The sequence below is a fragment of the Schistocerca serialis genome, chromosome 1, assembly GCF_023864345.2.
Source record: "Schistocerca serialis cubense isolate TAMUIC-IGC-003099 chromosome 1, iqSchSeri2.2, whole genome shotgun sequence".
Lineage (NCBI taxonomy): Eukaryota > Metazoa > Arthropoda > Insecta > Orthoptera > Acrididae > Schistocerca > Schistocerca serialis.
Window position 1 is genome coordinate 314362209 of NC_064638.1, and position 144179 is coordinate 314506387.

The 144179-nt window shown below is 40.7% G+C and overlaps 2 protein-coding genes across 3 annotated transcripts in view; both read right to left on the reverse strand.

Annotated features, from left to right (window-relative positions):
- Positions 1 to 52448: 52448 nt before the first annotated feature.
- On the reverse strand, positions 52449 to 85841 carry LOC126469671 (transmembrane protein 127-like). The gene is made up of 5 exons (XM_050096823.1): positions 85656 to 85841; positions 81454 to 81745; positions 81203 to 81370; positions 60536 to 60670; positions 52449 to 56287 (listed from the first exon to the last, which is right to left on the reverse strand). The coding sequence occupies exons 2-5, from the start codon at positions 81728 to 81730 to the stop codon at positions 56109 to 56111; spliced, it is 759 nt and encodes a 252-aa protein (XP_049952780.1). The 5' UTR covers positions 81731 to 81745; positions 85656 to 85841; the 3' UTR covers positions 52449 to 56108.
- Positions 85842 to 135273: 49432 nt separating this feature from the next.
- Positions 135274 to 144179, reverse strand: part of LOC126469679 (pseudouridylate synthase 1 homolog) — a 120516-nt gene continuing 111610 nt past the window's right edge. For both annotated transcript variants that reach the window (XM_050096834.1, XM_050096842.1), the window contains exon 7: positions 135274 to 135577. In XM_050096834.1, the coding sequence (XP_049952791.1) occupies positions 135337 to 135577 (241 nt within the window). In that variant the 3' untranslated portion in view covers positions 135274 to 135336. The remainder of the gene's footprint in view (positions 135578 to 144179) is intronic.

Here is a 144179-nt window from a genome sequence, read left to right on the forward strand (position 1 = left end):
GGGATGTAGCCTTTGCCAAGCGCCTCACGTTGGTTTGCAGAGTGTAGATGTAGACGTAGATGTAGGAAAGGATTTTCGCCTCTGTACTTACTAGGGTCTCACCAGAATTCAGAAGTGGATGTTTGATTTATAATTTTATGTAGCTAATATTTCGCCACTGTTTTTCAATTTTATCGACATTTTCTGAAAATCTGTAGCTTACACCAAACCAGTAATAGGTTGTTTCATCGTATTCAATGTTTGTTTGATACTTAGTAACGATATCTGGTGGAGTACTTCAAAACCATCAAGCAGCCTATTTTGAATCTAGTGAATGAGCCTTTTTGTGAAATTCGCACATCTGCCCTGTAAAGTCTTCTTTGTCATCGGACGGATAGGAGAGTTTTAGTTCATCTTCGACTGCATAACCGAGATATGGGGATGCATCAATATAATTATTAATGCTGCTCTGGAGGGGATTAGTTTTAGCATTGGGATTTATTATTCTGCTGCTTGTGTACCGAACCAAATTGGTCAAACTGTCTTAACAACTTAGTGGGTTCCGCAGCCGCGGATTCCAAAAGTTTATTTGTTTTCTGTAGTTCAGTCGGAATATTCTGAGTGTAGTATAGGGACATCTTACTGGCTGGATCCTTGTATATGTTGTATAAAAGATCTGCGGTAAAGCAGTGTGCCTTGTGTTTGGCTCATTCAAATTGAAACGTTAGTTCTGTACACTGTTCTAAAATTCCACTAACAGTAGGTTCAGTGGAAAGCCAGCGAGTACTGCAAATTTCTGGAATGTTTCGTGAATCACGGTTATCTTCTCTACAATCAACTGTGTTGTTCATGTGCCTATATTCTAAGCGGCGCTGAGAAGAACACAAAAGCCATTTATGCGTTTCACAAATAAGAAATTCTATGTTTCTGGGCAGAATTTCCTCTGTAGCATCAGAAAGAGAAAGTTGTAATGAATGACAGAGACAACCCATGAGAACAACAGAACTGTTTTCAGATTGCTTTTTATCTAACACATACCCCACTGTTAACACCACACATCACGCTGGCATTGTCTCTTCCGAGTCCCTGCTCTCTTTCAGGATCAAGTTTCAATTTCGGCAAAAGCTGTCTTATTGCAAAAGGTATAGATGCAGCAACATATTTTCCTTGCTCAACAATACCCAAAAATGTGTACACCATTTTGTACATTTTTGTTCTGTAATATCACATCGCAACTACTAATAAGGCTGAAATTCTAATCGTCCATATCTCTCACTAATACATCAGTAAAGTCTGGGGTGAATATATTCACAATTATTCCCTTACATTTTGTCCTATGCAGACGAAAATCGACTGTTTTGCTGTCACTCAAAGAAAACATATTACTACATAATTATGACAGGTGATTAATGCTCATCAATGAGGAATGTGTTGTAATGTTGTAACGTAGCTACAACAAATATTGCCTATGTTCGTCTGCGAAATTGGACTCGATAAGCAACATGAGCTATTAGTAAATGGAATCTAACCTGAATTACACTGAGTGCGTGTTGTATGAGTGTTAGTTTCACTATCATTTAAACCCTCAACAGATCGTTACATAAAAAACTTAAAACTAACATTTGGATAAGCTATCTGACTGTATTTCAATATGAAAAACTGCAGGAACAAATGAACTTGTAACAATGAATATCTAAGGTATCTGACTGCGTTTTTGAAGGATTTTCAAGTGATACAGAATCTAGCTTGTGCATCGGACTTTACTGGATTAGATGTTTGACATGGTGTCGTGTGTCAGTGTCTTTGTTCTGGCCCTAAGTTTTGCACTTACATCTTTAGATGACTGCCTTTTTCCATGAGGTTTACAGTAATTCGCAGCAGCAGCGGCTAAAGCTTATTGTTACTAAGAATGAATTTAATAAAAAGGAGTTTTCTTGGGTCCTGTTAATTACTAAATAACTCGTGAGAAGTGATTTCACAAATTAAGTCTATTTAAAACTTCAGAATCATCATGACCAATAATAGACAATGACAGTGACATAGCCGGCCGCGGTGGTCTCGCGGTTCTAGGCGCGCAGTCCGGAACCGTGCGACTGCTACGGTCGCAGGTTCGAATCCTGCCTCGGGCATGGATGTGTGTGATGTCCTTAGGTTAGTTAGGTTTAAGTAGTTCTAAGTTCTAGAGGACTGATGACCACAGCAGTTGAGTCCCGTAGTGCTCAGAGCCATTTGAACCATTTTTGACAGTGACATAGATCAATAATGATTGAGTGTCAGATTAACAAATTATTTCAATTTCAAAGTAACATTAACATTTAATAACCACATCATTTATTTATTAATTAGATGTGGAGAGTAATTATTATTTGGATGATAAGGAGGCTTCCTAACTGACAAGCAAAACATGGGGTTATTGCAAACTCTGACTAAGAATCACGGGCCTAACCCTGCAATTGCTTTTGCGCTATGCTTGCGAATTTTACCTTGAATTCCATCTTCAAGCGTAGTTAAACCATCTAAATCTCTCCTGGCTATATGAATGAAATCAGGCCTTGAGTACGGTAAGACTGCCATCACCGACGTGAGGGCAGCGTGACACACCCGTCTCCGAGCTCTCTTTCACCCTCGCAGACAGACCCCGTCTCACAACAATGCTTAGAATCGCGCTCCTATGTTTCGCCCGCAGATTGTTTTCTATCGATATCTGAGTGCTTACTTATTTACAATTTTACACAATGCAAGGAGTAGCGTTTTCAGTGTAATTGAGAGTTCTGACACATTCCTTGCAATGTATAATTCTAATCTAGCTGAAGCCTTTTTGCTACCTGCGATTTCATCAACTCTGTTGCTACTAAATGGAAGAGACACTGAAATGTGTTTTTTGAGCATAAATGATGTTTTAAAACATATAATTTTTATAGTTATTTCAGCTTTGCAAAAACTACAAAATGCTTTAGTTGTGTTCGTCACAACTGACTGTATCCACTCTTTGAAGCCCAACATATACTCCAACTTCCTTCTGAACGTTTGTGTATATTGTAATTAAGGCATGATGTGATAATTAACTATCGCAATTAGAAAGTACACAGTATTCTTTATACACTCACTGCTAGCACAGGTTATCAACGAGCAACTTCATACAACACTATTTTAACTCGTACTGCGTTTCGAGGCTAGTACAAATGTATCACTGGAAGCTGTTAGCTCTTTAGCTGCGTACTCTGGCTTCCGACTTTCAACAATCACGCGGTAGTACGAGTGATTTGTAAGCAATCTCTCTTGTAGACTGATTGCATTTCCCCAGTATTCTACCTATAAACCGAAGTCTGCTACCTGCTTTACCCGCGACTGAACCTATGTGATCGTTCGTATTCCATATCCCTACAGAATATTACATCCAGATATTTGTATAAATTGGCCACTTACAACAGCGTCTTATTGGTATTATAGTCACAGGGTACTATGTTTTTTCGTATTACGAAGTGCAAAATTTTACATTTTTGAACAGTTACGGCAAGTTTCCAATCTCTGCACAACGTTAAATTTTATCAAGATCTGACTGAATATTTGTGCAGATTCTCTCAGATAGTACTTTATTACAGGTAACTCCGTCACCTGTAAAAACTCTCACTTTACTATTAATATCGTCTGCAAGGTTACTAATATACAACATGAACAGCAACGGTACCAACACACTTCCCTGGGGTACACCAGAAGTTACTTCTACATCTGACAATGACTTTCCACCCAAGATAACATGCTGTGTACTCCCTACCAAAATGTCCTGAATCCAGTCACCAATTTCACTTGATACCACATATGATCGTATTTTTGATAATAAGCGTAGGTGCGATACTGAATCAAATACTTTTCGGAAATCAAGAAATACAGCATCTGCCTGATTGCTTTGATCCAAAGCTTTCAGTATGTCATGTGAGAAAAGTGAGAGCGCGGTCTCGTATCATCAACGTTTTCGAAATCCATGCTAGTTGGCACTGAGGAGGACATTCAGTTCAAGATACCTCATTATGTTTGAGCTCAGAATATGTTAGGAGATTCTACAAGAAATCGATGTTAAGCATATTGGACGGTAGTTTTGTGGATACCATCTACTACCCTTCTTGTAGATGGGTGTGACCTGTACTTTCTCCAAGAACTGGGCACTGTTGTTTGTTCGAGCTATCTTCGACAGATTATAGTGAGAAGAGGAGCTAACTCAGCCGCAAATTCAGAATAGAATCTAATAGGCATTCCAACAATTTTAACGATATCAGCTGTTTCTCAACACCACTGACTGTAATACTTATTTCATTCATCATTTCAGTGGTACGAGGATTCAATTGGGGTGATTCTCCTGGGTTTTCCTTTCTAAAGGAACATTTGGAAACGGAATTAAGCATTTCAGCTTTTGCTTTGCTACCCTCAATTTCAGTTCCTGTCTCATCCGCTAGGGGCTGGATAACTTTGGTGTCACTAACAGCCTTTACATACGACCAGAATTTCTTTGGATTTTGTGAACTGTCCTTAGACAATATTCTGCCACTAAAGTTATTTTTTCACGCATTGGTCTCTTCACAGCCAAACGCGTTTCTTTCTGTACATTCCTATATATAGTGCTAAGCCTTGTTTTACACCTATTATGCAGTAATCTCTGTTTCTGTAGAAGTTTCTTTACAGTGACTGTATACCACGAAGATTTCCTCCCATTATGAACTGAACAGTTCTATGGTTACATTGTATTGTTGTTGCATTAATTTATTATGAAAGCGGTGCTGATAGACAATAAAAGCGGGTTAAAAGCTGTGAGCTGTCTGGGGAAGTTAACCTTGCATTACTGAGCAACTGTTTCACCAGGTATCCAGTCTAGCTTACCAAATTCCCAACCAGACTAACATTAATTATAATCTTTTAATCGTCATACGACAACCGGTGATATATATATATATATATATATATATATATATATATATATATATATATAAGAGAATTTAAATAAAATGAAATAAATCAGTTTATATTTGGAAATTTATTTTAACATTGATCATTGAAATTTCAGCATATTAAACTTGATTCATAACTAAACTGGTGCCTTATTCAGGATTGTGAAAATGTGAGTTTGTAATCTTACGGAACACATCAAATATGTAGGCAAGATTGGGAGACTGCATACAACACTGCATTCATAAAATAACACACGAAGAACGTTGAAATATATGCAAGAGGAAATTAACCACAACCAACCGATTCAATTTTCACCCAAAGAAGTTACGTTCGTAGCGCAGTCCTGTCCGCCATGTAATTACCACACACTGGTATACTAAATTCATACTAACTCTCTGTGAAATCTTCCCGAAAAGAATAGCTGAGGGCTACTTTGATGATTACACCACATGCTTCACGTAGTCAACTTGGTTTACACAAAGAGTGTAACTCCACAATAATTTTGATAATTAAAATAAATTAGATCGAAAAGCAACTTACAAAAGAAAAACCTCAAACTGGTTACTATCGTCTTACTATTAACCTGATGGGTCAAACAATTGTATAAGCACGTGGTACTGGTCTCACAAAGTACACCCCATGTGGGTTGAACATAAAGAAAAGTTGCTATTGAAAGGTCTCTGTTGGATTCCTTTCATGTTTGATTTCTTAAATCTGTTGTCATTTATGGAATAAATTCCTCTTCTAAATTTACTGTGGCGTTTCTGACTATCTGGGAGGAGACTGAGTAGTGGAACGTGTTACCTTTACACGTAGACAAGAACGATCTGTCACACTACTACACTTTAAAGCACAGTTTATATGTAATTCTTATATGTAATTCATGTCACACAGTCTCATACGGAACCTACATCCGCTTTCTTTTATATACTGTATATGATAAGATACTGTCATCCCCCTTCCCTTTTGTGTGAGAGGATGAATGAGCATATGTATTTCTAGTTGCATGCTTGAGGGTAGCAGACAAGGCTGTCTGCTAGAGAACAGTAGGACCAACGTCGGAACAGGCAGCTACGCTTCCTAAAAGCAAAGAGGTTTCTATCCTTAGTATGGTCCTGTCCGTCCGTTGTCATGTTGGTATAGGAAGCTGCCCCTCTGGCCACTTCCGTTGGTCTTTGTGAGCCACCCTCAGGAAGCACGCTGGGCGGTAGGCAGTTGCAGTCTGGCGGTGGCGAGCGTCTGAAGTGGTAAGATCTCCGGCTAAGCGCGTGTCTGCTAAGTCCATAGGACAATGGATTTGTTAAGTTCAGCGTAACTGAAAATTTAATCATCTTTATTTCGGGTTTAGCTCTAAAAAATCTAAGGTTATCTTAAATTGCAGCGTAGTGTAATTCTCGTGTGAAGTTCATATTATTTTCCGGTTGTTGCTTTGTTACTACTTTGTGAGTAAAGTGGAACTACGTGTTGATCAGTAACTCTAACTAAGATCAATCTTAAATGCGAATGCTTGTGTGATTATAACGTCTCGTCTTGACTATATTTTCAATATAGCAACTTTTCTTTATGTTCAGCCCACGTGGGGTGTACTTTGCGAGACCACTACCACGTGCTTATATACCTGTTTGACCCATCAGGTTAATAGTAAGACGTTAGTAACCAGTTCAAGGTTTTGCTTTTGTCAATTGCTTTTCGATCTAATGTATTTTAATTATCAAAATTATTGTGGAGTTGTACGCTTCGTGTAAACCAAGTTGACCACGTGGAGCATGTGGTGTAATCATCAAAGTAGCCCTCAGCTATTCTTTTTGCGAAGACTTCACAAAGAGTTAATATGAATTTAGTATACCAGTGTGTGGTAATTACATGACGGACAGGATTGTGGTATGAACGTAATTTCTTTGGGTAAAAAAACTGAATCTGTTGGTTGTGGTTAATTTCTTCTTGCTTATGTTTCAATGTTCTTCGTGAGTTATTTTATGAATGCAGTGTCGTATGCAGTCTCCCAATCTTGGCTCCATATTTTATGTGTTCCGTAAGATTACAATCTCACATTTTTCAATCGTAAATAAGGCACCAGCTCAGTTATAACTCACGTATAATATGCTGAAATTTCAATGAACAATCTTAAAATAAATTTCCAAATATAAACTGATTTCTTTCTTTTTATTTAAATTCTCTTTTATATATATATATATATATATATATATATATATATATATATATATATTACCGGCGTTGTATGACTGTAAAAGATTATAATCAATGTTAGTCTGATTGGTAATGTGGTAAACCTAGACTAGTTACCTGGTGAAACAGTTCCGCAGTAATGCACGGTTAACTTCTCCCCAGACAGCTCACAGCATTTAACCCGCTTTTATTCTACTATTAGCACCAGATGACAGCATAGCAAATTCATGTAGCAATATTACACTATATTGAAAAATATTGTCAAGACGAGACGTTATAATCCCACACACATTCGCATTTAAGGTTGATGATCTTAGTTAGAGTTATTGATCAACACGTGGTTCCACTTTACTCACAAAGTAGTGACAAAGCAACTACTGGAAGATATTCTGAACTTCACACTCGAAATACACTGCATTGCAACTTAAGATAACATTAGATATTTTAGATCTAAACCTGAAATAAAGGTGATTAAATTTTGAGTTAGGCTGAACTTAAGAAATCCATTGTCCTACGGACTTAGCAGACACGCACTTAGCCAGAGATCTTACCACTTCAGACGCTCGCCGCGGACAGACTGACCTGGGATCCTACCGAGCATGCTTAACAGATACAAACGGAAGTGACCAGAGAGGCAGCTTCCTATACCAACATGACAAGGGACAGACAGGACCATACTAAGAATAGAAACCTCTCTGCTTTTAGAAAGCGTAGCTACCTGTTCCGACGTTGGTCCTACTGTTCTCTAGCAGACAGGCTTGTCTGCTACCATCCAGCATGCAACAAGAAATACATTTCCTCATTCATCCTCTCACACAGAAGGGAAGGGGGATGGCAGTATCTTATCATATACAGTATATAAAAGAAAGCGGATGTAGGTTCCGTATGAGACTGTGTGACATGAATTACATATAAACTGTGTTTTAAAGTGTAGTAGTGTGACAGATCATTCTTGTTTATGTGTAAAAGTAACACGTCCCACTGCTCAGTCTCCTCCCAGATAGTCAGAAACACTACAGTAAATTTAGAAGAGGAATTTATGCCGTAAATGACAACACATTTAAGAAATTAACATGAAAGGAATCCAACAGAGACCTTTCATAACCCCAACACTCCGGGAAAAGACTGTGCAGGGAATTTTCTGGCCATGCTAGGACATTCCCAAGCAGGCTTCTCACACCCAACTTAAACCAAAAATGTAAAGAAAACGTAAAAGGTCACCAGCTACTTGCTAAAACACAATAATTTCAACACATCTTTAGAAACTACCAATTTCAAAGATAAAAAACAATCTGTGACACCTATTTAAAAGATAGTGTAGACCTAATTCTGTCACCAAGTAAAAACAATGGTCCCTGTGTCATTAATATGAAAACAATTTCTGGTAGTTACCCTTATGGAGTTCACCAGTACTTGCTCATTGCAAGAGCCAACTGATCACAGGAAAATTTATGACTGTTTATTAACAAGTAAAATTTATGAAAATAGTAAAGGTGCCATAGCAATTAAATAAATAACATCAGTATTATAAAGCACAACATTACAATGCACAATCTGCAAAGGCAAAAAAATGATAAGAGAAAAAAAACATGTTTTACAAAGTGGTTATCGCAAAAAAATTCTATATCTTATATCACTAATAATTTGTAGAATTAAAATAACTTTGTGGCACTAATTTAATCACTCTACTATATTTCAGTTAGTTAGCAAACAATGATCACTGTGTCATTATACTGAAACTACAATTAATTATGTGATTGTTACCCTTATGGGGTTCCTCACTATAAATATGCCCCATGCAAAGGCTAATCGATCACAGTCCAATGAGAATGAATAGCTATCTGACTGATAAACGAAGCAATGCCACAGGAATGAATTTACGAAACAAAATATCACAAATCTAATACAACACACACAAACAAACATTGAGAAATAAAACAGCTCTGAAAGTACAGTAGTCAACGTCTAAAAAAGAAACACCAATAAATAAAACACCTGCAAAATACAAGAGTCAAATAAAAAAAACACCAATAAATCGAACCCCTGCAAAATACACGATCAAAGTTTATCTGAAAGAACACACGTATATGCATTGGACTAAGAACCGTATAATCACTGTTCACTGGCACACTCAGTAGTTCCACTGTTCCGAGGCACACTATACGAGGGGGGGGGGGGGGGGGGGGGTTGTCGCCACAGCTGTCAGTAGGGATTTTTGTCCATCTGTTGCGTGTAATCCCGCCGTCTCTGCCCTCTCATGAAGTTCTCTTGGTGGCCCGTGTCACGTACATCTCGATTTGGTTCCATGTTTGTGTTGTCAAATTCGTGCGGTATCCTCGTTTGACACACCAGGTTGATATTCCTGGGCAAGGATGACACTTAATGGCTTTTCTTTGTGCCATCCTTAGCTACCAGAACATCGAACTATGATTTACTGTCGCTTGACAGTGGGCATATGCCAGGAAATGTTGATAGGCGTCGTTGAAGTCTGCCAGTTTCTCTGGACAGTATGTGTCAAAAGGCTCCACGCCCCTTATGTTGTTACATTCTTGAGTTATCCTCAATTGGCTCGCCGGTTTGATATTCCTGGGAAAGGATGACACTTAGTGGCTCTTCTTTGTGCCACCCTTAGCAACCAGATAACACCGAACCATGAAACCATGATTTAATGTCGCTTGACAATGGGCTTCCGCCAAGAAATGTTGATAGTCGTCGTTGACGCCTGCAAGTTTCTCTGGACAGTACCTGTCAAAAGGCTCCACGCCCCTTTATGCCCTGTCTTCTGTCGTTTCACCGCGGCCATCTTGTCATGGTCGCGTGCATGTGGTGCGTTGCCAGCAGATGGATTTCCGCGCGGTGGACCGCTCGGCCATCTCAGGTCATCGCCTCCACGAAGGGTCGCACTGGTGCGGCCGGCCATTAGCTCCGGGTGCAAGGGAAAGTGTTTGCTGCGTATCCTTCTTTTGTTGTTGACCGCGCTCCCGAAGTGGCCCGGTTGACAGTGTGTCCTTCTGGGAAACCCGCCAGTTTACAACTAGTCCTCCTCCTCGCTGCTCTCGCTGTCTCGTAAGAGTTTAGCCGGTTCGCTTTCACGTTCTCAACTGCAATCACAGAAATTGTTCATCATAGTTATGTGATTACAAAAAGACACACATAATACCACTTAGTATTGTATTTCACAATTTTTAAGAACAAAAGTGAGACTTAATTTTTTTTAAATAAAAAAGTAAGATGAATCGACAATATAAAAATAAAAGTTAAATGACTTGACAATATAAAAAATTAAAGTGAAATGATTTGACAGTATAAAATTAAAAATTAAATGAACTGACAATATAATATCTAAATCCACATCACTAATGTGGTTCACTTGCATTTCAAGAAATCAAATGCTACTTATTAATTCACTAAAATGAATAGGATTATTCCTTGTGGAAATATAGGTCAGGACAGCATAGGGTTCACATGTTATTTACACACACACACACACATGCACACCTGTTGTCTATACTACAAACTAACTACCCATAAACATGTATTACTCAAAATTCTACTTCAATCCACTACTAGTTAATCCAACAAGCTACTTCAATGCTACGTCAACACAGCGTTTATACCACTACAACATTGTTCTAATTCGTCCTCTTCTTGACGCTTGCGGCATATGTCTTGTCACATGATAAATATGGAGAAACTTTCCTTAAACATACATAGTAAAAAGAACAATGGTTATTTGCACGCCAAAACATTTATACCAATTGACACACCTGATAAGAGACTCGCAATTATACATTTATCATACTCATATGTTTGTACATAAAACAGTAAGACAATTTCATCTAAAATTACGTTATCACAATAATTAATAACATAGATGACTCTGAGAAGGGTAAAAATATTTTCATCATACAGGTTATACTACATTTTCTTACCCATTTTGCTGCAATTTCGTTCCTTCTTTAAGTTACCTTTCGCTTCCAAATCAGTTATTTCGCCTGTGGTGGTTATTCTGGTTCATTTCTCATGAATGGCAAAATTGTGGTCTCCTCTATTCTGTAACACAGTTTCATCTTAACATCTTGAACTTACAACAGACACAAAAGATCCGAACCCTCCTGTAGTTTAAATGACAAATGTTTTGCTTCATCCTTATTACATTAAACCAAGCTTTCCTTCCGTCCCATAATCAAAATTATTTAATCTCCCTCTACCTTCAAGAGGAACATTTCTTCAGTTCAACTCATATAAGCTGCAGTGCATCCCGCACCAGCGAAAACAGTAAGCTGTAATGCTCACAGCATCAGCAAAACACATAAACGTCACTTTTCGAGGACACTATCAAAGCAGAATAATTTTTTCGTCTCTGGCTCAACATCAGTCAAGACTACAAAAAGGATCCATACTTCCGTTCCATTCTCCATTTGCTGGAAAACTGCTCGTCATTTGACTGCCATAATACTATTTCAGGGCCACGTAAATTACACAAACAACAACTCTTCTTTCACCTTGAAGGGAATCAATCTATTTACGAAATCCACAGACAGCACTTTACGTACTCAGCTATAAAGAACAAAAAAGACATATATCATCAATATTAACGTATTAGCGTATATTGGGAAGCCATTGGCTAAACAATCGTATTATCGCATCCTGTTTTCAAGATTCCAAACTTACTCATTCCTTTCTCAGAGTTCTCCTATCTTAAAATATTCATACAGCACGCATACTATAGTAAGAGATCCTCATTTATACTGACAGATATAGAATAGTAATAGACAGATAGTAGCACTGAAAGCAGAAAATCGGAAACAAGGCTACTAACAGCTGGGGACCTGGGTTTGCCAGACCCATAATACCCACAGATCGGATATTCCCCTGAGTTTTGCATTAATTCAACACAGATCTTGCTTCTCTCAGGAGCGACTCTTCAATTTACACCGAAAAACCATAAACAGCATTTCACTCGTTCACAAAGAAACCTTTTATCTTCACATTTGAACCAACCTAAATCCTAATTGCACAAGGAAAGAAAAAAAACTAAAAACATCACTTCAATCAATCACATAGAAACATCTTTATCATTATTTTTACCAACATATTATTCAAAATGCATTTATCACAAATGTAAACTAATTAATTGTTTCTCTTCACCGTCCTCTCTACTCCTCACTGTCCTTTCTACTCAATGTATGGTTTTACGTTTGACACATGGTGTAGCCCTTTTGATTTCTTCGATCGAAGAGTTTCAACTTCTGTGGCGCTTTCATAGGGAATCTTCCTTATCCGGTATGGGCCGTTAAAGAGATTAAAAAATTTCTTGCAGACACCTGACCGTTTGTTAGACAGCTTGTGTGATCTGATAAGAACTTTTTGTCTTACATGAAACACTGTTTTTCTCACGTTTTTCTTATACGCCTTGACTCTGGCTTCTGCTGCACGCTTGATGTTGCGTAAAGCTAAGTCAACAATTGCGTTCCGGCGCAGTCTCGGATCTAGTGGCCAAGGCACCACCTCGGGGGCTCCTTGTTTTTTAGCACAGTGATTGGCGGAAACTTTGTTGACGTATTAGGCAACTCATTAATTATGTTCTGAAATCCTTTTAGGTGTATGTCCCACGATCGGTGATCACGACTGCAGTATAACCTACATAACTTTCCTAATTCACGCATAATATGGTCACTGGGGTTCGAGCTGGGGTGAAATAGAGATATATATATAGGTTTAATTCTTCTCCTTCGAAGCATCCGCTGCCAGTATTGCGATCTAAATTGTGGTCCATTATCAGAGATAACCATTTTCACACGCCCAACTTCATGCAGAAACTGCTTTGCAAATGCAGTTGCCACTGCCCTTCCTGTGGCTCGCCTCAACGGAGTCAGACACACAAACTTGGAGGTTAGCTCCGCAACGAAAACATGTGCAAAACCTGCTTTAGATCGTATTAGTGGCCCAAATAGATCCACGGCCGCCGCGAGGTCACAAAGTTTGCTTGGTATTATCAGGTGCAATGATGCAGCATACGTCACTGTGGCCGCCCATGCTGGCTGACAAGGTTCGCACACTCTAAGTACACAACGAATACGCCCTAGCATGTTATTAAAATAGCATGTCTCCTTCAGTTTTTCACAATATTTCTGTGCTCCGAAGTGACCATAACTCAAATGTATGTACCATATAATTTTGTTTAGGAGTTCCTCCGGAATCACCAACACCCATCTGGAGTCGTCCGGGGCTCGTTTCTTGAATAGTATTCTATTGCGCACAAAGTAGTACTGGCGTATTCCTACATTCTCCTTGTCCTCCCACTTCTTTATATCTTTCAATACTGCGTCCTTATCCTGTTCGTGCGCTATACTCCCTAAAGAGGTGGAAACAAAGTTCTCGAACGCTACATTCTGTAAGTATAGGATGCTAAAATTATTTTCACCGAATTCCCCTTCTTCTGTGTGAACCAAACCTATAGGAATGCGCGATAAATCGTCAGCAATTACATTTTTCTGCCCGGGATGTATTCTACAGTGAAATTATATTCCTGTAGGTATAGTGCCCAGCGTCCTAGTCTCCCATGCGTGATTTTTGTGCTCATAAGAAATTGGAGTGCACGATGGTCAGTGTACACCCTGGTGGTCCTCCCAAATAAGAAATACCTAAATTTTGAGAATGCCCAAATATCGCGAGTGCTTCGAGTTCTGTCACGGAATAATTTTTTCACATCGAGAGAGCACCCTGCTCCCAAACGAGATTGTTTTCCAAGTTGTAATATCATCATTTCCTTCCGTTTGAAACAGTACCGCACCTAATCCTGACAAGGAACTGTCCGTCATTAAACAGAATTCTTGTGTCAGGTCGGGATGCGCGAGGATGGGAGCCTCTACCAATGCCTTTTTCAATTTATAAAATTGATCCTGTGCCTCTTGATCCCAGACCCACAAAGCATTCTTCCCTGTTAGTCCACATAGACGGGGTGTACCAAGTACACTAAAATTTCGCTTATAAAAAGTACAGAGGCCTAAGAATGCTCGCAACTGTTTTTTATTTGTCGGCATTGCACACTCCGCTATCGCCGCAATTTTCTCCGGGTCAGGTTGTATTCCATTTGCTGAGACAATATGGCCTAAGAATTTTATGTTAGCCCGCATCTCGTGGTCGTGCGGTAGCGTTCTCGCTTCCCACGCCCGGGTTCCCGGGTTCGATTCCCGGCGGGGTCAGGGATTTTCTCTGCCTCGTGATGGCTGGGTGTTGTGTGATGTCCTTAGGTTAGTTAGGTTTAAGTAGTTCTAAGTTCTAGGGGACTTATGACCACAGCAGTTGAGTCCCATAGTGCTCAGAGCCATTTTTGAATTTTATGTTCTCTCGTCCGAACTGTGACTTATCTAAGTTGACTGTTACACCTGCCTTCTCAAAAACATCCAGTAGTCTGTTCAGAACGTCATTATGATCCTCCCACGACTTTTCCGCAATTAATACGTCATCCACGTAAATTGTCACTCGCTGTTTCAAATCATCAGGCAAAATGCTATTTAATCCCCTTATAAAAGCAGCTGATGAGACGTTTAGTCCGAACGGGAGACGCCGGAATTGGAAACAATTTCCATAACACAGGAACGCTGTATATAATCTGCAAGATGGGTGTAGCACGATTTGCGAAAAACTCGAACGGAGGTCGACAGATGATATTACCTTTACCCCGTGGAAACGTTGTAAGAGGTCCTCAAGGCTCTCAGGCCTGTCTGTTTCCGACGTAATAATTGTGTTTATCTGTCTCGAGTCTAGTACCAAACGAACCGAGTTGTCGCGTTTTGGTACGACAAGCAAGGGTGAGCTGTACGAGTTTACTGCCCGCTCAATTATTCCTTGTTCTAACACCTAGTTTATTTCCTTCTCCACCTGGGCTTTATACGCCACGGGAATAGGGTATGGTCTAACAGAAAACTTCTGATGGTCACATACTCTGAATTGGTAAGTAAAACCCTTAATCGACCCCGGAGTCACAGAAAATACCCGTTCATGATTCCTAAGTAGGCAATACAATTTCTCCTTTTCCCTGTCCGTGGTTCTGACACCCCCGATGCTCTTTCTCAGAGCATCAGCAAAAACAACATCTTTCCCCTGCTCACCAGACGTAGAGCACGACTCACTTACATAGTTCACGAGTAGTTCCAGTCTGGGTTGCGACTCGGTTTGAGCTTGAAATTTTAGGCAACTAATTTCTGACTCGGCACGTAATATGCATTCATCAAATACTAAATTAATTGGCTGATCCCCAACTTCAACTGTCATTACTCCTCCACCCATGTCAATTACTGCATGGTGGGCATTCATGAAGTCATTTCCCAAAATCATTGCCACATTCAGCATTGGGAGCACAAAGAAGTTGTACTCAAACTCTCTTCCGTGGCAGGTAAAATTAAGCCGAGTCTGCCTTCGGATTTCTACGCTCTTACTGTAGATTGCGCCCTTCACCTTTATTCCTCGCACTTGAAAAACGGGCCAAGTCCCAGTCCCTTCGCATTTTTGAAATGCTGCCTCGCTCACTATGGAGAAAGGGCTTCCAGTGTCAATGACACACTTAAAACATATTTCGTTTACTGCAACTGTCACGACTGGATTTATTTCCGAAATTTTAGCACTCGTAGTTTCTTGCAACAAATCCTCTCTAATATCTTCCCTCTCCATATACCGTATGCACTCATTTGCCATGTCGCTCATTTGTTCCGATTGGGCGCCTTCTGCGCTGATCGTTTGTCATTGCCGGTTTTGTTCATTTCCATTTGCTGGATTATGTCTAGGGTTAGCCGGCCGAATTTCAACATTATGAGGTGCTCCGCCTACAGTCCTATTCCCACCGTGTTCACCGTAGTATCGATTCTGGTTGCCGTAACTGTTGCGTTCACGATACTGTCCACGTCCTCGATCATTTCCGTTGTTCCACCTGTGTTCCTGACTGTTACCCCAGTTTCTATACGGCCGGTCCCGATTATTGTTCCGTTCGCGTCGCGACGACCACTCACGCCGTTGATTAGTACCACGGCCACGATTGCGATCGCGCTGCTGTGCCCCGTAATAACTTTGTGCCTGATTAGGCGGGTATTCTCCTGTATTGTATTCCAACTCTTGGAGAAGTGTCTTAAACGTTTCCACGTCCTCTTTGCATCGTCCCGCAAGAATGACGTGGCGCAAGTCCATCGGCAATTTGGTGATGCATATTGTTGTGTCTAGACAAGACAGCCTAGACACAATGAGAGGAAGCCGAAAGGCACGCGCTAAGCTAAAGCAGGATGGCGTGAGGTCTGAAACAGGATACGTAATGAATGCTATAAAGAAAAGTACGTAGCTTCTGGAATACTTAACTTTAATCCATCCTTTTGGTACATCTGGAGATTGTGGCGATACAAGTGAGACTCCATAGATACATGCAATGTTACTAATGGCGCCTTGCTAGGTCATAGCCATTGACTTAGCTGAAGGCTATTCTAACTATTGGCTCGGCTAATGAGCAATGCTTCGTCCATGTAGTCGCTAGCAAAGTCGTCCGTACAACTGGGGCGAGTGCTAGTCCGTATCTCGAGACCTGCCTTGTGGTGGCGCTCGGTCTGCGATCACACAGTGGCGACACGCGGGTCCGACATGTACTAATGGACCGCGGCCGATTTAAAACTACCACCTAGCAAGTGTGGTGTCTGGCGGTGCCATGCTTGACCCTATCTTGTGCCGCTTCCGATCAATAGGCGGACAGAAAGGCTTGTCGAAACTCCCAAGTGGAGTTGCAGTAATGGGCTGCCGACCCCATGCGAATCGCCGGTTCGCCTTCCAAATATCCACACATATATTCTATCTTATGTGAATCTGCCCAGTCGGGGGGAAAGACAGAATTCAAATTGCTCGAGCCGTGCTCGTGGATGTATTCCTTTTTGCGAATTTCGAAATATCTCAAACTTTCTCACCGTAAGGAAATGTTTGAAATCAAATCCCCGCATTTCCTCCCAGCGAGGCCCTTGAATGTTTCTATTTTTCTCATGTCTGCCTCTCAAAATACATTCTTCCCTGTCGTCAAAATCTCCCTCGTGGCCGGAGTCCCTCTCTGCACTGTGCGTACGGCTATTTTTAGTGCTATTGGCGAGTTCGGAATCACACCCAATGCGGCTTTCCAGATGCGCCACGCGTTCTTGTAATTTGCCTGTTACAGCTTTGTGCCGCCTGTTCACTTCGAACTGTCCCTTCTGAAATCTAAGAAGCTAACGCATTTCTTCCGTCTCTACGACCGCTACCGGTGTAGTATTGTTATCGCTCTCCGTCACCTTCATCGTGCCTACGATGTCCGCTAATGCCGCAATCTTATCATGTATTTGTCTGTTGTTCTCCACCCCAGTCTGCTTCAATTGTTCTACTTGCTGTTCGAGTGGGTGAATCGCTTGACTGTTGTCCGCTACTGTGTTGCTAACGGACGCGGGACAATGCGTATCCGCCTCCTGGACCCTCGAGAGTACCTGCTGGTGTTCCCTTTGGCATTCTTCTCTCAGCGCTTGGAAATTCCTAAGCAGCTGTTCTTCGCTCTCTTTCGATTCCGGATCGCGACTCCGCTTGCCCTGTTCTAAGGCTTGCAGACGGTCATCGATTTGTTCAAATGTACGGCCTAATTCTTACATAATATCACTTTTTATTTCACTTGCCAGATTGTTTATTCTTTGTGAGATATCATCGGACACTCTCTGCATCGACTTGTCGACTTTATTTGTCTGCTGGATTAGTTTTTCGTCTATTTGTTCGCCTAGCTCGCGGATCGATTTTTCAGATGATTCTTTTTGTTCTCGGAACGATTTTTCTGATTTCTCTGCGTTTTCTTTATTTTGTTGCAATAAGGCTTTCATGAGTTCTGCCAAATCAATTTGGTTAGTAGGAGGCAAATTAATTTCTGGCTCTGCTGTGAGCCCGTTCGTCCTGTTTTGCATTTCGTCTGAAGTATTCCCCATTGCATTTTCGGAACCGTCCGACGCGTTAATATTCGAAATCAAGTTATCCCCTTGGTCCATGTTGCTTAAGTTGTTGGACCGCCTACTTTTAGCTTGGTTACGTGTCTGCATTAGTTCAATTTATACCCGGTACGCAACACACTAATCACAATACATGTATCCCCCAAAAATTACGACAGTTACACGAAAGGTACCCAACCTAGTACGCACTTTTTCACACGCAAAACAAATTTTTATCTTTGATCGAAGCAGTGCAATTTACAAGCGAGAAAAGAAAACACACACACATATAAAACACACAAATATAGAAAACAAAAGAACAAGACAAACAACACATCGCCGCTCAACAATGCCGTGAATTATTTGAAAGTCTGCTCAGAAACAACGCAGAAGTTGTTTGAACGCTGCAGGGAAAAAAAATTAAGATTATAGAACGCTCGCAATCTAACGTTTCAGAGATTCCAGAGTCTAGCGGAATCACAGAACAGGATCGCCATGTGTATTGTTGTTGCATTAATTTATTATGAAAGCGGTGCTGATAGACAATATAGATAATAAAAGCGGGTTAAAAGCTGTGAGCTGTCTGGGGAAGTTAACCTTGCATTACTGAGCAACTGTTTCACCAGGTATCCAGTCTAGCTTACCAAATTCCCAACCAGACTAACATTAATCTTTTAATCGTCATACGACAACCGGTGATATATATATATCTTCTTGTTTATGTGTAAAAGTAACACGTTCCACTGCTCAGTCTCCTCCCAGATAGTCAGAAACACTACAGTAAATTTAGAAGAGGAATTTATGCCGTAAATGACAACGCATTTAAGAAATTAACATGAAAGGAATCCAACAGAGAGAATCCAACAGAGACCTTTCAACATATCTACCCAGTGCTTGGCCAACTATTCTTTTAACTTGAGCCAGACAACCGGTGATGTATATATCTTCTTGTTTATGTGTAAAAGTAACACGTTCCACTGCTCAGTCTCCTCCCAGATAGAAACACTACAGTAAATTTAGAAGAAGAATTTATGCCGTAAATGACAACACATTTAAGAAATTAACATGAAAGGAATCCAACAGAGACCTTTCAACATATCTACCCAGTGCTTGACCAATTATTCTTTTAACTTGAGCCAGAGTTCCTCTGGATTCTCCTGACCTGTGCCGAAAGTTTGAAGTTCCTCATTGAGAAATGAAACAACTGATTTTTCATCTAGTTTGCTGAACAGGTATACAAAGCGCGTTCAAAAAGTTTTTCACAGTTTTTTTTATTTTTTGCAGGAGGAGAATGAATTTTTTTGTAAACTTACTTGGAACATTCAGCTATAAGTTGGTGTATAAAAGTATTTTCTTTTATTTACAGGTACGCCATAATGGACCGTGAAGTAGATCTCAGGTTGCGACAACGGTCGGTGATGGAGTTCCTCTTAAAGACTGGCGATGACTCTGCCACATCGATTCACAGGAAGTTGCTCCCTGTTTTTGGGGAGGACACAGTGGATCACTGCGGTATCCAGCAGTGGTTGCAGAGGTTTAAAGAAGGTGATTTCTCTCGACTGGACAATCCACAATGCGGTAGACCATCGACGGCAGTGAGTGATGTGAAGGAGACCATCTATCAAATCATCCAAAATGACAAATATGTGACGACACTTCATCAAGACCACGTGCCACCAAGACCCACAGACCACAGCTTCATGGTCAGCTCATCAGACTACACAATGACTATGCCAAACCCCATACAGCCCTTATGACTCAGGAAAACGTCAGGAAAATGTGTTGGAAAATTGTTCATCGTCCTCCCTACAGTCCGGACTTGGCTCTGTCTGATTTTTACCTCTTTGGTCGCCTGAAGGCCCACCTGCGCGGTAAATCATTTGATAGTGAGAAAGGCCTTATTTCCTGTGTCAAGCGATGGTATAAAAGTCAATCCCCAGAATTTTACCAAAGTGCATTTACATCATGGAAAGACCGTTGGTCCAGATGCGTCATAGCTGATAGAGGCTATACTGAGTAGGCTCAATGTATAGCTAAATGTTCCAAGTATGTTCACAAAAAAATTTATTCTCCTCCTGCAAAAAATAAAGAAATTAGAGAAACTGTGCAAAACTTTTTGAACGCCCTTTGTGTCTTTCTGCTTGTTTTAGTTGTCCTTCGTACTTTGGTAATCATTGTTGCCATAATAGTGTCATGGTCACTGGTGCCAGTTTCGATGTGGACGTACACAAAGAGGTCAGGGCTATTTGTTGCCATTAGATCCAATATATTTCCATCATGACCTGTTCTAGGTAATTTTCTGAGAAGGTATTTAGTAAAGTTTCATAGGATGTGTTATCACGCCCACTACTAACAAAACAAATCTGTAATTTTTCCAATTGATTGTTGGATGATTAATGTCTCCGCACAATGATTACAATATGATTGGGGAACTTGCGTACAAGTGAACTGAGGTTTTCTTTCAAGTTTTCGGTTACATCCGGAAATGAGTCTGGTGGACGACAGAAGGACAAAATTATTATTTTATGCCCACCTCTGAATCTGAGTCTTGTTCAAACATTCTCACATACGGCTTCAATTACTATCTCGGTGAATTTGAGTTTCTTGTCTACTGCAACAAATACACTACCTCTGATTTTCCATTTGCCTATCCTTTCGATATACCCTTAAATTTTCCCCAAACGTCTCATTACTGTCAATATCAGTTTTCAACCAGCTTTCTGTACCTAATATTATGTGAACTTCACTGCTTTTCATGAGCTCTTCAAACTCTGGCACTTTGTTGTCAATGCTTCGGCAGTTTACAATTATGATTTTAATACCCTCACCTGTGGGAGGCATTTCTTTCGACCTTACATAGATACTTCTGGGTTTCCTTCAGCTATTGGTAACTAGATAGGACTGAGAATCACCAAATCTAAAAAAAAAACCTTGTGTGCACCCCATACACAGTCACCTACCTGAGTAGCAGCGTCTGATGTGTAGGGCACTTCTGTCGTATCTACGGGGACTCTTCTCCTTGCTGCCCGTCCATCCTGTACGGGACGCCTAGGTCTACTACTGAGACAGCCACTCGCAGTCAAGGACCTACAGAGGACCTCTGGTGCAGTTATCAGAGGTACACGAATCTCAGGAGCTCTTGCACCACACTAATTCGCAGCAGCTGCCAATCATTTAACAGTAGTCAAGGGTGATTTCCAGCTCATCCCATGTTTGAGAACAGCATTCACAGTGGGGCTGCATTTTGGCTGGTGCTATGTATTACAAGGCAGTAAACAAATGGCTTTAAATTAAACCTGCTGATTATCATTTGATCTGTTGAGCTAAAAAGTTACTAATTCCATACAAGAATTGAAGCAGATATACAAAATGAGATTCCTGTTAGGGCCGCACAAAAACATATGGTAAAAATTACTAGTTTCCTAAAATGTTTTAATATCATAGTTGTTAGCAAACTCGAAAACACAGTTAATTTACGATAAGGGCAGATAATATATAGGGCTACTCCTCTTTAAGGGAAAACTGAGTGTAACACAATATGCTAGTTAGAAAATCTGCAAAAGTAACTATATCATAAACCCCAATTTGTTACAAACTGCTCGTAGATAGTGCAAAGGAAAATGGTAGCTTCCGAAAACTCTCAAAAACGCACGTTTATTTGCTCTGATATGCAATGAAATTCAGGGGTGATGTATACTTTGGCTGAACTGTGAACCACAAACGCTGATTTGCTACGAAATAAATTACACATCCAAAACACTAACTTACGAAAATATAATTTTGTAAGCATCTGAAAACTCTGAAACTACAGGGCTATTACAAATGATTGAAGCGATTTCATAAATTCACTGTAGCTCCATTCATTGACATATGGTCACGACACACTACAGATACGTAGAAAAACTCATAAAGTTTTGTTCGGCTGAAGCCGCACTTCAGGTTTCTGCCGCCAGAGCGCTCGAGAGCGCAGTGAGACAAAATGGCGACAGGAGCCGAGAAAGCGTATGTCGTGCTTGAAATGCACTCACATCAGTCAGTCATAACAGTGCAACGACACTTCAGGACGAAGTTCAACGAAGAACCACCAACTGCTAACTCCATTTGGCGATGGTATGTGCAGTTTAAAGCTTCTGGATGCCTCTGTAAGGGGAAATCAACGGGTCGGCCTACAGTGAGCGAAGAAACGGTTGAACGCGCGCGGGCAAGTTTCACGCGTAGCCCGCGGAAGTCGACGAATAAAGCAAGCAGGGAGTTAAACGTACCACAGCCGACGGTTTGGAAAATATTACGGAAAAGGCTAAAGCAGAAGCCTTACCGTTTACAATTGCTACAAGCCCTGACCCCCGATGACAAAGTCAAACGCTTTGAATTTTCGGCGCGGTTGCAACAGCTCGTGGAAGAGGATGCGTTCAGTGCGAAACTTGTTTTCAGTGATGAAGCAACACTTTTTCTTAATGGTGAAGTGAACAGCGAATCTAGGCGGTAGAGAATCCTCACGCATTCATGCAGCAAATTCGCAGTTCACCAAAAGTTAACGTGTTTTGTGCAGTCTCACGGTTTAATGTTTACGGCCCCTTTTTCTTCTGCAAAAAAAATGTTACAGGACACGTGTATCTGGACATGCTGGAAAATTGGCTCACGCCACAACTGGAGACCGACAGCACCGACTTCATCTTTCAACAGGATGGTGCTCCACCGCACTTCCATCATGATGTTCGGCATTTCTTAAACAGGAGATTGGAAAACCGATGGATCGGTCGTGGTGGAGATCGGGATCAGCAATTCATGTCATGGCCTCCACGCTCTCCCGACTTAACCCCATGCGATTTCTTTCTGTGGGGTTATGTGAAAGATTCAGTGTATAAACCTCCTCTACCAAGAAACGTGCCAGAACTGCGAGCTCGCATCAACGATGCTTTCAAACTCATTGATGGGGACATGCTGCACCGAGTGTGGGAGGAACTTGATTATCGGCTTGATGTCTGCCAAATCACTAAAGGGACACATATCGAACATTTGTGAATGCCTAAAAAAACTTTTTGAGTTTTTGTATGTGTGTGCAAAGCATTGTGAAAATATCTCAAATAATAAAGTTATTGTAGAGCTGTGAAATCACTTCAATCGTTTGTAATAACCCTGTAACCTATTTATCAGGTAATTCTTCAGTGAAATTAGGAAAAGATTGTTTTGAATGAGAAATCAACTTGTCCTTAAAAATTCCAAAAGAACACAATTTAGTTTAAGTTTATCGTGGCTCTGCCGAATGTTCGAAATTTCACAAAACAAACTGGTACTGATACACTCAGTGAAACATTACGCGGAAGAGGCGATGCGAACAGTAAATATGTGCATATAGTACTTTAAATCGACACACGATCTTGTACAAGAGATCTCATACAAGGGAAAATTCCTAAGTCGGCTTTTATATGCAAATAAACTTGCATATTGCACGGATGTTTCACTTATGTGCTGGCTAATTCTGTGCATATGATACAGGAGATGTATACTGTGTATATTCTGATGTCATTGCATGGGTATGCGCACGCAGGGATGTCCACTGTATATCGCATTGTGAAGGAAAGCTTAAAATTACAAATACATTCATAATAAAATGTAAAGTTGTGCTATTTTTACGTTTTTATTGAGAAAGTTATACAATAACGGAAATAGCTAGAAATGACTAGACCATATCATAAAAGTGACTAGGAAGGCCAGCAGTAGCTGTTTTCAAAAACAGTGGCTATTTGCCACTTCAGAAGGGCTTCGATCTAGCATAAAATGACCAAGTGTAGACATTGTGTAAACGTTCTTAATTTGTCCACAACAGTGCACGTGAAACCAAAATCTAAGTAGCTATCGTCGTATTTCATATATTCGCGTTTCCTATCTGCATTACGTTTTCCTTGTTGTCGTCAGCAAGTTCTCGCTTTTTACTTTCACTTGACGAATTAAAAAACTCTTCCGTAGTTTATCTCCTTCATCAACTTAATAAGAAATTCACAATATAATAAAAATTGGTTGAAAATACAAGTCACTGCCGGTGCTAAGTGCCATACGCTGTAAATCAGCTTCAGGGTTATGACTGCTTTCGCAGGCTAGCCAAAAGCAAAAGCAGAACTGGTTACACCAGAAAGGGAATTTCTTACAACTGTCGTCTTTACTACTAACTACTACAAATCCGCGGGGCCCCACGCGATCAGTCACGACGCACCAGGGCACCAAGGTGGACATGTTGAATACATCTGGTTATGAAACACCATCGAAAACTAAACCACGATAACTGGATTACGTAATAAAGCTTGTACCCTCATTAAATAAACACTCATCGTAATTTTCACTGCGTTTTAGTGATTTACAATTATAATAACATTATCCAGCACAGAAAAGTAATAACTGCTATCCATATTCCACTCATTTCAGTGAACTATGCTGCCATAACACAAGTCATGGGGTTTAACAAGACATGAAGTCGCAGAAGTACTTTACCAGGAGAGAAGCCTTCATCTTGAGTCTGAAAAACTACAACTCGTTAAAACGTATCTTTCAACTCTTGTGCAAGGCTACTTAAAGTATATGTTAGGGAATTATGCAGACTTTTCTTATCAGTAACTAATAATGTTTTCGCAACACATATTACCCATCTTCCTCGTGTATGTCGAATGGTTGCTGCTATTTCTTTTCAACAAATCCTTGCTGCTGATCACCATCCTCAAATGCGAGCAGGTATTTTGTCAGTGTAAGAAGCACAGACCTTCGTTAATTAATACCAACTGTAACAGCCCTGTTAAAATTGTTAGAAGCTTAGTCAGCAGGTGACTTAATTTTGAAATGAGAGTTATTATGACTGTCACATATTTCGCGTGAAGCACCGATGCGACACAAGCAAAGGTCAATTGTGGAAACTAAGCCACTGAATATCAAAAGTAACGTTACTAAAGAATACACCCGACTGACTACGCAAAGTAAGAGGGCACGTACAATCGCGAGTGAGTGGTTCGAAATTAGAATTCACCCTCCGTTGCTCGCGCGGATGACACTCGTCATCCACATGACTTTCCCGCTCAATTATGTCTGACAGGGCTGGACTGAGTTCGCGCCACTTTCAGCACCTTTCTGTTAACTCTCCGGCTGTTAGCTCCAATCATTGTTGGCTTTCAGTTACGAAATATACATTGCTTATGAAACATTATTACAGTCTGGAGGACACTTGTCATCCGTGCGAGCTCTGCTGCCACAATCTGAAACAAAGTCTGTATTACTTTATTGCTTTCCGATTCAGTTGATCTTTTATGCGCGTAAATTTAGACGTATTGAAATTGAGTGCAGTTACTTTCCGTGTTACCTAATATTCTCTTTATTTTTAGATTGTGGAAGAGATGTCAAAGGCAAAATAGCCTCGGACAGAGTTTAGTAGAGATCCTAATGTATGGTTGGAATGGTTCAATGAGCCGAGTGATGAAGATGCTCAAAGTGACAGGGCTGACTCAGACTGAGGATTGTGTTCATGAAAGTGGTCATGATTCAGGAACAGAACAAGAAGCGTCAGAAAGTGATTAATATGAATCACTGGAAGAAGTAACTCAAGAGGATGCATTTTTTTTAGGGAAAGATGGAACAACTAAACGGAGGAAAAATAAATATCCTACGAATATTAGAAGCAGATCTTCTAATATTATTACGCATTTGCCTGTACCAAAAAATTAAGCTCGTATAATAAAGAGAAATAGAAATTCTGAATTGATCTTGGATGAAAACATAATAAGGATTATCGCAACATGCACTAATACATACATCAATTAAGTTCATGGTAACTTCTCTAGAGAAAGGGACGCTAAAGAAACAGATGCGATAGAGATCAGATCTTTCATTGGTTTGTTATATCGGTGTGAATCTTTGAGATTTTCTAGGAAGAGTATATCGAAATTGTGGGAAAACTCAAAGGGAAACGGTCTTGAATCATGTTATTTATGCATAAGTGAAAACCGATTCAGGTTTTCGTTGAAATGTTTGAGGATTGATAATATCCGTGATGGAGGTGATCACAGAGAGATTGGCACGTTGGCTACTATCAGAGAGGTACTTTAACTATTCACGAACAATTGCCAAAAATATTTTTCACCTAGTGAATATCTTACTGTTGACAAACAGCTTTTGGCATTTAGAGAAACGGCCCATTCAGGCAATATATTCCTAGCAAACCCGCAAAGTATGGGTTAAAAGTGTTTGCTTTTTGTTGATGTAACACCAGCGTACACTTTGAATTTCGATGGTTCAAATGGCTCTAAGCACTATGGGACTTAACAGCTGAGGTCATCAGTCCCCTAGACTTAGAACTACTTAAACCTAACTAACCTAAGGACATTACATCATTGCCCGAGGCTGGGTTCGAACTTGCGACCGTAGCAGCCGCGCGCGGTTCCGGACTGAAGCGCCTAGAACCGCTCGGCCACAGTGGCCGCCTTGAAATTATAACCGTATGTCGGTAAGCAACCAGAGGGACCATGCAATGCCAGTAGCTCAGCTGCAGATATTGTTCTTCGACTGGTCGAACTGTTTCAGACGTTAGAATATATTGTCCTGTGTACAAATAATAAATGTATTATATTTAGATTTAATAAAAAAATCACGAAACCAGTTACAAAGACCGTTCAAAGTATATAAATAGACCGCTTGCTTTGTGGTATTACGGCCTCTGGAAAACAGCAGTTCCAGTTTCCGACTTTGACATGTACGGGTCTGGGTAGACGTATTAGGTTTAGGTGCTCCGAGGTGGACAGAGGAACTGTGACAATGCAAACAAACTAGTGAAACACACTTGTAAATTTTACTGCGTTACGTGTTACGGCGTAACGATAAGCGACGGCACGAAGATGAAGAACGCAAGAGCAAAGGAGACGGTGAGGCGACGTCAGCCAATAGCCCGCTGACAAGGACCGCGCCACGACCGAAGAGAATATAAGCACCGCTCTTGCCAGCCTCGGCTGGACAGTATTCGCTCAGTATTGGGAGAACACTACGATAACAGTGGCGTGTGATCCATACCAATTGCTTACAAGGTCCTTGTACACAGCAAAGAACTCTGATTCTTTGCATGACGCCCATCGCTTGCGACGCCATTGTAAATTCAAGGTATTGTCAATCTGCTTTATTGAAATAAAACTACTAATTTGCTTTAATTGTTGTACAGCAGTCCGAGAACGCAACATCCTTCAGGCACCCTACACGAAACGAGTGGGCAGGACCCCACACTGCTATACTTAACTAAAGTTGTACAGCAACTCGTTGGGTGTGTTTGCACATAGATACAACTAACCAGTAGCCTATCAAGGCGTGCGTTGCTGAATACAGTGTCAACAAGACTATGTCGTACTGAGCACCACACTGTCAGTCACTTGTCCCTATGCAAAGGCTATAGGCGACTCCACTTGCAGACTAAGTCTCGCAGGCTGATCTCCACTAAGAACTGTAGCTACATACTGCAACCCTGGAACTTCGCACTAGAACGGTCGTACGCCAATACTGAACATGAACCCCTTTGCTGTCTGTGGCCGCCTCTTATCAGAACGCAGAAGTCCATTTCATTGGCGGTGGTGCGGAGATCACTGATTGGGCCGCGCTTGTGGTTGGCCACGAACTTCAAAGCGCCTCTCTGGCGCCAGTCGTAAACTGTCTAGTACCGCAGGAGCTGTTGCGTCCTTTGGCGAGGACACAACAGGTTTAGTCGACACAGTCGCCTCTTCACTTAAATATTGGAGCCAGATAGCTCATGCTGACTAATATTTCTGCTCCTCCTTCCAAGCACAATAAGTCACTCCGCAGCTCGTGGTCTTGCGGTAGCGTCCTCGCTTCTTACAAACGGGGTCCCGAGTTCGATTCCCGGCGGGTTCAGGGATCTTCGCTGCCTCAAGATGGCTGGGTGTTTTGTGTCGTCTTCATCATCGTCATTCATCACCATTAAAGTCGGAAGAAGGCAATGGCAAACCACCTCCGCTAGGACCTTGCCTTGTACAGCGGTGCGGGTCTCCCGCATCGTCACCTGCGCTCCTCGGAGTATGGGACATCATCATCATCTACAATAGTCGAGTATTTTGAAAACAAGACGTAACCTGACAACCCAAGCAAGTTTCAAAAACAGTTGTGCATTTACATGGGAGCGACAATTGATCGAGGAGGTGAAAAACCGGCAGCTATAAAAGAATTTCCTGAGACGGTTTTGAAGTGTTTACATGACCAGGCAGAAACAGTATTGTGAAATATCTTTACGAAATATGTTTTTGGGAACCTCAAGTAAACATAACAATTGCTACGTATCGGACCCAAAACCGCTGCCAGGCTCAGGAAGTTTACATTCCTACAGCAACTACGTTATGGGTAGAGCAGCCCATTACACATCGAGCAAGCATGCTTCGAGGCCTGTCGATAGCACCAGGTATCATGTTCGCGAGTGACGTCACAGAGTGTTACAGTCCCCGTGCAAACTGTCTTCCTAGAAGCAGTTCCAAATGTCCCTTTAGGCAGCACAGCTCTACGGAGAAAACTTCTTCCAGCTTCCTCTCCTCCCGCAACGTTAATCATGCCACTGGGTACGCCATTCCGACCCCCAAAATATGACCGATGTTGACATTTCAATGGTCATCACAACAATTTTGTTTCACTCACGGAACTGTTTCTAGAGGAGCAATTCGGAGGATATGTTTTCTCAACAGCAAAACCGCATTTTATGTTTCCATGAATCGTAAAATAGAGCTTAGTGAAACGCCTGGTTAAATCTGCAAGACAGTACAGGTAGTTGGAATTATGGAAAGGGGCCAAAAATGAGCGGATGTCAGTTACACTCGAACACATACTAGTTGCCCAAACATTACAGCGCACATTTCTGAGCTTAACTATCGACTGGATATGTCACACAATCTTAAGGCTTAAGGACACAACCTTCTTAATTTTTAAAACGGCTTAAGGCCCATGATTTAAAACACAACTACGATAAATTTTAAAAAGGCAGAAAGTTCAAGGTTTTATCCTTAAATAATATTTCAAATGAGGCTGAAGGCCCAAACAATCTAAGACTCAGCAAGTAAGGAATTTTAATTTTAAGACAGCTGAAGGCCCATGATTGAAAAACACAACTACAATAAATTTTCAAAAGGCAGAAGGTCCAAAGCTTTATCCAAAAAATATTTTAAATGAGGCTGAAGGCCCAAACAATGCAAGACTTGACAAGTAAGGAACCTTCATTTTTAAAACGGCTGAAGGCCCATTGTTTAACCCAACTAAAAGCATACAAATTCAAACCAACGGCTATGAGCCATTAAAATACGCAATCAAACACCAATAAGAAAAGGCAGTACAGCCAGCGGCGCTTAGACGTTTCCGGGAGTCAGTCTGCACTTGAAATATTAATGTTCGATTAGGGGAGACACGTAGTCGGCCCAACTATATCCGATCCGCCGGTAACCCAACCAAGAGACAGTCAACGGACCCACCGACAAGGCGACTTGCCTTCCACCCGACCAGTACACAAGGAACTCCAAAGCCAAAATGTAAGAGGCATAGCCACCCACAAACAAGTATGCATAAGCTGTTAAAACTACACACACGTGTTGGACAGTGACAACACGGTGAGGAAAGGACACTGCCTGAATTTTACGTCAGCGGCCAGGGCAGGTAGCCGGAACGCTAACGGCCACAAGGCAGAAAATTCCGCTGCTACACTTGGACTTCAAATGACCAAAATACAGTTGAACTCCACCGGATGGTGGCCAAACTTTCGCCAACTCGAACACTCGCTGTTGCTCACCGGAGTACCCCCAACAGCCAACCATGAAACCCAACGGCACAATGTGAACAGACTGGCTTCGGTAATTAAATCACTACTCAACTTTGATCTCCTGGGTCGGTGAGCCACGAACCTCGTAACAATCAGAACAGCTCCCACACACTCCGACACTGCGTAGAGACCACCAGCAGGTCTGGCCCACTGCGCCGCGCGGCGATTTCCTGGCTGATCCAAATAACCGACCGACTGCAGCACACCAGCTAGCCGGAAACTATAAGCATCACACCAAAGATAGTACAAGGAGCGAATATCGATACACACCGCTGCTGCCACACATAGAAAGAGGAAGAACCACAGCATAATCGTAATGACCATGGGAAACCAAACACAGAGTAACAGTCAAGGTTTAAAGCAACGCATAAGCCGGGGCCAGCACGGCTCAACCACCCCCCTCCCCCCTCAAACTTCACCCAGAGATGGGGTAATCCAAACCCTGAGCTACTTGAACTTAACTTGACTAAGGTGAACCCAATATTGCTTACCTGAGCTGTTCTCCTTGACCAACAGATTTACTGGACCCAATATAAGCATGATAGTGCAAGGCCCCAAAAAACGAGAGGTAAATTTATTAAGATTGTCACCGCGCACCTGCCTCCCCTGGAAATTGCGGACATAAACTTGGTCCCCCGGCCTGCCCTTCAAAGTTTCCAGATTACGACTGTAACGCTTCGCTTGTTTATTATGAGCTCTGATTATATTACGACTGGCCCGGTTCCAGTTTTCCTTGATAACACGCGGATTAATATCGGCTGGAATGAGATCTTGAATTCCCCACAAGTTCGAAAGAGGGGAATTAACAGGATAGGGTTCAAAAAATGTGTGTGAAATCTTATGGGACTTAACTGCTAAGGTCATCAGTCACTAAGCTTACACACTACTTAACCTAAATGATCCTAAGGACAAACACACACAACCATGCCCGAGGGAGGACCCGAACCTCCGCCGGGACCAGCCACACGTCTATGACTGCAGCCCCTCAGACCGCTCGGCTAATCCCGCGCAGTATTAAAGGCAAAACTAAGCCAGGGAAGACTGGAAGCCCATTTACTGAGGGTTTTCTGATGATAAATAATCAAAGCGGACTTAAGATTCCGATTAACTCTCTGGGGATAATACTGGGTGGTGGTGACATGCTTGACACCGTTCTGAAAACAGAAGGCCTTGAAAGGGGCCGAAAGAAAGGCAGGAGAGTTATCGCTAACTAGCTGCTTGGGTGGTCGAAAATCACAGAAGACACCAGTTAAATGATTAATATTGGTGGCAGCGGTAACGTTACGGCTGGGAAGGAGCCCGGTAAATTTGGAGAATGCATCAATCACAACTAATACATATCGATGACGCCACCTAGTACGAGGTAAAGGCCCCAAATAATGAATAAAGAGCTTGTTCATAGGACAGAACTCTCGTTCAGAACTCAACCAACCTTGTTGAAGAGCATTCCTAGGTTTGGCTGCATTACACAAGCGGCATTGGGATATCATTTATCTCACATACCGGTCCATAGAGGGTCAAGTTAAATGCTCCTTGATTTTTTGGAGAGTCTTGTAAGTCCCTAAACGGCCACCCACCAACGAATCATGAAAATAACGAAAGACCGGACGCACCGAGGTTGCAGGCAAACAGATCTTAGACTGCTTAGCATTACCCACCTTCCTGCAAAGAACACACCTCTTATCAACACACTCAACCGACAGCCCTCTTGCCAACACACGTTGCTTAATACCGGCGCAAACAGGGTTCTGATCCTGATGCTGAGCAACGTCTTCGAACAAAAGGGGAATTTCACCCAACACCATACAATTAAGGTTGTCGCCCTCTACCTGCTGCCTTCTCTCACTAGATGTAGCTTCGGTGAACATCCGGCTGAGGGCATCCGCAAGGACATTTTCAGAGCCCTTCACATGTTTGACTTCAAACTGAAATGCCGAAATACCTAGCAATACGGCCAGTTTCACGCAGCCTAGCCAACACCCAGCTCAAAGCTTGATTGTCGGTTTCCGATTGGAAAACCCGATGTTCAAGGTAGAAGCGGCACTTCTCTAGGGCAAATAAAACGGCCAAGGCCTCAACAATGAATGCCCTATGTGTACAGCAGCGCGGCGCGCGCACTCGCAAACCGCACACTCGTATCGGGCGGGGGGGTTGGGGGGGGAGGGGGCGGTGGCAGTGGTGTGTGTATGTAGCTGCGTTCCGAATGGGAGGCGCGTGATTTAAAAACTAGTCACATAAGAACCTTCTTAGAGAAATGTAAAATTTGAAAACGCACTACACCTACTTAAAATGGATTACGTAAAAAGTGATGGAAATTGTACTGTAGGTAGAATAGCACTAAGACCGTAGGATAATATCAAGCTTGAGATTTGTCGACACGGAAGTTTTTTTTTTGGGAGGGGGTCTTGAGCCTCTTAGGCACCCTCCCCCCGCCCCCCCCCCCCCCCCGGAATCCTCTACAGCTCCCTGAAACTGTTTCACAGCTATCACATAGAGTAAGCAATATTACTACTGACCAGGAAAGTCAATGCCCAGCTTAAGCACTCTGACGTCGAAATGTAGACAAGGAGATCTTCGTCTTTTTTTTTTTATCAATGTTGGTGACCCATCATTGTCGATTCAACAATCAGCACATACATTTTTCTGATTATTTTGTATGTACTTAATGGAATTCATACGAACACGATTAGTCGAGTGTGTGACTTTGAGTTCGCTGATCTTTCGGTCGATGTGGTGTGGTTGGTTGTGGGCTGGACTCTGGATCAGTATTGCGAAGTTAGTGATTTTTCCCACCAAATTTCGTGGTTTTGAGTACCTGTCTAGTGTGCAGATTTTGCATCTACTGGCTGGTGTGAATTATGGTGGATTTTAAGAAGATTTGGGTGGTTTATAGTAAAATTATTTTTTAAAATCACTTGATCCATTCTACATACAGCAAACAGCTTTATTTAATTTGCTAACGTCTAGTAGCTCCTAAATTTATATCACCTAAACATTTATAATACACGGTATTTGGTCTTCCCTCACCCCATGAACCATGGACCTTGCCGTTGGTGGGGAGGCTTGTGTGCCTCAGCGATACAGATAGCTATACCGTAGGTGCAACCATAACGGAGGGGTATCTGTTGAGAGGCCAGACAAACGTGTGGTTCCTGAAGAGGGGCAGCAGCCTTTTCAGTAGTTGCAAAGGCAACAGTCTGGATGATTGACTGATCTGGCCTTGTAACAATAACCAAAACGGCCTTGCTGTGCTGGTACTGCGAACGGCTGAAAGCAAGGGGAAACTACAGCCGTAAATTTTCCCGAGGACATGCAGCTTTACTGTATGATTAAATGATGATGGCGTCCTCTTGGGTAAAATATTCCGGAGTTAAAATAGTCCCCCATTCGGATCTCCGGGCGGGGACTACTCAAGAGGACGTCGTTATCAGGAGAAAGAAAACTGGCGTTCTACAGATCGGAGCGTGGAATGTCAGATCCCTTAATCGGGCAGGTAGGTTAGAAAATTTAAAAAGGGAAATGGATAGGTTAAAGTTAGATATAGTGGGAATTAGTGAAGTTCAGGTGGCAGGAGGAACAAGACCTCTGGTCAGGTGCCTACAGGGTTATAAACACAAAATCAAATAGGGGTAATGCAGGAGTAGGTTTAATAATGAATAAAAAATAGGAGTGCGGGTTAGCTACTACAAACAGCATAGTGAACGCATTATTGTGGCCAAGATAGACACAAAGCCCATGCCTACTACAGTAGTACAAGTTTATATGCCAACTAGCTCTGCAGATAATGAAGAAATTGATGAAATGTATGATGAAATAAAAGAAATTATTCAGATAGTGAAGGGTGACGAAAATTTAATAGTCATGGGTGACTGGAATTCGGTAGTGGGAAAAGGGAGAGAAGGAAACGTACTAGGTGAATATGGATTGGGGCTAAGAAATGAAAGAGGAAGCCGCCTAGTAGAATTTTGCACAGAGCACAACTTAATCATAGCTAACACTTGGTTTAAGAATCATGAAAGAAGATTCTATATATGGAAGAACCCTGGAGATACTAAAAGGTATCAGACAGATTATATAATGGTAAGACAGAGATTTAGGAACCAGGTTTTAAATTGTGAGATATTTCCAGGGGCAGATGTGGACTCTGACCACAATCTATCTGAAGAAACTGCAAAAAGGTGGGAATTTAAGGAGATGGGACCTGGATAAACTGAAAGAACCAGAGATTGTACAGAGTTTAAGGGAGAGCATAAGGGAACAATTGACAGGAATGGGGGAAAGAAATACAGTAGAAGAAGAATGGGTAGCTTTGAGGGATGAAGTAGTGAAGGCAGCAGAGGATCAAGTAGGTAAAAAGACGAGGGCTAATAGAAATCTTTGGGTAACAGAAGAGATACTGAATTTAATTGATGAAAGGAGAAAATACAAAAATGCAGTAAATGAAGCAGGCAAAAAGGAATACAAACGTCTCAAAAATGAGATCGACAGGAACTGCAAAATGGCTAAGCAGGGATGGCTAGAGGACAAATGTAAGGATGTAGAGGCGTATGTCACTAGGGGTAAGATAAATACTGCCTACAGGAAAATTAGAGAGACTTTTGGAGAAAAGAGAACCACTTGCCTGAATATCAAGAGCGCAGATGGAAACCCAGTTCTAAGCAAAGAAGGGAAAGCGGAAAGGTGGAAGGAGTATATAGAGGACCTATACAAGGGCGATGTTCTTGAGGACAATATTATGGAAATGGAAGAGGATGTAGATGAAGATGAATTGGCAGATACGATACTGCGTGAAGAGTTTCACAGAGCACTGAAAGACCTAAGTCGAAACAAGGCCCCGGCAGTAGACAACATTCCATTAGGATTACTGGTAGCCTTGGGAGATGGTTCAAATGGCTCTGAGCACTATGGGACTCAACTGCTGTGTTCATAAGTCCCCTAGAACTTAGAACTACTTAAACCTAACTAACCTAAGGACATCACACACATCCATGCCCGAGGCAGGATTCGAACCTGCGACCGTAGCGGTCGTGCGGTTCCAGACTGTAGCGCCTTTAACCGCTCGGCCACTCCGGCCGGCGTAGCCTTGGGAGAGCCAACCATTTAAAAACTCTACCATCTGGTGAGCAAGATGTATGACACAGGCGAAATACCCTCAGACTTCAAGAAGAATATAATAATTCCAATCCCAAAGAAAGCAGTGGTTGACAGATGTGAAAATTACCGAACTATCAGTTTAATAAGTCACAGCTGCAAAATACTAACGCGAATTCTGTACAGACGAATAAAAAAACTGGTAGAAGCGGACCTCAGGGAAGATCAGTTTGGATTCCGTAGACATATTGGAACAGTGAGGCAATACTGACACTACAACTTCTCTTCGAGAATAGCTTAAGGAAAGGCAAACCTACGTTTCTAGCATTTGTAGACTTAGAGAAAGCTTTTGACAATGTTGACTGGAAAACTCTCTTTCAAATTCTAAAGGTGGCAGGGGTAAAATACAGGGAGCGAAAGGCTATTTATAATTTGTACAGAAAGCAGATGGCAGTTATAAGAGTCGAGGGACATGAAAGGGAAGCAGTTGTTGGGAAGGGAGTAAGACAGGGTTGTAGCCTCTCCCCGATGTTATTCAATCTGTATATTGAGCAAGCAGTAAAGGAAACAAAAGAAAAATTCGGAGTAGGTATTAAAATCCATGGAGCAGAAATAAAAACTTTGAGGTTCGCCGATGACATTGTAATTCTGTCAGAGACAGCAAAGGACTTGCAAGAGCAGTTGAATGGAATGGATAGCGTCTTGAAAGGAGGATATAAGATGAACATCAACAAAAGCAAAACAAGGATAATGGAATGTAGTCGAATTAAGTCAGGTGATGCTGAGGAAATTAGATTAGGAAATGAGACACTTAAAGTAGTAAAGGAGTTTTGCTATTTGGGGAGCAAAATAACTGATGATGGTCGAAGTAGAGAGGATATAAAATGTAGACTGGCAATGGCAAGGAAAGCGTTTCTGAAGAAGAGAAATTTGTTAACATTGAGTATAGATTTAAGTGTCAGGAAGTCATTTCTGAAAGTATTTGTATGGAGTGTAGCCATGTATGGAAGTGAAACACAGACGATAAATAGTTTGGACAAGAAGAGAATAGAAGCTTTCGAAATGTGGTGCTACAGAAGAATGCTGAAGATTAGATGGGTAGATCACATAACTAATGAGGAAGTATTGAATAGGATTGGGGAGAAGGGAAATTTGTGGCACAACTTGACCAGGAGAAGGGATCGGTTGGTAGGGCATGTTCTGAGGCATCAAGGGATCACCAATTTAGTATTGGAGGGCAGCGTGGAGGGTAAAAATCGTAGAGGGAGACCAAGAGATGAATACACTAAGCAGATTCAGAGGGATGTAGGTTGCAGTAGGTACTGGGAGATGAAGAAGCTTGCACAGGATAGATTAGCATGGAGAGGTGCATCAAACCAGTCTCAGGACTGAAGACCACAACAACAACATTTGGTCTTCGTTTCCGTGTTGTTTTGTGGCCGTGTTGTTATGCACCCGTTTTGTTATGCACTCTAGTATCAACAAATCTGCAACTGCATGCACAGTGCGTATCTGTAGTGCCGGTAGTAATGTGGTGTTTCTTAAATGACTTGCTGTTGTTTTAGTGCTAAACAAATGTAAAGTAAAGGGACAGTATACCCAGAAATTTCGTGCAGAATCGCTACGCGATATTAAATTTGCAAACTGGCTAGAAAGAATTTAAGGCGATGACACAAGAGCATACTGTAGATTTTGCCCTAATATTTTGTAAGCGTGTTCTGCAGCAATAATAAGCCACAGTGACGCAAAAAAAAGAACACAAGACAGCGGCAGCACCATTGTCAAAAAAAAAAAAAAAAAAAAAAAATCCTTTCAAAACCGTTGAAGACTATTCAGAAGTGAATCAAGCTGAGGGTTCCCTTGCATTATAATTATGTTTCCACCCATTGCCCGATCATGTAATGTCATCACTTAACTGATTTGTGCAAGAGTAAATTCACTGACAGTAATATTGCCACAAAACTTAAAATACGTAGAACAACATGTAGTGCAGCTATAAAACATTTAATAAGGCGGTGTTTCGTGGAAAATTTTGCGGTGAGATATCGGTGACAGCATGTATATCATTATAATTAATGAATCAACAGAAATTTTTAGAAATAACAATAATATATTACAGTGCTGCAACCAATGCGATAATTTCAACGTTTTTAAAATTAGCCGATCACTAACATTATAATGCACAGTCTAGCGTAACAGCAATTAAAGACACGCCTCAAGAAATGAAATTAGATCCAAACAAGTTGCAGGCTACAGGCACAGACAATACGAATGTAATTGTAAGTGTTCACAATGGTGTCAATCAAATTTTGAAAAATGTAATTCTGGATTTGATTGTTATAAAATGTGTAAACTATTCAGTTCAACTTGCTACTTCAGGTGCAAGTGAGACGCTCCAGGAAATCTGGACTTCTTCGTTAGGGAAACATATAATTGGTTTTTGCATTCAACTCGCCAATAGTTGAATACTGATATTTATCAGACTGTCAAAGGAGCAGAATCCCTTAAAATTCCACGCGCATGTGATATGCGATAGTGGTCCATAGAGCCTGCGGTAACACGAACTACAGATCAGCTGTTAGAGCTTAGAACGCGCATTGAAATAACGCAAATCAAATGCTTTATTCAGTGTTTTCTGGTGAATCCAGTTAGGCGTATTTAAATATTTTCCAAGACGATTCTTTCGAATTTGCATCTGGTTAATAACATTTTGAACCCAACACAGATGTTCCGTGTAAGCTGTTAAATAATCACGTTGTGCTAACAGAATCGTTAATAAAAAAAAAGGTTTTTGTCCTTGCATATCCTATGCAAAGAAAATTAAATTCAGACTTTTAAAACCACTTAGATCCCAAAACATATCTAGGATATTAGTTCGAAAATGTGATTAATGAATTGAGAAAATCTTAATTATACCCGGAACAAGAACATGTCCTACATCTGAGATGCATCCAGTTTGTGTACCAATTAATAATTCAGTTGAAACAGAGAGGTTGGAGGCACAACGAGAACTGCAAACAGTACAGTACTGTTTTTTTGTGGACTTGCCACATCGGACAGCTGTCTACGCTCCATTTTTATACATTTCTTTTACTATGTTACGAGTATTATGAAAGCGGCTTTATGCTATTGATTTCCGGTTATTAATTTACATTGCATAGTAACTATGCTTGATACCTTTTGTCAAAAGTTTAATTGATTAAATTTTGCATTACTTTTACACATATACACAGACACATTATGTGGTTCATTTGTCTTATGTTTTTATGTATTGCATTTTCTTTAGATATATTTGTACACCAAATATTTTAGGATCACGTTTTATTATTTTTTTGTGTGATTCTTTTTTGTAACGGTTATAAACTACGTAGAAAAATAATTTTTATTTACCAATGAAAATCGCCAAAAGGCTGTACATTTGGAGAAGTACAGCTGTTTGGCTACTTTTCTTGGTAAATATTTGACCAGCCATTGTCCCACATCAGAAATGTATCAACAGAGATAGAAAAATAACGTTTCTAATTAATGACATCGATTTTGTATATTGTTTTTGTAATAAGTTTGTGACAACAAGACAAATAATGTAGTATTTTTGATAGACTATTTCAATTGTTGGTGTATATATATAAAAACAAAGATGATGTGACTTACCAAATGAAAATGCTGGCAGGTCGACAGACACACAAACACACACAAAATTCAAGCTTTCGCAACAAACTGTTGCTTCATCAGGAAAGAAGGAAGGAGAGGGAAAGACGTCTTTCCTGATAAGGCAACAGTTTGTTGCGAAAGCTTGAATTTTGTGTGTATGTTTGTGTTTGTTTGTGTGTCTGTCGACCTGCCAGCATTTTCATTTGGTAAGTCACATCATCTTTGTTTTTAGATATATTTTCCCTACGTGGAATGTTTCCCTCTATTATATATATATATATATATATATATATATATATATATATATATATATATATATATATATATATATATATATATATATATATATATATATATTAATATGCATATGCCATCAGGCAAATAACATTTATGTTAGACAAATGCGTTTTTTTTGTGTGAGTTGCCGTGTAATATGTCTATGGCACCCAAGTTAGTTTTTGTATGAATGGATGGCTTGGAGTGTAGGAATGCCAAATCATTTTTTGTGTGTGGCTTAAATCATATTGAATGAATAATCACTTATGTGCACCACCTCTCCCATCATGTCCTTCCACAAATCTATCTTACTATAAAAAATGCTTGGAAATGGCCTCTATTATATTTAGAAAAGCATCTCCTCCTTATTTTTCTCAAGGGGGTCCGATATGATGAGATGTGTCAGCCACAAACTTGATACACTACCATTTATTGTTTGGAAAGAGGCGCTGTGGAGTTAAGAACCACCTACCTATCAAAGGTGTGATGGTAGGGGTGGAAAAGAAGTGTAGCCAATAATGCATGGATACCCATACTTTATTCATCCAATAGTTCAGAATGAAAGTACTTACTAATTTGCAACAAACTTTACACATAATTTGAAAGCTTTATGAAATTTCTTCCTGGAGAAAGTGCCACATCCGCTCTGATGATTTAATTTACTATTTATTTGCTATTGACGATATTTGCAACACATTTCGCAGACAGTATCCACATATTCCAGTGAAAATACTTACAAAATTACATCATTGTACAACATATAGTCAAGGATATATGATGCCATAAACACTGAGATGCATGAAAAACTGCCGCATTATGCATGACGTTTTACCTGTTACTTCTTTACTGCCAAATCTATTCGCAACACACTTCGCAGGCAGTATCCACATAAAGCACTGGATGTACCTGCAAAATCCCATTATTGTACCACACATAATTCAGGAGAGCTGTGTGAAAACGAACTGTGAATTCTCTAGAGATATAGGCGAAATATGTAAGCAAATATGTGTGAAATATGATAAACATACATGAAATGTATGTGGCATGTGCATACATAGATGAAACTACAGATAAAAAGCTCCTCCTGAACTCCTGGATAGATTTTAACCAAACTTGATACACATATTGCTTACTATATGGAAAGAAATACTGTGAGGGAAGAACCACCAGTATCCTATCAGAGTGGAGGTGAGGGAGAGAGAAGGGTGGGTGAAGAGGAGAGGGAGAGATGGAAGGAGGAGACTGACACAGATGGGATGACAGAAGGAGATGACAGAGATAGGGAAGAGGAAAAGAATGAGGCAAAAGGAAATGGGCAGAGAGAGAGAGAGTGGAGAAGATGGAGAGAGAGATGAGGAGCAGATGGACAAAGAAGAGGGAAGAGGAGAGAGATGTAAAAGAAATAAATAGGCAGAGAGAGGGGGGAAGGTGATGGGCAGAGAGAGAAGGGAGAAGGAGATAAACAGAGACAGGGGGTGGAGTAGGTGAGCAGTGAGAGGAGTGAATGGGAGATGACAGAGAGAGGGCGCCATATGAGATGGATAAAAATCACAGGGAGGGGGGAAAGGAAAGAGAGAGGGAGGAGGTGAAAATGGACAGAGATAGAGGGAAGGAGGATAGAGAGAGGAGGGAGGAAGAGGTGGACTGACAGAGGAGAAAGGGGGAGACGGGCTAATAAATGGTTCAAATGGCTCTAAGCACTATGGGACTTAACATCTGTGGTCATCAGTCCCCTAGACTTAGAACTACTTAAACCTAACTAACCTAAGAACATCACATATATCCATGCCTGAGGCAGGATTCAAGCCGCGACCGTAGCAGCCGCGTGGTTCCGGACTGCAACGCCTAGAAGACGGGCTAATAGAAGAAACAATAAATCCTATAGTGACCCAGGGTGAATGGAGCTGCTATGGTGTAAAGGGGCTGGAGTAGTAGGTTGTGGAGGTAGTGGTGCTGGCCATGGGTGGCTAAGGGAACTCCACTGCAAGATATTACACATTTTATTTAGTCTTGAGATACAATGATGAAGTGCTGTGACATCCCTAAATACACACTCACAGGTGCGTGGTCTACTGAAAATGCCAATGAAATCGGCAGATCATGCCAAGCGATATGGTCATTTGATGTTTGCTTTCTGCTTTGCTGTCACTGTTTTCCCCACTCGGCAGAACATGCCTGAGGTAGCACTATACGGCCCTGAGCGAGCAGTGCCAGCAGAGATAATGTCTGCTGAATTCTTCATAGGCATTCATTGCTACTGGCCTAGAAGCTCACCATTGTGCAAAAGGATGCTGACTGTACCAACCTGGCTGCGAACCACTTTCCTCCTTGGCAGGTATTTGGGGCTGCTGCGGAGCCTGGGAAGGCGGATCTTTTGCGTCATTCTGGGTCCACATATGCATAGTTAAGCCATGAGCTGGTTTGGTGCAGCTGGCTGCCCAGACTAGCATCAGCTGCTGGGAGGCCCATAACACAATCTGATGTTGCAGAGAGTGTTGCCAGACTGTGCATAACTGTGCTAGAATCAAAGGGGATTTATAGTGATTAATAGCTTGTTGTACCAATACATTGCTTCCAGGCATGTCCAGATCAACATCTTCATACCCATATGGCACAGAAGTACTCCACAGGCCAGTTCCTCGTTTCACAGTCTTCCTGTGATGTCCTCACAACTGCACAACATGGCCCGCCACTTCTCATTGTACAAATAGGCTCCTTGTGATATTACATAACAGCGCCTCTGTATCTGCCTGTTAGCCTCACATATGATTCCAATGCAGCAGCTTTTAACTAAGTAGTGCACAGAACTAGGAACAGCATTACAATACATATCCAGGCAATGCTAGGTACTCAGCTAGTTGGTAACTAAATCATCATTAATATCCCAACACAGAATTTAACCCTTGACATGTTAACCACTACTGTCGCTAGAATCAAGCAAGTTGAAGGCAATTACTGATTCCTTACAAACAATTGACAGGATACTAAAAGAAGCTGAGAGATTCAGGAATGAGGAAAAATGAAATCACCCACCTTGTTCAGTGACACTGTCATGTAATGAATTCGCTATAGAGCAATGAACCCCCTACTTTCTGGTAGGTTCACAATTAATATGACTTCCTGCAATACTGGATGTGGACTAACATCTGTCTTTCAGAAAATTCCTGGACCAAGGCGAAACACAAAAAAAAAGTTTTAATATTTGATCTCAATCAAACAGAAGTACATTACACATTGTAGTCTTACTGAAACCAGGTGAACCAAATGGCAACCCATAAAGTTATCGGTTCATAGCTTTACTTAGCATCCTATATACCAGTAACCTCCTGAAAAATTTGCATACAATAGAATATGTCACAAGATATTCAAAAATATACCAGTTCAACAGGCAGGATTCAGATCTAACTGCAGCTGAACAGATCAAGTCCTCTCCCTAAAAACCTTCATAGAAGCTGGTTTCCAGAATCAAGAGAAATCACCATTCGCATTCATTAATCTGACAGCTGTATATGATACTGTCTGGAAGCTAGGTGTCATTTTGCAAACACTACAAGTCTTCCCAAGTCTAAAAATTTGCAACCTCATCACTTATATGCTCAATAACCATAGTTTCCAAATACAAATGGGCAAGATAAGTTCACAGATGAAGCTAAACAATGGGCTACCACAAGAATCTGTCTTGGTCCTCTCCATTGAATTTGCATATATCGCATATGAATGGAATCACATCCAGAAAGTTTGGGTATACTGATGAGGGGGCATTCGCAATGAGGCATGTAGATCTTAAAGTTGCTGAGTCTCTATTGATCAATGATCTATCAACTATTAGTGAATATTTCCGCTAACTGTGGTTACAGCCAGGTGCCGCTAAGGCAGAAGTCTCAGTGTTTCACCAGAACAACAAAATGGCCAACAAAGAGCTCACAGTCCATCTTGAAGGAAGATTACTCAGATATAACAGAAACCTAAAATATCTAGGGGCTGTACTTGATAGAATACCTGGTTACAAACAGCTTCTTTTAACAACAGCTACCGAAATCAGAACTCGATATAACATCCTCCAGAAATTCTGTGGCACATCGTGAGGATCAACTGCATCAACACTCCATACTTCAGCTATGGCTTACCCTGAAGTGGAATATTGCTCACCAGCCTAGAGGAACAGTTATCATAGGAAACTTGTTGACACACAGATCAACCATCCCATGCATCTTACACTTGGTACCTTAAGACCCGCAACTACTGTCTGGCTTCTCATACTTAGCCACTTATCACCTCCATCACTATGGTGGGAAAGTGCACTTGCATAGGAGTGCAAAAGACTACAGAAAAATCTAACTTCCCTGTTCACAAAGACATTCCAAGCATGAGCAAATTTAGGCTTCGTTGTCACCTACCCCTGGAAACCTCAAGAATGTTAACTTGAAATGGCTTTATTATTGATGACTGCTGGAGGCATTCATAGAAGACTAACGCTATGCTGGAACAACTTAAGATACCATGCATACTTGGCTTTGAATTGCCAAGCAAGATCTGGTCGGTTCTTAACCAAATAAGAACCAACACTGGAAGGTGTGCCGACTCTTTGTGTAAGTGGGAGAAAAACCTCTCAATTTGTTGCTGTGGTGCTTAAAAGCAACCTGTTTGCTGTGTTATTCCAGAATGTCCTCTGAGAGCTTTTCCTTCACAATCCAAAGTGTTCCTGGTGATGACAGAGGAATCAATAGATTATAGTCGTGGCCTGGATATCAATTTTCAGTTTGAGATAATTGTATTATTTTTTCGTGGTGTAGCCATGGTAGTGTTGCCAGATGTCCTGATTTTCCACGACAGTTCTGGTTTCAAATTAAAAAAATCAGTGTCCTGAAAAATACTTTCAGAATGGCAGTTTGTTTTGGATTTCAGAGAAAGATTATCATACTGCATGGGTCCTTATTTCAGCTCCAGCTATTAAGCTAGAAAATGCAGTTTCTTACTATTGCAACTGAGTCCTTAAGGGAATACTGTTGCATGGTAATGCTGATGAGTTTCCATTATTGTCCCAGATCTCATTTCAGTTTAAGCATTGCAACCATGTAATTTTGTTTTTCTGTCTGAGTTGTATTGTTGTTAACTGACTTCAGCACAAACTTTTATAGATTCAGTTTGTCAGTCCAGATTTGTAATATTAACATTAATGACACCAGTTTCACTATTATTTTTATCTATTTTGTAATCTAACCTGCCAATATCTTTTTTAGTTCTTTTGCTTCAATCTTTAAACTATCAATGACATGTTTAAATTCTCTTTTAATGCCGTTAGCCATTCCTTTCAACAAGTCAAATCAAATCTGATTATTGACCCTCATTTTGATTACTCCGTATTCCATGTATTTTTCTGCTTATCCATTCAATTTTGCATCTGTAATACTCATCATTCCTACATTATGTTGACTGTGGCACGTATTCAGTAGATGAAGCCCTTGACATATTTTTAATTTGGCTAGCAGTAGTTTAGCGTTACATGTTGCTATAAAGTACAGCAAAACATTTCACTTTCCATTTACTAGACCAATGAAAAATGTGCTTGAGAAAAATGTGACTTTAATTAGTAGTTTAATTTAATCAGTAGTAGTGTAAAGAGCATCTACTTTTCCCAGGCTTGTCGAAATTTATGTGTAGACATGAGAAAGAAACATGCAGGCACAAAACAGAAAGTGACAACAGATGTGTAATTTGGATTGGTCAGTGAGGAGTCACTCGCACTTTGCAGTCATGCTTTGGGGATGCTGTGGACTCCAAAGAAGAAAGGAGCCTGATGACAATGGTCAAGCACTAAAGAAAAGTGAATGTTGTTATATGGACTCTGTGCTATACTATCTCTGTTAAGTATTAACTTATGGCTTTAGTCAAGAATTTAAGCATCATGTGAATGTGTCGTCTGAAAAGCTTTGTTAATTATCAGTTGTTGTGAGTTGAGAACTTATTTGAATATAGAAGGATTTCAGAAACCGTGTTTTGTGATGTGGTAGTGAATTGTTTAAATGTAGATACCTCTCTTATAGCCCTCGCCCCTGTGCAAATCGGAAACAAATTCAGCAGTTAAATATGTGGCACTGCAAAGCAGGACCACAATATCAAGAGAAAGCAAGACAGAAAAGAAGATAACTGTTATTACAGGTATTGAGCAAAGACTTAGCATCTTGCAATATATCAGTCATTTAAAATCAACCCATGACAAGAGAAACACCTCAATAGCCTCGTCATGAAAAGAAGATTCTTTCAATTTTTTACAATACTGTCATCTTCAAATTTGCTTCCAACAACTACATTATATTAACTTACAAATTTCACTTCTTCCTTCCTATCTTCAAACACACCTTCATAGCAAGGCTTTTTCTTCATGGTAATCACCTGCTCATCATTTCCAAATGCATTCTCTTCCTCTCCCTTGTCACTCATTTTGGCAAACATTCAGTCACATTTGTATTGCAAAAACACTTTACTTTCAAACCATTTCTACACCAGCCACTGCTGTCATTGAAATCTGTTGCTTTTACGAATCATAAAACACCACATCAGCTTGTTTGTATATCTGCTACAAAATTCCACATCAGGCTGGTATGTTTATGACAGCTGGCTCTGTACTGCTAGTTCCTCATTTGTGGCTGTCCCAAATGGTGTCAATGATGACATCGGGCAGTTTTACTTTCTCTTTGATCAAAGTCCTCTCCATCTAATGGCACCAACTTCTGTCCATATTTCAAATAATATAATTTGCACTGTCCCAGATATTTATTTATCTTTGCACTAACCTAGTTTAAACGTAATTTTATTTCATTTATGTCACACAAAAAACATATTTGTTGTGAAAACAGTGTGAGAGTGCTAATGATCCTACAACGTCAAAATGGATGTGGCATAGTTGATGCTTCAGGATTCTGACTTGTCCAGGAGGGGGTGGGGCATGTTGTCCTACCTTACTCCTCTGACACGGGACACATGCCTGTGTCCAAGCATGACAGTCGTTTTTTATTCCTGGCCAAATGAAACATTCAGTGAACAGTTTTGTGGTAGCTTTGATACCAGGGTGGACCAGTCCATGCAGGGATACAAGAATCATCTGATGTAGAGAGGCAAGCATGACCAGGCAGATCATGTCTGTTGAGGTGTTGCTAACAATGAGTGTGAGGAGGCAATGCTCAAGCATTAAAGAGTACTTTGTATCTGTCAACATTTTGGCTAGTGTAACAACTAGTTCACACTCAAAGAAGTCGAAATAATATTTACATGGGCCAAACGGTCCTCAACAACATTATTGGACCTGTGTATACACCATACAGTCATGGAGTGCTGGCAGATGAGGTCAATATGTTGGAACCATCAAGGAGGAATGTCCTTTCCAGTGTTGCGGATGGTGTCAGCCAGCAGGCAGTGGTCTATAAAGATGATTAATTCATGTCCCTCAAAATCATCACAGAAGTGTTTAATTGGCTTGGAGACTGCGAGAAGTTCACAGTCAAACGTTGACCACTTGCACTGAGAGGGAAGAAGCTTCTTAAAAAGAACAACAAAGCCTCGGTTGCATCACAAAGATGCTGCTGCAATACTGTGCCAATCAATGTGTTGCTCGTCTGTAGTAATTGATAAGTGAGCATCAGGCACCAACTGAGCCATTGTGAGAGTTTGATCACATCATCTCTCCAAAGCACCCTCCTAGTGCTTCATGTGTTCTTACCAATGAAGGCATTGATGAAGGGGGGATTGGATAGAGGCAGTTTGTGGGAGGTGGTGGTGATAGAAATTTATGATACTGAAGAATCTAAGAAGTACACATTAATCTATAGGTAAAGGTAGGTTGCAAAAGGCAGACATTAAATGAAATGTTATAGCTCAGGAAGGTGGCACTGTTTGTGCGTCACGTGTGACTTATTTGTGACTGATTTTGACACCATTGTGGTGCAGCCATCGTTACAGTGCAGCATCACCTGGACCTGTGACAGTGCTGTTCATGTTCCTCAATGGTAGATTGAAAAAATCAAAATGTCATCAAGGTAAGCATATGTGAATGGGTTGAACAAGCAAGAAACAATAATGGTCTGCCACATTTGGGTCACATTTTTGAGACTGTGAGGCATGAAGTAGTACTCGTAGAGCCCGAAGGAGGTACTAGTGTGGCTTGTGGAATGTTGTCGGTGAACATAGGTATTCAGTGGTAAGCCTTGTGGCAGTCCACGACAGTAAACACCTGTGCATAATTAAGTCACTGTGTGAAGTGTTGCATGTGATTGATTGGGTAGTTATCTATGATAGTTTGAGATTTCAGGACCTGGTAATCCCTACACAAATGAAATGAGCCATCTTTCTTCTGGACAACTTAACATATTTCCCCTGTTTATGTACTCAGTACATTATCTTCATTATTTATGAAGAGATTTCCATCAGAAATGCTTTTTCTGTACAGATCACAAATTTCTCAAGCCAAATGCACAAGTAGGAGATACTGAACATGAATGTTTCTTTGTTCTCCGTTAAGATTGTGTTATAATGTTATATGGTTCATGTAATAAAACTATCTGCCTGCATGTACAGTTCATATGGTATAGTGCATTTAGTTGTTTCCCAAATTCATAAAAAAAAACCAAAGATGATGTAACTTACCAAACGAATACGTTGGGATGCTGATAGACACAAAAACAAACACAAACACACACACAAAATTCAAGCTTTCGCAACCAACGGTTGCTTCATCAGGAAAGAGGGAAGGAGAGGGAAAGACGAAAGGATGTGGGTTTTAAGGGAGAGGGTAAGGAGTCATTCCAATCCGGGGAGCGGAAAGACTTACCTTAGAGGTGTTTGTGTGTCTATCGACATGCCAGCGCTTCGGTTGGTTTTAGATATATTTTTACCATGTGGAATGTTTCCCTCTGTTTTTGTGTGTGTGTGTGTGTGTGTGTGTGTGTGTGTGTGTGTGTGTGTGTGTGTGTTTATCAAAATAAAGTGATTGTTCTTAAAACCACAATTTGTTTACAGTTCTGCAAGTAGTGGATGTTAAAAGATACTTAATAATAAAGGAAGATGACAAAAAAGACCAAAATACTGACTTCAGTCTACAGAAATTGTTTCATGCTGGGAACTTGTAAAGTGGCTCCTGCATTCAACAATTACAGAGAACACCAGAATGCAGATATTGAGATGATAAGTGACTGCTGAATAGAAAATCAACTGAAATTGTTCAACAGAGAAAAATAATCTGGAGTAGATGAGATACCTGTAATTCTCTTCAGAGAGTGCATGGAAAAACTTGATTCTCATCTAACAGCAATTTTTCATAGTGGAGTAACAAAGGATCAAATGATTGGAAAAAAAAGTGCAGGTCATTACCATTTTTAAGAATGGTCATCAAGACAGTTGTTCATAATTATAGGCCATTATTGCTGAAGTAAATCTGTAGCACAATCATGAAATATGATGAATATTTATGCATTATGACATTTTTGGAAAATTAAAATCTCCACTCTACCAATTAATGTAATTCCTAAACCAGAGACCTTGGAGAACACAGCTCACTCTGTTAGCCTATAAAATAGAGAGAGCTTTTTTTTTAATAATAATTATTAAAATAAGAGGCAGCGCCCAGGATTATGGTATGTTTGTTGACCTTTGCAAGGAATTGAGTACAGTTCCACACTGTCTTTTTGTGAACAAAATAAGAGCTTCCAAGTTTTGGACCAGATTTGCAATTCAATTCAGAACTTCCTACCAGTTAGAACTCGACAAGTAGTTTTTAACGAGATGAAATTGACAGATGTAACAAGACATCCTGTGAAACATTACTAAATGCCTTCTCTAACAATTACTTAGAACAGATAGTTCGGAACCCCACTTATGGTGAAAATACATTAGATCTAAAGGCAACAAACAGACATGACCCTTAGAGTCTGTCCACATCAAAACTGGTATCTGTGACCATGACGTGCTTGAGGTAACAATGATTACCAAAGTACAACAAGGAACTAAAACAAGTAGAAATACATATATGTTTAGTAAATTAGATAGAAAAAAGCAGTAGTGCCATGCCTCAATGAGTACCTTGAAACTTTCAGCACAGGGGAGGAAGTGTGGCTCAAATTTTAAAAGAACAATTGCCTGTGCAGTCGGTAGATATGTACCCAGTAGAACAGTTCATAATGGGACAAACCCTCCATGCTAAACAGTCACTATACAGAAACTTCTAAAGAAACAGAGACTACTGCATAATAGGTGTAAAATAAAGCATAGGGCTACAGACAGATGTCGAATGAATTGTGTTTGGCTATCAAGAGAGCAATGTGTTAAGCCTTCAGTGACTAACACAGCAAAATATTGTCAACGAATATTTCACAAAACCTAAAGAAATTCTGGTCATATGTAAAGGCTGTTAGTGGCACCAACGTTAGCGTCCATTCACTCACTGTTTAGACAGGGACTGAAACTGAGGGTAGTAAAGCAAATGTAGAAATGGTTGACTGTGTTTTCAAGTGTTCCCTTACAAGGGAAAACGCAGGAGAATTGCCCCAATTTAGTGTCAGTTGCATTGAGAAACAGTAAAAACCATTAAAATTGAATACATCTGAATTTGTGGCTGAGTTAGTGTCTCTTTAGCTATAATCTATCGTAGATCCCTCGAACAAAAAACCACGTCCAGTAGTCGGAAGCAGCATAGGTCACTCCCATTTACAAGAAGACTACTAGAAATTATCCAATATCTCTGACATCACATTGTGGTTGAATTTTAGATATATTCTCAATTAAAATATAATTAGGTACCTCAAACAAAATGACCTCCTACATGCCATCCAGCATGGGTTCCAAAAACATTGATCACGTCAAACCTGACTCTCACTTTTTTTCACGGGTAGATGCAGTATTTCCTGATTTTTGAAAAGCATTGGCCTCAGTACCACATCTACGCTTATTATCAAAGTACCACATCTACGCTTATTATCAAACATATGATCATAGGGGGAATGAAGCAAAATCTGCAACTGGACTGAGGGTTGTTTGATCGGGAGGATGCAGCGTGCTATCTTGGTTGGAGAGTCGTTATCAGATGTAGAAGTAACTTCAGGAGAGCCCCAGGGAAGTGTGTTGGGATCCTCCCTGTTCGTGTTGTATATTAATGACCTTATGGACAACACTGATGGTAACCTCAAACTTTTTGCAGACAGTACAGTTATCTATAATGAAGTACCATCTGGAAGAAACTGCATAAATATTCAGTCATGCATTTTCCAAAATGAAAAGACATAGTACCCTAAGACTATAATATCGGTGAGTTGCGGCTGAAATTGGCAAACTCATACAAATAACATATGATATGAAATGATCACATAGGCTCAGTCATGGGTACAGCAGGTGGTAGCCTTTGGTTTATTGGTACAATACTGGACATATACGGTCAGTCTTTAAAGGAAATTGCTTACAAAACACTCATACGACCCATCCTAGAATATTGCTCAATGAATGGGACCTGTACAAAATATGACTAACAGGGGCTATTGAATGTACACAGAGGAGGGTAGCACAAATGGCCACATGTATGTTTTATCTATGGGAAAAAGTCACAGAGATGCTGAAGAAACTGAACTGGCAGGCTCTAGTAGATAGATGAAAACTATCCCAAGAAAGACTACTTACAAATTTTCAAGGATTGGCTTTAGATGAGAGGAATAGACTACAAACCCCTCTGCATCATTTTCACAAGGAGTGTGAGGACAAGACCGATTACAGTGCGCGCGCACACACACACACACACACACACACACACACACACACACACACACATTTAAACAATCTTCTTTCCCATGCTCCATATGTGAACGGTATGGGGAAAGAGGCCTAATAACTGGTAAAATGGGATGTACCCCTTGCTATACTCTTCACAGTGATTTGCCGAGTGCAAATGTAGATGTAAAATTAATTTCAGGAATACACCAAGGGAGCATTACATGACCATTACTGTTTACGATATGTGTAAATGGTCTAGTGGGTAACATTTGGAGTTACACTAGGCTCTTAACAGATGATGCTGTTATCTGTAAGAAGGTTGCAGCATCAGAAGACTGTAGCAAATTGCACCAAGGCCCATGGGAGATCAACATTTGGTGCAGAGAATGGCAGTTGATGCTGAATGTAAATAAATATACTGTGTTCCACACAAATAGACAAAGAGACCAAGTACTGTACCATTACATTAATGGCAAAACATCACTGGAATCAGTAACAACCATCAAACACCATGGCGTAGCCATCCAAAATAAGTTATAAGTGCAATGACCACAAAATTAATTGCAAGAAAAGCAGTGGCCAGGCTGAAATTCATTTCAAGAGTATTAAAGAAAACATTTGTAAGACCATTTCCTATGTATGGCTTATGAGGCTAGATACAGAAGACCCATAAAAGAATGGCACAGTTTGTTAAGAGATTGTTTAGCAAGCACAAGAATGTTACAAAGACGCTCAGTAAACCCCAGTGGCAGATGCCACAAGAGAGGCACTACAGATTTACGTTTGTAATCCCGAAAGTGAACGTTTCAAGAAGAGTCAGGGAACATGTTATTTCTTGACACACATCTCACAAAATGACCGTGATCAGAAAACTGGAAATTAAAGAGTTCATACGGAGGTTTGTCAATAGTCATTTTTCTCATGCATGATTTGCGAATGGAACAGGGAAGTGGGGGAATGATAGTACTACCAGAATTACCCACCAAAATCAGTGCAATGTGACTTTCACAGAGTGGTTGTATATCTGTTGCCCTATGTTTATTGCAAATCATGACCTGGCTCACTTCCAGGAATTTTCTCACCCCAAAATGAGTGCTGCAATATGTCTGACCTGTAAACGGAGTTTTGTAAGGACCTACTGCCTTAATCACTTTCTCTGCACTGGGAGTGGTTGTACAACACCATAGCCCAATCCTCCTGTATGGCCAGATTTTATCAAGGAAAGTAAGACTTGCTTTTCCCTTGCTGCCATGTGAGATTTGATTCATTACCTATTTTATACAGGGTATAAATTTTAGAAACTTCTCCAAAAAATTGTTTACAAAGGTGTGACTGTTGAAATCATCAGAGAACTTATAGTTTTTGTTACATACATCCAAGTCGATATTGCTTTTTCTGTTAGAGTTTCCTACAATTTTGTATCCATCAGGGGTAGATCTCAGCCTTTTATTTGGTATTTAGTTATTAAGACTGATGAAAGAATTTTTAGCTGAAATTATTAGTACAAACACATTTTGTATTTCAAAATAATTCCATCTGCAAGTAGAATATGCCCCGTTTTTCGCCTAACATGGAATTCTCAACTAATAAGCAGAACAAATAATTTGGTATACGAGTGCATTCATCATCTTGCATAACCTCATGTTCTTTATTTTTACATTTCCTATGGATTTCACTTTTTTGGCGCTTTGATATTTATGTGCAATTTCTGCTGATATTTTACAGATAAGGAGACAATGCCGGCGGGGTTTGGATACTCATTAGAGGAAAAAACCTCATGAGGAAAATATTTTGTAATATTTAATGATACATTGCATAAAATATGTACAAGACATTTTCAAAAATATAATTCAGATAAAATATTTTCTGGCTCAACAACTTTACAGGATGGATGTTGCAGAGGTAAATATTACTTCAATAAATGTTAATGGTAGCAGTAACAATGTTTACAACACATAAATGTCTCTTTAAAAAACAGTGTTGTCTGGACTGTACAACGGAGAACAAACACTAAAAATAACAACACTAGCTATACTGTAACATCAATAACACAACAGTTAACGAATGCTCAGTGGCAAAGGGCACCCTTACATATTACAGGCAATTTTTATAACATTAATAAAAAACATTATGTTCACAAATGATCATCTTCCTCCTAAAATGCAACACACCATTACAGGTATAGAATGTCCAGGCAATTATAAACATTGTACAAGTCAAGGGTTTAACTATTGCAGAATTCGAGAGACTACTTTAGGCAACTCTGTACCTCTACATACATTGTTTGAAGAGTGGCTGCAGAAATATTATGATACTGTACAAAATTTACAAAAATGCAGTCCATGCAAAAGCAATCAATGAATCTTTAAGGAAAAATACAACAATAAAACAATTTATCACCATGATATCACAGGCAAGAAGTTTAATAACAGGCCAGATACAAAATAATACTGAATAATAAGCAAAATACATTAACAGATTTTGTTATTAAATCATACTCAAAGGAATTAATTATATGGCACTTACAAAACAGAATTTCAACAATATTTTTCTTTCCCAGCTGCAGAAATGTGGATATATGCAAAGTATATCATTACTTTATTCCAGTAAAGAATAATAATGCATTGCAGACAATTTAACACCTCTAGCAAAATGATATTTTATTTCAGTTCAGATTTAGCAATAACAAATTTTTATGATGTACCAATAAATTGTTAATGGTAGTAACATAAGCAGTGTGTTCACTTTCCAGCCACTGGATTGAAAATAATTGGAGCTGAGCTGTGTAACACAAGTTTAAAAACACATTTAATTTCGCACAATTGTAATTTTACTTAATTTATTATCAGTACAAAGACAGAGAACACCAAAAGAAAGGTATACGCAGAGCCCACAGTGAAGGAAAAGATTTAGAAATCCTGTATCATGCATGTCAGTATCTTCTACTTCCTGTTCTCCATTGTTAATCTGATAAAGGAAGTTCAGAAAATTGCAGCAACTTCGGATTCAATCTCTCACACCCCCCCACCCCCTTTCTCCATCCTGTTCTGCTCCAGTTTGAAAAGCAGATGCCTTTGTCAAAAAAATTATTGTTGTTCATGATTTTATTTGAATAACTATACACAACACAAAATTGAACATAATGTGAAATGTGCTGTAATTAACATTGTCTCATTTCAAATACATTGAAGGCTGAAGGGATTATTATACTGGAGATGACAAACTCTTGTCTTGCTCTGATTTGAGAATCATCTGACTTGAACAGTTCAAGATGGCTCATAGTTTAATATCAAATCTGAACCATTAACTAACTTTTTTAATTCACTCAAAGTATTGCCAGATGAAAACTTGATGCAATCTAACAGGACAGAAAAAGACAATTTAACACCCAAAGAGCCACTTGTGGTACCCAACATATTTTCACAACTATTGAACCATCATTGTCCCTTTTTATACAAATTTTCAAAGAAATTCTGCAATACACTATAAACTTTCTCAAAGGCAGATGATTGAAATTTTTGTTTGGAAACTTGACACTATTGGAGATGACAAGTTTCACTAAAAATCACCACATGGAATGGAAAAATATACACTAAGTCAGATGAATCAGAAACACTGCAGCAAAACATAACACAGAAATTACCGCATGTCTGGCCTGCATGAAACAGAACATAAATATTTAGCACAAGAAATTGTACAATCACTAAAACTCTTTATCACCACTGTATGTCACTTAGCAAGGGCAACAAATTATTTTCATCCATTAACTGACATTTTACCCTGCAATAAGTGTACAGTTAGTAGGGAAGTAACACAGTTATAGAGTTGGTGAAAGAAAATGGTAAATATACCAATAATCAACTGCATTATTATCAAGGATCAATTTCAAATCATCATTCTGACTATCTTCTGACAAGTTAATGGCTAACTCCTGTCCAACCCAGTTAAGTATGTGCCTGGAGTTACAACAGTGTTATTTCAAATTTAGTGTTGCAGCACAGCAAGTACAGTCAGTTTTGTTAAACAAATCAAACTGTTTGCAGGCTGCAAGATAAGGTGCAAAACAACACGAATAGAATAGTTCATTTTAGTCTTACTGTGACTAATAATATATGGCATTTTGTCATTAAATTATTGTCTTCTGTATTCCCAAGATGACTATGCCCCTTATCCATTTGTAATCCTAAAAAATGATGATGATATTTGAAGTGAAAGGTTCTAGTTACTCCTCTATTCACTATCTGTGCCGAGTACCGAAACAACTCCCTCTCACTGATACCAGATACCACACCACGAAATGAACCGCACTGTGAATGCGAATTAATCATAATTCTTAATGCATAAAGAACTGCAGGGGGCAAGAGACTATAAAGTGTCCCAAACAAAACAAAAATTTAGGGATATCTCTCATACAAACTATCTTTTAGTCAACCACTTTTTGTTATTTTTCTCTAAGCCACAGTATACGACTCTCCATGCGTACATGCACACACACCTAGGCATAGATTTATAGATATAAAACTCCACTTAAAACCTGCAACTTCTGTTTCCTGTGTTTCGTTAAAACTATGTTTCACCTCATCCATCAATTCTGTTCACACAGTAGAAAGCAGAAATTTCTCTGAGCCCACGTTATTCACAATGATCTATAACCTCTAATATTCCAAATTTTACACTTTCAGAATTGTTGTTATAAAACAAGTAGAGGTTTGAACTTTGTTTTACCGTATTCCTGAGATATAATAATCAAACAAGCCTGTGGTGCCTCATTTCATTTATCATTATTGTACCATCAATGTATACCTATTCTTAAAACCACTGATAAACTGTTTAGTTCCCACATAACATTCATGTAATAGTTTATTTATTATGTAATCAAGCACATTGTATTTAAACATGTCTAAAAATAAAAATAAATCAACCACTTTTGTGCTGGAGATCATACACAAAGGACACATATAGATACTCAAAAATTTTCTTAAAATAGAATTCAGTAAGAAATTTGTTAAAGAAATGTACAGATGCAGCTAGTGCAATGAAATGCAGTCTCTTCTCTTAGACATACACCTACTAAAACTTAATCTAAGCACATATTTAACAAAAAAAGTAATAACAGTTAATGGTGATATGCACAAGGATGAGTTGCATTTAGATAAAAATATGCAGTGATTTACAATGGAATACAAGCAAGTATATGTTTTTGTACACTGAGATCCGTGTACTGTTTGTAATGGAAAAGCTTTTTGAAAAAAAAAAAAAATAATAATAACAACAAAATTTCACATAACATTCAACAAAGCTATTCTCCTACAACATTTAACGACCAAGTCACTGTAAGTACTACACGCATACGCACATATGGTTTAGGACTATTTAATGAACTACATAAAATATAAAGCAAGTATCACAGGATGTTTTAAGGACTGTTCCACATCAACTTATGGAGAGTACGGTGGTGGAGGTGGGATGCTTTCTAGTGGAGTGCCCCTGCCCCACCCTCCAACTGAGAATGTTTCCAGCCCATCCCAATCGCCAAAGATTCTCTGACGCTCTGCGTCTTCATTTGGCGAGTAATACTGGAGGAGATTACTTGCTGTTGCAAATACTGCAACCACACCTTAAACAATTAGAACAGATAAATCAATAAACTGGGAGCTTTTGTTATAAAATTAGTTGCATGCTACATCAGAATGGAATAAAAATACATAAAGTACATTAAGTTCAAACTGTCTCTTAATTCCATGCCTGAGAGGTAAAAAAGCCTAAGTTCAATTTCCTCATTTTCACCTTAGTCATATTTGTAACTCCCACACATGATTTCATTCTTGTATGAAGGGCAGCAGTTGTGTTACAGTTCCACCCAATTTAGGCTGTACCTGAATCAGTCCTGGACTGGAACAAGTGAAGCAGTTTCTGAATTATAAAAATGGTCATAAGCTGAAACTGTGAAAAGGATGCCCCTTTACCTCTCGGGTATGGAATTAAATTTCACATGGCAGAGACATGGAAAGACCCAATGAAATATCCAAGAACGGAAATAAAAATTACATTTTCAGTAGTAAAGAAATGTTCCAAGGCATTTTAATCATGCTTAAAAAACATCAATCATCATCATCATCATCATCATCTAAGACTGATTATGCCTTTCAGCATTCAGTCTGGAGCACAGTCCCCTTATAAAATTCCTCCATGATCCCCTATCAGTGCTAACATTGGTGCCTCTTCTGATGTTAAGCCTATTACTTCAAAATCATTCTTAACCACATCCAGGTACCTTCTCCTTGGTCTACCCCAAGTCCTCCTACCCTCTACTGCTGAACCCATGAGTCTCTTGGGTAACCTTGCTTCTTCCATGCATGTAACATGACCCCACCATCTAAGCCTGTTCGCCCTGACTGATACATCTACAGTGTTCGTTCCCAGTTTTTCTTTGATTTCCTCATTGTGGACACCCTCCAGTCATTGTTCCCATCTACTAGTAGCTGCAGTCATCCTAGCTACTTTCATACCCGTAACCTGAATCCACCATGCTTTCGCACCCATACAACAAAGTTGGTCAAAGATTGAACGGTGCACAGATAACTTGGTGTTGCAGAAGAGAGTAGATCGTAGTTGAGCCCTCACTGCATTAGCTTTGTTACACCTCGCTTCCAGTTCTTTCACTATGTTGCCATCCTGTGAGAATATGCATCCTAAGTACTTGAAACCGTCCACCTGTTCTAACTCTGTTCCTCCTATTTGGCACTCAATCCGTTTATATCTCTTTCCCACTGACATTACTTTCGTTTTGGAGATGCTAATCTTCATACCATAGTCCTTACATTTCTGATCTAGCTCTGAAATATTACTTTGCAAACTTTCAATCGAATCTGCCATCACAATTAAGTCATCCGCATATGCGAGACTGCTTATTTTGTGTGCTTATTTTGTGTTCACATATCTTAATCTCACCCAGCCAGTCTATTGTTTTCAACAAATGATCCATAAATAATATGAACAACAGTGGAGACAGGTTGCAGCCTTGTCTTACCCCTGAAACTACTCTGAACCATGAACTCAATTTACCATCAACTCTAACTGCTGCCCGACTATCCATGTGAAGACCTTTAATTGCTCGCAACAGTTTGCTTCCTATTCCATAATCTCGTAGAACAAACAATAACTTCCTCCTAGGAACCCGGTCATATGCCTTTTCTAGATCTATAAAGCATAGATACAATTTCCTGTTCCACTCTTAACACTTCTCCATTATTTGCCGTAAGCTTAAGATCTGGTCCTGACAACCTCTAAGAGGCCTAAACCCACACTGATTTTCATCCAATTGGTCCTCAACTAATATTCCCACTTTCCTTTCAACAATACCTGAGAAGATTTTAGCCACAACACTGATTAAAGAGATACCTCTGCAGTTGCTACGATCTTTTCTGTTTCCATGTTTAAAGATTGGTGTGATTACTGCTTTCATCCAGTCTGATGGAACCTGTCCCGACTCCCACGCCATTTCAATTATCCTGTGCAGCCATTTAAGACCTGACATTCCACTGTATTTGATGAGTTCCGACTTAATTTCATCCACCCCAGCCGCTTTATTGCACTGCAATCTATTGACCATTTTCTCCACTTCCTCAAATGTGATACTATTTCAGTCATCATTCATATCCCATTGTACCTCGAAATATGAAACATTACTGATCGTATTTTCACCTACATTGAGCAACTCTTCAAAATATTCACTCCATCTGCCCAAGGCATCAACAGGATTCACCAGCAGTTTTCCTGACCTGTCCAAAATACTTGTCATTTCCTTCTTACCTCCCTTTCAAAGACTGCTAATTATTCCAAAGTCTTCCCAAGATTTCTTCTTGGATGCTGCAATTATCTGTTTGGCTTTGTTTCTTTCTTCAACATAACTTTCTCTGTCTACCTGAGTTCTAGTATGTAGCCATTTCTGATACACCTTCTTTTTCCTTTTACAGGCTGCCTTGACTGTGTCAGTCCACCAAGCTGTTTGCTTCATCCTACCTTTACACACTACTGTTCCAAGACATTCTTTAGCCACTTCTAGTACTGTGTCCCTGTACCTTGTCCATTCCTTTTCCAATGACTGTAACTGACAACATTCAACTAACTGGTACCTTTCTGAGATCACTGTTATGTACTTGTGCCTGATTTCCTTATCCTGAAGTTTCTCCAGTCTTATCCTCCTACATATGGATCTGACCTCCTGCACTCTCGGCCTCACAATACCAATTTCACTGCAGATTAAATAGTGATGAGTGTCATCAAAAAATCCCCTGAATACACGTGTCCCTCACAGCCTTCCTGAATTCCTGATCTGTTATTATATAGTCAATGACAGTTCTGGTTCCCCTGCCTTCCCAAGTATATCAATGAATGTTCTTATGTTAAAAAAAGGAGTTTGTGATTACTAAGCCCATACTGGCACAGAAATCCAAGAGTTGTTTCCCGTTCCTGTTGGTCTCCATATCCTTTCTAAATTTACCCATAACCTTTTCATACCCTTCTGTTCGATTTCCAATCCTGGCATTAAAATCACCCGTGAGCAGAACACTGTCCTTGTCCTTTACTCTAACAACTACATCACTGAGTGTGTCATAAAAACTATCCATCTTATCTTGATCTGTCCCTTAACGATGTGAATATACTGACAATCCTAATTTTCTTGCTAGACACTGTCAAATCTATCCACATCAGTCGTTCGTTTACTTGCCTTATTGCAACTATGCTGGGTTCCATTTCTTTCCTCATGTAAAGTCCTACACCCCATTGTGCTATTCCTACTTTGACTCCTGACAGGTAGACATTGTATTCTCACATTTCCTCTTCTTTCTCACCCCTTACCCAAATGTCACTAACAGCTAAAACGTCCAACCCCAACTTATTTGCAGCCTCTGAGAGCTCTACCTTCTTCCCAGAGTAGCCCCCATTGATATTAATAGCTCTCCATCTCGTTACCATTTGTTTGCCGAGTCGTATCTTAGGAGTGCCTCGTTTGTCAATTAGAGGAGGGACTCTGTCACCTTCAAAGGTCCGAGGCATTTTGCTCTGATCGTTGCCAGCATCATATTTAAAGTACCACGGAACCAGGTTGCTAGCCTTACTTGCCCTGCGTCCCATTGAGTTGTACCCCTAACGGTTGAGGGAGTATCTGGTGGTTTTGGTAGTCTTTGCCGTCTCAGCACAAAGGTGACCACAACTCAGAATATGTCCAGATGCCGAGCCTTATTCCAAAGTCACTGGTATCCCGACTGTCAGGACCACTTACTTGGCCATTCATATGTTGCCCATAGTTCATGAACTAGGGCATGACAACAGAAACCCACACCATGAACCACATCGACCTTAATTATAAAATTGTTATGGTACCTCCATAAGTGAATGGAACTCAAAGAGAATTTAGTCAGATGTCCGACCATGATGCATTTCTAAAACTTCACATTGTGCACAGAGGTATTCCATTCTTTTATACATATTATCTTCAGATGCTTGATCAGTCCCCACATTTTATTTTGCAAAAGCACTAAAGTCATTTAATACTTCAGGAGTAATTTGTTTAAAAACATGCCCACCTGCTAACCTGTACAGCTCTCACCCATAGTATACAGGATGCAGAGTGCTGATCAGGAAGTGGAGCTAATAAGAGATACTGACACTGTTTCAGGTGCCAGTGTGATTTGTTTAGATTCTTTTACAAGGCTATGATGAAGACAGTATATACAGCAGAGATACAGCTTGTGTTTCAAAATTATAACAGGTTTGCATTTGAATAGGTTATTAACACAAGAGCATAAGTTTTTAACTGTAATACATAATTAAAAATTAACATAAATGAAAAATATGTTACCTGCTGCTGTGATGGTGTAACAACCATACTCGTAAGCAACTTTCACTTCCCTTTCCGGGTTGGAATTTTGAATTACTCTCTGCAGTAACGTTGTGATATAATAGCACAGTCCAATAATGGCAACTACACAAATAACTGGAAAGAGAGGGGGAGAGAGCAAGTATGAGAGCACAAACTTTACAAAAAGTCACTTGCACATATGGCCAACTAATGAGACATGTTTAGAAAGTAAGAGTAATGTGATCATAATGGGATGTGGTTTTTTGTTTTTTTTTTTTTTAAGGTTGGCAAACTGAGTGGTAGGGGGGGGGGGGGGCGGCGGCACTGACCAGAGCAAGCATCGCAGGTATATGGTAATATGTAAAATCACAAATTCATGTAAAATCATGTTGTACATCCCATTTGCATGAAAGATGTCAGTACGAAATCCAACAAAGTGCAAGCCACATGCTGTGATCTGCTTTTTACTCATGGAAGGAATAACACCTACCAAAATTTTTTCACGAATCAAAACAGTTTACGGCAAAGGTGTTATGTACAGAAAGAGTGTGTTTAAGAGGTGTAGGGAGTTTAGTGGAGGCAGAACAAATGTTCATAACAGAGGGGTGGAAGACCATCAATTTTCGCTGATGAATTGGTAGGGGAAAAAACAAATAAAATAAAATAAAATAAATAAAACTGTTCATGAAGACCCTGATCGGCAGAGGATGAAATTTCTGTGATGTTTCCACAACTATTCACAATTCTTTTAAGTAAGACACTTACAGAAAAACTGACTTACTGGAAACTGCCCAAGATGGATCCCAAAACAGCTGACAGAATAGCACAAGAAAATTCAGGTCAATAGCAACCACAAGTTTTTTGAGAAACTTTAAATGTAAGGTAAGGATTTTATGAACTCTATTGTTACTGGAAATGAAATGTACATGACTCATTACACACCCAAGACAAAAAGACAATCGTCACATTGGTGCCAAACTAATTCCCCATCTGCTAAAAAATTTGAAACCACAATTTCCAGCAAAAATAAAATAAAATAAAAAATGGCCTCAGTATTTTGGGACCAAACAGGCATCATTTTGATTGAATTTCTGCCTCAGGGGGAGATCGTCAATGTGCAACAATATAGTCATACTCTACAAGACTCAGGAGTATTCAATCAAAAGGAAGGGAATACTGACAAGACAATTGTGCTTATTGTATGAGAATGCCCATCCTCACACAGCTTTATCCACCAAGATGCTATTCGACTCTTTTTCGTTGGGATGTTTTGAACCACCCCCTTATTCCCTGCCTTGGTGACTTCAGATTATTATCTTTTCACTTCCCTGAGGACATATACACTACTGGCCATTAAAAGTGCTACACCAAGAAGAAATGCAGATGACAAACGGGTATTCATTGGACAAATATATTATACTAGAACTGACCTGTGATTAAATTTTCACGCAATTTGGGTGCATAGACCCTGAGAAATCAGTACCCAGAACAACCACCTCTGGTCGTAATAACGGCCTTGATACACCGGGGCATTGAGTCAAACAGAGCTTTGATGGCATGTACTGGTACAACTGCCCATGCAGCTTCAACATGATGCCACAATTCATCAACAGCAGTGACTGGCGTATTGTGACGAGCCAGTTGCTCGGCCACCATTGACCAGACGTTATCAATTGGTGAGAGATCTGGGGAATGTGCTGGCCAGGGCAGCAGTCGAACATTTTCTGTATCCAGAAAGGCCTGTACAGGCCCTGCAACATGCGGTCGTGCATTATCCTGCTGAAATGTAGAGTTTCACAGGGATCGAATGAAGAGTAGAGCCACGGGTCGTAACACATCTGAAATGTAACGTTCACTGTTCACAGTACCGTCAATGTGAACAAGAGGTGACCGAGATGTGTAACCACTGGCACCCCATACCATCACGTCGGGTGATATGCCAGTATGGCGATGACAAATATACGCTTCCAATGTGCGTCCACCACAATGTCGCCAAACACAGATGCGACCATCACAATGCTGTAAACAGAACCTGGATTCATCCGAAAAAATGACGTTTTGCCATTGGTGCACCCAGGTTCATCGTTGAGTACACCATCGCTCGCGCTCCTGTCTGTGATGCAGCGTCAAGGGTAACCGCAGCCATGGTCACCGAGCTGATAGTCCATGCTGCTGCAAACGTCATCTAACTGTTTGTGCAGGTGGTTGTTGTCTTGCGATCATCCCCATCTGTTGACTCGCAGATCGAGACATGGCTGCACGATCCGTTACAGCCATGTGGATAACATGCCGGTCATCTAGACTGCTAGTGATACAAGGCCATTGGGATCCAGCACAGCGTTCCGTATTACCCTCCTGAACCCACCAATTTCATATTATGCTAACAGTCATTGGATCTCGACCAACACGAGCAGCAGTGTCGCGATACGATAAACCGCAATCACGATAGGCTAGAATCCGACATTTATCAAAGTTGGAAACGTGATGGTACGCATTTCTCCTCCTTACACGAGGCATCACAACAACGTTTCACCAGGCAACGCCAGTCAACTGCTGCTTGTGTATGAGAAATCGGTTGGAAACTTTCCTCATGTTAGCACCTTGTAGGTGTCACCACTGGCGCCAACCTTGTGTGAATGCTCTGAAAAGCTAATAATTTGCATATCACAGCATCTTCTTCATATCAAATTTCGCATCTGTAGCATGTCATCTTCGCGGTGTAGCAATTTTAATAGCCAGTAGTGTATGTGTGAAAGTTATTTTCAACTGATGAGCAGGTGTAGAAAGAAGTTCTGAAGTGGGGGACGGGGCTGGCGGGAGAGTTCAAGGAGGGCATAAAGGAGCTTGTGTCACAGGTCATCACTTGCACTGGATGGGATGATGATTATGTCAACAAATAATAGTCAACAAGTGTACCAACAAAATCCTGTAATTTTTTTCCAATAGCACTTTTTCTAAAAAAAATGTATAAAGATCGGGTGCACTTAATACTGAACATGCTTCATACATAAGATCAACACACACACACACACACACAAACACACACACACACACACACACACACACACACACACACACACTATGAAATGTACCATCCCACTCACAAAACACCTGCATTTTCAGTTTGGTTTCCATAGGAACATAGTTTATAAAAATGCAAAAAATATATCTGATTTTGAGGTAACTTTAAATAAATGTTACACTAAAAAACTCTACCATTAATTCCTTAGTTTAACAACCACTTTTCCATATGTTAAAAAGAATCAAAGAATGATTAGGATTTAACTTGTCTTCAACAACAAGGCAATTAGAGATGAAACATCTGAACATTTCTCAAACAACTGAGCAGGCAAGTTATATTCAGTAGTTTCATATTTAGCATTAAAATCAGTTGCTCATCATTATTGCAATGATTTACACATGCATTGTGCCATTTTTCTACTTGGAACCTAATAGAATAACAGATCTTTTGTATTTAGAAGTAAAATACACAACAAAAGAAATTCAACCCTATAGCCGCATCTGCCAACGTCCAAATATCATCAATTAACGATTTTATCACACACACACACACACACACACACACACACACACACACACGTGCATTAGCTGTGGATTGGCTGTGAGCCGAAATGAATTTTTAAAAGCATACTGAAAGAACCCACATTTGTCAAAACACAAATAATTAATTTAAATCTGTTTTAAAAACTGTATTAATTATTTTTCAGCACCTCTAATTTACTGGTGAGATGTTCAGAGTTCCTCTTGTCTGTGCTTCCATTCAGTTAGGTCACAAATAGTAGAGAGCATTTTCATGCCTTTTGATACATTTACAAAAGAATCTTTCAAACTGTTTCATGGGAAGATGATACATAACCAAAGCCCTGACGAAGGATGGGATTCATACATTCCAGTCTGGGATGGTATTGAGTAACGAGGGGGACTCCTTTTTAGCTGGTTCTTAGGGGTGGCGGGATGATTGGGGATGTGATGGGATACGGCACAGAAAATCTGTTTGTGGACTAGGTCTGGGGGATAGTGTGTCAGTGAAGACCACTGTGAGACCTTCATCATAGTGGGTATGGTACTTCTTGTCATTACAGATAACTGTCTATGGGCGGCAAGGCTGTATGGAAGAGATTTCTTGGTGTGGAGGGGATGGTAGCCTTCAAAATGCATGTACTGTAGGTGGTTGGTGAGTTATGTGTGGACAGAGGTGCAGATGGAGCTATCAGAGGAGGTGATAAATTTCCAGGAAGGTGGCACAATGGGTTGGAAGACCACATGAAGTGTATGTGAGAGAAGGTGTTGAGGTTGTGAAGGTCTGAGGACAGGGTGTCTTGGCCTTGGGTCCAGATCCTGAAAACATCAACAATGAACTTCAACCATACAAGCGATTTGGGGTGTTGGATGGGAGGTAGGAAGGTTCTTCTAGACAGTCCATAAACATGTTGGCTTACGAGGGTGTCATGCAGGTGCCCATGGCTGTGCTGTGGATTTGTTTGAACACCTTCCCTTCAAAGGAGACATAGTAGTGTGTTCAAGATATACAGGGTTATTACAAATGATTGAAGCAATTTCATGAATTCACTGTAGCTCCATTCATTGACATATGGTCACGACACACTACAGATACGTAGAAAAACTCAAAGTTTTGTTCGGCTGGAGCCTCACTTCAGGTTTCTGCCGCCAGAGCACTCGAGAGCGCAGTGAGACAAAATGGCGACAGGAGCCGAGAAAGCCTATGTAGTGCTAGAAATGCACTCACATCAGTCAGTCATAACAGTGCAACGACACTTCAAGACGAAGTTCAACAAAGATCCACGAACTGCTAACTCCATTCGGCGATGGTATGCGCAGTTTAAAGCTTCTGGATGCCTCTGTAAGGGGAAATAAACGGGTCGGCCTGCAGTGAGCGAAGAAACGGTTGAACGCGTGCGGGCAAGTTTCACGCTTAGCCCGCGGAAGTCGACGAATAAAGCAAGCAGGGAGCTAAACGTACCACAGCCGACGGTTTGGAAAATCTTACGGAAAAGGCTAAAGCAGAAGCCTTACCGTTTACAATTGCTACAAGCCCTGACCCCCGATGACAAAGTCAAACGCTTTGAATTTTCGGCGCGGTTGCAACAGCTCGTGGAAGAGGATGCGTTCAGTGCGAAACTTGTTTTCAGTGATGAAGCAACACTTTTTCTTAATGGTGAAGTGAACAGACACAATGTGCGAATCTGGGCGGTAGGGAATCCTCACGCATTCGTGCAGCAAATTCACAATTCACCAAAAGTTAACGTGTTTTGTGCACTCTCACGGTTTAAAGTTTACGACCCCTTTTTCTTCTGCGAAAAAAACGTTACAGGACACGTGTATCTGGACATGCTGGAAAATTGGCTCATGCCACAACTGGAGACCGACAGCGCCGACTTCATCTTTCAACAGGATGGTGCTCCAACACACTTCCATCATGATGTTCGGCATTTCTTAAACAGGAGATTGGAAAACCGATGGATCGGTCGTGGTGGAGATCAGGATCAGCAATTCATGTCATGGCCTCCACGCTCTCCCGACTTAACCCCATGCGATTTCTTTCTGTGGGGTTATGTGAAAGATTCAGTGTTTAAACCTCCTCTACCAAGAAACGTGCCAGAACTGCGAGCTCGCATCAACGATGCTTTCGAACTCATTGATGGGGACATGCTGCGCCGAGTGTGCGAGGAACTTGATTATCGGCTTGATGTCTGCCGAATCACTAAAGGGGGCACATATCGAACATTTGTGAATGCCTAAAAATCTTTTTGAGCTTTTGTATGTGTGTGCAAAGCATTGTGAAAATATCTCAAATAATAAAGTTATTGTAGAGCTGTGAAATCGCTTCAATCATTTGTAATAACCCTGTAGTTAGAAAGGTGTATTAGGAATGAGGTAGTGGGTTTGGAGTCTGAAGACGTTGGGAGAGGCAGTGTTCAATAGTGAAAGACTATGGACATAAGGGATACTGGTGTGTAGGAAAGTGGCATCAATAGTGATGAGACAGGACGTAAAGGGGTGGTGGTGGAGAGTTGGTGAAGGAATGGTTGGTATCTTTGATATGCAAGGCTAGATTTCAGCAAAAGGTTCGAAGTGTTGGTCAATGAGGGCCAAAATTCTTTCTGTACGAGCACAATAACTGGCAACAACGGGGTGTCCTGGATTGCTGGGTTTGTGCATTTTGTGGAGCATGTAATAGGTGGGTGTGCAGAGTGTCTAAGGAGTGAGAATGGAAATAGATTCTGGGGAGGGTCTGAGGCTTTAAGCGGGAATTAGAGGTTATGCTGGAGTTCTGGGATTGGATCTCTCTGGTCGAGTTTACGGGTGGAGGTGCCCAGACAACTCGCAGAGGCCTTCCACCAGGTAGTCACTGTGATTAACAATGACAGTCCTGGAACCTTTGTCTGCTAGTAGGATAATAAAGCCAAGATCTGTTTTGAGGATGTGTATGGCTGTCCTGTCTCCAGATCAAAGTTGATTTCTTTGGATGGGACCTGGGGAAAGGTGGTGAGGCCAAGTAGGAGATATGGAATTCCTGGAAGCTGACCAAATGGTGGTTAGGTGGTAGAGAGGGGAAGGATCACAGTTGCTTAGTAGTGTGAACTGAGAGTGGTAGGGTTCAATGTTTGGTTCAGATTGGCTTTGTTTGGAAGCACTGGTGGCAGATAAGTGTTTCCACTGTAAGGATTGGGAGAAGAGCAGGTCTTTGACAAGTCCAACATGGTTAAATTTGAGTGTAGGATTTGGGGATAAGGATTTTGGTAGAAACAACAGCGTTCTGAGAATGTTTCAGCTCTGGATTTAGAGAAGTGTTGGAATGGTCTGGGTGCCATAAGGGGATGAGAAGGAGGAACACTGTCTGTAGGTTAGGGGATGAATAGTGGTGCCCAAGGCAGCAGTAGTATGTCAACAGGCTGGATACTTTATGGTGATGGTGCCTGGAATGCTCTATTTTTAAAGATTTGTGAAAGATAATTGCAGTGAAATTTGTAAGTAATAGTTAAGATAACTTTTAATGTATTTCCTACAAAAGAATTCGACAACTGAATGAATAAACAATCCTCCATCAAATATCCAAGAAACAGAAATAGTTTTCTTTGCTGACGACGCACATACCATAAATGAGCCAAACAGAGTAAAACATTTGAAACTGTAAATAATAGTTACTTGAAGAATAATGAAAGATTCTATCCAGAGGGTCTGTCACTGAATTTAGCAAAAAATAATAATAATAGATGCAATTCAATAATGCACAAGCCTGACCTCACAATTACAAATAATTTGCAAGGGAAAATCAGTCACTGACACAGGATATTCTAAATCCTTAGATGTTTCTACTGGTAAGAACCTGAAGTACAAGTTCTGTATTACGAATCTCCTTAAACATCTAACTTATCCAAGTTTTGTGTTACACGTTAATATCTGATTTTGGAGCTGAAATCATCAAGAGGTTAACAGACTTTTCCTATTTTCATTCACTGATGTCCTGTGGCATCATGTTTGGGAGTAATTCATCACTGTGGAAAAGTGTTTCTAACATAGAAGTGTGTAATAAAGGTATGTGGCGCCCATCCTAGGATTTCTAAGTAGACAGCTCTTTCAACAGCTGGCCATACTGTCAACAGCATCACACTACATTCATTCCCTTATGAATGATCAATTATAGTTTGAGAACAACACTAACATTCATCAATATAATACTAGAATGAGATGCTGAATTGCGCGCGCGCACCCCCCCCCCCCCCCCCACACACACACACACACACACACACACACACACACACACACACACACACACACACACACACAGAGAGAGAGAGAGAGTCTCTGGCAGGTGAAGACAGACTGCGAGCAGCAGTGCATGACAAGAGTGGCAACTGGGTGGGGGTAAGGAGGAGGCTGGGGCACAGAGGGGGAGGGATAGCAACGTACGGGTGGGGAATGGTGAAGTGCTGCTTGTGGGAGTGTACAGGGACGAGGTAAAAAAAGGATAGGGCAGTAAGGTGCAGTCTGGAGGTTAGATTGGGGGGGGGGGGGGGGAGAGGCATAGTGGAAAAGGACACAAGTAAAAAGTCTGAGGAAGCATTGGTGGAACAGAGGGCTAAGTAGTGCCGGAATGGGAACAGGAAAGAGGCTATATGGATAATGACAATGAGGGTCTGTCAGGAATGTACAGTATATTGTAGGGAGAGTTCCCACCTCGACAATTCAGAAAAGCTGGTGTTAGTGGGAAGGATCCAGATGACACAGGTTGTGAAGCAGTCACTGACCTGATGAATGTCATATTGGACAGCAGGGTGGTCCAGCTGTTTCTTGGCCACAGTTTGTTGGTGACCATTCGTGTGGACAGACAGCTTGCTGATTGTCATGCTCACTTAGGATTCAACGCAGCTGTTGCAGCTTAGCTTGTAGATCACATGACTTGTTTCACAGGTAGCCACACCTTTGGTGGGATAGGTGATGTTTGTGACCAGTCTGGAGAAGGTTGTGGTGGTGGTGGTGGTGGTGGTGGTGGTGGTGGGAGGATGTGTGGGACAAGAGTTGCATCCCATTTTACTACAGGGATATGAGCCACAAGTGCCTTGAAATGAGAAATGTCCTATCCACCATCCTTCCTACGCCTCCTACAATGATATTCTGCTGCCTATCAAACCAAAACAATATACTCGTCCATCCTTACACAACCCCTGCCTCATGGCTCATGTACCTGTAATAGACTTAGATGCAACACCTGTTCTGTACTTTCTCCCACCACACCTGCTCCAGTCTGGTCACAAACATCACCTATCCTATCAAAAGCACAGCTACCTGTGCAACCAGTCAAGTGATCAACACAATCAAACACCTTTGCTGAATCAAAAAAGATGCCTAGCATTTGAAACCTTAATCTATCCAGTACCTGATAGAGAAAAGAAAATATAGTATTTTCAGTTCTTAAACCACTTCTAAAACCGAACTGTACATTTGATAGCAGGCACTTCCTTCGCAACTGACCACACAGTTTTAATTTTATCCTATAACTTAGCTATTCTATTTTCATACCACATAGCTTGACTGTGACTATTTCTAACATTTTGATGTAATTCCCACTTTGTTCTACAAGATATCCTTATCCCACTAGTAAGCCACACAAGCTACCTTTTATTGCTATTACCCCATTTAGAATGTTCTAATGGAAAGCAATTCTCAAAGAGCAAGAGAAATGTGTTAAGGAAAGCATTATATTTGTCATCAATGTTATCGGCACTACAAATGTCCTGCCACTCTTGTTCCTTGACTATGTTTAGAGAACTCTCTGTTGCTGTTTTCTATAAGTTTGTAATTATACACAACACTTGTCTGAGTACAAAAATCATTTAGTGTTAAAATTTGTGCATCATGGTCCGAAAGGCCATTCACCCTTTTACCAACAGAATGCCCAACTAGTAATGAAGAAAGAACAAAAATATTGTCTATGGCCGTGCTACTGTTCCCCTCCACCCTGGTTGGAAAAAAGACAGTCTGCGTCAGATCATATAAATTTAGGACATCTTCCAACATCCTTCTTCTTGCACAATCACATACAAAATTAATATTCACATAGAACTAATTTTTGGTACTTCCTATAACGTGAACCAAGAACCCTCTCTGGTTTTGAGCAGAAATGCTCTGAATTCAGAGTTGGGGACCTATAAACAACAGTTAGAGATTTAGTTCACTAAACTCAACTGCCCCCGCACAACTTTCAAATACCTGTTCAGTGCAGTGCCGTGGTACATCTACGGACTCAAATGGCATACTGTTTTTTATGTACATTGCCACTACCCCACTCTGCTAAGAACTCCTTGAAAAAAAACAGCCAGCTAATCTGTATTCCGCTGAAGGAAGCCTTTGAACTGTCACATTATTTAAGTGGTGCTCTGATATATCAATAATGTCAAAGTCAACATCTATAAGCAGTTCACTAACTTTATCTCTAATACCTCTCATATTTTGATGAAATATGCTAATTCCTTCTCTATGAGAGGTCAGTTAAACTCATGAAGAAGACAGCTCACTCAAAACACACATTTGCAGGATGTGCTGTTGAAGATATCTCCAAAATAAATTACCAAGACATTGTGGCCTACTTGATGAACCTACTGTACTATGTACAGGGTTTTTGAAGTTCAAAGAACACCTGCAATCACTTATGTAAACATTCAATCTTTACTTAAGTGAAATTATGGTTAGTGGAACCTCATACTGCCATATATGTGCTGTGAAAGTGAAGTATGAGAAAGTCGTGCTCTGGACACAGCAGAAACATTTTCAGTTTACTTCACAAAAACTTAAAATGGAAATGACTCACCATATTCCGTTTATTCTTGTAATGTGTTCCAACACGTCAATAAAGCTATGAACTCTTAAAAATAAAATTGTATGGCCTTTGTGGATGATTGTCGAACCATGAGACTAAGTTCTGAGAATAATTACAGTGTAAACTGTAGACTGTCTTGATTCAGTATTGTTTGAGGCGAGCATTCCAGAGGGAAGATTTTTGTTAAGAATCACTTGTTGCTTTTACAGTGTGGTCCCCAGTGTCAATTGACTTCAGATTTATGTTTTCTTAGCATTTAAAATTTCCAATATATATAAAGTTACCCATTATGAGGCAATTATGCAGAATACCTTCCTAAGTATATGTCTATGTGAAGTTACACCTTGAATGGCTTAACTTTGTACACAATATTTTTAACACGTCATAAACATGATTTCCATTTACTTTGAGGTTATAATTTGCCTTAAGAACCCTGATGACCTGCATAAACCCGTTTCTATCAATTACATAACTAATCATACTTCATAAAATCAAGAAGACATAAAAAAATGTATGTCAAGTAACCCCGTTTGATGGTACATTGTAAGGCAAGTCATAACACAAGTAAAAAATAGATGGCAGAACTATGTATTTTCTTCTTAAACCCCAGAACTTAGAAATTATTTGTCAGTGAGCTACAGATTGTCACATATTGATGGCATAATATAAACAAGTGAAAGACACATTCACCGTATGACAATTTCAGAACATTCATAAAAGCAGCTGCACACTAGAATATCATGAATGAAAGCTTTGGTCAGCACCAAGAGCACATGCCCGAAACCAGTTCAAAAAATGAGAACAAGGTCATCAAAGTAGTAGAAATGCATTTTTCCAAGGATCATTTGTAGAATAATGTAGGATATGTCAGCTTCATACAAGATTAATTTAAGTCATATGTACACATAGATATACACATGTATTTAATGAGAAGAGGACTTGGTTGAAGGATCACCGGATCATACAATACACCAGCAAAGTCTTTCGAAAACTGGTCAACTTACACAAACCTTGGAAATATTCACTTTTAAGACTTTTTGTGGGCCCCTTCATGAACACCATTTGGCTTACTGTAACAGTAGCACTCTCAAACTGTAGCTTTTTGTACAACTGGGGACCACACTGTAAAAGCAACAAGTGATTCTTAACAAAAATCTTCCCTCTGGAATGCTCGCCTCATACAATACTGAATCAAGACAGTCTACAGTTTACACTGTAATTATTCTCAGAACTTAGTCTCATGGTTCGACAATCATCCACAGAGGCCATACAATTTTATTTTTAAGAGTTAATAGGTAATGCCAATAAGAGAGCCAACATTCACAGTAAGTTTTCCACAGATGGCCATAGGTCTTGAACCTCATATCTGACAGCATGACCTCTGGGACACCAAGTCCATACACAGTATATCTATGATGCACATACTGAAGTTCACACCTTTGGGTGGATGCCCACACCTTTGGGTGGATGCCAGAGTTGGTGAAAATGATGACTCTAGTCCACTTTACTAATGGCACCAATTTGTTCACAAATAGCAAAACATTTAGCATACATATCAAGTATCAACACGGTAGTAGTAAGGGCAAAGGCTAAGTAGTGTCTTGTCGGGGCACTTCATTGTTAACTCACGAATATAAAAGATTCAAATAGTGTGTTAGTCAGAAAAAAGTAACCAACAGATCAAGGCTGATTCAAGATAAGCAGAAATAAATGACATAACTGTGAAAAAAAAACATAGCAGCATCACACAGGCATGTAATAAGTACATCATGAATTGACTAAACATCTATGTGATGTTGCTGATTTTTTTAGATCTGATGGCAGTTGTAAAATCCAAAATGGGCTATCAATTTTTATTAAATATTATGTGACCAACACATCGATTTATAATCCAAATGACTTTATACTGAAATTAACACATCTGTGGGACTCAATGTTTGAAGAAAAAATTACCTATTCCTTACAACTGGGATATTCTGAATAATCACTGTATACAATTTTGAATCTCTACTGTTTACTAAACTGATAAGAGGAACCAACACCTTGAGCAAAATCAGACAAAATATCTTTTAAAAAATAGCACCCCTTATTGGTATAAAGTGCCATAATTGCTATTAAAGTTTGAAATTTCTGATTACACTGAATTCAATAACAGAAATGACAAAAGGGATACAAAAGTGACATTTAACTGCCACAGAGGTAATTTCAAACTTCTTGTTGTTGTGGTCTTCAGTCCAGAGACTGGTTTGATGCAGCTCTCTATGCTACTCTATCCTGTGTAAGGTTCTTCATCTCCAAGTACTTACCGCAACCTACATCCTTCTGAATCTGTTTAGTGTATTCATCTCTTGGTCTCCCTCTACGATCTTGACTAGAAGAAGTCAAGTTGTGCCACAAATTTCTATTCTCTCCAATTCTATTCAATACCTCCTCATTAGTTATGTGATCTACCCATCTAATCTTTAGCATTCTTCTGTAGCATCACATTTCGAAAGCTTCTATTCTCTTCTCTTTCAAACTTAACTCCATAGAATTACTTTACACTACAACACTGGCTGGTAACACAGTGCAGCAATGAAGATTGTCACAGAACAAAAATATGTGTTTGTAATGTAGTTCAGTGCTTGGATGACAATGGTGAAAACCATTGTTCACTATCAATTAAACTTAGTTCTGGAAAAACAATTTCACTTGCACTCGGCCACATTATTTATGTTGTCGCAGTGTTTAACACATTCCATTATTTTAGGAATATTATAGCCTGTTGATGGGAGTGGAGAGGGGAGGTGGAGATGGCAACTTGAGGTAGGTAAAGGGAAGTTGCAACTGCATCAGTCAATCGACTACCTCACTATAAGATAACATAGTATCAATTCTTGATAACTGTACATCTCCTAACATGAGTAATATTGTTTGTGCATGTTCGCGGATTTCTTATACTCTGCGATGTCCAGGAAGTGTGTTAATTCAGCAAATTTTTTCTGTTACATGCATGACGAGTTTATGACAGACTCACAGACATACCATTTCACCAGTCATCAAAAAGGCATTTGAATTGTATTTTGAATCAAAGGGATGTGAGAGTAAGTGCTGGGTACCACAGAGCTGCTGCTCATGTTGGTTGGTTGGTTGGTTTAAAAGAGGGGGAGGAGGGAGGAGGAGGGAACAAACTGCTAGGTCATCGGTCCCTTTTTCGACTAAAATAATTCCACAAGGGTGGGAGTAAAATAATCGAGACATAGGAAAAACAACTAAAAGAAAGGAGAAAACCACAAGAACGACAGAAGGGCAACAAACACTAAAATGGAAAAAAATCGGACAATAAAACCACAGAGAGACACAAGAAACATGTAGAAGAGACAAAACCAAGAGAACAGATTACCACGGCTGGCTGACCATGAGAGTATAAAGGAGAAACCAGCCACTCCAACACATTAAAACCTCCACCCTGAAAGCACTAGGGTGCAGGACACACAGGGACAAAGGACATGTGCTAAAACTTAGATCAAATGATAAAACCCACCCTCACGAATAAAACGTAAAACTAAAACTGCTGTTGAGGCATTGGCACCTAACACTGAAGGTTAGGTGCTGGGAAAGTTAAAAGTCCACCGCAGAGTGGCTAAAAGTGGGCAGTCCAGCAAGAGGTGGACGGCCGTCATTTGTAAGTCACAGTGACACCGAGGTGGGTCTTTGCGACAGAGGAGGTAACCATGCGTTAACCCGATATGGCCAATGCAGAGCTGGCAGACAACAACTGATTCCCTGAGTGAGGACCACATGGAAGACTTCCACACATTCGTAGTCTCCTTAATGACACGCAGTTTGTTGTGCGACTCCCAAAGCCAAAAAACCCTTTAGCATATGACAGAACATTGGTCATTTTCAGAGATGCCCACCTCCAAAAGCAGCTTCCATGTAGCCTGGTTGGTTGGTTGGTTGGTTGCTTCGGGGATGGAGACCAGACAGCGAGGTCATTGGTCTCATCGGATTAGGGAAGGACTGGGAAGGAAGTCGGCCGTGCCCTTTGAAAGGAACCATCCCGGCATTTGCCTGGAGCGATTTAGGGAAATCACGGAAAACCTAAATCAGGATGGCCGGACACGGGATTGAACCGTCGTCCTCCCGAATGCGAGTCCAGTGTCTAACCACTGCGCCACCTCGCTCGGTATCCATGTAGCCTGTTTGGCCAGCCTGTCGGCAGGTTCGTTGCCTGTGATTCCAACGTGTCCTGGGGTCCACACAAACATCACTAAATGACGGGACCATTCCAGGGCATAGATGAACTCTAAATGGATGCTACCAAAGAACGGCGAGGGTAGCACTGCCTGATAGCTGGTACGCTGCTCAAGGAGTCAGTATACAGGAGAAATGACTTGCCAGGGCAAGAACTGATGTGATCAAGAGCAATGAAAACACTGCAGCCACCTGGCAAGGAGTGCTGTTCAATATGTCCTCCATGAACATACGCAATGCCTACAAGACCATCAGCCATTGAGCCATCGATGTAAACCACTTCATGGCCCTGGTACATGTCGAGAACCGAGAGGAAGTGATAGCGGAGATCCGCAGGTTTAACGGAGTCCTTAGGGCCATGTGAAAGGTCCAGAAGAATCTGCAGCCTAGGCATACACCATGGAGGTATACGTTAATGGACCACAAGGAGAGGTGGTAGCGGGAAGAAATCCAGTTCTGACAGAAGGGACCGGGCGCGAACCGCAATCATAAGCCCTGACCTGGGCCACCAATGCGGGAGATGAACCGCCATGATTGGGAAAAGGAGACGGTAATTCAGATGCACAGGAGAACTACAAATGTGTGCAACGTAACTGGCGAGCAGTTGTGCATGCCTAACCTTCAATGGAGGGACTCCGGCCTCTACCAGGACACTGGTCACTGGACTCATTCTAAAAGCTCCCGTCACTAAGCGAACACCACGATGGTGCACTAGTTCAAGTGAACACATTGCTGAGGGTGCCGCCAAACCGTAAACCAGACTCCCATAGCCAAGGCAGGATTGAACAAGGCCTCTGTAGAGATGCAAAAAAGTAGGGTGATCTGCACCCCAGCTGGTGTTGCTCAGGCAACGGAGGGCATTGAGGTGCTGCCAGCACTGCCGCTTAAGCTGATGAAAGTGAGGTAGCCAAGTCAATTGGGCATTGAAAACCACTCTAAAGAATCAATATGCCTCCTCTACAGGGAGTGTATTGTCATTAAGATACAGTTCTGGTTCTGGATGAATGGTGTGATGCCGACAGAAATGCATGAAACATGACTTCACGGCTGAAAACTGGAAGCCATGGGCTTGAGCCCATGACTGCGCCTTGTGAATGGCTCCCTGCAGGCACTGCTCAGCAACACCGGTACTGGAGGAGCAGTACGAAATGCAGTCATCCACATACAGAGAAGGTGAGACCGACAGTCCTACAGCTGCTGCCACACCGTTAATAGCCACTAAAAATAGAAAGACACTCAATACAGAGCCCTGCGGAATGTCATTCTCATGAATACAGGGGGAACTAATTATAGGAGGCACTGAATTGGACATGGAAAGTACGGAGCGACAGGAAGTTTTGGATAAAAACTGGGAGCGGACTGAGGAGACCCCACTCATACAATGTGGCAAGGATATGACAACGCCAATTCGTGTCGTATACTTTACATAAGTAAAAGAAAAAAAAGGCAACCAGATGGCATCTTGAAAAGGCCGTTTGGATGGCAGACTTGAGGGACACAAGATTATCAGTGGTAGAGCGACCACGGTGGAAGCCACCCTGACATGGAGCCAGTAGGCCACGTGACTCCAGGACCCAACCAAACCACCGACACACCATACGTTCCAGCAGCTTACAAAGAAAGTTGGTGAGGCTGATAGGCTGGTAGCTGTCCACATCAAGTGGGTTTTGACTGGGTTTTAGCACCGGAATGATGGTGCTCTCCCACCATTGAAATGGAAAGACACCATCACACCAGATCCAGTTGAAGATGATGAGGAGATGTCACTTGTAGTCATACGAGAGATGTTTAATCATCTGACTGTGGATCCGATCCGGTCCAGGAGCTGTGCCGGGGCAATGTGCAAGGGTGCTGAGGTGCTCCCACTCTGTAAATGGGGCATTATAGGGTTCACTGTGGCACGTAGTGAACGAAACTTTCTTTTCCATCCGCCGTTTGAGGGTGCGAAAGGCTGGGGGGTTGTTCTTCGACACAGAGGCTCAAGCATAGTGCTCAGCAATCGCGTTTGCGTAGGCAGATAACATGCCATTGAATGTTAATGCCAGTGACACCTGTCAGAGTCTGGTACCCACAAAAACATCTGACCTTCGTCCAGACTTGCAAAGGTGACGTATGGCACCCAATGGTCAACACGTATCTCTCCCAACACTCCTATTTCCGTCGTTTTAAAAGCTGGCGAACACGGGCACGGAGCCACTTAAGGCTATTAGGTACTCTAGGGAAGTGCTGTAGAGCTTGTTGACGCTCTTTACTTGCCTCAGCGACTTCTGGCGACCACTAAGGGACTGTCTTTTGCTGGGGGCACACTGAAGAAGAGAGATCTAGGTCCTCAGTGGACGCCAGAATCTCCAACTCATCCTCAGACACAGAGCTTGTAGGTAGTGATGGTGTGGGTGCCACCACAGTGCATTGGTTCTTGGGGGTTGTTTTCTTTTTAGGTTTCTCTCACTGCTCCATAGGTTTGTCCGGCTGGGAGGGCTTCACTTATTCAGTCACAGGGAATGAGGAGGAACATGAAGCCCTATGACCAGCTACCTGTGGTTGCTTCAGCCACTGGCGGGAACCTGGCAAGGGGGTGATCCAAGGGATCCCTTCCTGTTGAGAGGAGCCGAAGAAGACTTACGCTTCTCTGGCTGGCAAGTGGGGACCGACGTCCCCCATGGTTGGGGGCAGGGAGGGGGAGTGTTGCTCCTGAAGTAGGTTGTGCAGGAGCAATAGGGAGGGAAGTGCCCCTCACCATAAAGGGAGCAGGTGGAGTCTGACGGCTCAGAGCCAACTGTACACGGCGGAACGGACGACAGTAGACCGATGTCATAGCGGCAGCGTAGTTTGACATCATATGCGCAGGATGTAGCCTCTCATATTTTCTCTTCTCAGTGCAGGTCAGTCGGTCCAGGGTCTTTTATTCCAGTACGTTTCTTTCTTTCTGGCAAATCCTGCAGTCTGGCAAACAAAGCGAATGGTGCTCTCTGCAGTTGGCACAGATGGGAGGTGGGGCACAGGGAGTATCGGGATGTGGAGGACGTCCACAATTCGGATAGGTGATGCTGGAAGTACAGCAGGAAGACATATGACATAACTTCCAGCACTTAAAGAACTGCATTGGGGGAGGGACATATAGCTTTACATCACAGCAGTAGACCATCACCTTGACCTTCTCAGATGTGTCACCCTCGAAGGCCAAGATGACGGCGCCATTGGCAACCCGATTATCCCTCGGACCTTGGTGGATGCGCCGGACGAAACAGACACCTCACTGCTCTAAATTGGTGTGCAGCTCATCATAAGATTGCAAAAGAAGGTCCCTGTGAAATGTGATACCCTGGACCATATTTAAGTTCTTATGAGGCGTGATGGAAACGGGAACATCCCCCAGCTTGTCACAAGCGAGTAGCGCCCGTGACTGGGCAGATGCCGTTTTGATCAAGACCAACCCTGACCGCATTTTGGACAAGCCCTCCACCTCCCCAAACTTGTCCTCTAAATGCTCCACAAAAAACTGAGGTTTTATTGACGAAAAAGATTCCCCATTAACTCTCGTACATACGAGGTACTGGGGTGAATAAGCTTCGCTGACATCCTTATCCTGGTGTTCCTCCCATGGTGCGGCCAGGGGGGGGGGAGGATGATTTGGGGTCATATTTCATAGCATTGAAGTTAGACCGTGACCGTTTAGAGACTGCTGGTGTTTGACCACCAGCAAGAGATGATGTACTACACTTCATGGCGTGTCATCCGCCCTGATGCCACCCATTCCAAACAGGGGCCCTCCCCACGGGCGCCACCCAGCCACAGCAAAGGCCACCTGGCGGCATGGCCATTGCCAGGAGTCCGGATGCTCCGGGGCGACTGGCATGTACTCCTCAGCATACGTGGGGTGTTAACAGTGCAGGCATCAGCAGAGCAATCCCTGTGTGGTCAGGCGGCTACAACCAAGAGGGTACATAGCAGACCCACCACGACGGACTGGCTATCATGCTGGCTATCAGGCACAAATGAGCTAAGAAGTACATTGTAGTTGACAGCACAGATAGCAGTACTGCATAGAGGATGGAGGAAAACACACCCAGGAGGGTGACCTCACCCAACAGCTGGAGAATGAGTGGAAGTGTAGATCCACATTGACAAAGGACGTGGGAGGTCTCGGCGCATTATGGACACTATGCACCACATAAGGTGCCCTTCCCCAATTAACTCGCTCTTCAGGAAAATTTTGAAAAATGGAGGTCAAACCCTACAGGGGGCCATTACATAAAGGCCAATACACGTGAGACTTGTTTTAGTCGCCTCTTACAACAGGCAGGAATATCTTGGGCCTATTCTAACCCCTGGACCCACAGTGGGAGGGGGGGGGGGGGGGGGGTGCTCATGTTGGTTCTGCTACTTAAGAGGCTGGTTGTATCCCACAGCTATTGTCACAAACAGCTTTCAACAATCTTATAAGAGATCTAAATCTATCAGGGACCCAAGCAGAATTACTTGGGTCTTATCTTCAAGAAAAAAACCTGTTAAAAAACCACATCCTAGTATTACATTCCATAAATGATAGCTTTGCCTTTCCACTTTTCTCTCAATAACAGGGAGTGTGGTATACTGTAACTACATAAAAGGACTGCTTACAAAATTTTGGACAATTCACAATTCGAAAGAATAGCACCTATTTAAAGATTCCTCAAACAGTAGTCTTAAAGCTATTCTCTTACATAATGGAAATGAGAAACCTTTGATACCAGAGGCCCATTCCATTTAGTTAAAGGAAACCTATGAGACCACTAGACTTACTCTGTTCTGGGACTTCTGAGAATCCAGACTGCTTACACAAAATATTGCTCTTCCTTGTATCACTGGGACAGTAGGACCAGGAAAGACCATTATGTAGTCAAAGAGTAGCCTTTTAGACACACATTCAATCCCAGTGAAAAAAAAAGTGTCACATGAACCCCTTGTTGACAAATACAATGTGCTGTCACCACTACTCCATCTTAAGTTAGGCTTTACAAAAAATTTTGTGAAAGCAATGGACAAAGCTGGATTTTCAATTTCATTCCTTAAAATTCCTGTGATTAGTATTGCAAAAATTACAGAAGGAATTTTCATTGGGTGTCAGATCTATGACTCAAAAGATATTACCTTCGAACTGTTGCTGACAGATACTAAGAAGTCAAAAACCTAATGTCTGAGAATTACAGGAAACTGACAGAACCCATATTGGACTGTTACATACCTATAAGCTATGACATGTCTCTGAAATTACATTTCCCTCATTTCTATTTGGATTTCTTCCAACCTAAGCTTGGAGATGTGAATGATAAATGTGGTGAGTCATTTCACCAATGCATCGCTGCCATGGAAAGACTATATAAGGGAAGGTGTTCACCAAACCTTTTGGCAGGGTACTGCTAGACACACTTACAAAGAGTTTCACTATCTAACCACAAACAGAAAGTTTCTAGGAGAAGTTTCTAACTTGTCAGTATATTTCAAGCTTTATTCAGCTTTCTCGTTCTATTTTAATTTCACGCACACACACACACACACACACACACACACACACACACACACACACACACACACACACAAAATTCAAGCTTTCACAACCCACGGTTGCTTCATCAGGAAAGAGGGAAGGAGAGGAAAAGACAAAAGGATGTGGGTTTTAAGGGAGAGGGTAAGGAGTCATTCCAATCCTGGGAGCGGAAAGACTTACCTTAGGGGGAAAAAAGGACAGGTATACACTCGCGCGCACACACACACACATATCCATCCGCAGATATACAGACACAAGCAGACATATGTAAAGGCAAAGAGTTTGGGCAGTAATCTGCTGAAAGAAAGAGAGTGACCAAAGTGATTTGAAATCTCATTCATTAAATCTTCAAAAAGTATACAAGGTGCAGAAGTGTGTCTGCAGATTTTGCAAAGTAAAGAGTTATTGACAGTAAAAAAAAAAAAAAGCTTTTCATTTTCCTCTATGACTCTGAATCCTTATTCTCTCTGCCTCATTTACTTGTAGAACTTACCTTACAAAGACAGGGTGATTATGCTATACAATTCTTTTGTTGGATAATTACCCGTGAAAATGCTTGGAATTGCATTTCTTCTGATTGTGCGCAGTATTTTGGTCGTTGGCCCAATTATATCCAGGAAGAAACCCAGAAGAGAGGATGACATAGCCATGAAACACAATAAAATAACGGTCCTCATCAAATTAGCTATTTCTTGATTCATACATCGTGGTGCTAGAAAGAAAAAGAAAAATAATTCCCTTCTGTTTAAAATGAAATTAAATGACACTAGGAATCAAATACTACTGGAAACATACTCTCTTTCTGAGGGTAATACTGAATAGTTACAGGTGGTGAAAATTCACTGAATGTGTAGTCTCGCTCCGTTTCAGTTGGATAATCAGCACTGAAAAACTGATACACAGCTAAATGAGGAGAACAGATACTGCCTCGAATTCTAAACCATCCGAGCTGAGCAAGAGAAGTGCAAGTCAAAGCAATTGTAGCCATGTGAAAAAAGGCTGCAACAAAATTCCTTTCTTGGTCCTTTGGCAATGACCATCTCTGACGTGGAAAACAATTTTGATTGTGCATTTCCAAAACTTAAATCTGAAACAAATAAAAAAAACCTTCTGTAATATGATAGTGTGTAATTGAGAAATAGTAAATGGAAATAAGTCACATGGAATTTTAGTATTAATAAAAGATAAACATGCCAACTGAAAATGAAGTGACTATAGCTTAAAAAACAAGCATCTGTTTAAGGAAATAATTTAACTATGACTTATTATGGTCCTTCGTAACTTATTACTTACTTCTCACTACTATAAAGTGGTATAGAATTATTGATTTTTTTATTTAAAAAAAGTAGAAGATGAGCAACACAATTACGTCTTCCTGTTCACAGCCATAGATCACTTTGAAAAAAGAAAAAATTACAATGTGCTCATTCCCATTTCAAATACATTTTAAGAAAAAAAAGAAAGAAACTTATGCAACATCAAGGAATTATCTGAATGGAATGGAATCGGTTGATATGATTAATATGTACAGACAAATAAACAATTACTATTTCAGAACAATTTGACGATTCATTTGACATAAAGAGCACCGCAAACTGAGTAAATCAATAATCCGTATGTAACCTTTGCCCTTACGCAGGCAGTTATTCGGCTTGGCGCTGATAGAGTTTTTGTCTGTATATTACATCACATCTACCGATTTCCACCCGATTCGGATAATTCCTTCATGGTGCGTCTCTCTCCTCCCCCCCCCCCCCCCCTACTTTTTCTTCTTTTTGTCTTAGAGTGAATGTCCAGACACCTACCAAAAGTCAACTATTACACCACCAGTAATATACCTCACCACAATTTCCTGGTTAATCTCCCATACGTAGGGTCAACGGTCATACAAAACTATTAGAGAGCCATCACTACCACCTTTGACTGCTAAAACTATTTACTCACAAAATTCACCATTGTATTTTGGCCTTTTATTGATTTCCAACTGGAGTACAGCAAAGTGTTTTGGTTGCCATCAGAAAGTTGAAAATGTGTTCTGGTTCAATGTTACTTAGGTAAAAGCTACCTTGTGTCACATTCTCTACATTTTTTTTAATGATTTATGTACAATATATGTACCTAATATGCACCAAAATACTTGTCAGAGATTTGGCTATTATCTAATATAGCTTTTCTGAATCTACTTTTACCTTTCATAACAAAAAAAGGCATTAAATACAATGCAAACATATCTGTGTATGTTACACATCAGTATGTTGTCACAACCTTGATTTTGCATACACATTCACTGGGTATGTCAACGCTCAACCAAATTGTTGCCTTCCAACCTAACCTATATGCTACAAATTAGTCTGTTCCAACAATCAATAATTCAGATGGAGCACTATCACACACTAGCTATTAATTTATGCAATAGATGCATACAATTTTGATATACAGGGCGTTACAAAAAGGTACGGCCAAACTTTCAGGAAACATTCCTCACACACAAAGAAAGAAAATATGTTATGTGGACATGTGTCCGGAAATGCTTACTTTCCATGTTAGGGCTCATTTTATCACTTTTCTTCAAATCACATTAATCATGGAATGGAAACACACAGCAACAGAACGTACCAGCGTGACTTCAAAAACTTTGTTACAGGAAATGTTCAAAATGTCCTCTGTTAGCAAGGATACATGCATCCACCCTCCGTCGCATGAAATCCCTGATGCGCTGATGCAGCCCTGGAGAATGGCGTATTGTATCACAGCCATCCACAATACGAGCACGAAGAGTCTCTACATTTGGTACCGGGGTTGCGTAGGCAAGAGCTTTCAAATGCCCCCATAAATGAAAGTCAAGAGGGTTGAGGTCAGGAGAGCGTGGAGGTCATGGGATTGGTCCGCCTCTATCAATCCATCAGTCACCGAATCTGTTGTTGAGAAGCGTACGAACACTTCAACTGAAATGTGCAGGAGTTCCATCGTGCATGAGCCACACGTTGTGTCCTACTTGTAAAGGCACATGTTCTAGCAGCACAGGTAGAGTATCCCGTATGAAATCATAACGGGCTCCATTGAGCGTAGGTGACTGACAAAACTAAAATGAGATCCAACATGGAAATTAAGCGTTTCCAGACACATGTCCACATAAAATCTTTTCTTTATTTGTATGTGAGGAAAGTTTCCTGAAAGTTTGGCCGTACCTTTTCGTAACTCCCTGTATATACTACTACGTCGTCGTCGTCCTGTCTCATGTTAATTAATGCCTTTTCCTTTAATTTCTTTCAGCAGCTGTTCATTAGAATTTCTTTCAGCTCATGGTGTTTTTGTAGCTTTTCTCCACATTCACATCTCTCTTGCTACTTTTTTCCCATTTCTCGATTCCCCAGAGTCCATCTTGCACAAAAATAGTTTAAAATGCCCCAAATAAATCTCTTGATGAATTTCCTTCTTGTTTTTCACCCTTTTTTATTGGGTGCATTGCACTTTCTATAAATAAATATGGAGAAAGCATAGCATTTTCAGCCCCCCGAGATTCTTACTGTAGCCCCTTGTTAGTGCCACTGGTATCTATTTCTGTACTCTAGTTTCTAAACTGACTCAATCTTTTCTCTCTCCAATTAATTTCAATTTATTTAGTTTTTCAAAGAGTATCTTCCTGTCCACTATATCAAAAGCCTTTTTCTAGATCAATAAATGCAGCACGTTTTTCCCGTAGATTTCAATCCATCTTTCTAAGACCATTCATAAAGCAATTACAGGCTCCCTGGTTCCTTCTCCTTTCCTAAATCCAAATTCGTCTTCTCCTATATGTGGCTTAGAATCGCAAGATTCTATAATTTGAAAAATCATCAATATTTTTCTTCTCAGCTACATGTACACAGGTTAAAGACAAAAAATATAAATATAAAACTGTGATATCCTGAAACATTTTACTGTACTCACTTTAAAGTGTCTAAACAACCAAAGTGTAATATTGGATAGGATGGAGAAATAGTTTTAACAACCAAAGGCAACATTTGTGTTTAGAATAAGCACTCTTAGCACACACAACATCTAATTATGTCTATAATAAATAAGCACTTTTTAAAATGGTATTATTTAGTCATTTTGTATCCAAGATCGCATTTTTTTTCCACACATACCTGTCACTTAGATCTGAATACATCACAGACTTCCCAGATATTCAAGCCATTTTCCATATACTGGGAATCCTAGGCTTTCACTGAATTTGCATTTCTATTTGGCATCCCAGAATTAAAAGTTTCAACCTGCCTATGTATTGATAGCACTATTTTATTTCCTTACAGATTTTACGATTCTTAACAGTTAATTACAGGCAGACAACGTACCATTGACACTCAAAAAATTAAAATATTGTTGACTTCACAATCGATAAACAAATCTTGCACTCATGACATTATTGATGGATATGGTGCAACTATGTTACAATGTACACACTCATAGTTTCAACTGACACAGCTGCATGGTACAATAACAGAGTTACAAAAACAGTAACTATACTAAGTTTTCAGTATCATTGCGGCCATGAAGAAGGTACCCACAGTTCTTGTACAGATATGTCTGTTACCTTTCTTATTACTATATTAGCTAAATAACTACATCATCAAAATACCAAGCCATGGCTGTAAATAAATAAGGTTTCTACTGGCACAAAAAGCCGTGACTAGGATGTCTTAACTGAATGGTACTGACGATCTCCTTCATCAAAACCTCTAGTGAATTATCGTACAAGCTATGGGCACTGACGTTTATATACTAAACAAATTTAATAGCATGGTCATCTGAATCCTTGAATGCCACTACATACAGTCTCTTTCCAGCCACTTTAACTGCAAGCGTATACCTGATCCCTACAACACAAACATACTATCATTAAAATTTCTATGGAATTACGTCCTTATGTTAAGAGTTATTTACAATTCATTAAGAAGTGTCTACATTTTATGAAGGTTGTATTGCTTTTGACGTATATCTGACAGCGTAGTTACCTGCGGCTAATGTCACGTAAATCACTTATTCCCTACCGAAAATGTCATTCATGGCTTCTTATTACTAGCATAGCCAAGTTCGAAATCTTTTAACATGGCAAAATGACAATGTATTGAGAAACAATTTTATATGTCATTCACTCAGCTGCTTTTCTTCCGTGTTTCTGAGCCTGAAGTATAACCACATCTACGGTACCAACATTCAGACAACAAATACTTTGGATAAGGGTGGTGTGTATTTGACTGTGTTACACTTTAGTTGCCAGGCCCTCTGAATTTTTGGTTGGTCTCCCAATTGTTTTTTTAAATATCCCAGAAAATATGTGATTATTGTCAACCTTCCGAAGTTATCCAGTGTTACATAAGCGAAAAAAGTAAAACAACAGTCATTAGCATGCAGGAACGAAGTATGTGGCATACTAAACACTAAACAGTGTATTTTCCTTGGCGCGAAGCATGCAAGAGGTCGAAGAACGACAAATTTTATTTTTTGGGTACAGGTTTCTGCTCTACTATTGATTAATTTATTCGTAGCGATTACAAAATTATACAACGAGCTCATTTCGGTGGTTTTGCCATTCTAAATCGTATGTGTGTAGATGGTATAATATTTAGGGATCAGTTGAGAATGGGATACAATCGCGGAGGTAAATAAGGGAGGTTGCATTACGTCACAAACTTGAATCCGATGTTCGCTATCTTAACTAGCCCAAACCACTAGGTTCACCGCATTCATACCCCCATACATATAGTCTACGCCCCAGTAGTTGAATGCAGTGGCTGAGTGGAACGTCCCCGAGACGTCACTCTGAGACGTATTGCTAGAGCAAATACGCAGTCAAGAAGAGAAAAACGTTCGAAATTGCTTTCCTGACATTATGTAATTCATGCAAGCTCTATAATTTTAGTATTTAAACTGTTGTTGCACGCACACGACATAAATAATGAACAAGAAGCACTCGTAATTACTAGTCTGCTAGCGTTTTGGGCTTTTTAAAATGGCGTCCACTCTGGCTTCAAAACAACGTGCAGCACAAGTCTGGGGTGCCACGTCCCATCTGTTTGTACCTACATGGATAAAATCCCTCAGCTTTGACCAATGATGTCATAGTTTACTCGTAAGGCCCGTCCGCAGGCAACAACCTGTCTGCCCAAATGTCTGTGCACATCACATCTGCGCAGACAGATCGTTGCGTGTGGACAGGAGATTTGCACCGACATGAGGTGTGTGCAAACCTGGAAGTTGGAGGATTGAGCGAATTGTCTCAAATCTGTGGGTTCAAACCACATCGTGGACAGGATATCGCCGCAAATCTGGAGCGAAAAAGGTGCTGGTTCATTCTAGTGTTTGTCTTTGTGCGCAAGGAGCATTAAAATTGCTGACGCTCGTCAGTGTTCTAGACAGTTTATTAGTGAATTCATTGAGTTTTATAGAAATGACCCATGTTTGTGGAAGATTAAAAGTAAAGAGTACAGTGACAGGAACAAAAAGACAGCTGCATACAATGCATTAACTGAAAAATTACGAGAAGTTGACACACCGGCGAACTGAGAAACGGTAATAATAAAAATCGTTGTGGACTGTTTACTGTAAATAATTATCAAAAGTTCAAAAATCTCGAAGATCTGGTGTTGGAGTGGATGAAATATACCAGCCAAGTTTGTGGTATTTTGTGATTCAAACACGTCTAAAACAGCAAAAATATTGTGATTCTTCATCAGCAAAAATATTATTTGTAACTTGACAGAATTAATGTACTTGACTTGCCTTCATGAACTCATCCTTCAGGACAGCGTAAATAGCTTCACTTGTGTTGGGTATAATTTCACTCAATGCTTGTTTAGAAATTGCAGTTGAAAATTTAAAGTCCTTATAGCTCCTTCCTGTTGCCAGGAATCTTAATGTCACCGTCAGCCGTTCATGGAGAGAAATTGCTCTTCTCATTCAAGTATTATTTCGTATAATATGAGAGGTTACGAGCGTTAAGAGACAATTATAAGTTTCGACATCCATCTGTAAATAATTACGCCAGTCGTTAGGGTGGCCCTGCAACTCTCGCAGTAAATGTACGTGCGAAAAATGCTTTCGCTTTAGCAGCCACTATGTATAGCATTTTGACCGCTCTCTCTGTTTCCTGCGTTTTGTCTGAATGTTTTTGGAACACAAGTTGCGAACACAGACCACAACAGAATTTCTTCAGTTCCTAAATTTCAAAATAAATTAATTAAACTTCTGACGTTCTCGGCCAGCGTAGTCGCTTGCCACTGATATTTCTTTTCTACATCGACTGTGACCGACAGATGGCAGGAGAGTAGTAGATTGGAATTCGTGTCTTGTGAACAGAACACATATGCAGCGATCTTTTGCATGTACAGACATCTGCGCAGACGGATCGTTGCGTATGGACCGGCCTATAAATATTAATGTGTCTATTTTCGAGTCACAGATAATAAATCGATTGTCTTCTAAGCCGCGGCGTCATCATTGTAAATTGAAAGAAATGAATGTGTTTTCAAAAGTCAGGGACAGACGTTGTATACGTATTTTGTCGCTTGTATTAATTTAAATATTTTGTTCGTTCCAATACATTCGCTACTTATTTTCATCCTTAGTGAGTTAGAGATTTTTGGAAGAATTGTTTTTTCATTCTATACAATTTTTAGTTTTTGGTTTTTGTTTGTAGGAATAGGTTTACCTATCTTAACTGCAGTACGGGATACAAATTTTATAGTTGCCACTGGTTTTCGCCTTCGCTCCCACTATATATTATTCTGTTAATACTAGTACTGTCGAAGGCGAAAAGGCTGACATACGAAAAATTTGTATCCCGTACTTCAGTTGGAAGTATGTAGGTCAACTGAAGAATAGGATACATTCCTATTCTTCATACGGCTCAGAAGACAATCGATTTATTATCTGTGACTCGAAAATAGACACATTAATATTTATAGGCCGGTCCACACGCAACGATCTGTCTGCGCAGATGTCTGTACATGCAAAAGATCGCTGCATGTGTGTTGTGTTCACAAGACACGAACTCCAATCTACTACTCTCCTGCCATCTGTCGGTCACAGTCGGTGTAGAAAAGAAATATCAGTGGCAAGAATAGAAACGAAAAAAGCGACATACATAACACTGGCATCCTTTAGCTCAGTTGAACTACGAAGGAAGTATCCAGCTCTTCAGTTGACCTATATAGGTGTTAGCTATTTTTCGCCTTCGCTAGCATTAGTATCTTATTCTTCAGTTACAGGACACAAGTTTTTCGTATTTCGCTTCTTTTCGAATTCGCTAGCACTAGTACCCTTTTCTTCTGTTGACTTATGTAGCTCACCTGAAGGACAGGTAGTTGTAGTTCAGCTGAGGTACAGGATGCCAATATTACGTGTGTTGGTTTTGTTGTTTAGCTAGCATTAGTTTCCTATTCTTCAGTTGGCCTATATAGTTCAACAGAAGTAAGGGATTCAAATTTAATGTATGACAGCTCAACTGAAGAACAGGATACTATCTTGATAGTGCGATTGAGGTACAGGACACCAATATTATGTAAGTTGACTTTTTCGTCTTCGCTCTCCTTCATACGGCGAAAGAAGAGCTCTGACAGTTGACGCATTCTTGGCGCATTTGCTTCGTGCACCCACTACGGCCAGTCAGATCGTGAGCTTTTGTTCACATTACCGTGGCAACGTCCCAGTGTTACCGTAGTGCTTTCAGTAACTTGCGCCACGTGCTACGTTCTGGTTTGTGTGTATACATGTGCATTCCTCTACTTCTGTGAGTTTCTTGCCATATGTTTAAGTGGAAAATGGCTGCCTGTAGTGCAGAGAAGAGGGCTTTTGGGAATGGAGCTAAGCTGAAATCCCAAGCACGCGAATTTATATACAGATTGCGTGTTTACTTTGAAAGAAAAGTGGCAATGGTGGGCCTTTGACATCAATGAGTAAAGTGGTTGGCAGATTGGCACAGGCGTTGTACATCTCTACAGCGGCAGTGAAGAGTGTCACAAATGATAAGGAGGCTGCCAATTCAGATGCGAACCCTATTATTGTGACACCTGGAAAGTCAAGGAAGAGATTGTGTTGTGTAACTGAAACAGACAACTTTGACGAAAGTGCTATCAGGCAACACATATGCGTGTACTACAGCAGGAAGGAGTATCTGACACTTAAAAAGTTGATGGCATCGCTGTTGGACAGTGGTTTGTTCTCAGGCAGCACGTCATGCCTCTCCATTGGTTTGAAGATAATTGGCTTCCATTGGAAAAAGTTCTCAGAACAAAAGGTATTTACAGAACACGGACACAATGTATCATGGAGATGTTATTTCCCGCGCGAGTTGCTAGCAGAGAATCCGGAAAATGTAATATGGATTGACGAAACATGGGACAATGTGCGTCATGCATGTTCCGTCACATGGACAAACGGCACGCGCCATGCAACTATGAGTGTGCCAACTGGTGAGGGAGGGCGACTAATTAAGTTCATGCTGGCTCTATGAACGGTTTTGAGCCGGGTGCTGCGATGATGTTTCAGTAAAAAAAAGCTGTCGACTACCACAAGGAGATGAATGGAGATACATTCAAAGACTGGTTCGTAACTCGTTTGCTACCAGACGTAGCTATGGTAGTGTTTTTGTTATGGACAATGCCACATACCATTCTCTACAATTAAATAAGGCACCAACAGCTGCTGCAAGGACAGACAAAATAATCATCTGATTGAAAGATAATAACATAGGCTTTGAACAGAATATGCGGAAAGCAGAACTTCTGGAATTAGTGAAGCGATATAAGCCACAGAACACACATTATGTATTTTGCGGCCGTGGTTCTCTGCTAGCAAAGAACCACGGCCACAAAATTATACGTCTTCCACCGTACCACTGCCATTACAACACAACTGAACTTATTTGGGCTCAAATGAAAGCAGACGTTGCAGAGCGAAACAAAACCTTTATGTTGCGAGGCAGAGCATCTGGTAAATGAGGCTGTCACACGAATAACACCAGAAAATTGGAAGAACGTCATGAGCCATTAGTGGAAAGAGATTACAAGCTCAAACATAGAAGAAGGTGTAAGGTATTGTAATTTCTTTATCAGACGATAAGGACAGCATCAGTAAAGATACTGAAAACTATGTGGCGAGGCAAGAGATGACCAATCAGATGAAGATGATCGTGGGTTTTCCGTTCTCCCACATGAACAATAGAGGTAATGTCCTTATTCGATATGTTACACATAACATTTGTGCGATTTCCTTTACGTTGTTAATGTTGAAAATCTGATTGTGTTTAATTTTTATTTTAGCTGGAAGCATAGTCATGGTAATTTTTTAAAAATGTATTTTATTTTTATATGATCCAGAGTTCGGCCATAGGCCATTTTCAAGTACAGTGACTTATTTATATGTCAAAAGATATCAGACTGGTATGAAATACAGCTAAATCTGAACCGTATAACAATAAAATAAAAATTGTTTGATGTGAGGTCCACCAGTTATGCAAAACACCGTGGGTTTTCGTTTTTATTTATTCTGCAATGTGAACATTTTTGTTAAATGATGATAAAATTATGTGGATTTTTAGTACAAATAAGAGATCGTTTCTTTTTTTAAATACCTTTACAATTGGTGTGCATGAATTTTCTGGATCACTTTTGTGTTAATTACTACAGGTAGCTTGTTATCTGCAACCAAACGATGTTGATGGGCAGTGAGAGGAGCAGATCACTGATAAGGTCTGGATGAGCATGGAAGTGGCTCACCAGGCAGACGAAACGTGCGTTGTTGTCCGAAATCCCGTGGATATCCAGTAGATGATCCAGCAATGTGAAGCAAGTCTTAGGTTGTCTTTTTGCAACACAGGCAGCTTAGGAAACCTGTTGGGTAACGCATGTTGATGTAGACGTGGGAGATGAAGATCTGTGTGAGCACTGTAGGTAGCACCTGACGCCGGGAGTGCAGCAGTGGTGCATTGCTTGAGGTCTGTGTGGGGCGGCGGCTGCAACCAGCACACGAAGTGGAGGGAGCCAGTGCAACCAATGATGTGTCCCAACTGCAGGCCTGGAGGTGGACGCAGTGCAGGTGTAACAGCCAGTGCTGTTGTAAACAGCAAGCAGAAGGTGGTCGTGATGTAGCCAAGGGGCGGCTGATCCAGAAACCGGCATGGAAGAAACGGCCAGTGCCAATACGAGAGCAAGCAGTAGGCGGTCATGGTGTGACCACGGAGTGATGGTCGTCGTGGAAACCAGCGCGGTCGATCTGAGTGAAGTCGCCAAGACAGCATGCGGAGGGGAGGGGGGGGGAGGGAGGGTGTAGTAACGTCAGGCATATAAAACTGTGCGACCCTGAGTGCATGAATGCTCGAATTACAGTTCTCGAGCAGCATTGGCACATCAGACCAAACCGAAGGCGACTGCTAAGCTTACAGATGAAACACACCATCCTTCACACGATTATCATTCATAATGTCACTAAGTGGCGTGCACTGTCCGTGTAGCAGCCGTTGATGTGTAGTAGCATCTGACAGTGGCCATGTTGGGCCGGTTACAGTTAAGTGGCCACCGGTATGGCTGGGGCCAGGTAATTGTTCACTTTTAACCAAACGTACATTAGGAACACCAGTAAAAACGCAAGCACACTGGCACAAAACGACACTGATAGATCCATTGTTCCGAAGACAATGTGGATCAGCACACAAAGTCTGTTAAAGAAGAAAAGAAGCACAAAATAATTCCCGAACACACAATGACAATGTTGGGGTCACCACTGTGGATATTACAAGTCATAGATGGGTAATAACACACTTTTGCAGTCGAATGAACATTTATTTAAACACTGAACAAGGCGAACACAATATGGCTGTACAAACATAGCGCGCACAGAGAGCTAGAAAGAAGTAGAGTCAAAGATCATCGGTTCCAAAGACATGACGCTTCACGCCAGAGGCGCCACAATCTCTTTAATGTAATTTGTTTTCTGCTGATATATTTCGAATAACCAAAACGAGAATGATGTGATGTGAAAAGAAAACTTTCGTAATACATTTTATTCCACTTTGCTGTATTCATGTCAATAGCAAATGAAGCTGGAACTCCTAAAGCAATGCTTGTTGCTTACTGATAGTGGTTCTCGTTCGTTTTCAGCTCATAAGCACAACACTTTTAATGTTCACGTTTGCAACTAAGTCCCCTATATGATCTGTTAGTCCATAAACGTGTTCAATAAGGAAAGAAGCAAGAGATGATATCGTGTCTTGTGCGTGTCAACAAAGTGCAGTAGTATTCTATTACTCAGTTGACCTATATAAGTTGGCTGAAGTATGGGATACAAATTTTACATTTGTCGCATTTTTTCGCGTTTGCATAGTTCAACTGAGTTACAGGATGCCAGTGTTACGTGTATTGGTTTTTTTCGTCTGCAATAGCATTAGTTTCCTATTCTTCAGTTGAACTAAGTAGGTCAACTGAAGTATGGGATACAAATTTCACATATGTCAGTATTTTAGGCTTCGCTAATACTAGTCACTGAAGTATGGGATACAAATGTAATGTATGTCCCTATTTTTCACTTTCGTTAGCAGTAGTATCCCATTCTGCAGTTGACTTACATAGCTCAACTGAAAAACAGGATACTGTCTTTGTAGTTCAACTGAGGCACAGGATGCCAATTTTAAATATGTTTTTTCCGTCTTCGCTCCCAGTAGTATACTATTCTTCAGTTGACCTATATAGTGATGATCAGCTGAAGTTCGGGATACAACTCATATATGTCAACTGAGGCAGTCCATGCTAGTGTTACTTCTGTCCTTTTTTTTTTTCTTTCTTGCACCAGTATCCCATACTTCAGTTGAGCTATATACGTCAACTGAAGAATAGGATACTAGGACTCAAAGAAGTGATATACCTAACATTATGTTCAAGATATAGATGTACATGATATATGTCTACCAGATGTTTTCTCTGATCTGAATTCCTTTGTTTCTCAACATTCATCTTTACTGTTAAATCTGTGCAGTATGAGATACAAATGTAGCATTCGTCGACTTTTTCGCCTTCGCTAGCAACAGTATCCCATTCTTCAGTTGACCCTGTAGGTCAGCTGAAGTACGGGATACAAGTTTTGCAGATTTTAGTTTTTTTCGCCTCTGCTACTACTACCATTCTATGTAGGCCAGCTGAAGTACGACGTACCAATTTTTTGTATGTCGGTCTTTTCGCCTTCGACAGTACTAGTATCGACTGTAAAATAGTGCAGTAATACGAGGGTTAGGAAAGGTGAAAAAAAGCGATAACAGTAAAATTTGTTTCCCATGCTGCAGTAAAGACAGACAAATCTATTCCTACAAACGAAAATCAAAACATAAAAAATTGTCCAGAAAGAAAAACAGTTCTTCCAAAATATCTCAAAATCATTAAGAATAAAATTAAGTACCAAACGATTTGGAAAGAACAAATTATTTAAACTGATACAAGCGACAAAAATCGTACACAATGTCTAGGCCTGTTTTTATAAAATACATTCATTTATATCAATTCACAGAGATGACGCTTCGCCACAGAAGATAAGAGATTTATTATCTGTGGCTCGAAAATAAAGACGTTAATATTTATGAGTAAACTATGACATCATTGTATCCTGTTCTTCAGTTGACCCATTGTATTGAAGCCAGTGTGAGCGGGTGGTCGCTCACTCGCCTGCTCGCTCAAAATGAAAACGTTTCCTGGGCTTGACTGTGAGGAGGTTAAGCGCCTGGTGCGCTATTCCTACCATTTTTCTTTGATTTGGGTAGTTGTGCCTCGCTTGTTGGATATCCTTCTTTTGAGGATGGCTCCTAGACCTTCCTCAGGGTGGTGGGATAGGTTTCTATTCCCACAGCAGGTCAGGCCAGCACGTGGTTGGCCTACAGTGGATCTGCTGGCCCAAGACTTTGATGAGCCAGTTCTCGGAGTTTTTCGTCTTCTCATAGAACTAGCGTGCTGTTTGCTTGTACTTATTTCGCAGTTGCGGGATTCCATTACCTTCATGTAGCTTTTGAGTGCTATATCTGCTCAGAAGGCGCAGATCGAGCTTCAGAATCCTGTTTTGCACCCTCTGCAGTGTCCCGGTGTTCGTGTCGGTTGCGTTTCCCCACAATACTACTGTGTAGTCTAACACTGGCCTGATTAGAGTTGCGAAGTCACCCTAGTGCTTTGCCCTTGACGTCTCTGATGTGCGGCAGCCATGTCAGTCTTTGGTCCAGAGTGACTCCAAGGTAGCAGCTGGTCTTGCTCTACAGGATGGGGCCTCCCACGATGGTAACTGGCGGCAGGTCAGGTGGCAGCAACTTTCTTGAGAATACTACTGCCTGCCTCTTGGCAGCATTGTATTTCAGCTGCCATTTGTTTGGCCACATTCCGAGCATGTCGCAGCCAACCTGAAGCAGTCTTCTCATTACTGTCACGTTCATACTTCGCATGAGTAGCGCCGTGCCATCGGCATATAGGGCCAATTTCACGTGTGTCACCCCCGTGGTGTCAGCGGTGTAGAGGGAGTACAACAGGGACCCAAGCACTGATCCCTGCAGCACTCCTGCTCGAACCGGCCTCTGCGTTGATCTTCCTTTGTCAGTGAGGACGTGGAAGACTCCATTCCAAAGGATACTAAAGATGGTCGTCAGGGTCCGGTGGGCTCTCACTGGCAGGTTTCATAAGAAAAAGTTGTCAATTCCATCACCTCCTCCTGCCTTTCTGATGTTCAGCGACCACAGCTGCTCTGCTACTTCCTCTTCCTCGATGGGGGTGTCATCATCATTCTCTTGCCTCGCTGATGGGTACATTGGAATTTCTTCATCCACATGTCAGATGTGATCCAGGTCCCCGTCGTCCTCCATAGTTGTGGAGTTCGCCATTGCGAAAGTGTCTGCTAATACACTGGTCTTCTTGTCTTGATTGCAGACGTAGTTCTGTCCAACCTGTAGTGGCAGGATACGTTGCCACTGGCAAAGGAAACTTTTCACTACCCGCCATGTGCTGCCATCCTCTGGGTTTAGGGAGGCGACCAGGCCAGACCAATCCCAGTTCCTGTGATCTTCCACTGCTCCCTTGATTTCTCACCTCATATGGTTTAAGTGGCTCTTGGTAACTGGCTGGCGCGTGAGCTGCCACTCTCGGAAGGTCCTGTTCTTTTCCCTGATGGCCTCTACGGTGTGAGGAGGGAGTTTCCGGGAGTGGGCCCGCTGCTGAGGTTGACTCCTCAGTGCTGCTGCTTCTGCTACTTGTAGAAGTTGGCGGTTTATGGATTCAAGAGTGGCATTGGCACCCTTGGTGTCAGGGTCCAGCAGGTCCTCCAGCATGTCGAGAACTTCCTTGTTGAAGCGCTAAGTTCAACTTCTTGTAGCAGCGGTGAGCAGGTCAATGTCAATGTCGTAAATAACTGGCAGATGGTCCAAAGACATGGCGCAGCGAGTTGTGGCAGCCGAATGTTGCTCAACACCTTTGATGATGGCGATGTCAAGGACATGTGGCTGCCCTCTGGCAGGGTAGTTGTTGGGTCAAACAGCCCCAGTATGATGGCGCAGTTTTACTGGGCGGCGCGCAGGAGTCTGCGACCACTGACATTTATGAGGCAGGAGTTCCACTGCATGTGCTTTGCGTTAAAGTCACCCGCAATGAAGATCCCCCCCCCCCCCCCCCCCCCATCGTTAGCAATGCTTGAATGTCAGCAGCCTCCAAGTTCCCTCTTGGGCGTCAGTAGGCCGGAATGAAGATGATCTGCCTGACCGTGGTGTTGACAGTGACTCCTGTTGCCTCCACGGTGTCCAGCGCAGGCAGATGAACCAAGTGGTGTTTCAGCGAACTCTTAATGTATATGGCAGTGCCACTGCTAGCCATCAGCCTGTTGTTTCGGTAGCACTGGTAGTTTGTGGCTCGCACATTGACTCCAGCTTTGAGGTGAGTTTTGCACATGAGACAGATGTCGATTCCCTTGTCATGGAGGAATTGGCGAAACTCACCCTGCTGGGGACAGAGACTGCGAAAGGTTCTTCACGGGAATGGCGCTAACCTGGAGGGCTGCCATAACTGCCATCACCAGGGCTGGCAGTTGCTGTAGGAGCTCATTGAGTGATCTCAGGAGTTATTGGAGTACTCTGGCGCCTTCTCTCTGAGCAGGGGCAGCCATGGTGGCGTCCTCTGCAGCTGGAGCAGTGCACTGCGACTGGGCGGCAGCTGCTGGCTGTTGTGTGGCTCGTTTTGCAGGCCACGGTTTGGTGAGGGCGGGTGGACACTCCGTGCATCGGACTCACCCTCTGGGTGCTGTTTATAGAGCAGCTGCTTCTTTGTCTGGCTGTTCCATGATTGCTACGGTAGGCTGCGGCTGTTGGTGTGGGTTTGCGGTGGGTGCTCCTCCCTTGACTGCATCCACGAAACTGGTGCCAAGCCGCACCTGCTTAGACGGCGCTGCCTTTACTTCTTGAACGCCTTGCAGCCCCTGTAGCATGCCACATGAGGCTCACTGCAGTTGCAGCATCATGGCGCATCTTCTTTCTTCAGAGAGCACTCTTTGCTCTGGTGTGGGCATGCGCATTTGACGCAACAAGACAGCATGAAGCAGTGCTGCACAATGTGGTCTAGCTCCTGCCACGAGTAGCACAGAGGCCACCTTCTCTTAGCTCGGAGCAGCTAGACTGTCACTTGTACTCAGGCAACGTGCTGCAGCTGGAAAATCTTACAATTTTCGACGTTGTCGATCAGGACAACACAGAACAGAGGCATGTCCCTGTGCATTCTTGGAGACTTCATCAGGCTCGTCGATCGGACACCATAGCCGAGCGCCTCCAGTTCTTCCTTCAGGTGGCTAGGCTCCATCTTCATTGGAAGGCAGTGTATGACCACCTTGAGGAGTTTGAGGGGGTCCGCATTGTGCGTGTAGCAGTGGAGCCCCTCCTTTCTGAACATGTGTGCTTCAGTGCTGTCGACTTTGACCTTGAGAAGGTCATTTTTGTTGACTGCGACTGTTGCTGGTTCGATCCCTGTGATCAGGTGCAGGAAATTGTTATAGGTACCACCCCACCTCCCCTGTGACAGATCATTGCCACTCATGCCAGCGTCCCCCAACTCAGGTATACCATTGAAACGATTTTCCATTGGTAGTTGTTGCACTGGCTGGAGTACTTTGGTCCTAGATGAGTGCTTCTGGCTTGGGAGGATAAATCTCTCTTCATCTCCCTTCCGATTAGGAGTATGTGCAGCAACTTCCTTCTGCAGCCTCTTCTTTGACCGCGACTTGCTGCTTACAGATTGCATTGTGGAGTCTCCTTCATCAGAGGCAGCTCTGCATTTCTGTGATGGCTGCGAGGATTTCACGTGTTTGCGATCTTCTGGGGCCGCAACCTTACGGAGAATTCCCTTTAGGAACACCAGGGCATCAGCCGTATACTGGGTGGATAGTTCTGTCTTATCGGCATTTGTTGAGGTATGCTGCACTGCTGCGTGCGGCGCAGGGGCAGCGGCTTGTGTGGTGGGCGTGCCACCGCCATCTGCATCTTCCAGCTACCACAATGATTTTTGCGTCCCCATCTTGGCAGTAGAGGTGGCCTCCTGTAGCCATGTGGTGCATGGCGGCTTTGTATCTGCCGGATCACTCGCTTCTCATAACGACCTTCTGACCCTCTAGTAGTGTCCCTCTTGTGTTCCACTTCCAGAGACTGGTCCATCGTAGATGACAAGCAGAAGGGTACTGCTGATGGTGCAAGCTTCACCAGAGTTTCTGTGTGTACATATGGTGCATTACGCTTATATCTCAGCAGGTATGATGCATTCCATATTTCATCTTGGAGTGTGAGTATCAGCTGTATTTCTATTATGATCATTATTCCTATGCATAGTTCCTTCATTTGTGTTCTCAGTAAAATTATTTTTGGCAGTTTTGGCTCCAGTGATGCTATATGTTTACGATGATAATTATATTTCATGGAAAGTCAATGATTACATCTAAAATTATTTTTTACAGTTTAAACTCCAGTGATGCTACATGTTTACCATGAAAACAGTGATCACTGGATTTTACATAATTAATAAATGTTGTCTTGATACCCCCCCCCCCCCAGATAGGTGTGGGCGACAGAGTAGAAATTTTTACATTATGATGCGGGCAGTGATAAGATGAATCAACATTAAACCTATACTGTCAAAATCTATCAACAGTTGGCCTCAAGACTGAAAATATTATGTCACCTCCATTCATGTTTGAAAAGAGCATTCACGAAAAGGCACAGGCATTTAATGAATGATTTGCAAAACCTTTTACAATCCAAGAATTAGAAATGGTCAGGGGTGGCTTCTGAGGCAGTGCCGCTGTGCTGTGGCACCACTTGTATAAAAAAGAAAGAAAGAGAAATCTATGTGACCTGTGCATAAAACATTGTTTTGGAGTATGTATTTTCTGATTGAAGAGGCGTGTTTCGCTGCGCATGCTCTCGCGGTAGTTTTCAGAAGCTTGGAGCCAACTGTAGATTGGCACCGTCTGTCCTCATAAGCGCTGTGTGAAAGGCTCAGTCGTCGGGTTACTACATGCTTCTTATGGCAGACGTCGTGCCACAGCTCGTCTGACTCATAACTTTACGTCCCTTCTGCCAGATAGCAATAAAGTGCAGGACTTAAGAGAAGCACGATCTGCCATCTAGCGACCATGTTGAAATACATTGGGCCACAAATTTTTTGTAATTCAGTTTACCTTTCTGCAGGTTAATGCTAACGCATTCCTAAACGCTAATTAATGCTTAATTAAATCGAATACAGAAATAATACACTTAAAATCGTTATAAATAGCTTGAAGAGTCACATTGTAATAAATAACTATATGTAATATGAATATAATTATACCCTTAGATTTTGAAACCAAGAGGCATTATTTCAGTATTGGTATATCTCACAACTGTAGGGCTATTGCTACAGAACAAAAAAACTAACGTATTCAACACATTTTGACCAACTGTTTTCCAAATAAAAGTGTAGTATTTCTGTTTACAGTCATGTTCATGTAATACAGTGCTGTACAAACACATTGTAGTTATTGCAAGGTCAGTGTTCTCTGTAAGGGAAAATTCAGTTGACTGTTAAAATAGCTAACATGAACAAAGTAAATGAGTTGTTAAAAACTGCATTTAGTGGCAGGACTCTAAGATAAAAAAAAACCACTAGGTAGGCCACTCCCAAGTCTGAATCTGAATCTACTAAAGCAAACAAAAAATCCATGCCGTAAATTCAATCTAGAGTTTACCAAAAGAAGAAATGGATTTGTGGTTGTGAAGAAAGCGATGCTATTTCTTCTTTTCCTTGTATATTATTTGGGGGAAAGTTTCATTGGTGTAAGGCTGGAATAACTGATATTGGCCATATGTTATCTAAAATGAAAGTATATGAAATGTCAAAGTGACACATAAATAATGCACTTAGCCTTTCATTTCTAGGCAAAACCAACATTCAGCAGAAATTAGATTCGCAGTATAGACAAACAAGTGACAGCCACAACAAACATGTAGAAAAGAATGGATATATATATTGAATTTAATTGTAAACTGTATTCGGTTCTGCGGTGATTTGGAACTGGCTCTCAGAGGCCATGATGAATCTGATTCCTCTCAAAAGAAGGGGACTTTTCACGAGCTAATTCAGTTCAATGCGGAAGCGGATAAAGATCTTCAAGTTCATTTCATTCAAGCATCAGTGTTCAAAGGCATTTCTAAGACCGTTCAGAACGAACTACTGCAATGGACATTGGAACTGTACCATGATGAAGTTCGTAAAGAAATAAAAAGCGCCGATTATGTTGCTATAATCGTGTATGAAAGCACAGATGTGTCTGGGGAATTTCAATTGGTTATTGTTTTGCATTATGTTGTTGAGGGAAAAGTGTTGAAATATTTTGGAACTCTGTTAATCCAGAAAGTCAGAATGCTCATACTACAGCTGAGAGTATTCTGAAAGAAACTCAAGCATTAATTGGTGATGATCGAGCAAAAGTAATAGAGTTATGATGGTGCAAACGTGAGCAAAGGTGAGCTTCGAGTCTTCTATGTTAGGCCTGCGCTGAGAGCAGTTTCTGGGGCAGTTCCGTTTCTTTTGCTGATTCTAAAGGATGAACTTCGTGACACATCCCGATACCTGTCTCAACATCATAAGTTGAGCAGTGCGTCTCAATACATATACATACATACACACATTAATCCTCGTTCCACATATCATGAGTACGACATTTCATAATGATGTGGAATGTGTCACTTTAACACAAATTTTCTTTACAGAAAATATTTTTTTTTTTACAGTTACTACTTCATATCTAAGAATTCATCTACTGAGTAGAAGGAGTTGTCATTCAGAATTTCTTTTAATTTGCTTTTAGGTGTTGGTTGGCTATCTGTCAGACTTTTAATACTGTTCGGAAAATGACCAAAGACTTTCGTGGCAGCAAAATTCACCCCTTTCTTTGCCAAGGTGAGATTTAATGCAATGCCAGCTGGCCGGAGTGGCCGTGCGTTTCTAGGCACTGCAGTCTGGAACCGCGAGACCGCTACGGTCGCAGGTTCGAATCCCGCCTCGGGCATGGTGTGTGATGTCCTTAGGTTAGTTAGGTTTAACTAGTTCTAAGTTCTTGGGGACCAATGACCTCACAAGTTGAGTCCCATAGTGCTCAGAGCCAATCCAATGCAAGAATAGTGAAGATCATCCTTTCTTCTAGTGTTATAGCTATGCACTTCGCTGTTATTTTTGAATTGGGATGGATTATTAATGACAAATTTCATAAGAGAATATATGTATTGAGAAGGTACTGTGAATATCCCGAGTTCCTTAAATAAATGTCTGCAAGGTGGTCTTGGGTGGGCTCCAGCTATTATTCTGATTACACACTTTTGTGCAATTAATACTTTCTCTCTTGATGACGAATTGCCCCAAAATATGATGCCATATGAAAGCAGTGAATGAAAATAGGCATAGTAGGCTAATTTACTGATATGTTTATCACCAAAATTGGCAATAACCATAATACCATAAGTAGCTGAACCTAAACATTTCAGCAGATCATTGATGTGTTCCTTCCAGTTCAATTTCTCATCAATGGACACCCAGAAATTTTAAGTATCCTGCCTTAACGACAGACTTCTGTCCAAAGTCTATATTTATCAATGATTTCCTGTACAAAATTGTATAAACTCTGTTTTCTCAAAATTTATTGAGAGTCCATTTTCAGAGAACCACATAATAATTTTCTAAAATACATTGTTTACAATTTCCTCAGCTGATTCTTGCTTGTTTACTATACTTGTATCATCAGCAAAAAAGAACTAGCTTTGCGTCTTCATGAATATAGAGTGGCAAGTCGTTAATATACACTCCTGGAAATGGAAAAAAGAACACATTGACACCGGTGTGTCAGACCCACCATACTTGCTCCGGACACTGCGAGAGGGCTGTACAAGCAATGATCACACGCACGGCACAGCGGACACACCAGGAACCGTGGTGTTGGCCATCGAATGGCGCTAGCTGCGCAGCATTTGTGCACCGCCGCTGTCAGCGTCAGCCAGTTTGCCGTGGCATACGGAGCTCCATCGCAGTCTTTAACACTGGTAGCATGCTGCGACAGCGTGGACGTGAACCGTATGTGCAGTTGACGGACTTTGAGCGAGGGCGTATAGTGGGCATGCGGGAGGCCGGGTGGACGTACCGCCGAATTGCTCAACACGTGGGGCGTGAGGTCTCCACAGTACATCGATGTTGTCGCCAGTGGTCGGCGGAAGGTGCACGTGCCCGTCGACCTGGGACCGGACCGCAGCGACGCACGGATGCACGCCAAGACCGTAGGATCCTACGCAGTGCTGTAGGGGACCGCACTGCCACTTCCCAGCAAATTAGGGACACTGTTGCTCCTGGGGTATCGGCGAGGACCATTCGCAACCGTCTCCATGAAGCTGGGCTACGGTCCCGCACACCGTTAGGCCGTCTTCCGCTCACGCCCCAACATCGTGCAGCCCGCCTCCAGTGGTGTCGCGACAGGCGTGAATGGAGGGACAAATGGAGACGTGTCGTCTTCAGCGATGAGAGTCGCTTCTGCCTTGGTGCCAATGATGGTCGTATGCGTGTTTGGCGCCGTGCAGGTGAGCGCCACAATCAGGACTGCATACAACCGAGGCACACAGGGCCAACACCCGGCATCATGGTGTGGGGAGCAATCTCCTACACTGGCCGTACACCACTGGTGATCGTCGAGGGGACACTGAATAGTGCACGGTACATCGAAACCGTCATCGAACCCATCGTTCTACCATTCCTAGACCGGCAAGGGAACTTGCTGTTCCAACAGGACAATGCACGTCCGCATGTATCCCGTGCCACCCAACGTGCTCTAGAAGGTGTAAGTCAACTACCCTGGCCAGCAAGATCTCCGGATCTGTCCCCCATTGAGCATGTTTGGGACTGGATGAAGCGTCGTCTCACGCGGTCTGCACGTCCATCACGAACGCTGGTCCAACTGAGGCGCCAGGTGGAAATGGCATGGCAAGCCGTTCCACAGGACTACATCCAGCATCTCTACGATCGTCTCCATGGGAGAATAGCAGCCTGCATTGCTACGAAAGGTGGATATACACTGTACTAGTGCCGACATTGTGCATGCTCTGTTGCCTGTGTCTATGTGCCTGTGGTTCTGTCAGTGTGATCATGTGATGTAACTGACCCCAGGAATGTGTCAATAAAGTTTCCCCTTCCTGGGACAATGAATTCACGGTGTTCTTATTTCAATTTCCAGGAGTGTATATTAATAACAATAGGGGACCCAAGACTGTACCCTGTGGGACACCATTCTTGATACCTCCTCAGTTAGAGGACTCTGCTGATTTTTGCAGACTATCTTTACTGTTAATTTCAACCTTCTGCAATCTTCTAGTTAAGCATGAATTATACCATTTGTGCACTGTCCCAATCATACCACAATACTTAAGCTTATCTAGAAGAATTTCATGATTCACACAATCAAAAGCCTTTCAGAGACCACAAAATATCCCAATGGGCGATGTTTGGTAATTCAATGCATTTAATATTTGATCAGTGAAAGCATACATAGCATTTTCTGTTGAAAAGCCTTACTGAAAACCAAATTGGCATTTTGTTAGTACTTAATTTTTACAAATTTATTATGCTACTCTTAAATACACTACTTTTTCAAGAATTTTGGATAAAGCTGTCGGAAGTGAGATTGGGCAGTGGTTGTTAGCAACACACCTAACCCCTTTCTTATGCAATGGTTTAACAATAGCCTATTTCGGTCAATCTGGAAAAATGCCCTGTTTCAATGAGCTGCTACATATATGGCTGAGAATCCTAATTATTTGTTGGGAACAAGCTTTTAACACTGTTATGGAAATGCCATCAGTTCCATGTGAGCTTTTACTTTTGAGTGAATTTATTATTTTCCTAATTTCAGTAGGAGTGGTGGGCTGAATTTCATTTTATCAGATTGCTTGCATAGGTACTGCCTCTTCCATATACTGCCTTGCATTTTCTCTGCAACACTTAAAAAATGATTATTAAAAATGTTTTCTACTTCTGGCCTCTTATTAACAAACTTTTCATGGTGTTTGATAGAAAGACAGTCTTCCTGTGCCCTCGGTTGCCCTGTTTCCCTCAATTGCTCAAGAGAATTAAAATGTTCCTATGTGACACCATGAAAGAAGAGTGACTGAATGCCCTACGGATGCTATCCTGTGAAAAGCCATTCGTATGTAAAATTGAACATTTCAATCTGAGATGACAAATTTATTTGCCAACAAGGAGATACGAATCGATTTACAATATTGTTCCTACTAAATATTTTGAAGCTGTCTTCCCAAAGTCATGGAGTTGCTGCTTTTGGTGAGCACAATGCTTTTAGTTTTAATTGTTGGCAATTTGATTAAATTTGCTACGCAAAATCCATATTACAAGTGCGAATTATTTATATATGCTCTATTATTTCTCATACTGGCACTCGTGCTGTAGCAGACACTTTTCTGACAGTCGGCCGCGAACGAAAAAGAAGCGAGGAGTTGGCTGTCGAGGGAAGAAGAGCGGCGTGGGGGGAAGGGCCACGCCTCCCTCTCACAGGGCTGGCAGCCTATGTCCGCGTTTTGTGCTCTTGGGAAGGCAGAACCGATGTAATAATGTACATATGGATCGCTGATTCCATATGGAATTGTGAGAGATGGGTAATACAACAAGAGTGTTCTCTGCATTCATTTCAAAATAAGGAAAGGAAACAACCAGCATCACATAATTCACTTGGTAACGGCTAGAGCGCAATAGTTAGCTGAGGTTGCTGGTGTTGTCACTTGGTAGTTCACGCCTAATCTCCACCGGTATCTTAAGCAACTATACATCAAAACACATCCTGCTTATGACTGCCACATAAAAGTGACCGGACGTACCCTGTGAGGAGTGAAGAATTGTGCTGCTGAAATGTGTGCGCGAGTGTGCATTTGTGTGTGCAAGAGAGATTTTCAGAGTTAGTGTTATATTTTATGTTTCATGCAGACATGCGAAAAAGATAGCTAAAGCAACCTCCCCTCCTCTCTCCCTCTCTCTCTCTCTCTCTCTCTCTCTCTCTCTCTCTCTCTCTTTCTCTCTCTCTCTCTCCCTCTCTTCCTTACACAATCACTTGCTATCATGTTCTCCAGGAATATATCAATCTATTACTGTGCATAAGTAGTGCGCTGTTGTAGTAATAGTGTATTTCTGTTTCTCTATACAATTTGTTTGACATAATATCTTGTGAAATACACGAATTATCGTCAAAATTTACAAAATTCTGTAATATGTTTGATGCTACCAAACTAAGCTTTTTCTTTTTTTTCCCCAACATGGAATGCTTCAGCAGCCGCCACTGGAAAGCACAGGGAAATGATCAAATAAATTACACTATGATATAAAACTTCCCGATAGCAGCAAACAACATAATACACAGAGCTTTTATGCAAAATGGGCAGAAAATGAAATTAATCAAGAATGAACCCAACAAATAATGGAACCTATACTAATGCCCAGTGAAGATCCTTCAACAGCAGATTCATTTCGTACAACTGCACTGTCATTGTGCTTAGCCTTTTGAAGGCCTTCTCAAATTACACTACAGACCATTACAATTGCTACACCAAGAAGAAATTCAGATGATAAATGGGTATTCATTGGACAAATATATTATACTAGAAGTGACATGTGATTACATTTTCACGCAATTTGGGTGCATAGTTCCTGAGAAATCAGTACCCAGAACAACCACCTCTGGCCGTAATAACAGCCTTGATACGCCTGGGCTTTGAGTCAAACAGAGCTTGGATGGCATCTACAGGTACAGCTGCCCATGCAGCTTCAACATGATACCACAGTTCAACTAGAGTAGTGACCAGCGTATTGTGACGAGCCAGTTGCTCGGCCACCATTGACCAGACGTTTGCAATTGGTGAGAGATCTGTAAAATGTGCTGGCCAGGGCAGCAGTCGAACATTTTCTGTATCCAGAAAGGCCCCTACAGGACCTGCAACATGGAGTTGTGCATTATCTTGCTGAAATGTAGGGTTATGAAGGGATCAAATGAAGGGTAGAGCTACGGGTCGTAACACATCTGAAATGTAACGTCCACTGTTCACAGTGTCGTCAATGCGAACAAGAAGTGACCGAGACGTGTAACCAATGGCACCCCATACCATCACGCCAGGTGATACGCCAGTATGGCGATGGCGAATACATGCTTCCAATGTGCATTCACCGCGATGTCGCCAAACACAGATGCGACCATCATGATGCTGTAAACAGAACCTGCATTCACCCGAAAAAATTACGTTTTGCCATTTGTGCACCCAGGTTCGCCTTTCCCGTGCGAGCAACATCATGGAGGCAGTAGTCTTGACAAAGCTTGCCAAGGCACGAGAATCTGACCAGGAGCTACAGAGATTTTTAACGTACACATCTGGTCTTCAACTGAGACTTACCGACATCGCAGGCACTCATGTCTGTGATGCAGCGTCAAGAGTATACGCAGCCATGGTCTCTGAGCTGATAGTCCATGCTGCTGCAAACGTCGTCGAACTGTTCGTGCAGATGGTTGTTGTCTTGCAAACGTCCCCATCTGTTGACTCAGGGATCGAGACGTGGCTGCATGATCCGTTACAGTCATGCGGATGAAGCCTGTCATCTCGACTACCAGTGATACGAGGCCATTGGGATCCAGCACGGCGTTCCGTATTACCCTCCTGAACCCACCGATTCCATATTCTGCTAACAGTCATTGGATCTCGACCAACACGAGCAGCAATGTGGCGATACGATAAACCTCTATCGCGATAGGCTACAATCGGACCTTTATCATAGTCGGAAACGTGATGTTACGCATTTCTCCTCCTTACGTAAGGCATCACAACAACGTTTCACCCGGCAACGCCGGTCAACTGCTGTTTGTGTATGAGAAATCGGTTGGAAACATTCCTCATGTCAGCACGTTGTAGGTGTCACCACCGGCGCCAACCTTGTGTGAATGCTCTGAAAAGCTAATCATTTGCATATCACAGCATCTTCTTCCTGTCGATTAAATTTCGCGTCTGTAGCTCGTCATCTTCGTGGTGTAGCAATTTTATTTGCCTGTAGTGTATGTTTCGAGTGCTGGTCAGAACGTAATAAAATTTTGCCAGCGTCTCAACATAGCTTTCGGAAAGGGAGGTGCACTATTGACACTTTATGGATCCTCAGGATGGTCATTGAAAAACCTTTCGACAAGAATGATTATCTTACAACTTTATTCTTGGCTACTGTAACGTTCCCTGGCAAACTCACGCTATTAATGAACAAGAGTTTATTTGTACCATATACGCCACTCTGAGCAAGTTGTATATACCGTAATTATTGAACAAAAAATATTATTGAATTTTGTGTAAAAGACATTTGTTATTATCGTAATATTGTAGTAATATTCTCTCTGTATTTAGGATAGGAATTTTTCTATATTTATTATGTGATTGTGAAATGTGTCAGTATCTGCGATAACAGAGATGTGAAATTTAGCCAGAGGAGAATAATATTGTCAAATTACAAAGAAATGTTAATAGTCAGCAGTAGTATAAAAGAACCATGTACAGCGTATTCTTTGGTCTTCTCTGTGTAGAGCTGAATGCGAGAGGAAGCTGTGTTGAAGCGATTTATGAATGTGTAGACTTCTTTTGTCTCTGTCTAGATTTAGCCGCCATTAGAGCAGAAGTTACAAATTAATGTGAGTTGAATTATTGTTTGATCTAAATATATTAGAATTTATCAAAAGTGTGTATTATTAATGTAAATTAGCTTGCCCATGTCATCTATAAAATTTCTTTAAAGAATTTTCAGCATTTTTAGCGGTGTTGCTGGGCTGTGCCGCGACCGATCGATTTGCAGCGGCGGCACATTAAAAAAATTGTTCTGCTAAAGGAAAATCAACCAAACCCGTAAATTGGGAACAGATAGATAAAAATTAACAGTGAATTAAGAAATTGTTCTTCTTTTACAGTGATCCTGAGACTGATGAATTTTAAACTAATTATACGTTTGTGCATTCGTAGGCGGATAGTTAATGTTAGTTAACATTGAAATTTAACAATTTTGGTTCTTTCAAATAACTTAAATGTATAGCGAATTAGGTTTGATCAGTGATAATTAAATGTCAGCTTGGCAATAATTAACCATTTTCTGCTAACAGAGATAATCTTGTGTTCCATAGTTAACGCCGGGATAGAATTCAGTAAATATTTAACAAAAAATCCACCGCATTTAGAAAATGTGTGCCAAGGCCGAATGATGTAAAGGATTTAATTCTCAACTAAATATTCTTAATCAGTCAATAAGAGTTCACGTAATTTTTAAATGTACGTAATTCTTTTGAAAGTGAATTTTTTTATTGGCACACGTAAATAAGAGAGAGGTTCTACAACAAAGTTCGTACTTACAGAAGAAAGTTAAAGAAAGGCAAATTAAGTAACTAAAAGCAATAATAATTAATAATTATTCTTTAACGAAGACAATAGCAATTTCGTTAAATTGGCGCCCAACGTGGGGCTCGAATATGCAGTGGCCACTAAATACCCATGAGATAACTAGGGAATTATTATAGTCGAACTTTGTTGGAGAACATTTAATAATTTTTCCATGTATTGTATGTATTGCATAACCAATATTGTGTGGTAATACCTGTATATGATTTTTTGCATGAGAACACTATATACCCAGAGGCAAGCTGAAGAAGAGAGCTCATTATTTCGAAAAATTAATTACCTACCACAATATCAGGGGGCAGCTGCACCCAAGATAGATCACCAAAAGGTAAAGCTACAGTGTAGTTGTCCTGTGGGTAGTAAAGTAGCCTCAGTGCAGTGTTCTCGGATCATTAGGGGTGTGCTTGTTGTTAGTGCTTTGTTTTAAAATAACAGGACATTTGAGTAGTTAGTCACTGTAGTGTATAATAGGTGTGTTTTAACAAATGACCATTTCTTGTGTGATTATGTCAGTGAAACCTGAGTGTTAGGATATTTAGTTCAGATTTTATTTCTTTTGTTTACTATGGTTAGATTGCGTAGTCAGAAGGATATCAACATGGATAATGAACAACAGTTAGTAAGTAGTGATACCGAGTTAGAAAGTGGGACACAAAGTAATGTTAGCGACGTAGTTCAGGAAGTACAATGTGAGAATCTGGGGGCAGAAGGGCAAGAAATGTTGCCACTGCCACCCAGTGATTCAGTTGATAACGGAAATACTGTGCCACCCGCAGGCACTGGACACGGACCAGAGAGTGGTGAGGTGTCAGAAGTGCAATCATTAAGAGTTATGTTCGAGCGCATGCTCAATTTCCAAGCTGAATTTGTACGTATGCAAGCAGAGCGTGAAAGAGAACGTGATGCTGAACAAGCAGAGCGTGACCAGAGATTGGTAGCTGAATTTGCCCGTATGCAAGCAGAACGCGAAAGAGAACGTGATGCTAAACAAGCAGAACGTGACCGACGCCTGCATGAGAGAGACTTGCAGTTAATGCAATCTTTGGAAGCTATGCAAAGTGAGATAGTTAGTTTGAAACAAAACTATGAAACCATACCCAAAACGGTGCAAGAACTAAGCGAAAGAGTAGATAGTATCCAAGTGGCTAACGCCAGTATCGTAGAGGGAATCAGTGTACTGACCAACAGGGTGGAACAATTAGAGATTGACACAAATCAAGTAATTGAGCACAAAGTGTCCGAACAAGTGCACAAAATGGAAAGCGAATTTATAAAGGAAATAGACGAGAAAGTGCACGCCGCGATTGAAGCCAAGGATGTGGGCTCAAATGCAGAACCTGAAAAAGGTGGTACACACTGACATTCCGCTGTGGCAGCGGAATGTCACCGTCGTCTTGCCGAAATAGAAATCAGCTTGCGGCATGACGACTCACAGCTGTATGTCACGCCAGCCAGGTCCAACAATGATAGGCATATAAAGACAGCAGTAAAAAATTGCGACTGCGAGACAGAACAGGCAACCAATGTAAGCGAAACAAATAAATGTCATTCCAAAGTAGTGATTGAAGAAAGCCTGATTAGAAACCGACAGTTTCAGATCTTTACAACGGAGAAGAAATCTGTTCACCCTGTAGTGTTTATCAAGGGATTTAGAAACATTTTGCCTAGCGTTTGGAGTCATACACAGAAAATACAGTTCGTTATGTCTTACATACAAGGAGATGCGGCATTATGGGCAACCGAAGCAGCTGACAGTTGCGATACATATGACCAATTTGAAAAGGCATTCTTGGCCAAATATTGGTCAACATGTATTCAGGAGAGATTACGGAAGGAGGTATATAATCCAGAACCGTATTCTCCACGATTAGGCAATTTGCGAAAATATTTTGAGAAGTACATTAATAAGACCCGGTATTGGGACGAGCAGATTTCATCCTGGGATTTGATCAGACTTTTGAAATCACACTTGCCGATACACGTAAAGGAAAAACTTATACACGTGCCCGAAAATGACGGAACATTTCTTGTCTGTTCTGGACTCAATTGACCTGATTCAGGACGATGTTAAGGCAGCCCCTGAACAGGCTAGAAGTAACGGAAACGGTTACAGAAATGGTCGAAATAACACGCCTCCACCAAATAATGGAAACGGCGGAGGTAACAATAGGAGACAAGATTATGTACAAAACGGGAATAGAGGTAGAGACCGGAACGGCAATAGTCCGCCGGTGAATAATGACCGGAAAAGGAGGTCTGATGACCGATATGAAACAGGCCCACCAAGCAATAGTAGATGGCAAAATGCCAGGGGGCCGTGGAACACTAATACCTATATTGATGCAAACCGAACTTGGCCACAGAACCAGAGGCCCAGTCCGGACCGGCAAAACAGTGAAAGATATGACAATAACCGACCGCCACCACAAAATGCGCCAATTGCGCAACCGTGGCGGCCGACGCATCACAACTTACACATAGTGGAGGTCAGTGACACAGAGCAGCTACACCCATCCACCTGTAATAATTCAACAAACTAGATTCAGCCGAGATACGCTCTCCATCGTCGGCTGAGGTTTGGAGTGAGAGCAGCCCGACACCGAACAAAACATTGGGAATCTGTATCCTCAGGTATAATGACGGGGTACAGATGGGACATGAATTGATAACTGAACCATCCACGTGCATAAAGGAGCACAAAGACAAAGTACAAGCGATAATAGAGATCAAAATTAACAATATTGATGTGCAAGCGATCGTAGATACAGGTGCTACTGTCAGTGTCATGAGTATGGACTTATTCGAAGTACTGGGGAAAGAAAGGTGTATGCTGACTTTTCCTGTGAACAATTGTAAAGTCACTGGAGCCATAAGTGCACAGCGACAAATAATTAAACTCCAAGTGCGGGTAGAGATGTATATAGGGGAAGAAGCCATAGCGTGCTCATCCCTGGTAGTAAAGGGTTTAAGGGTAGCCTGCATTTTGGGGGTAGATTTTTTGAGAGAAAGGGACGCAGTAATCGACCTTTCTCGGGGAAAATTAAGTTTGATGAACGCTGGTAGAAGGATAGAATTGTCCATGCTCAGATCTGAAGAGGTACCTGTGCCTAATTGTAATGCTATTAACATAAAGTGTAGGAATCAGTGGATACTACATTTAGACAATCATTGTCAAGGACAAAATCTCTATTATCCAGACGTACAAAGTGATCAATTAAAAGCAAATGTGGACGCACTAGTGAACAAAGTATCACAGTCCGAAAATTTGAACTCAATGCAGCAGCAGGATTTGGTACAGTTATTAACTAACAGAACGACCAGGAATTGTTAAGGGATATCAGTACAATATTGAGGTGAAGCCTCACAAAACCTACTGTCGAGCCTCATACTCCATTCCTTGGTCCAAGAAGGAAGTAGTAGCTAAAGAAATAAGAAAACTGATTGAGTGGGGAATAATAGAACCGTCTTTGTCCCTTTATAGTAGTCCTTTGGTGGCGGTAGCAAAAGCAGACGGACAGGTACGGTTAGTATTAGATGCGAGAGACATAAACGAAATTATTGTACCTGTCAGGTCTCATCCGGAAAACTTAGATGAGCAAATTCAAAAATTCCATGGAGTGCAATATTTGACATCTATTGATATGAAAAGTTCATTCTGGCAAATTCTGCTCACACCCGAGTCGAGGAAATATACTGCATTTATATTTGGGGGAAGGAGCTACCAATTTAGGTACTACCTTTCGGCTTAAATGTAAGTGCAGGAGTTTTCATAACAGCCCTCGACGCGGTTTTAGGTCCGGATTTGCTGCAAAGGGTAACAGTGTATGTAGACGATCTGGTGATTGCTACTGCCACCTGGGAGGAGCACGTAGAACTACTGAGTAGAGTCTTAGAAAGGTTTAAGCAAGCGGGAGTAACAGCGAATCTTGAGAAATCCAAATTTGGACGTAATCAGATTAAATTTCTAGGTCACAAAATAACACCACAAGGCATCAAACCTGACAGCAAAAAACTTGACGCAATTCGTGGGTTTCCTAGTCCGAGAACTAAGAGACAACTCAAAGCGTTTATAGGTCTTGCATCCTTTTTTAGACGGTTTGTTCCAAACCAATTAATGAATAACGAATCTGTATTGAGCCTGTTGCGTAAAAATGCGCACTGGGTGTGGACAGAAGAATGTCAACGCGCATTTGACGCTATCAAAAACGCCTTGGTGAATGCAAACATACTGCGACACCCAGACATGACTAAAGATTTTTGCATAGCGACAGATTCGTGTTCATACGGTCTGGGCGCTTGTTTATTTCAGTGGGACAGGAGCAACGACCCCACAACAATCAATGTAATCGGATTTGCCAGCCGCACACCAAACAGCTGTGAGAGAGCATATTCCGCTACCGAATTAGAGGCTCTTGCAGTGGTTTGGGCGGTAAAGAAATTCAATTATTACACCTATGGTAAAGAAGTCAAAGTATTCAGTGACCACCAGGCTCTGAGCTATTTAATGTCTTGCAAATTATACCATACCCGCTTGCTAAGATGGAGGTTAGCATTGCAGGAATATAAAATTAAGATTATGTACCTAAAAGGACAAGATAATGTTGTGGCTGACGCCTTGTCGAGGCTTCCACTAGGGCAATCCTCAATGTCAAAGATTTTGGAACAATCGGAGGAATATCGAATACTCTTAGTACAAGATAAGGTACATAGGAGGGACTTTTTACACATGTGTAAGAATATGTCTATATTGCAGGAAACTGATCCGATTTGGCGAGATATCATTAGCAAAATTAAAGAAGGAACCAATCTTAAAAGTGTTCAGAATTTCAAAATAGTAGATAATATTCTGTATTATAAAACAGGTGTGTCAAATGACCATGGAGTCGTGTGTATACCGCAACAGGCTATCCCAGCTATAGTGTGGCACACGCATTTAGCATGGGGTCACACTGGGATAGGCAAAACAATAAGGATTTTATCCAGATTCTGTTACTTTAAGGGAATAAGCCAGCACACTCGCACCATTATCAGGACTTGTCCTCTGTGCCAAAAAGCTAAGTTTCAAAATAAGTCCACAAGGTTTGAACTGCATCCTATAGTGCCTCATCGGACACTTCAGTTAGTATCTATAGACATAGCAGGACCCTACCCACTAGCCAGGGGTGGATTAAAGTACATTTTAGCGGTGTATGACCTTTTCTCTAAATACTTAAAAATATACTGCCTTAAATCAGCCACTGCTCGTGGAATAGTTAAATGATTAGGGAAAGAATATTTTACACAAGTGGGTAAGCCTGAAGCGATAATATCGGATAATGCTTCCTATTTTACAGGCCATACCTGGAAAAACTATTTACATGAACAAGATATAAAGCACAGACTAATATCCCGTTTTCACCCACAAGCAAGTTTAGTAGAGAGAACATTTGGAGAGTTAAATAAATTTTTCAGGTTATACATTGCATATAAGCACACAAGATGGCCAGATCTGATACCTAAGTTTTTGGAAATTCACAACGCAACCCCGCATGCTTCTACGGGGTATCCACCAAACGAGATTATAATGAATAATAATAGAGTTCTGAATGAGTGGCTGGCACCTTTGCCTAAGGTCCCAGTCATTCCTGAGCCTAAGGAAGAGAAGATAAGAAAAGCAGGGTGCAACCTTACCAGGTGCGCTCAGAAAAGGAAAGAAAAATATAATCGATATGTGACGAATAACCAAAAATTTAGTGTTGGGGACTTGGTACTCTTACGCAATCATCCTAAGTCCTCGGCATCCTTGAAACAGAATAGCAAGTGGCAATTGGTGTACAATGGACCTTTTAGAGTAGTAAGTGTGCCACATGAGTGTAGCTATCTCTTAGCAGATCCCCACTCAGGGAGAGTACGGGGACTGTATCCGTGTAAGGATGAAAAAATATTCCTACAGTAAAAGACTAATAGTCCTATGTGGACACCATTCTTTTGTAAATGAATGAACATTAATGATGTGTGATCTGTAGACATAATGTACTAGTGTAGAAGTATTTAGTTATAAGAATATGATTGACTTTCTCTTTTGTTTATGAATATTTGTGTTATGTCTTCTTTTAATTAATGTTAGCTTAAACATGCTCTAAATGTCTGCACAGATAACCTGATTAGTGCAATTATTTATAGTGTTAAATTGTGACAGAGATCAGTCAGGAGGAACATTTTAGTAATGATTAGTTTGTGTACTGCATAATATTCTATATGTGTGTCAAACTTGAAATATTTCTTGTACAATCTTTTCTATTATATGTGTATATATGTATATATGTGTAGCTGTCAGATTGACAGATTCGAACCCAGAATAATATCAATAATATGAGGCCCTGAGAACTTTATTATCTAACCAATGTTATCAGAGAGAATAATGCACCCAGTAGTGACCCGAGGGCACCATGGGAGGCAAACTTATTGCAAATTTAAATAGCGCAAAGTTACGCACAAAGAAGCTTCAATTGAAGCATGTGCAGATTCAATCAGTAAAAAAGGAGATAGCCTGATACAGTCCAAGTCAATTTTAGCCTACAGAGACTACACTGTAGTTACGTAGGACCTTGCAAGTGAAGTAAGACATAATTTCAAAAGAGTTATTGAACAATATGCCTGAATCCGGCTGGAATGCACAAATAAAATCTACTCGAACACGAATATAGATGATTTTTGGGCAAACTAATACGAAATTTTAATATTTGTTACCATGTACACAAATATCACACACCTTGGTAAAGAGTTACGAATGTGCTGTTACAAAAATTGCACAACGGACATTGTAAATAAAAATAAAGGAACTTAAACAAAAGTGCAGTATTGTGTGGCAGAGACAGACAGTGACTGTTAAACCTGCAGCAATACGTCACGAAGTTGTTGTGTATAAGTAATAAAAAACTGTATCATCGCCGTGTGTGCAAGTGGACAAGGAACTAGCACGACATGAACAGTGAGCCGATAACGGACGGTGGTCCAAGTTAGTGTCAAACTTTAATTCTTTGTGTGTCAAGGGACGCTAGGAAAGCGCATTGACTACAGAGATACATTTTGTCCTAAGGTGAAAACTTGCGTGTGACTAATGACAAGTCATGACATGGTGAAAAATATTGTGTGCCCATAAAACGTGTTACTGTGACAACGAAACATTGTGCAAACCAGACTAGTGAAGGCCTACTGAATAATAACTGCCAATAACTGTGTGCGTTTTTTTTTCCCACAGCAGGAAAAATGCCCATAAGGATAGTACACTGTTTGTGAACTTGTTGCATGTTTGCTGGAGCACTACAAGAAGACGTCACACGGGCTCGGGCGAGCTGATATACAACGCGCATCCGGCTACATCAGCCATGCAGCGGCCGCAGCAGCCCGTAGCAGACCAGACAGCCACACGCCTCTCCGCGCCGTAGCTGTCAACACCGGGGGCGGTGACCTACACGGAGCCGACGCGCCGCGCCGAGCGCCGCTCAACAATCACTCCGCACCGCTCACCAACTACAGCATTATTGACTTTTTCCAAAATATTTACATAAACTGCATAACATGTCAATGACTCCATTTTGATAAACATTGAACATTTATTATGTATGTCCGTAAACTGATAAGAGAAAATGAACACTAACAAGTGCAAGAGATGAATTTGTAACACGTAGGTAGTGGGAACATTATGAAAAGTGATCCTGTGCTAAGTGATTTAAAAAAAAAAACTAAGTGATATATCCTAGGACAAGTGACCTTGCAGTATATCCCAAAATTAATAATAACGAGTAGTTAATCACACAAAAAAAAACTTTCGTTGAACTGTATGTGACTGTGATATTATGTAACCGTTGGTGACAAACTGCTAAATTAATTCAAATGAATGACTGTTAAAGAGACAATATTAATCATGAACCAACTGGGATGGCTGGGATCCGGCACAGTTTTGCCCAGGTTTCCTGTCTGCCTTCGGCCAAATGGGGGAGCCATGAACATATATAACCCTGGGACTAATTAAAAGAGCCATTCCATAAAAAATACAGAATTGTAAAGAACGTTACTGGCACCATTGTGTCAAAGTATAGAAACTCTTTGCCAAATGCTGCCAGGGGGCAATGTAACGTTCCCTGGCAAACTCACGCTATTAATGAACAAGAGTTTATTTGTACCATATACGCCGCTCTGAGCAAGTTGTATATACCGTAATTATTGAACAAAAAATATTATTGAATTTTGTGTAAAAGACATTTGTTATTATCGTAATATTGTAGTAATATTCTCTCTGTATTTAGGATAGTAATTTTTCTATATTTATTATGTGATTGTGAAATGTGTCAGTATCTGCGATAACAAAGATGTGAAATGTAGCCAGAGGAGAATAATATTGTCAAATTACAAAGAAATGTTAATAGTCAGCAGTAGTATAAAAGAACCATGTACAGCGTATTCTTTGGTCTTCTCTGTGTAGAGCTGAATGCGAGAGGAAGCTGTGTTGAAGCGATTTATGAATGTGTAGACTTCTTTTGTCTCTGTCTAGATTTAGCCGCCATTAGAGCAGAAGTTACAAATTAATGTGAGTTGAATTATTGTTTGATCTAAATATATTAGAATTTATCAAAAGTGTGTATTATTAATGTAAATTAGCTTGCCCATGTCATCTATAAAATTTCTTTAAAGAATTTTCAGCATTTTTAGCGGTGTTGTTGGGCTGTGCCGCGACCGATCGATTTGCAGCGGCGGCACATTAAAAAAATTGTTCCGCTAAAGGAAAATCAACCAAACCCGTAAATCGGGAACAGATAGATAAAAATTAACAGTGAATTAAGAAATTGTTCTTCTTTTACAGTGATCCTGAGACTGATGAATTTTAAACTAATTATACGTTTGTGCATTCGTAGGCGGATAGTTAATGTTAGTTAACATTGAAATTTAACAATTTTGGTTCTTTCAAATAACTTAAATGTATAGCGAAGTAGGTTTGATCAGTGATAATTAAATGTCGGCTTGGCAATAATTAACCATTTTCTGCTAATAGAGATAATCTTGTGTTCCATAGTTAACGCCGGGATAGAATTCAGTAAATATTTAACAAAAAATCCACTGCATTTAGAAAATGTGTGCCAAGGCCGAATGATGTAAAGGATTTAATTCTCAACTAAATATTCTTAATCAGTCAATATGAGTTCACATAATTTTTAAATGTACGTAATTCTTTTGAAAGTGAATTTTTTTTATTACCACACGTAAATAAGAGAGAGGTTCTACAACAAAGTTCGTACTTACAGAAGAAAGTTAAAGAAAGGCAAATTAAGTAACTAAAAGCAATAATAATTAATAATTATTCTTTAACGAAAACAATAGCAATTTCGTTAAACTACATATCGAGAGAATATCACTCTGTTGATGCTCCTTACTCTTGCAGAAGTTGGACTACATAGGTGTCCCACACATTTGTCAACAGTTTCTTCAAAATTATTCGTACCATAGTACTGCTTACATTAGAAGGAAAGACAACATTTTATGTAGTACCGTCTTAGTGTGGAAAGGCTTACCTCAAGCTGTTAGTGTAAGTCCCCTCTTACATGCCTTGATTGCAGCAGTTTGAAAAACTAGTGACCTCGGTAGTCATGTGCTACAGTACACAGATGGTGCCTGCATACAAACAGCGTCCATTGGCTCGAAATTATGTTGCTCATTGATGAATAATGTTGCTGATCTACTATCTGAATTGCTCCTGAGGAATGGTCTCAATTTGTCACTATCAAAATCTTGTGTAGTTTCCTTTACATGAAAACACAGAACATAGCAATAGATGTGGTAAGCCTGGGACCTTTTATATTTACTGTACAATCATCAGAAAAGGTATTGGGGCTTTTTCTGGATAGCAGGCTAATCTGGTCACAACATGACAATAATATTGTTACAAAAACAGAAAGCTTTGAATATTTTACATTCTATAAGTCGTGTGTGGTTGGAAGCCCAACCAGACACACTCCTTTTCCTCTTCCATGGACAATACGCTCCATAATGGAATAAGGAAGCTTTATGTTTGTAAATGCCCCACAAAATTTACTAGAAAAACTAAATGTACTTCTGTTCCAGGCTGTTAGACAGTGCCTAGGAGCAATGTAGTTGTCACCAACTTCTAATAGAAGCACAATAGGCACAACAAAAAGACTGTCAAACAAAGCTTTTGGCCAAACGGGCCTTCATCAGAACACACACACACACACACACACACACACACACACACACACACACACACACACACATACATACATACATACATATATATATATATATATATATATATATATATATATATATATATATATATATATATATATATATATATATATATATATATATATATGCTAATGCAACTCACACATAGACACAATTGTAGTCTCTGACTGCCAAGGCCACATTATGTCAACAGCATTCAAAACAGATGGCACACATTAAAAAGTGAAGGAAAATCTACCTATGTCACAGCACCGTATAGAGGTCAAATATTGAAGAAGATGAATGACCTGTTCAAGAAAACGAAAATAAAATTAGCATTTCATTCAAATAACAACTGGATGACCAACATATCATGAACAAAAAGTAATATCTCCACTTTTCAAGTCCATGGGCCTCCTTGTGACTATTCTAACAAATTTTATATTGGAACAACAGGTAGGTATTTCGGAATTCGATTTAAAGAACATATATGAAACTGCATAAACAAACAATCCACATTTTACTTGCATTTAAAAAAGCAAATGCATAATCAGAAAGTACTGAAAGTGCCCTAAAACTTCTAAACAAAGCAGCTAAACGACATACATTGAACATTTTGGAGGAAATGGAAATTTACACTCATATAGAAAAATACCGTCCCAGAGGATATCCTAAATTGACAAACAGATTTTAAGTGTAAAAAAAGTATCTGCAAGATTTTATTGACTTTATAAAAGAGAACTGCAGGAGCCTCTTACCACAGCATTGTCTGGTCCTAAAGTTAAAGGAAGAACACCAATATAATGGACCCACACAATGAACACTGCTTTCGAATCAGCTAAACAAAGCATAGCGGACGCGGTGCTTCTTGTGCATCTGGCATTAGAAGCACCTCTTGCACTTGTAGTGGACTCCAGCCAAACTGCAATTGGTGCTGCACTGCAACATGACATAGACGATGCCTAGCAGCCCGTCGCATTCTACTCGCATAAACTCTCCCCACCACACCAAAAATACAGCATTTGACCGCACATTAGTTGCAGTTTAAAGAGTTCATAAAATATTTTTGCACACAGTGGGAGGCAAACGAATTTGTCATTTATACATAAACCCAACATCTATGCCTTTCAGCAAAATAATGACAAGGGCTCACCAAGACAGTACGAGTATAATCAGTTGGAATTCATCACACAATTTAACACTGATGTGCGACATATATCAGGAATCCATAATGTAGAGGCGGACTGCCTTTCCTGTACGAGCATCATGAAGGCAGTAGTCTTTACAAAGCTTGCCAAGGCACGAGAATCTGACCAGGAGCTACAGAGATTCTTAACGAACATCACATCTGGTCTTCAACTGAGACTTACCGACATCCTGGGTGCATATGCCAACGATATTATGAGGTAAATTTCCTTTACTTTACATCTATGGTCACAAACTTTTTGTCTGATGACCATAGACGTAATGTAAAGGAAATTTATTCTATATTCGGGTCACTGTTTTATTTGCACCAATGTGCCAGGTGATCAAAAGGTCAGTATCAATTTGAAAACTGAATAAATCACGGAATCATGTAGATAGCGAGGTACAAACTGACACACATGCTTGGAATGACATGGGGTTTTATTAGAACCAAAAAAATACAAAAATTCAAAAAATTTCCGACAGATGGCGCTTCATCTGATCAGAATAGTAATAATTAGCATAACAAAGTAAGACAAAGCAAAAATGATGTTCTTTACAGGAAATGCTCAATATGTCCACCACCATTCCTCAACAATAGCTGTAGTCGAGGAATAATGTTGTGAACAGCACTGTAAAGCATGTCCGGAGTTATGGTGAGGCAGGGTTTGCCTAAAAAAAATGGTTTAACTGGCTCTGAGCACTATGGGACTCAACTGCTGTGGTCATCAGTCCCCTAGAACTTAGAACTACTTAAACCTAACTAACCTAAGGACATCACACACACCCCTGCCCGAGGCAGGATTCGAACCTGCGACCGTAGCAGCAGCGCGGCTCCGGACTGGTGCGCCTAGAACCGCATGGCCACAGCGGCCGGCTAGGGTTTGCCTAAGTGCCAACCAAACAGTAGTTTATGGAATGCCGGTATGACGTGCGACTGCACGAGCACTGACTTCCCTGTGCATAGACGAACCCGTTACAGTCTCCATTTCTTCCTGAACTGTCTCAGCAGCATTACGCCTTGTGCTCGGTCGGCCACTACGGGATCTATCGTCTAAACAACCCATGACTTCGAACTTCGAAATCATTCTCGCCACAGCTGCATTTGTCAACGGACCTTTACCCGTTCGAATCCCCTTCCTATGGCGATAGGATCGTAACGCTGAACTAGCACATTCCCCATTCTGATAATACAGCTTCACTAAATGCTCCTTTTATACACGATTGTCATGCGCAGTCACTGACGTTTTGCTGTCTAGCGCCATCTGTTGGACATTTTGTGAACTTTGTTTTTTTTCTTTTTTTTTTTGTTCTAATAAAACCCCATGTCATTCCAAGCATGTGTGTCAATTTTTACCTCTCTATCTACATTATTCCGTGGTTTATTAAGTTTTCAAATTTATACTGACATTTTGATCACCCAGTAGATTATGAGGTTTCGAAAGGTAGAACTTGTACCGTCTGCCTTTGATAAAAAATGCTTTTGAAAGCTTATTTCACCTTGGTGGCAGAGTAACAATCAAACTAATATTTAGTTGTTTTATATGGCCAAGAATATAAAAAGATTGCCACATCTGGGCTTGCACGTGTCCACAATGCTAATGCACCAAGATTACTTGGCATGTCCACACCCCAGTGGGAGATTTTCTCAGGACAACAGCACAATCTGCGCATGTTCATATTGATGTGGTAGAACCATTGCCGCCTTCAGTCAAACAACAATATCTTTTGACAGCGATTGACAATTTTACTCGAAGGCCACAGGGGCCGTCCCAGTGGACACAACTGCAGCTGAGACAATGGCCACTGCCTTTCTGTGAATGCTACTTTTCAGTATCTGTTATTCTTAACTGTGATTTGTCGCAGTTAAGAGTCGCAGTTAAGGAACCTAGGTCGTGTATCCCTCCGCCACTGCTATTTCTGCGATTTCTGCTACTTCCTTGATTTCTGCGACTTCTGTGATTTCTGCTACTTCTGCGATTCCTGTGACTCCTGCGATTTCTGCGACTTACCACCGTATGAAAAAGTTACATCTGTCCACACAGAGCCGGCCGAAGTGGCCGTGCGGTTAAAGGCGCTGCAGTCTGGAATCGCAAGACCGCTACGGTCGCAGGTTCGAATCCTGCCTCGGGCATGGATGTTTGTGATGTCCTTAGGTTAGTTAGGTTTAACTAGATCTAAGTTCTAGGGGACTTATGACCTCAGCAGTTGAGTCCCATAGTGCTCAGAGCCATTTGAACCATTTTTTGTCCACACAGAAAATTGCATGTCAACAAACCTGTCATTGGTAAGTATGTTTTACGTTTGTTCTTCCGTTGGCTTTAATTTTGTATTGAAGAAACAACTGTGAAAATATTAATAGTGTAATTAATATGTAAGTAGCCATACAGTAGCGTAATAGTTCGTGTTTATAAAATTAATTCTAACATATTGTTGTGTTCACAGGTACGCGAACTACATTTTAGTCACTCAGTAAAGTGATAACTCAAAATATCATTGTCAACAGATCTGGAGAAATTGCCACTGCGTCTTTAGACCGTTTTCGACAGACGAGAGGTTAGTTTCTAAGTGTTTCGATGGACTTAATTACTTCAGTGAGATCGTTCTTGCAAATGTGAAATATACCCCATTGAGTGGCTTTCATTAGAGCAAATTTTAGCGATCTACTCTGTCAATTATATTGCTTGTAATTAGTGACAGCAAAAATTGTTTAATAATCCTTGTGATTTTGCAGACACAGTTCTGACTCTGATTACTGGTTGCTGTACGTATCTATCCACATCAAGGCTGTTGAGAGAGACTCGTGAAGATTCCACACAGCTCTTAGAAGATTTTGCAGTTTAAAAGTGACATAATTGTGAAATAAGTGTGCAGATGAGTGATTAAACTGTGTTTTATTGAAGTTGTTGTGCGATTTTAAAGGAATAATAAATGTTAAATACAGTGAGTGAATAATGAAAATCTCATTTTCCACATGTTTAAGCCGTCCTATACCCGTAATTTTTCGCCACTAATTTACTGCTAAACACTAGTTGGAGAGTGACATGCCGCCCCCCCCCCCCCCCTCCCTGTCTCCACAATCTTGGTGTGACACTCACCTGTAACGTATCCCAAAGTCTACAAAATGCATTTTGAGGCTGTTGATATGAAAGTGGGAAGTACAGATCTTCCATTTAAATCAGGAATAGCTTAAGTGCATTACTTGAAAGTAACACAGGAAAAGCTTACTTATGTAGGTGGTAGTGTCGGCAAAAAGTTCTTGTGTGTGAAGTTGCCATGTAGAACACCAGGTGTAAAACTTTTATCCCGAGTCTTGAACTGTGTCGGGACAAAAGTGAGGCATTCATATGACCCAATAATACTGTTTTCACGTCACTACACTTATACAGATGTCTGAGTTCCTCTGTGTTAACATTGCAAAGTCCTGTAGGCATGTGGAGTATTAAGCAAAACTGTCATATTGGAAGCAGAATCAAACACATTTGTTACGTTACTTGATATTTTCTTGAGAAAAAGGCAATGTTGCTTCTTATTAATATAATACATTCAGAGTCACAGCTGTGTTTGACCAACCTTAACTGATGCTGAATGTGCATGTCGTCATATAATGTGAAGGGCTTATTTCAATAGTGGTACAAGTCCATTACCTCCACTTTTCTGTCTATAATGATTCTGAAATTAATGATCCAAACAAACATAAATAAAGGTTCATCTCTAGCAAGAAGCCATATGCTTGAATATTTCTGGTATCTCAACTACAGATTTTTCAGCGCTCATTTAACTTTACGACTCTGTATCTCAAAATGAACAAAAATGGACTTGTACCACTAATGAAATAAGTCCTTCATATGCACACACAGCACACCGATCTCGTGAGGCACAAGGCTCTCATAACGAAGTAAGTACGTCGGTCAACAGATGGCACTAGGAAAAGAATGTTAACTGCGCTTTTTAGTTGCTACTTGCGACTCTTAGTTGCGATTTGTCACAGAAATCGCAGTTTCTCGGTAGCGAATAGCGTAGTATGAACTTTGCTCAACAGATGGCACTGCTAACTGCGCTTTTTAGTTGCTACTTGCGACTTGTCACTGAAATCGCAGAAAGCAGTGCTAAATTCAACCAATAGATGGCTCACGTCTTTGAATGTGAAATACGACTTGCGACTGCTAACTGTGACTGAAATCGCAGTTAGATTCTGTAAAGTTGTTATTGTGATATCTGCGACTTCTCAGTCACTGTGATTTCTAACAGATATGCGATTTCCTGCCCACCACTAGGGTATACCGCTTTGGTTGGTCACTTCACACTACAGCAGGCTGAGGACGTCAGTTTGAGTCTGAACTATTTGGCCACTTGAGAAAATTTTGTGGCGCAGCGCACCACAGAACTACAAGCTATAGTCTGTCTGTAAACTAAAGAGCGAGAAGCGCTATTGGTGGGGGAAGTGGCCTTTCCCGGAAGAACGCTGCCACCGGCCTACAGGGGCACCCAAAATCTGTTGCCCATTATCTGTCTAGGAATGTAGATCAGCTTGCAGTGATATACGTCGTTTCTGTTCGTGGGATCTTAGTTGCCAGTGTCAGTGAGTTAACTTTGTGTACTTACTGATGTACTTCGATATCCGGAAGTGACGGTAGATATGCAGAATACGAAGAATAGGAGGTGAAGAAGAGGAGGTATTGGGGAGTAACGAGCGTTCGGATCGTCTCTAATGTTAGTACAGCGTGAATTAAAGAAGCGACCCAAAAAGAACTGTTGACTAATATTACCAGTCCCAATCAAATGACTGCAATTTATGCAAACGTCAGCCTCACCTAACAGGACCCATAAGTAAGGAATGGAAAAATAAGCTGCATGGTTTACTGGGATCGTCACGAAGGAAAACTAATAATTTTAGGAGGAAATCCATCGTTATAGACAGTTTCAAAATCACATAAAACCTTTGATGCTAATGGAACACTAAATCTCTATCTCAGTCACTATTCACCTGATTATAAGACATATTGCTTAAAACATGTGCGCAATAGCTATTTTAAACACTGCTGAAATTTCCTTCGAAATATGTACACCTATTCTGGACTTCTAAGCAAAAAGCTTGACGTACGAGGTGCGTTCACATATTAATTTTTATTTTTTGGCAAGAAATTTATTTGTTAATCCACAGCAATGTTGTCCTCTTCAAAATATTCTCCATTACATTCTATACAGTGCTTTTTACAATTCCCGAAACACTTTAGGAACTGCTTCTTCGGGATAGTCTCTTAACTGTGCATTTTTAATCTCATCCTTGTAAAACCGCTGTCCTTTAAGGCCTGCTTTGAAATGTTTATACCACTTTTCTGGCCTTGGTTTACTCGTAACAGGCTCACCAAAAGCAATATTTACCATTTCTAAAAATATCATACACTTTATTCCATTCTTATAACAAAATTTAATACAGATTCTCTAATTTATTGTTATACAAAACAAATAATCGTTGATGCTACCAAAACACATGTAACCTTTCTGAAAGCTGACAACAGAGTAAATACCCAATCTGCATAACATTGAACACATATTTTTGAGGCATGTTTACGAAGACAGTGACAAAAAAGTAGTGCAAATCGGACTAATACAACACAAAAAACTAATTTCTGCTAACTTTTTAAACACTCTTTGTGTTGCAAGAACTGTTAAGTTTCAATGTAGTCATTAAAATAAAATTTCTACCTTTTAGTAGAAACACAAAATAAGAACAAGCCTTAAATTCTACAGACTGATTACATTACATGGGGTTCGTTTTACGAATAGCAATAGAGGAACATACATTCACATGAACAGGCATTCGGTTCTATGTTTGTAGCAGAATCCTGACTTCCGTCCTTATGTTAATATTATTTACTCTATAATGATGTGTTTCGGAAGAAGCTATCGTTTTTTTGTATTCCTTATGGTCTTAATGCATTTGTCTAAAAATAAAAGCAGCTGAGACGTATCTGTACACGCCTTCGCCACAGATTTGAAGCGCGCCCCGAGTCAGGGCCGGTGCTACGTTGTGGCACAGCCTGTAGAAGCGCCTTGTGGCGTAGCTGGGTTGGCAGAGTGGGGACTCGCTCTTCAGTTTACCGACAGACCATACCACCCTGGAAGTAACGGTGTGGTTGAACACTGGCGCCCGCGTTAAAAGCTGCGCTAATGTGCCATGAGTCAAAATAGACATCTGCATTACCAATAGTCTTACTCAGCCTATATAACATTTTGCAAGCCTGAAATAGACTCTTCGCCAGCTAAGTGAGGGTATGGAGACGTTCTATGGCTAGTTGGCGAATTTGTCAGCCCACGTGCAGTCGCAACGGATATCTCAAATTAATCAAGACTTCATTACTCGCTTAAGAGAACAAATGTCACAAATTGATCCAGGTCAAAGCATCACGTCATGGAACTCTACAAACCTTTGTGCATCGAGAGTTGCAGTCCTGTGTACATGTAATGTTGCACAGAGATGATGTGAAACCTGCACTGACACCTCCGTGTACTGGTCCACATCGTATCCTTAGCAGAAGTGGAAGAACATTATATATTCTCCTCAATGGCAAGCCTAACATTGTCTCACCGTGTTATAGGAAACGTCAGAACCAAATGTCTAACGCAACGAGTCAGAGCCTATGCCCGAAATTCAACAACCTCCACCAGAATAATCGCCTGCTCAACCAAGGTCTCATACGTGTTTCGGGTAGTGCATACTTGCTCCCTGCACAAATCGGGAACAATGCTCTTCTCTCCCGAAGGGGACTGATGCGGCAACACGCAGCAGATCAAAATGACATCAGGTGGACAGCTGATTCACTCAACAATCTGTCAACAGCGTTCTTGCACTGGCACCAGCAGTGCTGTGATTGCTTTCTCCCTGCTGCAGCGTGAAGTTCTGTGGCTATTAATTTCTGTGTTTTAATTTCCACTTGGTTACTGAACACACTTGAAAGGTACACACTTGCATGTTAATTAATTAGGTAACAGCTTCTCTGTGAATTGTTTTACATATGAATGTGTGTGTGAGAGATTGTTCTGAATAAAGCACTCAAGATACTGAATTATGTTTCATATCTGTCCTCGCTATATTAGAACTCAGCATACATATTAAGCTCGTCAGTTAAACAATAGACTGCAAAACCTTTGGCTTTAGTTCGCTATGTAGTCCCCCTAATTTCATCACCTACTGCAATTTTATCGGCAGCTGTCATATCCACGCTATTTCCTGCAAATATGGGTGCCAGATTAATGCAAGTGCTGGATTACTGAGAGTGTCTGAAACTTAATTTAAGCGTATAAGAGACTACACTTTATTAAATCCAAAGATACATTCATTCACATAGGATCTTAGTTCTTGAGTTTGAACATATACAGTAATATCACTCACTATGAAACAGGTCCCAAATTTTTATTGTTACAATGCAGCTTTACATCAGTACACCGCATATCTGATTCTTGCATAATGTCTCCAGGAAGATGTCTGCAGCTTCAGCAACAGCACTGTAATAAATCTTCGTGTTCTCTATGCCCGCCTCTTCATCATTACTTTGCTGCAAGCTTTCGATTATTTCTTCATCTGTTACTGTTTGGTCTGTCTCACAGCCACTTACCAGCACCACCTTCATCAATTTCTCCTCCTGGAAGCTTGCGGAACATGTCAATGTACAAAGTGTCAGCAGCTGATAATTCAGAATTAACTGGCTCATCACTGTCATTCAGTAAAGGCTCCAGCTCAGTGTCAGTGGATGGTCAAACTTTCCTCCAGTCTTAATTATGGTAGCGTTCTCCACTTTATCCCATGCTTCTGACATTTGAAAAACAACATCTTGTAAATAGATTGGTTTCCACACCTTTGACATTGTCTCGGTAAAGTTATTTTCACATTCATTCACTAAAGAGGCAAGATTTGCATATCAATTATGATATTTTATTAATTACAAAATCCCATGAGCCGAATCAGTGTTATCACATCAGGTGGAAGAAAGAGAGCTTCTATACTATCAGACCTTAACGCTAGGCGCAAATTGAGACGCGTATAACACGTGTGACATGACACGACATTACAGCGCGAACCGCACGTCCCGCAGAAGTCGAGCATATTGCGACGCGTACACCATACTTCGCACGCGCCGACTGGCGACGCTCTGCGCTGACAGAACCGAAGCGCTCAAAACCTGTTATCTTCCTCGAAAGATTTTACAGAAACTATTCACTGACAATATTTAATTTTTCCCTTGCTTGTAGCGTTATATGTCAGCTTCGTGGTGAAGTGTCCATCTCGCTAATGGCCATTCTTAGGCTGCGTTCACACTGCCGGCCGGGCCGAGCCGAGCCTGGCCGGGCCGCCGCCCGCTTCGATATCAAACACATGGTTTTGAATTGCGGTGTTCACACTGGCGGCCGGGCCGCGCCGACACGGCGTGAGCCTCCCGGAGCCGAGCCGACGACATTCCGAGTGTTTAATATTGCCGGCGCGAGCCGACCGCAGGCGCGAGCCTGTGGCGCAGCGCTACAGCTTCTGCAGTACACGCATCACACGTCTCCCTTCTGCTTTCTTCACAAGTGTGACTGCACACGTCTTTTATTTTAAGATGTTACCTCACATTTCACAATCAGTGAGGAAATATTACGTTTATTATGATGATACATGCGAAATTACTTTTATTTCATTTATTTAATCTACCGTATTTACATGCATTTACAACAATAGCTTGCCAGCAATCGCGGCATTGCCGCCACTGAATAGTTCGCATTTGCTTGTAAACGGAGACAGATATGAGTGTCACTGGGGACGGAAATGTGTCCCTACCAGATGATAATGCATTGTAAAGTCATACTGTGGCAGTTCCTTATCAGTGGAGATAGAACCACTGAGTCAAAGGGCATTATCTCAAAACTCTTCGCCTATCAATCTGTCTATCTTACAGGGTAATGAAAAGAATTCTGTGAGGTCGTCAGTGGCTCCACATGATGAACCATCACCACTGCCAAGCGCTGCATCATGAAGAAAAAAGAAGAAAAAAGTTGGAAAATTCTGAAGGAGTATTTCTGCGATTCTTCGTTGAAGGCACAGCAAGACATTACCCAAAATGACGAAGCTAATTACTTCCTAATGATTCTCAGGAGTCCCATAAACTCTCTTCCCCTAAGAGGTTAGCGTTTGTGAAATTTAAAATACAAAAGCATGACTACAATTAACTGGAGGTAGCGAATGCTGTACAAAGTTCTACTGCAAACCAAAAAGTGTGTACTAACGAATCTTACCTTATCGTTATACACAATTTTTCTTCTGCTGTTATACTTCTGCGAAAATTTGTGTTCTGTTTAGAAATTTTGTCTTGAATGTACTGCAGCACATACTGAAATGTATTATGATTCATTCTGTAATTTGAATAAAATTTTTCAGGATAGTTTTTAAGTTCTTCATATAAAGAAAAAAACTCTCCTAAATGTCTGTCGCTATTCATAGGATGAATCCATAACCTCCTAGTTCTTCTGTACTTCAAAACTCGACGAGTTACTGCAGAGTCAAAACAGTACCAATAAAAGAGTGAAGACATTGTTCTACACGACAGCACAGACTAGCTAAAGGCGAGCAACTGTTGACTGCAGCTGCGTTTTCTACTGACTTGCTTGTCAGCTGTCGAAGGGTGGAGATCTTTTTAAATTTATTTATTTGGCCTCCCGCCAGCCATTTAGCCAAAGAGTGGGGATTACCTTGACAGTGCAGCGCAGCCCGCCAAGGAAGAAAAAAAAAACAATGAAGGACAATGAAACTCACATCTGTGCCGATCTACAGTAGTTACATTAACTCTCCATTATTTTTTCTGTCAAAGTAGACAACGACACTACAGAATTGCGCTTCAGTTATCTTTTAGTTCGAAATACGAAATGTACATCATACTAATTGTAGGATGTTGATGACAAATAATTGTTTGTCTTTTGTGATGCAACGTGTGGCCAATTATAAAAGCATAGCAGATGAATTGTCCAGTAGCCGAGGGAAAAAACCTTATACATTTGGATTTATCTAGAGAATTAGACCATTAAAATAATAAGAGGGACCGGCACTAGGTCTGCGCTGATCACTAGTAATTAGTTTTTTTCTGTCCTGCATTATATGACTACACTAAACCAAGCTGTAACCGCGCGAACTCCGTGGCTTGCGGACGCGGCACTGACGCCACTGAATAGCTCGCATTACTTGAGACCAGAGACAGATATCAGTATCATTATCATTTCAAAAACTTTTTGGTACTTTTAGCTACATTTCATTCCCAACAATGTATTGTCTAAAACGGATCTAACAGTAAGCTAACCGCTACATAACTTTTTCACTACAAGATTTGTAAATCAAGTGCACAACGTTGACAAATAGCATCATTTCACAATGACTGTTAAGAAATATGGAAAGATAAATGATTCAATACGAAGCTAAGATGTTGCACTACCACGTGTACAAAAATCAGATTCTTTAGCCGCATACTTTCTTCAAAATCGGTTGGGAAGCGTTACGAAACTAAGAAATCACGCGAAACGAAAAGTAGACTTTTTCTTTTTTCACGACGTAAGTAACGCTTTTAAGGAAAAAATAAGTTCATAAAACGATGTGGCGAAGTCTTACATACCGCTAAGAATTTTTAAAACATGAAAATCGGAGAAGTGGATTTTCCCCCATTTCGCCGTCCCGGCTCGGCGCGGCGCGCAATGTGAATGCACTACTCGTCGGCCTAAGCTGGCTAGGCACGAGCCGAGCCAGTACGCGTCAGCCCGGCTCGGCCCGGCCGGCAGTGTGAACGCAGCCTTATTGTGATGTACACATTTTAGTAAGACACTACGCAAAACTCAAAAAGTTTGCAACGAAAATTAGGGGTCGCTACGATTCTGCACTTGATGCGTATGACACCATATGTTGCTGCGTATGAAATTTAGCTAACATGTTGAATTTTTGTTTAGACTTGGGAGGAGGTCTCTATCTGACTCCGACCTCGAGAAAATGGATCCTATGTAGCGCGCTCACTTCCGATCTCACGCCCGCGAGAATGAAATACTCGCAATGTCTCTCATATCTCCTAAACCGCTCGAGACATCGAAATGAAAGTTTGGCGAATGATAGCACAACAAGGATGAGAGTTTTTTGCCAATTCTTAAACAAACGGAACTTTCTTATCTATGGCGATATATCAGTACTTATACTTCCCTTTTTATTTATTTCACTCCAGTGACTAATTTTTTAAGAATTATCGACAGCTGGCGAAACAAGAGCTTCGTAGTAAGAAAATAAACATGAAATTTCTTCTTTTATGTTACTGAAAACTGACACTATGAGGTTTTTCGTAAGCTATTTAGCTCTGTGATTGCCAACGACTTGTTTAACGAGGCACTCCGTTTCGTTATTCTGTCGCAATAGCTGCTGTGAGATGAGTTTGGCAAATTACACTGTGACAAAGGAAGTACAATTAAACCCATCACCAAGTCACCAAGAGAAATGTGGCCGTTACTCATAAATGGTGATGCTTCTTCGAATGAGAAAAGGTTAACAACTCACACAAAAATAGATTGTCAATTCTGTTGGAATTTTGGTGGAATCCCCGTAACCCATCGTATTTCTAACACTGAGAAACTGGAATGGAAACTCACCAAAGGATTTTATTCCTTCTCTTGATCTGAGCCGTATTAAAATGATGATGAGCGTTCCTTCAGGTGAAATGATAGGCACATGCCACATACTGGTTACTCACCTACGGCTTGCCTAACTGACTATGTGTGATCGCGAATAAAATAGTTGTTATTGAGAAAAATAAACAATTGACCTGTCGCACATCACAAAGGTCAGTGTATTGTCAGTAGTGGAGGATAATGCGCGCGACAGGAATGCAGAATCTAGCCATGTGTGCCTTGTGAGTTGGAGTTCGAAAAACGTTGTCATGAAAGTAGATCTGCTTTTGTCAGCAGTACATTTCAACAAATTAAATATATCTAATCATGACACTCCTTTAGGATATTCATACTTTCGTAATAATACCAACCATTTTCTTAATCTGTGTAGCCTGTTGTATAATTAGTTTATTAATGCTGATAATGTGCATGCAACAATTGAAATGCTTCTTCTCATCACGGCGAACAAATTAAAACATTGTTATTTGTGACTGCTTTTCGACTCTTTCGAGCTTGCAGTGGAAATGTGATGTTCCCATGCATGTACTACAGTATGTCGTATTACATTATTACATCCATATGCAAGTAATCACAGTGAGACTTCTATACTTCAGATCTTGGACGCTTTTTACCAGGAGCACAAAGAGGTCACACCTGTGGAGATTATCCCTTTCCAAATTTTTGTAACAGATCGTACAGATACGCCAGCATACTAGGCAGCGAGAAGATAACCTAGTTTTACTTTCCTGCCTTGCTTCTTAATCACATGATTTTATATTATTCCTTGCTTCCTTATTCCCTACCCTCTGTCCCTTCTTGTGATCTGAAAACATTGCGCAGGCATATGATACAATTCCAGCGGCCAATGGCTCACCAGTTACTAAAGTATGCATTTTTTTTTGACAGAAGAAAAACAAAACAAAACTATACAGATACAAGTAACAAAAAAGTATCATGTACTAACGAAAAATGCTGGAGCTTTTAAATGGCGAAAAACGAAACACAACACAAAGGCAATAAAATTTAATATACAGTAAGGCAATATTTATGGTATGGGCAATATTACCTCTGCTCATATGCGCAGTGCCGATGTGAGCATATGGCCGGGCTACTTTTCCGCTTCCCGCCTCAAATTTCCCACGTTGCTGGAGAGGCACGCGCGACGCAACCACAACGCCGCGCGACCTGTTGCAGGAGTGTTTCGCGTCCCAGTCGCATCACGTCGCAATTTGCGCGGTCCAATTTGAACCTGTGAAGTTACAAAAATGCGCGCTGCGCTGTGCCGCGCCACACGTGTCTCAATTTGCGCCTGGCCTTAAGAGTCACATCAGAAGGAGCACCGTCAATTATAAGGGCAGGTTTCAGAGGGAACCTATTCTTCTTCAGCTCTTCTCTTGCAGTTGGTATAAATGTTTCGTGGAACCAGGATGAAAATATTTCTCTGTCCATCCAGCGTTTGTACTGAACTCAATCTTGTGCTGGTAATGCATTTACGTCACTGTGTTGAAAACAATGTGGATGTTGGGGTTTCCCAATTGTCATGTGCAATAGTTTATGACTCCCATTTGCATTACAGCACGCTGTTTCTGTTGGTTTAACTAACTAGCATCCTTCTTGTTCTTGGCAGCTAATGTTTTTGAAGGAAGCATCTTGTAGAAGAGGACTGGTTCATCAGAACTGCACATGGCATCAGCAATGAAATATTCTTCCTCTATTATCTTCAGTATATCGTTACAAACTCCTCTGTAAGTTTTCTGATAGCTGAGCGACTTACCCAGGGACTGTCTGTTGCCGCATGCCATGCCATTTTTATCCGTTTAATAGCTAACGCTCACTTGCTGCAGACAAGTTACTGCCGCTGAGTTGTTTGTTAAATGCAATTGCTTTTTCCTTCCTTATCATGCCACTGATTGGAATCCCTTTACTAGGTTATGGTATGAACCATCTTAACAGCTAGGTCCAGTTCTTCATTCTCACGCTTTCACATAATCTTCAATTTTTCCACTCCATCTAGCTCCATCTTGATTGCATCCTGTTGAATAACATCTTGCTTTATGATATCATAAATAGTTGCTTGGCCAACACTATGCTCAGCAGTGATGTCTCTTTGTGAAGAACCTCAGTTTAATTTATCTAAAATTTCGAGTTTTGTTGATATTTAATGTAACATGTTTCCTTTTAGAAGCAATGATACTGAACTGTACAGAAAACCACCATTTCAAATACATATAGCATAGTCTAACATGGTAACTAGCTAACAACATTAATGTGCACAATAATTCATTGTTGTGCACATGATTTCAGCTTGAATGTCTGGAGGCTGGATGGGGTCCAGATTACTGAGAGACCACATCACTGAGGGCCATATTAGTGAGAGTCTAGTGTACTGCACCTGTCTTACTGCCGACTGATCTGTCTTTGTATCTTCTGCCTTTAGATGTCACTGTCGTTACATTTTGGAGTTCTGTTTTCACTACTTGTACTAGCGCAATTAGTTTCCTCCACTATCCACACTTTTACGTGGGCACAGAACAAGTGTAGTCAAGAAAACACAATATATGGGTCTCATTTACTTCACTTTTTTAGGTATAAGCCAAGCCCATTCCTGTTTTGCCAAAAGAAAGTAAACTGCAAGTTATTTGGCTTACAGATGTGAAAACAGACTTCAAAAAGGCCTAAACACAGTTATACATTTTAGTTAAATGAATTTAGCTCCAGTGGAGGCTCAGGTAGTTACCAACACTTTGGTACAGTGCGCAAGCAGCACGCATGCTCACAGATAGATGGCAATGCCACTGTGCCTGCTTGGTGCTGCACTCTGTGGTCAGACACAGAACTAATATGACTCCATGTTGGTGCACACAGCAGTTAACTGCCAGAGACAGCCAGTCAACACACGAAAAGTCAATATCTACGCCCTCCAATGAGGTAAACATGCACTGTTTGTTACTTATTGTCACTCTAATGTTTGTTAGCATTATTTATGAACCACAGGGTTCAGTAAATTTACTGTTGTAGAGGTACAAATATGCATTTGTGGCAGGTTCCTTAACAATCACATTCACTCTCACAATAACACACAGCTTCACTAGCAAACCAGTTTACAAGCGTAAAACATAGTACTGTATTATATCTGTGATCATTTTACTACATAGAAATGATTTTCTTCATGACATACTACGAAAACATATGTTGCAGGAGTGCACTTGGGGCTCATCTGCACAAGTCGACACCTCAACTCACTTCTTCAATATTGGCTTTTCTGAATTACATTAATGGAAAATGTCACTGCAACACATCCTTCAACCCCATAATCCTGCTGCCCTCAATCTCTTCTAGCCCCTACACCGCACCGACTTATGCACCTGCCCCATGACACTAATTCATCTCATCTTGTACTCACATCCTTCTTTCTAAAGTCATTCTCTATTCCATTTCCATCTCTGAACACACACACACACACACACACACACACACACACACACACACACAAACACACACATTGTTTCCTGTAAATTACAAGAAAAAACACAAGTTTTTAATAAAGTACAAAATCATTTTGTCAAAAATAAAATTACAGCGATGTATTAACTCTTCTCTTCTACAATGCAATTGGGTACATTGGAACTATTTTTAAGGGAGGGAGCTATCACTTCTGCATTTTCACTGTCCGCTACAAATGCTGAATTTGAAGTTTTTAGTGTTGATTCATCAACTTTTTCATTTTTATTATACACTTCACTAATAGGTGATGAGTTATCCAATTCTGCATTTTGGTTACGAATGTCATAACTATGATATGGAAGAGTTAACAACCAGTTCAAAAAGCTGGAAAAAAGTTAAGGAAAAACAACAGATTTTTAAGCACATCAAATTTAGTATAGGTGCATTATCCAAAAAATATAAAATGTTTCTTGACTCTGCCTCTGTGATTAAAGCCAAAATTTATTGAATAAAAATACGCAGATAAAATATACTGATGAACAAGTAAGGATATTGCACAGTTCATAAGGTGAAAGGGAAAATCTGCAAACTTAGCAGCTGTGGTCATATGGTTTGAAAATATGACACTTTTAACATTATGAAAGGTAAAAGATGCCCACTATGTCATTGGTTATTACAACCTACTGGCAAGAGTACAATGATGACAAGGGCAATACAAACTGTCATTAAGGAACAAGCCAATTATGATGCAAAGATTTGGTTGATGCTGGAGGAGGAGACATACCAAAAATTATCACGGGGTCCAACATCCACAATAATGAGGAATACAGTACTCACTAGAAAAGTGTGTCATCAAAAATTTCATCCCTCAGGCACCTCGACCACACAAATTTCATGGCATTCCTAAACTTCATAACAAGAACATATTCTTACAGCCTATCATGACCAACATGCAGACTCACAAAAAGTCTCATGAGACTTCTCACTCTGCATGTTGGTCACTGTGCGCACCACATCAAGACTATCATGACTTCATCAACTGAATTAAATGCCTGTATCTAAGAGAAGAAGATATGGTTATCAGTTTTGATGTGGTCTCACTATTCACACACATTCTCATCAAAGACTCTATACCTCTGCTCTCCCAGTTATTTGATGATATTGTTAAGGTGCGTCCACATGATACCTTTTTTGTGTTTAACTTTGTGCACACACATAAATTTCCAACAGTGCAACTATGCATTTGCATTTGTGTATGTGTAATTTCTTGGAAATGGAGGCCATGTGTAAAGCACATTGCTACCTGCCTTCGGTCGGATTCTTTGCACTTTTTAGCAGATGACAAGGAGTCGAGGCCCACGTGCATTTGTGTAAAGTGTTGAGGTTATGCTGAGATGCGAATTATGCACAGTAATGTCTGTTGACCCCAACGGAAGCTCACGTAAGTGTATGGAGTGCCCCTTCTGAAGATTATTTCAATAAAAATTCGAGATCTGTAGCCCTGAGCATAAAGTATCATGTAAAAGGCCTCCAATCACATTTTTGTAAATAATAAGATACCATAAGTTTAGAAGTAGAAAAACTGAGAAGAATAAGCCAAAAATTTATAAAAAGTGTGGGCTATATGAATATAAAAAGTGAGGGCCTATAAGAAAACTATGGACTCATATTCATGCTATGGCAACTTAAAATCACAACTGGGGCACCCGACATCTGAACAAAAAAAAAAATGATGGGGTACGTTTAGCTCCTCAAAAAACTACTAAAGATTGAAATAATGTACACTGATGATGAAAAAAAATACAAATTCCCAAATGTGCTGAGTGCAAGGATGTTAATCTACACATCGTCTTTCATGATTAACATTCTGTATGCAAATAAAATACAAATGCTGCATTGACAATTAATTAACCTTCTATACTTCTTAGTTTCAGGAATAATCACTGAAATGCTTTGTTTTGAAATGAGGAATAAATAATTGAAACTGGTATATACGTTGCTATTTACTAGCTAACAAAAATTTATTGCTGGCCTTATCGCTGCAGTTTCCAAAGCAGAAAATCTAAAATCTTGCTGTGATCGCCTTTGAAATTTGCAAACAAGATATTGTCATCATTTCATATTTCTTTAACTACAGTTGCCTTTGTGTTTTCTTTTTTTGTCGCTTTTTCATCACAATAAATGAAGCAGAAGCTCCCAAGTGAAGAAGGGAATTCACAGCAGACTGCTTGCACAATGAGGCAATGTGTGGATATAAGAACGCATATGTGTACATGTGTTCTTCCCACAAACTTTCGTGCATGGTCTTTTATTCCTGTGCATCTGCAATTATGCATGTGTGAACATACTTTATGGATTTATTTAAGCACTGGAGACTATTTCAACTACACAGATGGCATTGTGATGGAAACCTGTTTATGGGGTACTTTGACAACTTGCACTGGATATGGCTCCTGCAAAGCCTAATTAATTACTTTTATCATTATCTTGGCAAAACATTCATTATCTGGCCTCATGGAGAAGAAAAGCTGCGAGAATCGTTGGACTGCAACAACAACATCCATGACAACATCAAGTTCATGATGGAGGTGGAGACAGATGGTGCCTTACTATTCCCATAAACCTTCAATGTCACACTATAATATTATTAGCTATTTAAGCATTATAAGAAGAATAATATAACTAAAATAAACAAATTTAGAAATAAGATAGCCCAAATCAGAAACTAAACCACCTCAGTAACTGTTAAAAACTTTTTAAATAACAAGGTAAAGCAATTATATGAGGAATAGGAAAAATTAATCATGATAAAAATCCTTCCAAAACTCACCACACAATCTACATGCTACCAGGTACCACCACCCCTCACAAAAACATTCTTTTCTGGGCAACTTGGTGACTTCAACAACTGAAAGATTTCGTGACCCATCTCTCCATAAACACACCAGCAGAATGTCACTGAAAAGGACATGAAAAGCCTGTGCTTTTGCCATTCTGTGGCTCAGTAACAGGAAAGATTAGCTGACTCCTAAAGAGCCATAAAATCAATTTGGACTTCAGGCCTCCAGCAAAAAGTTCAGCAACTTATGAGGCCCATGAAAGATGATGCAGGGCCAAGAACACAGGAGTATATAAAATCCCATGTATGTGTGGGGACACATTTATGTTTGGCAGCTTGGGTATACTACTTGACAGCATCTTACAACATGAGAGTCATCTCCGCCTATAGTATCCTGAAATATCAATGGTAGCAAAGCATGCTCTGGAAGACAGACCCCAAACTGCATTCAATGAAACAACTGTTATTAAACATACTAATGGTTTCTGGATTACTGAAATAAAAGAAGGGACTGAGATAAAAATTTATCATGACACGCTCAATAAAGAAGGCAGCCTACAGCTAAGCACAGCTTGGGACCCAGCCATCAGAATGTTGGAGTGGACATTGTGCGTTATCAATGAAAATATTACTACGTATGGGCCTGGACTGAGCACCAGTGGTGTCACATGAAGCAGAGCGAGTACATGAGGATGGTAGCAGCAATTACATGGCAGTCACCACTTGACAAAGGTTAGGAAGCACTCAGCTGAAATCTCATGGATTTTAAGCCATTCAGACCCAATGGCTACAATTGTGTACATTAATATTTAGTGTTATATATAAAAACAAAGATGAGGTGACTTACCGAACGAAAGCGCTGGCAGGTCTATCGACCTGCCAGCGCTTTCGTTCGGTAAGTCACCTCATCTTTGTTTTTATATATAATTTTTCCCATGTGGAATGTTTCCTTCTATTATATTAATATTTAGTGTGTATTAGCTGCAACAGAAATATTTTTCCTCAATGGAAAACTCATGTACACATCTGTGAATGTTTAATCTTTTCATCATGCACATATGCTTCCACATTTTGGGCATCTCTGTAAAAATATCAAGTGTATGTAGCAGTGCACAGCAGCCTGTGACCACCAGAATTCACAGAAGTTGTTGGTTAGTTATACTCCACTGTATGGTTGAATATTATTATTACTATTATTATTATTATTATTATTATTTTGCATGTAATTATTGAATTATCAATTATTTATTACAACAGTGAATTTTTCAAAATTGTTTATAAAAATAAGCCAATGGTAAAAAATATGTATTGAAAACAAATACATATATTAGTATAAATTATAAAGAACAATTTTCCTTCCTCCTGGCAAAAAAAAAAGGAAGAATCAAATCTGAAACGGTTAAACCACTTGAAGCGGCTGGAAGCCCAAGAGAATTTTAGCACTATATATTGCTGTGAAAGACTGCATTCTTATATTGCATAACTAGTGAACCTGCCTATGCTTTGTAACTGCTAAATATGTAGAGGGATTGGATATATGCCCTGTGGGTAAGCTACTACAAACAGCATAGTGAATGCATTATTGTGGCCAAGATAGACATGAAGCCCACGCCTACCACAGTAGTACAAGTTTATATGCCAACTAACTCTGCAGATGACGAAGAGATTGATGAAATGTATGATGAGATAAAAGAAATTATTCAGATATTGAAGGGAGATGAAAATTTAATAGTCATGGGTGGCTGGAATTCAATAGTAGGAAAGGGAAGAGAAGGAAATGTAGTGGTTGAATATGGAATGGGTGTAAGAAATGAAAGAGGAAGCCGTCAGGTAGAACTTTGAAAAGAGCATAGCTTAATCATAGCTATAGAATCATGAAAGAAGGTTGTATACATGGAAGAGGCCTGGAGATACTAGAAGGTTTCAGATAGATTATATAATGGTACGACAATTTAGGAACCAGGTTTTAAATTGTAAGACATTTCCAGGGGCAGATGTGGACTCTGACCACAATCTATTGGTTATGAACTGTAGATTAAAACTAAAGAAACTGCAAAAAGGTGGGAATTCAAGGAGATGGGACCTGGATAAACGGACAGAACCAGAGGTTGTAGAGAGTTTCAGGGAGAGCATAAGGGAGTGAGTGAGTGACAGGAATGGGGGAAAGAAATAGTGAAGGCAGCAGAGGATGAAGAAGGCAAAAAGACGAGGGCTAGTAGAAATCCTTGGGTAACAGAAGAAATATTGATTTAATTGATGAAAGGAGAAAATATAAAAATTCAGTAAATGAAGCAGACAAAAAGTAATACAAACGTCTCCAAAATGCGATCAACAGGACGTGCAAAATGGCTAAGCAGGGATGGCTAGAGGACAAATGTAAGGATGTAGTAGTGTATCTCACTAGGGGTAAGATAGATACTGCCTACAGGAAAATTAAAGAGACGTTTGGAAAAAAGAGAATCACTTGTATGAATATCAAGAGCTCAGATGGAAACCCAGTGCTAAGCAAAGAAGGGAAAGCAGAAAGGTGGGAAGGAGAACATAGAGGGTCTATACAAGGGCAAGGGACAATATTATGGAAATAGAAGAGGATGTATATGATGATGAAATGGGAGATATGATACTGCGTGATGAGTTTGACAGAGCACTGAAATATATAAGTTGAAACAAGGCCCCGGAGTAGACAACATTCCATTAGAACAACTGACAGCCTTGGGAGAGCCAGCCCTGACAAAACTTTACTATCTGGTGAGCAAGATGTTTGAGACAGGCGAAATACCCTCAGACTTCAAGAAGAATATAATAATTCCAATCCCAAAGAAAGCAGGTGTTGACACATGTGAAAATTACCGAACTATCAGTTTAATAAGTCATGGCTGCAAAATATTACAGACAAATGGAAAAACTGGTAGAAGGCGACCTCAGGGAAGATCAGTTTGGATTCCATAGAAATATTGGAACACGTGAGGCAATACTGAGCCTATGACTTATCTTGAAGATAGATTAAGGAAAGGCAAACCTATGTTTCTAGCATTTGTAGACTTAGAGAAAACTTTTGACAATGTTGACAGGGATACTCGCTTTCAAATTCTGAAGGTGGCAGGGGTCAAATACAGGGAGTGAAAGGCTCTTTACAATTTGTACAGAAACCAGGTGGCAGTTATAAGAGTCGAGGGGCATGAAAGGGAAGCAGTGGTTGGGAAGGGAGTGAGACAGGTTTGTAGCCTATCCCCGATGTTATTCAATCTGTATATTGAGCAAGCAGTAAAGGAAACAAAACAAAAATTCCAGAGTGGTATTAAAATCCATGGAGACTAAATAAAAACTTTGAGGTTTGCCGATGACATTTTAATTCTGTCAGAGACAGCCAAGGACTTAGAAGAACAGCTGAACAGAATGGACAGTGTCTTGAAAGGAGGATATAAAATGTACATCAACAAAAGCAAAATGAGGATAATGGAATGTAGTTGAATTAAGTCGGGAATGTAGATGAATTAAGTCGGGTGATGCTGAGGGTATTAGATTAGGAAATGAGACACTTAAAGAAGTAAATGAGTTTTGCTATTTGGGGAGCAAAATAGCTCATGATGGTCGAAGTAGAGAGAATATAAAATGTAGACTGGCAACGGCAAGGAAAGCGTTTGTGAAAAACAGAAATTTGTTAACATTGAGTATAGATTTAAGTGTCAGGAAGTCGTTTCAGAATGTATTTGTATGGAGTGTAGCCATGTGTGGAAGTGAAACATGGACAATAAATAGTTTGGACAAGAAAAGAATAGAAGCTTTGAAAATGTGGTGCTACAGAAGAATGCTGAAGATTAGATTGGTAGATCACGCAACTAATGAGGAGGCACTGAATAGAACTGGGTAAAACAGAAATTTATGGCACAACTTGACAAGAAGAAGGGATCGGTTGGTAGGAGATGTTCTGAGACATCAAGGGATCACCAATATGGTATTGGAGGGCAGCGTGGAAGGTAAAAATCACAGAGCAGACCAAGAGATGAATACACTAAGCAGATTCAGAAGGATGTGGGTTGCAGTAGGTACTGGGAGATGAAGAAGATTGCACAGGATAGAGTAGCATGGAGAGCTGCATCATACCTGTCTCTGGTCTGAAGACTACAACAACAACAACAACAACAACAACAACAACAACAACAACTACAACAAAAACAACTCCCCCTCTCTATGTCCATCTCCTCTTCCTCTCCTCTATCTGTCTCCACCTCCTTTTCCCTCATGTCTCTGCCCATCTCATTCTGCCCCTTCTCTATGTCCATTGTTAACCCTCTACTACCACCCCTGCTCCCCCTCCCCCACTCCTTTAAGTCCATTTCCTGTTTCCCCATCTCACTTATCTTAAGCCTAGTTCATTGTTATAGCTAACAACACAGTGATTAGGAATCAAAGACGTTTAAAATAAATGGGTAAATCGGTTGAGATCATGAGAGACTTCTTCAGCTGCTTGATCTGTGAGGATACTAGCTTCAATGACAGTATTTTGCATAGTTAAATGAGTAGGATTACAAAGTTTTTAGACAATTCAGATTCCATAGCAGTATTCTAATCATAAGCCCACAGCCATAAATACAACTTTCCTGTTTCCTGTCAAAACCCACTGCTAGGAAGAAAACAAAACAGCACATAGTTGTGTATACAAATTTTGGTTGAAATTATATATAATGAGAAGGAAAATATATATGGGAGAAACAATTTATCCAATGGTTTAAATGCCCAGTTATTGTAGTCAGAACTGACTGCAAGAAAGAAAATGAAACTGTAAATTTTTACGACACAGTATTTTCATCCTTGCAGTTGGTCCTGATAGAATACCTGCACACTGTTGTTTAAAAAAATATATGCTATGTCCATCCAAATGTTTATTAAAGTATCGTGTAAAAATATGGAGTAAATCAGTAAAGAACTTTTTGAGATATTTACTAACAACTTTTGCCAATTACATCCCATACATATATTTATAAACCATATATATAACATGTAGTCTATGTCCATCTCAATATTTATTCGAGTATTGTGTAAAAACTGGAAATAAATCAGCCCAGAATATTTCGAAAATCTTGCTAGTAGCTTTGCCACATATGTTTGGCTGTATGTCGATTAGAATAATGTCTAAAAATTGGAAGTAGATTAGTCAAGAACTTTTCAAACTTTATGCCTAATAACATTGCCCTTTTACACAGTGTGTGTGTGTGTGTGTGTGTGTGTCTATTTATATACACAAACACACTTAAATAACAAATACATTTAAAATAAGTAGCTTATATTTGTACAAAGGTTTATAAGAATATCGAGTAAAAAACTGAATTAAATTGGTCCAGAATTTTTCAAGAATTTTATTACCAACTTTGGCCCTTTATAAATACAATCAACTCTCGACTATCCATGGCCTATTTCTCCTTTTAAGCTGCTGAATATTTTTCTTTTACCAGAGAGTGGAGAAGGCAGTATTGATATGCAGAATCTGGCACTGATTTATGAAGTGGGTTAAACTATAATATTCAGAAAAGAAAGACAAAACAATTCAATTTGTTAGCAGTTCTGACTCATCTACAGGTTTGTAAAAGCTGAAGGCTATAACAATGTTTACATCTGCAGAACTGGATAAAGCCATAATGGAATGGTTTCAACAGGAAACAGCAGAGGGCACACAAGAATCTGGCCCAATATGCACCAAAAGGTGCAGTTTTTCTTCAGAACCCAAGGGGTGGTAGGAGATTTTATTGCATTTTCTGGCTGGCTATCAAGCTTTAAACAGCATCATGGTATCTGGGAAATTGCCGTCCAAGGAGAAATGTTAAACGCAGATATAAAGCTACTTCTGAATTTTGTAACGATTTCCAAGAGTTTATTCCGCAAGAAAATTTAGAGCTTGAGCAAATATAAAATGTGGATGAAACTGGGCTATTTAGGCAGCGTCTACCTACAAAGACTTCAGCTTTCGAGACAGAGCGTAATGCCCCTGATTACAAATCAAGTAAGAAAGAATAACTGTGGTGTGTTGTGCTAAAGGTACAGGACTACATAAAGTTATGCTTGATATAATAGGTAAAGTTAAAAACCGCTATGTTTCAAAGGAAAAGGAATGCACAATTTACCTGTCCATTATTTTCACCAGAAAGGGGC

Bases quoted from the DNA above. Each gene is read 5' to 3' on its own strand.
- LOC126469671 (XM_050096823.1), bottom strand. From the start codon at position 81,730: ATGCACAATCAAAATTGTTTTCCACGTCAGAGATGGTCATTGCCAAAG. The intron at 81,371-81,453 runs GTATGTTTCCAG...TTTTCTTTCTAG, and splicing joins GTATTACCCTCAGAAAGAGA to CACCACGATGTATGAATCAA. The intron at 56,288-60,535 runs GTAACATATTTT...TAATTGTTTAAG, and splicing joins TTACACCATCACAGCAGCAG to GTGTGGTTGCAGTATTTGCA.